The sequence below is a fragment of the Euprymna scolopes genome, chromosome 42 (genome assembly GCF_053919585.1).
Source record: "Euprymna scolopes isolate OS-2025 chromosome 42, ASM5391958v1, whole genome shotgun sequence".
NCBI lineage: Eukaryota > Metazoa > Mollusca > Cephalopoda > Sepiida > Sepiolidae > Euprymna > Euprymna scolopes.
This window is the reverse complement of record NC_136523.1, coordinates 69654305-69765066: the sequence shown is the minus strand read 5'-3', so window position 1 is coordinate 69765066 and position 110762 is coordinate 69654305. Positions and strand designations below refer to the sequence as shown.

Sequence of the window (110762 nt, the reverse complement as noted above, 5' to 3'; positions counted from 1 at the left end):
GTCCTGCATTTTGATGATTTGTTGATCTTGCCCCACCTCTTGATTTTGATAGCTTCCCTTAATTTCCTCAAAAGTGAAGTATAATAGGCTCCTGTAATTGTGGTATCCTTTGCCAGGAAATCTGTCATCACTACTCCGTCCTGGTCCCAGAAGACTGTGAGCATGACCTTGCCAGCAGAGGCCTGCACCCTTGCCTTCTTTGGAGGTGGTGAGTCCAAGTGCTTCCACTGCATTGACTGGGCTTTGGTTTCTAGATCATAATGATGGACTCAGGTTTCATCCTGTGTAATCAGTCTTTTGAAAAACTTTGACTCATCTTCTTGGCACATCTCCAAATTCATCCTTGGGCACTGGAATGGTGTGAGCAACCTGGGAATCCATCTGGCAGACACCTTATGCATATGAAAATGGTCATGAATGATAGTTTCCACAGACCCTGTACTAATCTTGACATCTTGGGCTATTTGGCGAATAGTAATGCGCCAATCTTCTAAAATGGCAGCCTCAACTTGACGGACAGATGCCTCATCAATGGCAGAAGGGGGGCAACTAGGTCTGGGAGCTGTTTCCACAGACTTCCGGACATGTTTGAATTCACGATGCCAGCGTTTTACAAGGTCATATAATGGGGCATTATCACCATAAGTTTCTTTCATTTCATCAAGTCTCCTGTGGTGTGCGTCCTTTCAAATACAAAAATCCGGATTACTGCTCGACATTCAACAAGCTCTATTTCACACCTGACTCAGTTCAAGCACCTGTAAAACAGAAACCATAACTAGTTCAGAGCTGTAATTTGCCACATAACCCGTAGAGATATAAATAATTGCACATGCAAAATTTCAACTAGATCAAACAACTGGAAGTGGGTCAGGGGCATTACTTACTGCACGCCCCTCGTACCTCTACCTTGCAATCCTCACTTGTTCTCACTTCGTCAGGCATCTCTTCAAACCACTTTCCGGCACACTTCACTCAAACCTTCTTACAGACCTCCCAATATATCCGGAATCCCATGCGATCATATCTTTTGTGATACCCTCTCTGGGTTAATCCACTACACCCTGCTGCAAGGTGCGCAATTGACTCTGAGGTCTTACCACAAATCCGGCATTCTGCAGCAACTTCCTCTCCTAGAACCACTTTTTTGAACAACCGTGTTCCTAATGCCTGCTCTTGTGCTACACAAACAAAAGCTTCAGTACTCTTAGCAAGATACCCAGCAGCTCTAAGACATTGCCATGATCTTTCATCAGCCACTTCTACTATATCCTGGAAGAACCTTCCATGTATTTTCTTCCTAGTCAGTTCCTCTACCCTTTCTCTATCCATACGTTTCACATAATCAGACTTGGTCTCAAATACGTCCACTTCATTGGCCACAAGTTTCAGCATCCATTCCTCACTTCTAACCACATGCTCCTCCAACGACATCTTCTCAGTATAATATAATAACAATAACAATAACAATAATACTCACAGGTCTTTCTACTCAAAGACCAACCCTACATGAAAAGAAAAGGCCAAAAAGAAGATTGGTTAGAAGACTATGTGAATGGCATGAAAAAGAATTAGATAAATGCACAACACATACAGGTATGAAATATTTTATACTGCATCTATTATACTGCATATATTATACTGCATGTATTATACTGCATATATTATACTGCATATGTTATACTGCATTTATTATACTGCATGTTTTATACTGCATGTTTAATACTGCATATATTATACTGCATATATTATACTTCATATATTATACTGCATATATTATACTTCATATATTATACTGCATGTTTATACTGCATATATTATACTGCATATATTATACTGCATGTTTTATACTGCATATATTATACTGCATGTTTTATACTGCATGTATTATACTGCATATATTATACTTCATATATTATACTGCATATATTATACTGCATGTTTATACTGCATATATTATACTGCATATATTATACTGCATGTTTTATACTGCATATATTATACTGCATGTTTTATACTGCATGTATTATACTGCATCTATTATACTGCATATATTATACTGCATGTTTTATACTACATATATTATACTGCATATATTATACTGCATATATTATACTGCATGTGTTATACTGCATATATTATACTGCATATATTATACTGCATGTGTATACTGCATATATTATACTGCATATATTATACTGCATGTTTTATATTACATATATTATACTGCATGTTTTATACTGCATGTATTATACTACATATATTATACTGCATATATTATACTGCATATATTATACTGGATATATTATACTGCATGTTTTATACTGCATGTATTATACTGCATGTTTTATATTGCATATATAATACTGCATGTTTCATACTGCATGTTTTATATTGCATGTATTACACTGCATATATTATACTGTATGTTTTATACTGCATGTATTATACTGCATATATTATACTGCATGTATTATACTGCATATATTATACTGCATGTATTATACTGCATCTATTATACTGCATATATTAGACTTCATGTAATATACTGCATATATTATACTGCATGTATTATACTGCATGTTTTATACTGCATGTATTATACTGCATGTTTTATACTGCATGTTTGTACTGCATGTTGTATACTGCATGTATTATACTGCATATATTATACTGTATGTTTTATACTGCCTATATTATACTGCCTATATTATACTGCATATATTATACTGCATGTATTATACTGCATGTATTATACTGCATATATTATACTGCATATATTATACTGCATGTATTACATTGCATATATTAAAATGCATATATTTTAATGCATATATTATACTGCATATATTATACTGCATGTATTATACTGCATATATTATATTGCATGTTTTATACTGCATATATTATATTGAATGTATTATACTGCATACATTTTACTGCCTATATTATACTGCATGTTTTATACTACGCATATTATACTGCATGGATGATACTGCATGTTTTATGGTGCATATATTATACTGCATGTGTTATACTGCATATTTTATACTGCATGTGTTTTACTAGATGTTTTATACTGCATGTATTATACTGCATATATTGTACTGCATATATTATACTGCATATATTATACTGCATGTATTATACTGCATATATTATACTGCATGTATTATACTGCATATTTTGTACTGCATATATTATACTGCATGTTTTATACTGCATATAATGTACTGCATATCTTATACTGCATGTTTATACTGCATGTTTTATACTGTATGTATTATACTGCATATATTATACTGCATCCTTTATACTGCATATATTATACTGCATGTATTATACTGCATATATTGTACTGCATATATTGTATTGCATATGTTATACTGCATGTATTATACTTCATGTATTATACTGCATATATTATACTGCATTTACCATAATGAATATATTATACTGCATGTATTGTACTTCATATATTATACTGCATATATTATACTGCATATATTATACTACATCTTTTATACTGTATGGTTCATACTGCATATAATATACTTCATATATAATTATTCGTATATTATACTGCATATATTACACTGCATGTTTTATATTGCATGTTTTATACTGCATATATTATACTTCATATATTATACTTCATATATTATACTTCATATATTATACTTCATATATTATACTGCATATATTATACTTCATATATTATACTTCATATATTATACTGCATATATTATACTTCATATATTATACTGCATATATTATACTTCATATATTATACTTCATATATTATACTGCATATATTATACTTCATATATTATACTTCATATATTATACGTCATATATTATACTGCATATATTATACTTCATATATTATACTGCAGATAATATACTGCATATATTATACTTCATATATTATACTGCATATATTTCACTTCATATATTATACTGCATATATTATACTGCATATATTATACTGCATATATTATACTTCATATATTATACTGCATATATTATACTTCATATATTATACTTCATATATTATACTGCATATATTATACTTCATATATTATGCTGCATATATTATACTTCATATATTATACTGCATATATTATACTGCATGTATTATACTGCATGTTTTATACTGCATGTATTATACTGCATATATTATACTGCATGTGTTATACTTCATATATTATACTGCATATATTATACTGCATATATTATACTTCATATATTATACTGCATATATTATACTGCATATATTATACTGCATATATTATACTGCATATATTATACTTCATGTATTATACTTCATATATTATACTGCATGTATTATACCGCATATATCATACTTCATATATTCTACTGCATGTATTATACTGCGTGTATTATACTGCATATATTATACTGCATGTTTTATACTGCATATATTATACTGCATGTATTATACTGCATATATTATACTTCATATATTATACTGCATTTATTATACTGCATGTTATATACTGTATATAGTATACTGCATATATTATACTGCATATATTATACTGCATGTATTATTCTTTATATATTATACTGCATGTATTATACTGCATAGATTATACTGCATGTATTATACTTCATATATTATACTGCATATATTATTCTGCATGTGTTATACTGCATATATCATACTGCATGTATTATAAAGCATGTATTATACTGCATATATTATACAGCATATATTATACTGCATGTATTATACGGCATGTTTTATACTGTATATATTATACTGCATGTTTTATACTTCATATATTATACTGCATATATCATACTTCATATATTATACTGCATGTTTTATACTGCATATATTATACTGCATGTATTATGGTGCATATATTATACTGCATGTATTATACTGAATGTATTATACTGCATGTTTTATACTGCATGTATTATACTGCATATATTATACTGCATGTGTTATACTTCATATATTATACTGCATATATTATACTGCTTTTTTATACTGCATATATTATACTCCAGATATTATACTGCATATATTATACTGCATGTTTTATACTGCATGTTTTATACTGCATATATTATACTGCATATATTATGCTGCATATATTATACTGCATATATTGTCTGTAGCATCCGTCAGTCGAAACGACTATGGATCAGCGCCGTATTAAGATGTTTCCTGTATGCATCCTTTTGTGTGACTGTAGAGACCAATTCTTGATTTGCATAGTCTGCCACAGCCTTGACATACGATGGTTATTATGCAATTTGCCGCTTCATCCGGCTGTTCCGCCTGTCCACTCGCTCTTCTCCTAGCTCTCCTTGCAGCGTTTTCAACATGGAGGGTCCTCTCGCTAATGATAATCCCCTGGCGTATCATTTTCCTCCAGGCAGTTCTGTCAGCTGCAGAGGCTTCCCATGTATTCCTGCCCACCGAGAGAACCTTCATGTCACACTTGCAGACATCCCTGTAGCGAAGATGGGGTCGCCCCCTCTTTCTTGAGCCTGAGGCAAGCTCGCCATAGAGAAGTTCTTTAGGGATGCGCCCATCATCCATCCTGCGCACATGGCCCAGCCAGCGAAGACGTCGCTCACGCAGTAGGGAGTAAATGGATGGGATGCCCGCTCTCTGCAGAACATCAGTATTACTCACTCTGTCCTGCCATGTCATACCAAGTATCCTACGTATACACCTCATATATTATACTGCATGTATTATTTTTAATAGTCGTACATAGAATTTGCCATTGTTCATTTAATGTGAAATAAAACATTTTTTAAAAACTAATGAAATGGATATATGGAAATATTCCAACAGTTCCTTTTCTACAATTTAACTCAATTTTGTTATATTGTTGTCCAATATTTCGATTCAGTTGACGTCCAAAATCGATACTGTAAATTGAAAGTTCATTATATTATATAATGCATAAAGAATGCTTGAGGCAGCATCCTTGTTCCAGATTGGCGCTGGTATGAAACACAAAATAAAACAATATGCGATTAACCTTTCAAATATGAACATAAAAATCAGAGAGGAAGAAGTGTAGGAAGGGGACAACATGTGCTTCCCTCTTTAACCTGACAACTTCACTACATTTTTTGGAATAAACTTTTCGCAAAGAAAAAAATCAAGAAATCATAACATGCATGTTATCTGAAACTCGGGGAATATCTAAGACGAATATAATGAATTCCTTAAACAATTTTGCACCATATTGATGCCACTTTACAAAGATAAAAATTCAGATAAAATAATACTAAATAGCATCATTATTCCAATTTTGATTTATTAATTGATGTCTAAAATGTTGTTGTAATTTAACACAAATCGGAGTTATCTGAATTTTCATAAAGGTTTTCTCCCTGCTTTTGCCCCATTGGCATAAGACTAAATTAAATTATAGCCCATATTACTCAACCAGCTATACACCAATATTAATGATGAGTGGTTCATTAATTTGGGAGTTTATTCTGTACAACGAAATATATATATAAACACATACACATATCGAACGTGCACACCTCCTGAGAGTTAGAGATTATCGTCTACATAAAACTTTATATATATCTTTGAGTTGAGCACTTTGTAAATATATTTTCACCCGACGCGCATTTAAGCTATTAAGCGAAGCCCACTATTAATTTGTTTGTAAACAAACTGATGGTTAGAGCACTGTTGCGACGGACAGGTGTGGATTTAATACACACTCGAGGAGAAATATTTACGGCACTGATTTGTGGTCCAATGGTGAGAGCTGCCGACTGTTAATGCGACAGTTGTAGGTTCGATCTACAACTGGAAAAAGGTGTGTGTCTAGCTGCACTGATGAGTTGTGATACAATGAAACAGTACTGTATGTGGATAACAATCTATATATATTTATATATATACATATATACATAGGATTGATATGTAGTTTGCTTGAAGCATTGTGTGGGATAGGTATGTAGTAGAGATTTAGAAGGCTGTCACAATGCGAGGAATGAAATATAGTCGTTGTTGGTAAGAGTAGACGAGAACAAGTGGCGATTTACAAATCAATAAGTACATACATATATTTTATATATACATATATTTATTCAGTTGTATTAGGTAGAATGTCTTGCTTGTTATGTATGCAACAATATCAATTATTAATTTCAGAAAAAATATGTGATCGATTCAAAGCATGCTAGATGATGGAGCAGAAGTTGGGTATCTATGTGGGGCCTCGGAGCAAATGTGAGTAGGGGATTTATGTATGGTCTGATTAGGTAATTAACATGTTTATGATTTTTATTTATTTCTATTTATTTGTCTTTTTTTTTGGTTTATAACTTGTTGCTTTAGCGTGAGCTTTTTTAATTTTGTATGTTCTCTATTTTGTTGTCTTTATCATTATTACTATTATTATTTTTTTTTTTTTTTTTTTGCTGATATGTGGGGTGTCTAAGTTTATCTAGATCACGTAAGTCGCTAGTGGGCTGTGTCCGGTCAGCTATTGAAGGATAGAGGAGGGGTGGGCTGTGAGAGAGGAGGGGAGGTGGGGTGCAGGGTGGTGCGCTCCCAGTCGGCAGCTAGGTGTTTAGGTTAGTGTTGCCAGGAGTAGGAAGATAGGTGGGGAGGGGGGCATTGGGATAACATTCCTTGGGAGTTGTTAATTTATTTATTTCTATGAAATTATAAGTGTTAGTAGATGGGACATTTTCTTTTTCTTTTTTTTTTACTTTATTTAATTGGTTTGTGTTACTTCAGTTAGCTATATTTTGATTTAATTTTCTTTGTTTTAAATATATACTGCTGTTTTTTATTTATTAAATTTCTTTTATTTTATTATTAATTATTTATTTATTTATTATTATATATAATTTACATGGGAGGGGCTTGTAGTAATGTCCTGTCTGGATTGTGAGTTGGGCTGTGAGCGGTGTGCAGTGGTGTATCTGTTCTAATGGGTTATGGTTGTAATGGTAAATCTTAGGTGTAAAGTTATATAATGAATGAAGATCCGAGCTTCAGTGTGTTGTTGAGTTCTAGTAGTAATTTGGATATTAGTAATGATTCTTTTATGCGAAAATTCCCAATATTGCGTTCTGTGGTTAAAATATCGACTTTAATAGATGTATTAGTGTTTCTGCAGGTGTTGAGGTGTTTGCAGAATGATGATGCTTGTGTTTGTGTGTGTTCCTTGACTCTTATGTGTAGGGGTCTCGTGGTGCTGCCCACGTAGAATTTTCCACAGGCAGAGCATTCTAGTCTGTATACTACGTGTGTACAGCGGCAGATTGTTGCCGGGTATAGAGGGCAATTTGCTAATGTGCATGGTTGTGGGTCTTCACTGTGCCTGCGTTTAGAGAGTTTCTGTCAAAGGGATGGCCCAGAGTGGGCTAGTTGCATATTGAAACCCTCTCTTCTGATAGCCCTGCGGATAGTCGTTGTGATCTTGTCGCTGAGATGGGGCATTTTAAGGAAGCATGTATTGGTGGGGAAGCTTCTTACACGTTTTCTCGTATTCCAAAGGTGTTTAATGATAGTGCTAGGGTATCCGTTTGTCTCTAGGACCTGGTGGAACCGTTTTGTGCATTCTGTCTTGTCTTTTGGCGTGCTGCATTTGCTTTGGATGCGGGTGATCTCATTCCTAGCATATCCGATGATGGCCTTAGTAGGGAGGGCCGACTTGTACTGTACAAATATACTTTGGCTGACTGGTTTTCGGTAGAATTTAGTAATGACGGTCCCTTCATCTGATATTTTTAGGTTGAAGTCTAGGAGTGATAGGGATCCGTCATCGCTGGGGTGTTCGATGGTGAATTCTATGTGTGGGTCGGAATCAAAGAAAATAGCGTAGATGTTCTCAGCATCGGTGCGTGATAATGTGAGGATCAGGACATCATCGACATATCTCGAGAGGAATATGACCGAGTTGCATGTTGGCGTTCGAGTCTGTCCATGTATGAGATCGCCAGTATTCCTGAGAGGCTGGAACCCATGGGCAGTCCTGTAATCTGTCTGTATGTTTGGCGTTGGTAGGTGAAGTATGTGTTGTCTATTATTATAAGTAGGGGTTTGTGGATGTCTGAGGGAGTGAGGGCGAAGCAGTGTAAGTTGCAGGAGAAGATGTAGTCGGTGATTAGATCTACTGCTGGGTGTGCAGGTACTGTGGTGTAGAGGGCAACTACATCGAGGCTGAAGGCGTATTTACCTCGTTTTAGTTATTGTGGTTGGAGGGTGTTTAGACGGCGGAGTACTTCATCGGAACTGCTGATGTGTCCGGGGAAGGATGAGAGGAATGGTTTAAGTAGTTGAGAGACTAGCCAACAGATCTTATATATATATCAATGTTTGCAACTATACCATAACCCATTAGAACATGGCACACCGCTCACAGCCCAATTCACAATCCAGATAGGACATTACTACAAGCCCCTCCCATATATATAATAAAAATAAATAAATAATTAATAATAAAATAAAAGAAATTTAATAAATAAAAAACAGCAGCATATATTTAAAACAAAAAAAAATTAAATCAAAATATAGCTAACTGAAGTAACACAAACCAATTAAATAAAGTAAAAAAAAAATAAATAATAGTAATAATAATAAAGACAACAAAATAGAGAACATACAAAATTAAAAAAGCTCATGCTAAAGCAACAAGCTATAAACCAAAAAAAAAAACAAATAAATAGAAATAAATAAAAATTATAAACATGTTAATTACATAATCAGACCATACATAAATCCTCTACTCACATTTGCTCCGAGGTCCCACATAGCTACCCAACTTCCGCTCCATCATCTAGCATGCTTTGAATCGATCTGTTACGCCCACCATTTAAAAAGGGAATTTTTTCCGAAATTAATAATTGATATTGTCACAGACATAACAAGTAAGACCTAAGACCTAATACAACTGAATAAATATATGTATATATAAAATATATGTATGTACTTATTGATTTGTAAATCGCCACTTGTTCTCGTCTTCTCTTACCAACAACGACTATATTTCATTCCTCGCATTGTGACAGCCTTCTAAATCTCTACAATATATATATATATATATATATATATATATATATATATATATATATAGCCAGTAGAGTTTAGTTTCCTAGAAGTACATCCAATGAAACAACATGTGTCTACCAAAGAGTGCTCAATGAGTGAACAGAGCAGGTATATTAAATTTATTTATACAAACATTAATGGCTACATATGTGCATACATGTTTCTGTAATCACCCGCGTTGGGGGATTACATCTTCAGGCCAAGAATTACCGTTGAAAAAAGAGTTTTCGACGATAATTCTTGGCCTGAAGACGTAATCCCCCAACGCGGGTGATTACAGAAACATGTATGCACATATGTAGCCATTAATGTTTGTATAAATAAATTTAATATATATATATATACTAGCAGAAGTACCAGTCATTGACTGGGTTCAAAAAGAGCCTTTAAAAAATGGACTCTGATTTATATAACAACATAAGTTACTTTTTAATTCTTTTAAACTGATATTTATTTTCTAGATACATTTTGTATTCCATTTCGTCTTATAGTTTTACAGGCAGACAAGCACAAAGACACTGAGCTTTATTACATCATCCTAGAGATGTACAGACAGACTTACAGACACAGAGACAGACGACAGACCCAGCATTGCTTGGATCATCTTTGGGGGGTGGGGGGCAATTGCTTAAAGGAACATGAGGGGTAATAGTGGGAATCTTTATTGACACAAACGTATTAACACTAATTAGGGTTCTCCATTTTAAGTGACCCCCATTTTAATGGATTAAAAATTTTTTATATACACATATATATGCATGTGTATCTTTCTATTTATCTATCTATCTATCTATCTATCTATATATATATATATATATATATATATATATATATATATATATATATATATATATAAGAGAAAGAAAATTAAAACTGTAAGTTGAACTTTACAATCAAAATTTATTGTTCGACTGAATACTCAAAAAAAACAATTTACAAAGTCCTTATTCAACGGAGTTTCAAAGAATAACATTCTTGTTATTCTTCTCATCAGAGTACATAAAGAAATCAGCAAATTATATTTGTAGAAATGCTAGAATTTGCTAGTTAAGACATTAAGTGAAACCACAATTTATTGTACTTATAATTTGCCAAATAAAAAAAAGGAAGTGAAAAAATGTTGGATATGTAAAAAAAATATATATAAAAAAAACAAACCGTGTATAATATTTCAACTTGCATGAAAACCCTCTCAAGTTGATCCGAAATGCAAAATAGTTCTTTAGAGAAAATGGAGTCCAAAATAAGTCCAGTGTGACGATGCATATAATCCGATTGGAAGCTCTACTCTCTATTGCATATTGAGCTTTTTAAATTTGGTTGGGATTTAAATTTTCTATATATAAATACTGTTATTTATATTAGTTTGAAGTTTACCATTCCGTATATCAGGTAAACACTACATCCCTTTGATTTCATTGATATATATATATATATATATATATACTAGCAAAAGTACCCGTCGTTGACTGGGTTCAAAAACAGCCTACAGAAAATGGACTCTGATTTATGAAAGTATGATAGGTTATGAAAAGGATGGGTTGTGAATTTGGGTTGAATTTGGGGGTATCAAAACCAAAGCAAAATATGATGAAACTAAAAATAAAATAGATAAACCCCATAATTTATCATACCATACCTGTTCACACTAAAACACTTATCACAATATTCTGTGGATCTATATTAAAAAACCTTGTTAAACTTTGTGACATATTTACATTCTATGGAGGTCATGTGCGAACGAACACCCCATAATTTTATTATACCATATTTCTTCAAACTGAAACATAATTATCAAAGTATACTTATGCAGATAGATATGAAAAGTCTTTATTAAAGTTTGTGCCTATTTCCATTCTATGGAGGCCAGGCGCGAACGCAGACCCCACAATTTTATTATACCATCCCTATTTAAGTTAAAACATACTTTTCAGTGTACATCTATATCAAAAACACTTGTAAACGTTTTCTTTTAATTTTTAAATTTTTTATTTCCATACTGTGTGGACCCCACCATTTCAATGAATCACCATTCTGCCAGATCAAACATACCCATTCCTGTGTCTCGATACATCTTCTATCATTATATGTAATCAGTTTTTTTAAATAGTCAACCATATAGGAGCCTATTCGTGACCACACACACACACACACATTCAGCTTTATATTATAGATATATATAACTACTTCATTTATTCACATAAATTAATATACAAAAGTATAAATTTATGCATAAACTTTAAGTATTTACTTCAACAGTGCTCAATGCGTAGGTAGAGCTAGTTAGTAAGTTATAAAATATATATGGCGATTAAGCTACACTGAATATTCCGCATTTCATCCACTCTAGGATTCTTCAGGCTTAAGGTTTAAGCCTGAAGAGTCCTAGAGTGGACGAAATGTGGAACATTCAGTGTAGCTTAATCGCCATATATATTTTATAACTTACTATATATATATATATATATATATATATATATATATATATATTCTGCCCACCCAGGTTGCACTCTGCACCCCCCCCCAAATCTGGCTTCTATTATACAGTTCAATGGAATTATATCTTGTTTTTAGTTAACAAAAAAACACAGTAAAAACAGATTTAAAGCCACAAAAAAAAATATTAAAAAAAAATTATTATTGAAAATGTGTTTGCATTATTTCAATCCTTATCATCTTAGGTGTTATTTTCACAACGTTTTAGCCGATGCAACCATTTTTTAGATGCATATTGTCAAACTCGGGAACTTTTACATAAAACTCATCAATCTGTACACATGAACAGTGGCGCAACATATAGAAGTGATAATCAGTTCGAAGTGAAAGTATTCTGGAGGTCGAAGATCCTACCTTCAATAGTAAGAATAAAATTAAGAATTACTTCAGTTTTTATGTGGCTGATGGGACATGTGGATTAAATAAATTCGAAATTCCATAGAGATTCTCGCGTTTTGCAAGGCATAATTGAAGAAAATTAGAAATTACATCCGCCAAATGAGATTAAGATCCAGTAATCTAAACAATCCGAATAATCCAAATTATCAATCCTTATCTCAAAATTTCTCTGTAATCGAATTCCTAAGTTAAAAACAAATTACGACTTAAATTTTGCTTACCTTTAAAATTTCTCTACTGCAACGTTTTTCAAAACTTCCAGCCTGAAAATGAGTCTTTTAAATGCGGATGAAATGTTTAATATCGATTTGGAGTTAGTGGGCTGACATCAGCGAGTGAAGTCCTATTTCACGAATAAATAGCGACGTCATGAAAGATAGACACAGAACCAACATTGGCCGCACTAACAAAGGTAGCTGTCAACAGAAGCAACGCTCATCTTTTGTTGACTTTTGCTACACAAGGAGGTCAGCAGGTGTTTTGTGGCTTTGAGGAACAGAACCACTTGAAATGGAGTAGGAAAACAAGCATCGCATATTTTAGATGGAAGAAAAGATCTGACTTGTTTTAGACGTTCTGGCATCTTCATTCAAATTAGAAATTTCATTAGAATGAAAAAATGGATATACTCACCTTTCTTTCTAAAAGTTTTTCAAAATTTTATCAAAAATTAAACATTTTCACCAGAAAACTCCGATATTGCTCAGGATTGAATGAAAAATACTATCATTTCCATTTTCCCTATAATACTATATTCTTTTATTGCTCCCCCCCCTCTCTGTTTCCCCTCCTAATCAGAAGAAACTGAAATTTTGGAAGATTGCATGTAAATGCTTTTATTTAATTATTAGGATTCAGACCCCATAAATTATTTCAGACCCCATAAATCCTCTAGAATTGCATTTAGAGATTTGGGACTACTTCCATTGTCTTCACCAGAAAATTTTATATAAGAATACACTTTTAGATTTGATGTAGATTTTCTAACCTTTCTACAGGGAACAAACAAATGATTCAGTTTGAAATTTCGTACAGATTCCCGAGTTTTACAAGATGAACCTGAAAAACGTCGTAAAAATAATAAAATGAAAACAGCAGAATTTAATTACTGAAATTAAAATAATGAACGTTATCCTCATCTTAAAAATTTTAAAACATAATATTTTTATTAAAAAAACTGCTAAAAACTGAACAAGTATTTTTTCAAATCTCTTTTTCTTATAATCTGAAAATGTGTCACATTGAAAAAAATCGCATTTATCCATTAAATGAATAAATACAAAAGTTTTTATCAAAACTGTTATTTAAATGAATAATACCAAATAATATTTTGAAATAGTATATATATATATATATATATATATATATATATATATATATATATATATATATATATATATTAGACACAAGATCTAAAGACAGTTATTTAAATGTCTAGTTTGCATAGTGCCACTGAGATTACCACAGTTCTGTCCAAACTCTACAAAAAACATTAGTATTAGATATGCTACATTTTGTGGTTTGGGGGCAAGTTGATGCAGTGACACTGTTTCTTCCATTCCAGTTGGAGGTCTAACATGGACATATCAAGGGTTGCATTCTAGCAATTCAACTTTGTCAACAAAGGGTTCATACTTAGACGACTGTACGTTACGTTTCATCAGGACCAAACCTGGATTCAAAAGCCAACTGGGAAGAGAAGTACCAGATGTTGATTTCTTATTATACTGGAATATTCACTCGTGAGGTGTAGCGTTAGTGGCAGTACACAATAACGAATGGAATGTAAGGCATTGCACAAAACTGATTCTCAATGAGAAATCGGCAGTCTTCATGACATCAATGCCAGCGATACCATTTTCCATAGCGTGGCATTTAGTTGTTCTAACTGGCCATTTCCCTGCAGGTTATAGGCAGTTGTGCGGCTCATTGCTATTCCCTTTCTATGCAAAAAATTTGTTAGTTCTGTTGAAATGATGGGCCTTTGTCAGGGTGAAAACAGAGAAAATAGTTGACAGAAACAATTTATGGCCGTTTGTGGGAAAATATCTTGACAAGGGGAAGCATGAATATTCGTCGATAATTGTTTCGACTTATCAAAGGGGACAAGCTTTAAAGTTATAAAGGACAAGCTTTAAAGTCAACACTTAAGAGTTCATATGGTTGTGTTGCTTTGACAAGCTTAAAATTAGTGGCACGAAAACATTGCAGTTTTAATTCTACACAGACAGAACAGTTCCCAATAGTTCGTTGAACATCCTCAATAGAGGAAGGGAGGTTATGCAGACGTACAAAATGAGACATTCGTGTGATGCCTGGATGACACACATAAACCTGTACATCTTCTTGACTGGTTGAATTAGTTGAGGCGCAAACCGTTCAAGAAAGTGTGTCTGCGGCTACATTATCTTTCAAATGTAAGGCTGATAGTTCGATTCTCCAGTGTTCTACCTTCTCATTTTTTATTTTGCTTGAATGTTTCAGGTTATACATAAAAGCTATGGAACGTTAATCTGTAATGAGTTCAAAGGTGGAACCAATAATTCGATCAAAGAGTAATGTTGTTTGCTTACTGAAAGAGACCGGGAAAGAAAACAACTGGGCAGCCGTTCTGATTAAGAGTGCAACCAGGGCAACGTCCAAAGAATCAGTTTCTATGGTAAGAGGTATGTTGGGATCAATTATCATAAGTGAAGCGTGCTCGAGTGCTTCTTTGAGGTTGGTGAAGAAGCAGAATTCAGATCGAGGGAAGATTTGGTTCTGCCTTCGGATTTTATCTAAGAAACGACGAATCCATTAAGCATAATATGAAAACATTCTGACAACCCGCTGTTGTGATTTAGCATCTTGTAGTGGAGGTAGAGCATGGAAGCATTCAAGATCTAGTTTTACAACTCCAAATGACACTTCATACACTAAGAAGGTGACTCTCTTAGTTCGCATAAAGCTCTTGTTCTCATTGAAACTTATGCCATACTTCCTGGAAACATCTAAGAAATGATTAAGCTATTCATCATGTTCCATCATATTACGGCCGTATATAGTGATGTTATCAACATACGTGAAAGCGTTTGCAACCTTCTCGCATTTTATTAGATTGTCTATCGATTGTTGGAAATATGATACACCGTCTGTTATGCCGAATGGAATATGGCAGAATTGATATAGATTTTCACAGGCTTCGAAAACTGTGAATTTCTTCTTGTATTGGTATTTGATGATGCAATTCTGCAAGTCCAGGGTAGTAAAAACGGAATAGCGAGCGATGTTTATGGACGTTCATCAATTCTTGGTAAAGGATAAGCATCAAGGTACATGGACCAGTGGATGGTCTGACTATAGTCAATGACATGACGCTTCTTGTGTTGATTGTTGGTGGTTACTAGAGCCTGTTCTCTCCAGGGAGAACAAGAGGCTTTGATAACATCATCTTTTAGAAGGTCATGTATTTTGGAATGTATAAACTGCTGATGGATCGGTGAGTGCCATTTGGATTTTGTAGCAATAGGCTTGCAACCAGGCGATAAATTATTCAATAAAATTATCAAATAAAATTACCAAAGAAAATTATCAAATAAAATAATCAAATAAAATTATTAAATAAAATAAACAAATAAAATTACTAAATAAAATTATCAAAAAAATACAAAATAATATTATCAAATAAAATTTTCGAATAAAATTATCAAATAAAATTATCAATTAAAATTATCAAAGAAATACCAAATAAAATAATCAAATTAAATTATCAAAAAAAAATTATCAAATAAAATTATACAAATAAAATTATCAAATAAAATAAACAAATAAAAGTATCAAATAAATTATCAAATTAAATAATCAAATAAAATTATCAAATATGATTATCAAAAAAAATTACCAAATAAAATTATCAAATAAAATTATCAAAAAAATTAACAAAAAATAATAAATTAAAATGATCAAATAAATTACCAAATAAAATTATCAAAAAGGTTATCTAATAAAATTATCAAATAAAATTACCAAATACAATTACCAAATAAAATTACCAAATAAAATTATCAAAAAATGATAAAATAAAATTATCTAATAAATTAATAATATAAACTTATCAAATAAAATTAGTAAATAAAATTTAAAAATAAAATTATCCAAAAAATTATCAAATAAAATTAGCACATTAAATTGCCAACATAAATTACCAAATAAAATTATCAAATAAATTTAATCAAACAAAATTATCAAATTTCCAAATGAAATTACGAAATAAAATTACTAAATAAAATTATCAAATAAATCAACAAATAAAATTATTAAATAAAATTACTAAACTAAATTACCAAATTTATTCAATAAATTATCAAATAAAATTTCCAAACAAATTCTCAACTAAAATTCTCAACTAAAATATCAACTAAAATTATCAAATAAAATTATTCAATAACATTATCAAATAAAATAAATAATCTTAATTTTAGTTGTATAATATCGGGATGTTTATAGTGCCATGTCACGCATGGAAAGGGACCCTGCACTTGTCCCCGGTGGGCTATCCTGAGGCCACAACCCTAGTAGATGGAGGGACAGCTGATGATCTGCCTGTGTTGCATGTCTGGTGTTCTGCATAACCACTTGCTCAGCACCCCTTACCTAAACTGAAACTCTTAAAAGTAAAAATGACACTACATTTAAAAATTACGCTAAAACCAGGCCAAAACTCAAACAAAAACAACCTGCCTTCTCCCTGTAGGCTTGCATTTACAAACATCCGTGGGCTTAGAACTAATTTAAATGATGTTGAAGCATTTCTGCTAACAAACACCCCGGATATCTTGGCACTAAGTGAGACTAACCTACACTCCTCCATCCCCTCTAACTACTTTAACATGCCCGGATACCTCCCACTCGGCCGTAAGGACTCTGACAGACATATACATCGGCTTGGATTCTACATTCAAAACACCCTCCCCTTGACTAGAGAAACTAAACTAGAATCGGACGATCAAGCCTTTATGTGCTTTAGACTTAACATGCAACACAACAATAGCTACTTTTATTTTCTCTACCGCTCTCCCTCGACCCAGGACTGTACCCTAATAAACAAAGTCTCTGACAGCATAGATACAGCACTTTCCCTCGACACTAGCGCACAAGTTCATGTATTTGGTGACTTCAATGTCCACCACAGCAACTGGCTTGGATTTTCTACTCACACAGACACAGCTGGTACCACAACATGTAACTTCGCTATATCTGATTCCCTATCACAGATGGTTACATTTCCAACCCGTTTCCCAGACCAGCAAGAACAACATGCATCGCTTCTAGATCTGTTTTTGACCACAATTCCTGATGACTGTGTAACGAATGCCCACAGCCCTCTTGGAAACGCCGATCATGCAGTGGTAATGGTTGAAATTGCCATAAACTCTAGAGCCAAAACTGAAGAGCCACTGCTCAAAACAACGAGATATTATAAAAAGGCTGACTGGGAAGCCATCAGGGACCTCATCAGGGACGCTCCATGGCAAAATATCTTTTCACTTCCTGCTGAACATTGCGCAAATGAAACCACTGAGCGGTTCAAAACTGCAATTGAAGCACATATTCCCACATGCAAATTCTGTAGCAAACCCCACTCTCCCTAATGGTTCACTTACACTTGTGCAGCTGCCATAGCGCAAAGGCAGCATGCATACCACAAATTTAACCGACAAAAGTCCAGTTCAAACAGACAGAAGTACATAGAAGCCAGAAATAACTGTAAGAAAGAAATAGCGACAGCTAAGAGAGAATTTACTGAAACCACCCGAAAACGTATAGAAGCACAGAAATTAGGAAACCGAGACTTCTGGAAAATCTACAACAATGTAGTAAATAATGGGCAATCAACTATTCCCCCACTATCCAACAATCATGAGGTTGTTTGCTCAGCAACTGAGAAGGCTAACATGCTTGCCAGACGGTTTGCCTCCAACTCCACTCTAGACTCTGCTAACCACCCCCTCCCTGACTTTCCTTTGCAGACAGACGCCACACTAGACGATCTGAAAATCACCCCTGCTCAGATGCATGCTATCATAAGAAAGCTTGACACTGCAAAAGCATGTGGACCTGATCTCACCCTGGCTATGCTATTAAAAAAGTGCGCCATCAAAGTAGCTCCAGTTCTCTCCAAACTTTACAATAAATTCCTTAATAAATCTTACTTTCCTGTCTGCTGGAAAACTGCTTCTGTAGTGCCAGTTTTCAAGAATTCTGGCGAAAGAACTGACCCAGTAAATTATCGCCCCATTAGCCTCCTCTCACTTTTCGCCAAAATATTTGAGACAATAATTAACCAAGCTCTAGTCCATCACCTTACAGATGGTAAACTTCTGACTAACCAACAATATGGATTTAGGCAAGCCCGTTCCACAGCAGACATCCTAACTGTAATCTTCAGAACGTATATACCAGTCACTGGACAAAGCAGTAGAGATCCCTAGATGAAAGAGAGCCTTCTACTCCAGTAGTTTCTTCCCCAGAACAGCTAGACTTTGGAATTCCCTTCCGAGACCCTGCTTCCCCGACTGTACTGACATGCAGAAGTTCAAGTGCAATGTGAATCGATATCTTGCTGTCCAACTCCCTACACAGTACCCCTGATGCTTATGTCCCTGATAGTAGCCCCCACAACAAAGTGGCAATGTGCCTTGTTTGGGGTGAAAATGTAATTTAAAAAAAAATTAATTTATTCAATAACAATTAAAATTAACAAATAAAATTTTCAAGAAAATTACTAAACAAATTTATCAAGTAAAACTATCAAATAAAATGATCTCATGAAATTATTAAATAAAATTATCTAGTAAAATTTTCAAATAAGTTACCAAATAAAATTAACAAATAAATTATAAAATAAAATCACCATATAAAATAACCAAATAAAATTATCAAATAAATTACGAAATAAAATTACCAAATAAAATTATAAAATAAAATTTACAAAATAAACTTATTAAATAAAATTATTAAATAAAATTACCAAATAATATTATCAAATTAAATTATTATATAAAATTACCAAATGAAATTATCAAATAAAATTACCAAATAAAATATTAATAAATGCGAAAGATTTAATCTTGTGTTTCAAAGAAACTTATAAATGAAATGTTTATTAGTTAAACTTTTGGTTTCATATATTTCAACAATAACGTTCAGCCTTTGTTATGAAACACATCCGACTGATAAAAAAATAAAACCGAAGTATAAAAAACAATATATGTGACTTATCTGTTTTTCTACCTGTGAATGCAATTAGAATAAAACCACTGCACTTGTACTCTTTCAATGAAAATATCCCTGATCGATTTGATTAGTTGCTAGATTCCTCCTTTTGCTCTAAAAGTCCCTCAATTTTTTCCGATCGTTTATCATTGGAATTCTCTTACAGCTCTCTATTTCCTCAACAGTACCACCATGCAGAAATTTAAATGTAACATGAACAAACATCTTGATATTCAACTTTCCACCTTTCCTTATAGGTCTGGCCCTCCAGTTTCCACTGTGCATTGTTTGATGTTCATAAAAGTTTAATTTTTTCATTCATAGAAATGTCATTCATTGTGTATTTTTGTATTTTACACACATTCACACACAGCAACGTTGACGTTGATATTTTCGTTTTATTTTATTTTATTTACAACTTGAAGATTGAAAATTGTGAAAATTAAAATCTAAAAATAGAATTAGTAATATTGTGTTGAGGGGATAGGAGACTGGGGTTCTAAATCATTTCCAGGTAATGTCCACGATTCCCACTAGTAAATTATGAAAAAAGAAAGAAAAACAAATTTGGGCCAGAGCAGAAAAGCCAGAATCGGTCAGTGCATTCGTCTATTAAACACCACAAAGACAGAATTCAAAAAAAGTAATGTGATAATATATAATATATAAAGTAAAGTTAGCCGCTTTCTTGATTTTTGTCATTGATAGTTTTTTCCTACAAAATCAACATTTGATTCTGGTTTGTCAGTTTTTTAGTGCATTGTTGAAGCATGTTGTTAAGAAAAATAGCATGTAATTCAATTTAATTTTTTCCAGAAAATATGGATTTATTTTTAGACAGATATCATTATAAAAATAGGTGCGGGGGATATAACTTTGTATTCGTTCATAACAATTTACTCTCCTTTTATAGAAAAAAATTTGAGGTGGAAAAAATTGGACGGGGGGGGGAGAAAAATATGTGGCATAGACGAAAATCAAATTTCAATTAAAACCTACTGAAGAATGCCAGAGCAACCCTATTGTATAAAAGGTTGTTGTCCACTTCTGTTTGTGTGTGTGTCCCGCTAAAAGTGAGAAACTACACAAGATACACCCAAAAAGCTGATCTATTCATTTTCAGCATTGCCTCGGACAGAATACAAAAACATATTTTTTGTAATATTCTTTTGTGGGTTACCTGGAGCAAAATTAAACGGAGGTCAATATCTTGAGCAAATTTTTTATCAACCTTTGAGGTAAAACTCAAACTAAAAGACTCTTTTTTGGTCTTCAGGCTCAGATCAAAACGATTTGGCAAATTTAAGTAGCACGACTCCTGGAGTAAATGTGGTATTATGGTGATTGATGATTCTAGTTAAGACAGACATCTTCTAGTCATGCTGACAAAGGATGACCAACGACATTCATTTTCACACACTTTCAAATGACCTTCTGCCTAATTTGTTCACATGTAAATTTTTTATATTTTGTGCAAATAAATATTTCAATGGGTAGTATCTATTTTGCCTTCGGTTGAAGGAAGATAAATCCTTCTTGATGGTGAAGCAGAAGGGATGAGGAGGAGGAGGAGGAGGAGGAGGAGGAAGAGGAGGAGAAGGCGGAGGAGATCGTGGGAAGAGATTGTAGAAAAATAATGCAAGTAGAAGGGAGGAGAGAATGGAGACAGACAGGAGAAGGAATGATAAATAGAGATCGTTAGAGAGGGAGGACAAAGAGAGGTAGAGATAAATAGATAGATAGAGAGAGAGAGAGAGACAGACAGACAGACAGACAGACAGACAGAGAAAGAGAGAGAGTGAGAGAAGTTTTTAAAAAAATGTTGTACACACTTTTTAACTTTTCTATTTTGTCATCCAATCTTCCTGCCCCGGGCTACACCGAGTATTCCTGCTAATCGTATATAAATATGTGTGCATTATCTCCATATCACTTTGATGCCATATATATTGTATGCACCATCAAAATGATTTTTGCTTCAGTTTTTTTTATATGAACAACTGTGAAGAATTAAGACAGCATTGATGGAAAGAAAGAGGTGCAAATACCGATAGTTTTCAAATATTTTAATTTTATTTTCAAATATTTTTCCCGTGCATGACACCTAGTATATAGATAATTTGACATCTGAAACTGAATAACAACCTGTTCTTTGATTGATTGCTTTTTAAGAGTCCGGGCTTTTAATTTATTTTATGTATTCAGTCCTTTCTGCATTTACAGGTATGACCAGCTGCAAGCACACACACACACACACACACACACACACACACACACACACACACATGATCTCCCTCCATGTCTCCTTAAGGGATTTTACAGTTAATATTTGTTGTTAGCACATCTGAAATAACCACTGACCATCTGCTACAAAGTATTTGTTGGTGTGATCTTCTGACCCTCTCAGAAACTTTGAGTGTTGGATCTACATAACCGGGGTCTCATTAGATCCACCTGTGCTTTCTGGTATGCAGTAGGAATGTGATCACGTGACTATCTGGCTGATCTCCCCTTCCCCTCTGTCTAACAATTGCATTACTGAATATTTTTTAATTCTTCAGAAAACTATGAAGTTTCACAACGCTTTGAGATGAGGACTTATAATTTAAAATATTCTACTTAGTTAGTCTGTACGTTACACTTTAATAAAGGTTAGCATGTTAGCATTCACGATACATTTCTACCATAAATATTTTTATCTGTAAAATACCTGATTCTTCTTGATACAAATTTTCTAAACATTCTATTTTCCAAACATCAACGATCATAATAATAATCGCTTTGGTTACTTGGCATCACTGGCACTGCTCTATATCGCACAATATTTCAGTGCTTTTCAGGTGTCCATTGTTTACAGTTTTTAAATAATAATACACAGAAACAATTATTCATCTCACTTTATCCTTCTTATTCTTCTCCTTATTATTATCATCATCATCATCATTATTATTATTATTAGTATTATTATCATTATTATTATTATTTTTATTATTATTATCATTAGTAGTAGTAGTAGTAGTAGTAGTAGTAGTAGTAGTAGTAGTAATAATTTCTCCTGAGCTACAAGTTTCGCAATGATTCATTTTTGTCTCCACTCGACAAAATCATAGCCTTGCTTCAGATGATGGTTTTACAGAGATTTTTGTGCATCAGCCTTCCACTCAATCACTTTCTAGTGACTTCTAATTCAAAGACATTATGATCTAATTCAAAGACATTATGATCTAATTCAAAGACATTATGATCTAATTCAAAGACATGTTCAAATGATCTGAACCATCATTCTCTCATTTTACTCTCAGTTGATGCTATGCCTTTGGATATCCTTATTGTAGACGTGCTTGAGCAGTGCACTTCCAGACATCCAACAGAATACATTCCATTTTTCATAATGGTGAATCTTCACTTTCTCTTCCTTGTTGTCAGTATAAAGCGATAGCTCTAACAACATTCTAGTAGATCTAAGACTTTAGACGGTCACTGATCTTGCGGCCACAGAGGATGTCAGTAATGGTGTGCCAGTTGAGCCGTGTCAGCAACTTTACTTTAACATCATATTTGCTTGTTTTCGCCATCCTTCTGTGATCATTTTTATTTATTCGTACATATATCGTAAGTCAGCTTGAACAACCTCACAGGGTTTGTGACTACATCATATGTCTGAAGCTGCTTTTACCGTGTAGTCGTTATGCATCAATTATTTCAGTACATGACCCTGTATAGCACACAAGATATCATTGCATTTTATCAAGAACGGAAAGACTGTCTTTCTAGAATGCCTGATAAATTTTGTTATTGATGACTTCAATGCACAAGTTGGATCTGATCATAAAATCTGGGATGTCTTAGGGAGGTATGGACTTGGCAAAGCTAACAATAATGTGCACAAAGTTTGGACTAGCAATGTGTAACACGAACTTCCGACAAAAACTTATTCACAAAGCAACATGGATACACTCTAGGTCCAAACATGGTCATATTCTGGATTAAATCATCACACAGAGACGTGATCTTCAGGATTTTTTTTTTTTTTACATAGGCATCACCACTTATCAAGGCCAAGAGGCCACTCGAGGATAAGGATTAAAGAGTTTACAGTAGAAATTGGACAATATAGTAATCATTAGTAATGGAAATTCGGTAAATTTGTTAACAAGTGGAACGGCTCATCAGGAACTTGTTTACGTTAGACTTGAACACAACCATATTGTAGTCAGCTGGGAGGCAGGAAAACGGAAGACAATTCCACAGGCGTGCAGTTCTAAGAAAGAAGCTTTGTTCATGGAATCTACGTTTAGGTTTAGGCACAGATAAAGAGTGGGGGGAATTATTGATAGTGTTTTATCCTAGACGAGTGTTTCTTGTGAAAGTTTGGCGAGGGGGGACCATAGACTGAAGCTCAGTCGAACACTTTCCATGAAAATAATGATACAGTAGAGACAAACTCGCAACATCTCTTTTGTGAGATAGAGGTTGCAGGGAAGAGAAAAGGACATCTCCTACGAGGCTACAAAGTCTATTTTGAACTCTATCAAGGCAGGACAAATCCTTTCTAGCAGCTCCTGCCCAGATGTGGCAACAGTATTCCATCCTTGGATGTACCTGGCTCTTATATAGATAGAGAATTGCATCAGCAGTGAGATATCTACTGTATCGATAGAAAGATCCCACCATTTTTCCAGCAGCCTTGGCAACAGATTTGATGTACCTGTTCCATTTAAGATCAAGAGTAATGTTCAAATCCAGAAGCTTGTCAAAACTTGAAGCCTCCTGAAGACGAGAGCTATTCATTTCAATTGATGTCAGATGGGGATCAGAATGTTGATGATGTAAAGAGAGAAGCTTGGTTTTAGATGCATTAAAAGTAACCAGCCACTCCTTTCCCCATTGTACCACGTGCTCAAGATCAGAGAAAAGGGAATCAGAGAGAACTTGGTCGTTTACTGACTTAGACGTGCTACCATAGATGGTAGTGTCATCAGTATAAATGTCTACAAATGATGTAAGGATGTGATTTCGAAGATCATTAATGTAGATCAGGAAGAGAGTTGGGCCCAGGATGGACCCCTGAGGAACTCCAGCATTAATACTGTGAGCTTCTGATTTTTGCATGTCAACTACTACTCTTATGAACCTGTCAGAAAGAAATGATTTAATAATTGAGAAGACATTTCCAGCTATACCATAGCTAGAGATCTTGTGAAGTAAACCTTCATGTCATACCCTATCAAGGGCCTTAGATATGTCAAGAGCAATTGCCCTAGAAAGGTGTACAGTTAGAGTTATACAAGGCACTAAGTGTGGTACTGGTCACAAACTTGTTTGTGTGAAAGTCAAAATGCGAATCAGAAAATGTTGTTTCTAGGCTGAAAAATGTGGAAGTACGTGAGAGTCTAAAGAACTTATTCAATGACGCCATATTTGATGGAACATGGGACCAGTTCAAATCAAAAGTGTACAGCACTGGTGTAGAATGTCTGGGTCTTAAGGAAAATAAATGCAGAGACTAGTTTGATGAAAATTATATTGTTATCTCCAATCTCATTGAAGAGAAGAGAGCTTTCAACAAACTTCTTATTTCATACGAATCTCCAATAGAAAAATTGGAGGTTACTTATCCTGAGAGTATCCTGTACCTCTACAACGCCCCAATTCGCCTATGTATGGAGTATTGTTGTCATATTTGTAATGTATGGAGTATTGTTGTCATATTTGTAATGTATGGAGTATTGTTGTCATATTTGTAATGTATGGAGTATTGTTGTCATATTTAGAATGTATGGAGTATTGTTGTCATATTTGGAATGTATGGAGTATTGTTGTCATATTTGGAATGTATGGAGTATTGTTGTCATATTTGGAATGTATGGAGTATTGTTGTCATATTTGGAATGTATGGAGTATTGTTGTCATATTTGGAATGTATGGAGTATTGTTGTCATATTTGGAATGTATGGAGTATTGTTGTCATATTTGGAATGTATGGAGTATTGTTGTCATATTTGGAATGTATGGAGTATTGTTGTCATATTTGTAATGTATGGAGTATTGTTGTCATATTTAGAATGTATGGAGTATTGTTGTCATATTTGGAATGTATGGAGTATTGTTGTCATATTTGGAATGTATGGAGTATTGTTGTCATATTTGGAATGTATGGAGTATTGTTGTCATATTTGGAAAGTATGGAGTATTGTTGTCATATTTGGAATTTATGGAGTATTGTTGTCATATTTGGAATTTATGGAGTATTGTTGTCATATTTGGAATTTATGGAGTATTGTTGTCATATTTGGAATGTATGGAGTATTGTTGTCATATTTGGAATGTATGGAGTATTGTTGTCATATTTGGAATGTTTGGAGTATTGTTGTCATATTTGGAATTTATGGAGTATTGTTGTCATATTTGGAATGTATGGAGTATTGTTGTCATATTTGGAATTTATGGAGTATTGTTGTCATATTTGGAATGTCGCATCTGATACCAGTCTCTCACACTTGACAGGGTTCAAAAGGGAGTCGCCAACTTAAAAGGTCCTGAACTATCAGCCAGGCATCAGCTTCTGTCCCATGGACAAAATGTTGCATCTCTCTACCTGTTTTACAATATTTTAATGGTAGATGCGTGACGAACTACAAGCCCTTGTACCCCCTTGACATAAATACCCTCGACAAATCTGACAAGCAGCAAACTCCCAACCCTACACAGTAGAAATCTCCAGATGCCAGAAAGCCTTCTACTCTAATAGTTTCTTCCCCAGAACTGCTAGACTTCGGAATTCCCTTCCAGGCTCCTGCTTCCCCGTCTATACTGACATGCAGAAGTTCAAGTGTAATGTAAACAGACATTTTGCTACAAAACTCCCTACATAGTATCCCCGCAATTATGTCCCAAATAGCAGCCCCCCTACATCAAAGTAGCACTGTGCCTTGTCTGGGGTGAAAATGCAAAAAAGTAAAATATCATGAAAACTCTCAGCTCTCATCAGCCACAATTTACGTAAATAACCAAAACGATTGTTATATTCAACTCTATTCTTGTTACTCAATAAACCAATAGAGTTAGTGGTTCCTTTGAAATTTCCTTTGTAATTAATGTGATTTAGGCAAAACACAGAGGTTAACCAAGTTTATAGAATGACATTTTTTTCTAGACAATTTTGGGATCCGACCACAAAAGCAGCCACTGAGAGATAATAGGCATGTTATAAAATATTTTGAATTATATGATTTTTTATTGCAGTTAATCCATTAAAAGAATACTCGTTCCAGGACAGGTAAAATTAATTCCTCAAACAAAGCAGTTGTATATCATTTTCATACTCCCTTATGAAGGTTAAAATGAATGATACTATACTTTATGTCTATTGAATGATTTGGATTCTAGAAAATGTCTAAAATTTAAGGCTTAAGCTTAAGGGGTCTTTAGAAGAAATTGAAATCAAAACAATCTTGTTTAATTGATGTCTTGTAACAATGGATGAAATTCAAAACAAATCTAAAATATTTGAATTTGTGTTCACATTATGCTTAATAAAAACCATTTAACAAACTTCAAAGAAACTGAATTTTGAGAATATTTATTAATTAATGTTTAATACCTATTTTAAAAATTTCATAGTAATGAGAGATACGAATGCTTCCACCCTTCTTTGTCGCCTTTGCATAAAACTAAAATTAAATATAGTCCACATTCCCCACATCTGCATCTAGTAACTGTGTTCAAAAATTAATAATGAATGAAAAATTAATTTAGGAGTAAATCCTGCACAAACAAATATATAAACATAACTTTATACAAAATGAAGATTTTATTTTTTTATTTTAAATCTTGAACCGTTATCTGCTTTTTATTGTTGCTAAACAAACCAGGAAGTTATTTCAACAATTGTACGAGTCATGGAACAACAAGAAATTTTTTCACTTGTGTTTTGTGTTTGTTAAACTTTTATATTTGTTGGTTGAACGAGAGTTGGTCGGAAGGTAACTTTTTGACACAGACCTTATTTGGCAACATAACAAGAACAAAACTTAAGACAAACAGAATAGCGCAAATTTAGAAAGTTGTCTTTGAAATCTACTTTAATTATTTCAATCTTCCCCCACCCCAACATTGACATTGGTGACACCAAACCAATAAAAACTTCTGGGACGAATATTTGTTCACACCCAAAAGTAAATTTACTGCTATAGGTTCGATTTATTTGGCGTGGAAAACCAACATTTATTTTTTATCACATGAACAACCGGGTGCATGTCGACAATGCTATATTTAGGATTACAGAAATATTTGTTATTTGCTCAAATAAAATACATCTATTAGATTTTTAACCCCCCCTCCTCCCAAAAAACAAGCCATATTGTAACTTGGACATAAGGAACTACTTTGGGGCCTCTGTAAGGAGCTGAGCAAGATGTCTGTTCACATTGCATTTAAACTTCTGTATGTTAGGGAAGCAGGTAAGAGGAGGGGACTCCAAAGTCTTCTGAGGGAATAAGCTTTTCAGCATCTAGAGATCTGAACTGAAGGGGTGGGATTTTGCAGCTGGATGGGCTTGTCAGGTATATGTATGTCTATATTGAGGGCGTACAAGTGCAACGAGTCCATCAGAGCACATTCTATTATAGTACTTGTAAAACAGACACAGGGATGCAACAGTGTGGTGATGGGACAGGAGTTGGAGCTTGACTGATAGAGCAGGGTCTATTAGATTTTAGACTCTTTTTTTTGGGGGGGGGGATCCTGTCTAAGGGCAAAAGACTAGTAGCAGATGCACCAGCCCAGATGTGGCAACAATATTCCATGCATGGGAGAATGGTGATTTTGTTGAGATACAGGATATGCTCAGGTGTTAGTAATTTTCTAGCATGGTAGAGGGAACCCACCTTCTTTGGAGCAGTTTTAGTAATGTTCTTAATGTATTTGTTCCAATTCATGTTTCCTATGAATGTTAGGCCAAGGAGTTTGAATGATGAGCTCTCAGGTAAGGTGTTATTTGTCATAAGAAATTGCTAAAAGAAAGTTTATTCTTAGTAGCACTAAATGTTACCATCCATTTATGGCTCCATTCCACTACAAGCTGATTATTTTCTAAGGTTTTATCCATTGCTTTAGATATGTGTACATTCATTATTGCCTTATGACTATTAAAGATATTGCTTTAGATATGTGTACATTCATTATTGCCTTATGACTATTAAAGATATTGCTTTAGATATGTGTACATTCATTATTGCCTTATGACTATTAAAGATATTGCTTTAGATATGTGTACATTCATTATTGCCTTATGACTATTAAAGATATTGCTTTAGATATGTGTACATTCATTATTGCCTTATGACTATTAAAGAGCATTGTGTCATTAGCAAATATACCCATCTCAGAGACAATTTTATCAGGGAAGTCATTTATGAATATCAGGAAGGTCCAAGAATCGATCTTTGATGCACTCCTGCATTAAGATCATATTGTTTTGAAATCGCATTAAGATCATATTGTTTTGAAGTCGAGCATAGAGGACAACCTGGATTTTCCTCTTGTTTAAGAAGGATCTAATAATATTTAACATTCGTCCAGTAATATGATATTTAATTTTTACTAGGAGCCCTTAATGTCAAACCTTGTTAAAGGTTTTGAATATATCAAGGACTATCCCCCTAGCTTTCCTTGCCAGTGCATGGTATATGCAGTCAGAGATAACTGTTAAACTATTTAGAGTAGAACAGGTGTGCCTAAATCCACACTGTCGGTTAGAGAAAAGGTTAGCTTTTATGAGGTGTTGGACTAGTGCTGAATTGATTAATTCAAAGATTTTAGCAATAATTGAGCAGGTTAGTTCTTTCACCAGAATTCTTGTACAAAGAAACAATTTTCCATCCATCAGGGAAGCAAAATTCAGTAAGGCGTTTGTTATAGAGTTTGGGGAGTACAAGAGTTAGTTTAGCAGAGAATTTCTCTATTAGTTTAGTGGGAATGAGATTAGGCCCACATGTCTAAATTTTTTATGATATCACAAACATGAGAAGTGATTTCCAGATCATCAATTGTGTCTTCCATCCACAGGAAATTTGGGAGGGAATTGTTTGTGGGGTCTAAAGTGGAGTTAAAGGTGAATTGCTAGACTAGCAGTTCAGCCTTCTTGGTTGCTTAAAAGCAACCCCATGATTGTTGGATAGTGTATGAATTATTGATTGCTTTTATTTACTACACTATTATAAATTTTTCAAAAATCGCAAGTTCTTAACTTTTAAGATTTTATGCATTTTTCTGGTTATTTTAGTATGCCTTCACTTATCAAAGCCAAAAGCCATTGAGGATGAAAATGATTGGCTGTTTAAAGATGAAGAACATTATGAGATGATTGAGAATGATTGTGGAGATGGTGCTGATCGTATCTGTAATATTTTTATAAGAACTTCAAGATTGGATCCATCATCTGTCAAGATACTCAAAGCTGTTGAACATGTTTAGCTTCTTAGCTCTGACCTTGATGTCCTTTGCCATGGTTCAGTTGTTTATCACTGCTCTTTTCTATGCTGTAGGCTGTCGAGATCTTGTCTAGACTTTTCTAAACTAGGTTGACTATTATTCGTCTCTGCAAGTTCATCAATTTTGTCGGCAAAACATAAGTTGTCCTATATCCAATACTGTTTATCTGTTTATATGCCATGATTCTCTAAAAATATATTGAAGAATGTATGAGAGAAGAGATAGCTTTGTCTCATACAAAAATCATGTTATGCATGAGGAAGTGAAGTACAGACTTAGATGAGCTGTCAAGCGATATGAAGATCTATTGAAGACAGTGAAGAAGTAAACAAAGTAGTACGGCCAGGTGACAATATGCAATGAATTGTACAGGTGTCGTATTGCCGACTTAATGTGTTAGGAATTTTTTTTAAAAAGTAAAACTATAAGAAAAAAAAGAAAAAGTTGATCAGCAGAACAAATGTTATAGAAAGTGTGTTTAGTAAAAAGGAACTTGGGAAGTTGTTCATGAGGGCAACTGAAATCGGATTGTTAATCAAGGTGTGGCATTAACTGTGGCAAAAAGTTGGATATACAGGACATTACATTTAGAGTTGGTTTATAGGCAGTTTTAGGAATGGCAATGAGTTCTGCGACAGTTTTGGACAGTTTATAGACAGTCTTCAGTTTGCTTCAGTTGAGGACAGTTTCCATGTTGGGAGAGTTGAATGCAGACCAAAATGAGCTGACGTAAACTGACGACAAAAATGTTTAGAGTATCATTTTCCACGATTATGTCCTCGTTTTGCAGAATGAGATACAAACTCCATATATGCAGACATGCTAAAGGCAATTAAACAACTTACTAGTGAGATATTTTAAAGTTGCCTAGGGCACAGTCACCTTCATTAGCTCATTATAATGCTGGCTCTCAAACTATTTTTTTATTATGGGGGTACTTCAGTAAAAAGGTCTACTGTTGTAACAAACTGTCTTTTCATTTCACAGAGAGTGTGAAAATAAAAATGTTAACATTTCACCCCCCCCCCCGACAAAAACAAAACTTTATCATTCCTTTTATGTAAAGATTTTGTTTCTCGATATCAAATATTGGTTGTGAGGAGTGCTACTTATAGTATTCGCCTCTTTTAAGTTCTTTAAAGAAAATCCACCAACCTATTTTGTACTTCAGACTGTAAAATAGTCTTCTATATTTGATCAAGTTTCTCCATCATTCGACCTGCAACTGCATAGAGATTTCATGTGGATCTTCATTGTGAACCCTATCTTAGGTGCTGATTTTCTCCATTATTTTAATTGGTTCATTTGTAAACTAGTAGAATCAAATCATCAATATTTTTTTTTTTTAATCATTTATGAGTTTTAGTGCATTTTTTATACTGAAGACTCTTATCAGTCGTTAGCAAATTCCTTTTCGGATTTGATCAATTTGTATTGGTTTTCCTTCACGGCGGTTAAACTTATTTCAACAAATCCTTACGGTGAATATGACTTAAATTCTTTCCCAAAGCTGTACTCACAACTGCACATTTCCTTTTCAGTTTTTCCGCTTTTCACCTTGTACGTTATATATGCTATTATTTTACGTTATATATGCTATTATTTTATTTCCATCATATTTGTTTGAAACGCGTATTTAATTGTTAACATTAATATCTCTGAAAACGATACACATGCAAAGAAATATTGTCGCGCCGCCAAATGGAAAACTTTTCACTAAGTGACCCCCCTCCCCCTAAATCAGCCTACCCACTCCCTACTGAATAGATAGCATCTTGGTACCACAAATGCCATTCGACCGTGCGGGGCCAAGGGAAATGACCACCGCGATTTTAGCCTCGAGTGTCCAAGAAAAAAAAACAAAGCTAAGTAAAATCCTTAACTGTTTCGCATGAAATTAAAGCAAATATTCTTTACATTTCCAGGCATATTGTAACCGATAATTTTTCTCCACTTGAATAGACCATTTCGCAGTTTACAATCCCATCTCACTTAAATAATAAGGCAATGCTATAGTAAAGACAAACTCGGTAAAAAAAGAAGAAATTATGCTAATTTATTTAGAGGACAGGAAAACTTTATTTAAGTACGATACTTAATATAATCAGCCATCGAAAGGCAATTTTTTTTTTTTTTTTTTAAGAAAAAAAATAAAATAACGTTAATAAGATATCAGTGACCCCCCCCCCTTCCTTGTACACTGCCATTTCCTTTCCGGACACCTGTTCCGAACTTATGCTCTTGATCCATCATTTCATCAAAATACGAAGACGAGGGGCTCCTATGTCTTACACAACAATTTATCAGTCTGTACTATTGTCTATAAACTGATATCATCAAAAATTAGATAAGCTGTTTTAAATTTCCTCTCTTGACAAAATTGCCAATCGAAATACAAACGGATTTTCCTTTAGGATAGAGGATAGAACTGAAGCAGTATACTTAATATATACAATACGTGCGTACTAAACTAAACCACCTTTGCTACCTATATATAATCGCCTATAGTGAATCCTCATCAACTCACAACTCTCTGTATCCCCAGACTCTTAATTTCTCAAATCTTATATCACCAAGACATCCTTCTGAATAGATACAAGAATTCTCCTGAGCAGTTCAACATCCAGTGATCATATATCTAATCCTCATGAAATTGCTTATATCACTCTGAATATTACCTTAAATTTTCATTCTATCCCTAAGCTAAGTAGAACACCTCATAATACTCTATTCAACTACTTTTAAAATTAGATACACCTAGTTGCAATATTAGAAGTTCTTCGTCCCTGACGTAGACTACGGACTTGTACAACAAACCATGAAACTATTGTACCTAAAATTCCTCTCAAAACTGCAAAATATTGCTGGTTGTATACTAAGTACCTTCTATAGATACTTTACCTCCAAGATGACTGCCTTGTCTGTTTTGCATGACAAACCTTTTTATTTTTTACTTAAATTCTCTTTCTCCCGATCACTAACAAATCAAACTGCTCTATTTCTCAAGTTGCCACTAAACCTAATCCGTTTCACGTAACTTAGAGGGGTCCTTGCTTTCCGCCCTTGACCCTAACAAACTCGTAAATCGATACCCATTAATACCCAAAATTTCCTAGGCATGCTCCTGATTATAATTCCTAACCCATAACCAAGCTTCTAAGTAAATACTTACTAGCCATAGTCCTATACACAGACTTAAAGTAATCTATAATGAACAGCAACCATTAATATCTCTTTGTTAAGAGATAGTATTGCAATAATCATTACACAAACTAAACCGGTACTCATTGAAATAAAAACTTCCGGATATTAAGGGAAAGGCGAAGTCATTCTCCTTCGTTGTAGTCTAAAGGCAACTTACTCAAATTGTCTAAAATTCCATGCATTCGTATACAATACTACTTATCAATCCATCTATATTTAACTATACTTACAGAATATGCAATAACCTATATCTATCAGGTATAACTGTACTCCATATCAAATGTTCTCTTGTATCTATACTGAGCATATCTTATCTTTCAGTCTTACTAAATATTCGGTTTGGGCACCAAATCAGAATTTCTAATAGCAAGTAAATCATACCCTAACACTTTATCCTAATCCTAAACCTACTAAACCATATCTAACCATACATACCTAAACTTACAAAACTATATCTAACCATACATTAACTCGTCTCTCTCAATCCAATACTGTAGCAAATTTAGCTGCTTCCACTGCATGAATTTTTACCTATACCCTCTCCCAGTAAAAATGAAAATGGAAGCATAGTAATGCCCTTTTTTAACCACGTTTGAGGAGTGAAAATTTTCTGTAGAAGTTAACCTAAATGCCCGATTTTTTTCAGAAGATATTAACTTAAATAACCAATAAATATTAACTACCCATGCGGGGTCGCAGAAATACCTGGATTAGGACCCAGGCACGGGGCGAACCCCCTCGGAGCTGATGGACCCGTAGGTCTTCCCAGGTCATCCCTCTAGGAGAAGGAAAACTCTGAAACTAAACCTAGGGGAGGGAGGCCTCTTCAGTCCTGGACGACAACCTTCCTAGAGCTGGTGCCTCAAACTAATCACCAGTTGGCAAACCTAAACTGCTTAAGGAGGAGATAGGCTCTGTCTATCGCCCGGCTTTCATACTCCTTCTTTGCCTATTGGCCAGGCGTAGAGGTACTATCACAGGGACTCGTCTGAATCACCCAGTGGTTGACCTTGTTTCCTAACTAGGGCAATGAACGCCGCTTTTCCCCGCTCCCGCCACATCCCATCCCCCTAAAATGGACACAGTGGGGTGCTTCAGTGCCATATATGTCGGTGTAGTTGGACTGGGCTGGCTTTGCCTAACGGATTGAGGGTACCGGATTGACAGTTCCTGGCTGCTGTTTCCGACTGATAGTACAGGGGCCCTAACTCTTTGGTAGCGCTTAGAGCGGCTGCTCCATCAACAGTTGTAAAATATCGGGATGTTTGTAGTGCCATGTCGCGCATGGAAAGGGACTCTGCACTCATTCCCGGTGGGCTTTCCTGAGGCCACAATCCTGTGGGTGAGGACAGCTGATGGTCTACTTGTATTGCATATCTGGTATTCTGCACAACTACTTGTCCAGCACCCCCTCACTCACTCACCCTAACTGAAACTTTTAAATAAAATAAAATGAAATGACAGCTCAAGCAAAAGTTACGTTTAAACCAGGACCAAACTCAAAGAAAACCAACCTGCCTCCTCCCTTGAGGCTTGCATTTACTAATATCCGCAGGCTTAGAACTAACTTAGATAATGTTGAGTCATTTCTCCTTGTAAACACCCCGGATATCTTAGCATTAAGTGAAACTAACCTTCACTCCTCCATTTCTTCTAACCACTTTAACATGCCTGGTTATCTCCCACTCTACCGTAAGGACTCAGACAGACATGCATGGACTTAGAGTCTATATTCGTAACACCCTCCCCCTGACTAGAGAAATAAAACTAGAATCAGAGGACCAGGCCTTTATGTGCTTCAGGCTAAATATGCAACACAATATTAGCTACTTGTATTTTCTCTACCGCTCTCCCTCAAACCAAGACTGTACCCTAATAAACAAAGTCTCAGACAGCATAGATATAGCACTCTCCCTCGATACTAGCGCACAAATACATGTATTTGGTGACTTCAATGTCCACCACAGTAACTGGCTAGGATTCTCTAATCACACAGACGTAGCTGGTAGCACAACACATAGCTTCTCTATATCTCATTCCCTATCCCAGTTGGTTACATTTCCGACACGTTTCCCAGACCAGCAAGATCAACATGCCTCACTTCTAGATCTCTTTCTGACAACGGTTCCCAATGACTGTACAACAAATGCCCACAGCCCACTCGGGAATGCTGATCACGCTGTGATAATGGTAGAAATCAGCCTAAATTCTCGCCCTAAAACTGAAGACCCACTTCTCAAAACAACGAGGTATTACAAAAAGGCTGATTTGGGAAGCCATCAGGGAGCTCATCAGAGATGCCCCATGGCAACAGTGTGCAAATGAGACCACTGAATGGTTTAAAACTGCTATTGAAGCACATGTCCCGGCACGGAAATTCTATAGCAAGCCCCACTCTCCCCAATGGTTTACTTCTGCTTGTGCAGCTGCCATTTGTCAAAGGCAGCATGCGTTCCGCAGATTCAACCGACATAAGTCCAGCTCAAATAAACAGAAGTTTATAGAAGCTAGAAATAATTGTAAGAGAGTGATAGAGACAGCTAAGACAGATTACTCTGAAACCACCAGAAAACGCATCGAAGCACAGAAATTAGGAACCCGGGTAAAACCAACACAAAGTCAAGTATCTCGATTCCTTTGTGTTCTTAAACCAAAGGAAATGGTTGATTGTTGAATTGCGCCCCCGTTGTACCTGCAGAATGTCTTCTTGGTTCCTCCTCTTCTCTTCTCTCTCCAATAATCGAGCACAGCATATAATAACAAAACTCTAAAGCACGTCTGACAGCACTGACGTCTGCCAACAGTCTCCCTCTCCTCTTAACAACACAGGCTTTTTATATCGCAAAATCGTTCACCTCTATTTGCATATTCTTCTAACTCATGTGATCACTACTCTATAAATAAGAGTCTTGACCGTTTCTTTTCTTTCTTTTTATTTATTTTCGGTGTCCGACCCGCACGTGGTCTATCCAGGTAAGTCACGCATTTCTCCATTTTTGGAAAATCTACAGCAGCGTTGTAAATAATGGACAGTCAACTATTCCCCCACAATCAAACAATCATGAGGTTGCTTGCACGGCAACTGACAAGGCTAATCTGCTTGCCAGTCGGTTTGCCTCAAACTCCACACTGAACTCGGTACACCACTCACTCCCTGATTTTCCTCTGCGAACAGACGCCACACTAGACGATTTGAAAATCACTCCTTCTCAGGTGCATTCTATTATAAAAAACCTAGACAAAAGCATGTGGACCAGATCTCATCCCGGCTGTGCTATTAAAAAAATGCTCTGCCGAGGTTGCTCCAGTTCTGTCCAAACTTTACAATAAATGCCTTAACGAATCTTGTTTTCCCGACTGCTGGAAAACCGCCTCTGTGGTACCAGTCTTCAAGAATTCTGGTGAAAGAACTGACCCACTAAATTATCGCCCCATTAGCCTCCTCCCGCTTTTCGCCAAAATATTTGAGTCCTTAGTTAATCAAGCCCTAGTCCAGCACCTAACAGCTGCTAAACTCCTGACTGACAAACAATATGGATTCAGGCAAGCCCGTTCAACAGCAGATATCTTAACTGTAGTTTCTGAACGTATATACCGTTCATTGGATAAAACAGGGGAGGGTAGAGCGGTGGCCCTCGATATATCTAAGGCTTTTGACAGGGTATGGCACGATGGTCTTCTAAGGAAAATTAGATCATATGGAATCACTGGAAGAATTCATGATGTAATTAAATCCTTCTTAAGTAATAGAAAAATCAAAGTTGTCCTCGACGGTCGTACATCCAAACAATATGACATAAATGCAGGAGTATCTCAGGGGTCTATCCTTGGACCTCTATTATTCCTGATATTCATAAACGACCTCCCTGATAAAATTGTTTCGGAGATGGGTATATTTGCCGATGACACCACTCTCTATAACAGATATGAGGGGAAAACAAATGAACACATATCCAAGGAAATGGCAGAAACACTAGAGGATGACCTCCAATCCGTAGTGGAATGGGGACAAAAATGGTTGGTCACATTCAATGCTGCTAAGACTAAGCTTGTTTCCTTCAATAACTACAAGAAACCTTATCTACCACCAATAGCAATGGCCAAGAACACATTACCTGAAAGTACTTCTTTTAAACTCCTCGGCCTAACGTTTACAGGGAATATGAACTGGAATAGATACATTGAGAGCATTGCCAAGGCTGCTGCAAGGAAGGTTGGCTCCCTCTACCATGCTAGAAAACTACTTACGCCTGACAGTATCCTATACCTCTATAAGGCAACCATTCGCCCATGTATGGAGTACTGTTGTCACATCTGGGCTGGTGCATCTGCTGCTTGTCTTTCGCTCCTGGACAGGGTTCAAAAGAGAGTCGCCAACCTGATAGGTCCTGAACTGTCATCTAGGCTTCAGCCTCTGTCCCATCGACGAGATGTTGCATCCCTCTGCCTGTTCTACAAATACTTTAATGGTGAATGCTCTGACAAACTGCAAACACTTGTACCTCCCCGACGTAACTACCCCCGACAAACCCGACAAGCTACTAAGTCTCATCCCTTTACAGTAGAGATCCCTAGGTGCAAGAAAGCCTTTTATTCCAATAGTTTCTTGCCCAGAACTGCGGGTCTTTGGAACTCCCTTCCGAGATTCTGCTTTCCCAACTGCAATGATATGCAGAAGTTCAAGTGTAATGTTAACAAATATCTTTTTACTCATCTCCCTTCATAATGACTCCGCTAATTAAGTCCCTGATAGTAGCCCCCTGCTTCAAAGTGGCACTGTGCCTTGTTTGGGGTGAAAATTGAATAAAAAAAAAAAAGATAAATCAATTTGCTCCCTCTACAATGCATTTCATCTGCTTCTGTTTCTTCATGTTCTTGTTTATCTTCCAAGAAGCTAAAAGCGAATTAGATGACTTCAGTTAAGGATTATCTCTCTTCTTAGTCCATTGGCCATCTACTTCTGATATAATTCTTTAAATTATCTCAACTTGCTACATGAATACGCTATACTATGTTCCCAAGAGATGTTTAGGAGTAAAGAATGGCTTCCCCATTATCATCATGACATAAGAGTTACCTGCAAAACAGATAGTTAGGACGAAAAGGAAGTATCGAGTATTGTCCATACTCACCGGATTTGACCCCCCCCCCCGGATTTTTCTCTTCTTGACGTTAAATTTGAACTCAACCTCAGATCAAAAGTCTCAAACTCAAATCCAACTGTTCTCTTCTTCTCTGCACTTTCCACACTGATGCCCAAAATAAAGAAGACGGCTCTTTTATAGAGAGACCCAACCACATCTCATTTGCATACCCCCTCCCCCCTCTCATCACATCACGTGATTTTCAGTCCATAAATACCAGGGGGCGACCATTTTTATTTTCTCTTTTTTTTCTTTCCTAACACAAGCCGCACAATGCATGAGGTAAGGTTCTTTACTTTTAACCACACGCCCCCTTGATCTCTAAGATCAATAATTAGTATCATAGTCCGCCATCCACGCTGGGCGTCTTCGTTCAAGGTGCGATCATCAAAGAGGCTCTTCTTCAGACACTTCAACATCAGCATCAACCTCCCCTTCATCTGATGGCAAGGAGACTCTCTGTATATCTAAAATGTTACGAGGCATTCCGTCAATTGCTACCTTGTTTTTGGAGAGAACTTCAGTCACTGTACCTTTTCCCCAGCGAGTCATGCAACGAGAATTGGGTGGTTTCACCCACACCTCTTCACCAACTGTGATGTCCATGCAGGCCTGTTCTTCTCTCTGTGTTACAGCCAATGGATGTCGCCATTCATAAGAAAAAATAGACCAGTGTGGCACTGAATTTTCGTCTTGACCAGCCTTCGGCGTCATATTGCACTAAAAAACTGCTTCTTGGGGCGAAATCTGGCTTCTTGATGCCACAGCTTTTATAGTGCGATGGTGCCTCTCTATAATTCCATTTCCACTTGGATGGTATGCAGCTCTAAAATATAGCCCCACATTCCACTTTGCACATAAGTCTCTAAAAACTTCCCAGTGGAAAGACGTACCATTATCCACCAACACCTCTTCTACTGGCCCCCATTCCATAAAAACCTCCTCGACAACTCTCTTTACTTCTTCTGCTGTTTCATTCTGGATTTTCCATCATATCGCTCCTCTCCCAGGCCCACAATCAATCATAGTTACATACGGTTCATGATAATGTGTGATGTCAATGGCCAATCTCCGCCAATTCTCTTCAACATGCAGTTCCCCTTTTTCATGTCTAGCCGGTGCAGGGTCCATTGATTGGCATTCCCTACATTGTTCCACCACCTTTTGGACGTCTTGCATTGTGACGTGCGGGTTTACTTTTCTTGCCAGGTAAAGGGCCTGTTCCTTTCCAAAATGATGCAGGTTATGCAGGTCTTTTAAATTCTCTACTGCACAACATGCTGGAGCCCCGTCTCTTTCCTTGTGTAGCCAGGCTTTCTTGACTCTTGTTAGCCCATCTGCTTTATTTTTTTGTGACAGAACTAAAATAATAGTTACCTTTAGTTCGAATTCCCGAACCAAGTCTCCCAGCGCTTCAAGTTTACGCTTGATAAGCATCTCCGCTGCTCCTTTTGTTTTGATCCGCTTATCACCAGACAGCTCCAATTTAATTCACGACACCACTGTTGCAGAGTCTGTTTTAACGTTCACTATCTGTAGCCTCCATTTTAGAGCCAGATTGATGCCTTTCATCACAGCATCGAGTTCCGCAACATTAATATGGGCGCTATCATCCTTTTTGCATAGCCAAGCAGCATCTTCAACAGCCACTTCTCCTATTTCCAATAATACCCCTAATGCTACACTGCTAGCATCAGTCCATATCACCCCTTCATGGCCCTCGTTTATATGCCATTCTCCTCTCACAGGGTCCATTTTTTTCACTTCTGCAATGACTTCTTGTATCATGAGAAGCACTTCTTGATCAACTGTATCTTCACAACTGTCTGTCCTAGTCTGCCTTTTAATAAAACTGCACGCAGTTCGCAGCCATCTAGCTATTGGGTAGTGGCCAATCAGCTTTCCACATATAGAGAAAAGCTCTCTCTTGGCTAGGTCAACCTTGGCTTCAGGGATCTCATTTCCTCACCCAAACATCAATTTTCCTGCCTTATTGTTCTGTAGTCGTAATCCCAAAGCCATTACGTTTTCCAGTGACTCAGGCGGTTTTGTCGTCAGTCCATATGCTTTGATATGCTCTCTCACCCTTTCCGCAGTCACCTTTGTTTCGTACACTAGTACATCGTCGATGTAAGAGCAGGTGCCTCTCTTCACTGCATCGTCTTTGGCCAACACTGTCTTAAGAACTGCCGTCATTATCTTTGGTGCGGAGTTCAGACCAAATCCTAATCTGGTCAGACAATAAACTTGACCTTTGTACTCTACCAATTGATATTTCCACAATTTCTCATCCACATGAAGTTGGAGGTAGACTGACTTCAGGTCCACAATTTTAGTTGCCTGCTTCATCCTCCTCTATTTCCTTACGACTTCTTCACACACGTTGATTCCGTCCTTTGTGTGACAAGCGACAAACTTGTTCAGCTCACGGAAATCCAACACTGGCCTAACTTTCTTCTTAATAGGTTGGACCACAGCCATGAGTGGCAAAATTCCTTCAACTTTCCCTGACCACGGCATTAATATTCCTTCATCTATCCATCTCTCAACTTTTTTTAAACTGCGGCTCCACAGCTCCTTTCAGTGTGCTTTTGAAGCAGCTGACTCGATTCGTCAATACAGGTGGCTCCACGGTCCATCGCCATTCTACCATCCATTTTTCGCCAGCAAAGCAGACTCGAAAGTCATCATCCTCAATTAGACATGGTCGGGGTTTCGACGGTTGGTTGGTATCACCCCTGGTTACACTTCCTGTTATTCCCGGTGCACTCTGATTGCCAAACTTCACCTGGCTTTTAGCAATAGTAGCTCCTCCCAGTCGGTCTATCGCGTCCAGGCCCAGCACCACATCAATTCCAGCAACGAGTCTATCCAGCACGATCACTCTTAGCCGCAATGGCATATTCCTTATCTCCGCATTGGCCTCTCCACAGCATTCCACTTCTCTGCGATCCACCGCTCTAACGTTGCTGGTTCCATTCCAAGAGTTGGCGATGCTCGTAGTAATAATTGTTGCTGTACATCCAGTATCAACAAGAGCTCTAGCCCTCTTTCCATTGATTGTGATCACTAACTGTGGCAACAAACTCTCATACGCCTGTTCAGTATAAAAGGGGTGACTACTGGCGCAATAGCACCCCTTTACTCGTTTCCCGGAAGCGAAGGGCAATTCCTGCTAATGTGCCCTACTTGGCCACACCGAAAACAGATAATGTCTGGCCGTGGCTCCCTACAGTCTCTCATCAGGTGTGGTCCTTGACATCGAAAGCATTTACCAGCCTTGCTTCATCACTGGTCGCTCCTTTCTGCTTGCCACAGCAGCCGCGACTGCCCCCAGCTCACTGGGCTGTTTCGCCAAAACTCTAGCATGCCTTAGAATCTCCTCCACCTCCATGGTTTCAATATCAGTAAGTCGTTGCAGTTCCATGGAGATACGATCAGGGAAACCAGTTACAAGCGCCAGCTTTACAGTCTTCTCAAGGCTGCGTCCCCCATATCCAGCCAATCCTGCTAGTCGCCTTATCTCTGCCACGTACACGTCTACAGACTCCCCAGTCCAGGTGACTCTTTTGAGCTTGTTCTAAGCCTCAAACGCGCTCTCGGAAAATGCGGTCTTTAACCGGTTTTCGATGCTCTCAGCAATGGCCTGATCCATCTCTCCCATTTCTAGATAGACCGCTAGAGCACTTCCTTCCAAATACATTGGTATTAACGTGGTTACATCCTCGATCTTCTGCAACCTTGCCACCAACTTCAGCTTGTTAAGCCATGCAACCACGTCACCTTCTCCAGTAAATGGCCTCAGGATATCGCTGCTCAATCTTACTCGGTCACCCATTTTTGTCACTGTGCCGAAATAGCTTGATGTTAAATTTGAACTCAACCTCAGATCAAAAGTCTCAAACTCAAATCCAACTGTTCTCTTCTCTCTGCACTTTCCACACTAATGCTCCAAATAAAGAAGACAGCTCTTTTATAGAGAGACCCAACCACATCTCATTTGCATACCTCCTCCCCCCCTCTGGTCACATCATGTGATCATCAGTCCATAACTACCAGGGGGCGGCCATTTTTATTTTCTCTTCTCTTTTTCTTTCCTAACACGAGCAACACGATGCATGAGGTAAGGTTCTTTACTTTTAACCACACTTTTTTTAGGGCGGATTTGAGTGAGTGGGGGCATGTTAAACACAGGGTTAACACCACAAAACGATTTACAATGAATGAGTTGAAAGCAACCATTAAAAGAAGATGTGTCAACATACCAATCAGTTGATTAGGAACATTTTTGATTCAATCAGAGCATTGTCACCGGTTCATGGAGCACAATGGCCAATAATTTGAACACTTTCGATAATTAACTAGTTTCTATATTTGTTCACAGTATTTTGATATATGTAATTTTTCTTTCCTATGATAAATGTTGGTTTTATGGCCATTTAAAGAATGTATACATTTTATTGGGACATCCTGTATTTTCAACTAGCGAGGGGTACCCGGCATTGCCCGGGTGTTTGGAGGTGTGTGTGGGGGGGGGGGGGTAAAAAAAAAAAAAGTAAGTATGATGATCGAACCCGAACCGTTGAGGCAAAGTTGTAAATTAAAGTGTGAAAAAAAAACAAAAAAAAAACGTGCGACGTTAACCGGTGCCCCACCGCAAGATGCTAACGGAAACACGTTTGAATTTATTTAATTACTTGGATTCGGCAGGTGCCCGTTTTAATGAGTTAATGAGGTCAAGTTTGACTGCGGGATTTTTATTTTCCCAAGATGTTATAGGAAAAAGACTAACCCACATGTGGCAAGCGACAAATGTTGAATATTTATCTTCCCGAAATCGAGCAAATTAAATAGACAGGCGAGCTTCGTTGTTAACTGTGAGATATTGCGATTTATATGTGATATAAAAAGTTTTACAAAGTTGTGAAGCAAGCGACCGCTTCTCTGAAAGAAGCCTTTTGTAGACACACAGAAAAAGCGAACACACACACATACATTTTCGCTTTTATATTTATAGATTACCATCATCTTCAGGATTTTGTCTTGTCTTTGCATGGCTGCAAACTTTTTTCAAAGTTGAATCTAGTAAATGCTTATCACTAAATTTTGGTTAATTCAGCTGATAATTTCAAAGACTACTTCAGCTACATCTTTTCAGAACGTTCAAACTTGTTATGTTAAGGTTAATACACTACTTGTCAGTATTTTATAGACAAAGTAGTACGGCGACATTGATTTTGCGTACAATTATGTTACCAACATTTTAGTAGCTAACTCCGCACCGTTTGTTTTGTTTCCAACTTTTCTTTGAACATTTGTAGCAGTGACAAATTAAATGTATTTTTCATGCGACAAGTTTTTTTTTTTTAGGTAATGTATCATTAGTAGGCTGTGACAACAGAATATTGTTTTCATTCTTTTGACTCTCGAGTATATATCCGACACAGTTCGACACACTTAACCAACCGAGAACCACACCGGTCTATATAAAACCATATAAGATATTAACAGATATATACTCACTAGCCATGGCCCAAGTTTTAATTTTTAATTGTTTTCTTAGTATTGCTAACACTAAGAACTGAACCTACATCCAGCATAAGACTGCCATTTAAAACTGATTACTAGTTAGCATTTCATACTAAGAATGCAAAATTACGAGTAGTGATTTCTTGTGATCAGCTGAGATTGACTACGAAAAATACTGGATGTTTTCAATTTTCAGTTGAAATGAAATATATTTAGCAATCAGAACTCAGCAGATTGATGTTGATCCGAAGACTGAGAGATATTTAGATTGATTTAAACAAATAATGAGATTTGATGAGTAGATAAATTTAGTGGATAATGACTAGCCTCAACAGGAAAATGATCTCAAGCTGAGATTTGGCATTTGAACAACTAGAACCCAACTCGGATGTGGATGCTAATGGTGGGACCCCAACAACACGCACACCGATTATTAACAAGTCATATATGCAATGTATATATTTGAGTTTGTATGTTTTTTCTTGTCTTTGTTTTGAACACAACTTGCAAACCAGTGATTGTGCCCTTGGCAATCGTCAATACGAAAGATGACACAACCAGAAAAAGATGAAGTTAAACAGAAAACCACAGCACACACATTGAGGTTGACAATTGTAGAGAGACCAACATAGGCTAATCAAAACAAGGAGCCTCTATGAGAGAACCATTCATTTCAGCAGCGGCAAAATAAGATCTGGACATTAGCTTGGTTTTAGATGTATTAAAAGTAACCAACCCCTTTTACATGACATGCACCAGGTCAGAAATATCTTGATCATTAATGCTCTCTGAAGTGTTGCCATAAATGGCTATATCATTGGCATAAATATCAACAAGTTATATTAGAATGTGATTCAGGAGATTACTGATGAAGATCAGAAAGAGGGGTTTTGTGCTTCAGACTTTTGCCCATCAACGACTACTTTTATAACATTATTCGAAAGAAAGGATTTGATGGTTGAGAAATTATTTCCAGATATTCCATACTTAGTAATTTTGTGAAGTAAATCTTTGTGCTAAATCCTATCAAAATATTTTGGTATGTTAAGAGTCACTGCTCTAGAAAAAAGTTCCCACTAATCAATTTGTGCGATATTAGTCAGCACATTAGCAGCTGATCTTGCAGAACGAAATCCATATTGCTTGTCACTGAGTAGATTGTTGTGCTGAAATAGACGGCAACTTCTTGATTTACCACAAATTTAAACAATATAATCTTGATGTACAGGAAATTGATTGGTCTGTACCGAAGTGCAGAAGACCAATTTCCAGCATTTTAAAATACTGAGATGATTGACAAAATTGCCCAAAGGTATTGAAAATGTATTTCCTTTAAGCAACAATTGAATAGCTTTGTAAGAATAGGAGCTAGTTCCTGTTACACTATAATTGCAATGTTGTCATCAAGTTCTTTATAAGTTTGGCAATATCGAAGACTGATAAGTATTTATATGTCACTAATTGTTTACAATCATAGGGAGAAATCCAGGAGATAGGTAACCCTGATTGCAAAGGGTGGAATTTGATTTTAAAATTTTAGCATTTACAAGTGCATCTTCAGTGATAAATATTTGCCTGGTTCAATTCCAGCATCTTTGAATGTTAAAATCTTTAAATGAAAATGAAATAATTCCTTGAAGCATCTTTTAAATTTGCAAATTGAACAACAAAGCCACTAGAAGTACAAATAAAATTAAAATATATATTTTTTTATTTTGGTCATTAAGTTTTCGGGAGTAAATTCTTTCTTCAGAGATGAGAAGTATTTCATATTATTAATATAAATAGTTGTTGTTGTTGTTGTTGTTGTTGTTGTTCAGGACATGCTTTGAAATGATGCATTTGAAACAGATCTTGGGAACTTTAACAGCACACGGCAGGCTGGGAAATTTAATAAAAATGAATTCTGGAAGCATCTCCAAAATTTTTCATTAAAAAAAAATGTACAATAAACCTTATTTGTGGCTTCTAGCAGCTTTAATTTTTTTTTCATGCTAACATTCAATATTTCAACGTTAAAAACTGACTTGAATTAATGGCTTACATTTCCTTAATATGCATAAGCTGTTGTGCCTGCCATTTTCATTACAACAGCACAATTTTTTTAATGTCAGTATAAACTAACAAACAAATCTCTGCTTTTCATTTTTTAAAAGATAGGAAAATAATTTTATCTCAATTCATAGAAAGAATTAAAAGAAAACTTTTCAGAATGTTTGTAAGTTTATTTAAGTTGAAATTCAGATCTCTAAAAAAAAAAAAAAAATTTTTTAATATTAAAAAAAAGAAGTTGCAAAACATTTACATCTTATACTATAAGCAGTCCATAAACAAAAGGTCACTTTCTTTCATACTGTTTTTTTTTTTTTTATTCCAAGTGATTTGTAAACAAGCTATATCATATGTATCTTTTGAGTGGAAATTCTTATATTTAAAAAAAATATGTATAAAATAAATGAAAGCCATATTTTATCTTGAAAATCATCTGATCAGATAAAGAATGATTTGTAAAAGTTTTAATTTTAAACATAAAAAAATTTCATTAATTTCAAAAAATGTAATGAATTTAAAAATTATTTAAAAAAATAATAAATAAATAATATTCAACATGTAACCCTATTAATGTACATGAACATATAAAAGATGGCAGATCTAAAAGCATCTAACCTCAATAAAAACTTTTCTTTTATGGGTAGTTGTAGTTTCTGTGACAATCATATGTTTTGGTAGAGAAAACGTGGCAGCATCAGAAAAGATAATCCTGCATTACAACAGGAAGATGCATTGCTCCCATTAGCGGAGAATCACTTAGATATCATCAGCCACTGAAAGATTCGAATAAAAGTTCCTGGAAGGAACAAATCAGGGGAATCCAAAACGAATTCTCAACATGATCAAGTTAAACAAACACAAACAGCAGCAAACTTGAAGTATAAGTATTGTTTGTAATGTAAACAAGACAACAAATGTTTATTTTTCAAGTAAATTTAATTTGAAAACTTGTTTTTAAGTTAGGAATCAGAATTTATAGAAGAAACGGGAGTTTGGAAAAAAAAAAAAAAAAAAAAGGTGTTTGTCAAACTAGAATAACTTCTTCATATAAATATGTGTGTAAATTGTTGTGAAAAAATAAATTAATGTTGCTATTTGAATCTGTTTGTCAAATGACATCATATAAATAATAAGCAGCAACTAACTTGAAGTATTAGTATTAATGGTAAATAAAACGATAACTGTTTTTCCAAGTAACATTATTGATTGAATTTGCAATAATTTGGAAATATTTTTTATTGTATGGATACACAAATATATTTAAATATATAAGCAGGATGTCAAAAAAGTAAATATAATTTTTTTATTTTGACTTTATCGATTTGTTTTGCTAATAATCTTAAATCTAAATTTAGTATACATTTAATTGGTGTGTTTATAGTTTTATGTATTTTGTTCAGTTTCATTATAAGGCTCCCCTCACCTACAATTATTATTTTGCAATATATTTCAATAACATGAATAGGTTAGCCTAATTAATCCGAAGCAAAAATAAAATTAGACTCAATATTTGGAACGTTTTTGTTTTTTAAGGGAGGTTGCATTTGATCAACACTGCTGTGGAGCCACGATTTAATAAGTTGTTTTGCTTTTAAATCCTCTGAAACAGTGTTACATGGTAGACAACTGATGATCCCTGAAATAACATTAGGACCAATATGAATTTGAGAAAGCAAATTGATACAGCAATTGCAGAAGAATAAATTGATTTACTGGCAAAATAATTTTTCCAATAAAGGACGAAAAATTACTATTTGTATTTTGTATATAGTTTTAAAGGTTGAAAAACTTCCAGGACACATGATTTGAAAGAGAAGAATCCTAAATGTATTTTGCATGTGACATTAGCAACATAAGAAAAAATAAAAAAAGCAATAATTTTTATGTGAAAGTTTGGTGATGATGATCTTGGTGTGTGAGAGAATGGACATAAGTCAAACAAGTTCCATTGTGTTGGGTTAGGGTTAGGGATAGGGTTAGGGTTAGGGATAGGGTTAGGGTTAGAAAAGTTATATCACTCTTTTTCTTAATCCAAAAATACATTATTGTTTTCAGACAATATTTTGTATCATGAGTTCAAATAATTCTTCAATATTGTTCCGTCTTGTCTTGTATCTTACACCAGTCGGGGAGACTATTGTTCTCTAGAAACGTCTCGCGTGATACAGAACGGTTTGGTAATGTAATCATTGCTCCAGCTATGGCACCTGAAGTAGAAAAAAAAAATGGTCTTTTTGAATTGGAAACTACAAAAGACAAAGATAGCCATTATGCTTACCACTACAACAAACTGGAAGACACACAGACAAATCACAGTCCATCTGGGAGCATGAACCCCCACTCATAACATCAAACAGAAAGTTCTACGATAAAGACACAAAAAAGTAAAAAAGGTACTGCTCTCCTGACGAATGTAATTGTCAAGAATTACTATGATTTAAATACAGCTGAGAACAGAAACATTACAAAATAACGAGACCTCAAAACTGACTTGCAAACAACATGTTTGTCTTAGGAAAATTCTAATGATTGTGCTGGGTGAAAATAGTTTCATCAAACAAAATCTAAGAAATTACCTCGACACCATCATCTGTAAACCAAGCTGACAGCAGTACTAAAATGGGATAACATTGCTGTTTCTGGTGTTTGCCAATGTTTGCCAAAAAGCTGTTCATATTTTTGTCAAGATAATTTCTCCCAGAAGTGACTTTGAAGATCTCCATAGATGCCTCCATCAAATTTGGAAATAGCCAAACCTATGGGACTTGTCTCTCAATGTCAACAAATGAAACCACCTTCCAAGTCGGTTCTTCACCCAACATTCCATATGATTTTGAATTTGGCCAAGTGATTCTGAACGAGATGATGCAGTTCAAGGACTTGGGTGTTATGGTTGAGTCCTCCTTTGTTTCTACTGCCCAATGGCAAATAAATTCTGCAATGTGCTCTTTCTCACCTACCACTCATTTGTCAACATGACAATTGACATCTTCCTACCACTATAGGTTTCTCTGGTACAATCCATCCAGGAATACGGCAGCCAGCTTCATCCTTTCGTTTAGTTTGGGATATTTAGCATCTGGAGCAAGTTCAAAGACTTGAGACATGGATGGTCGGTGAACTCTACAAAAAGTCTTAACAATGACTGGAGATCTTCAACCTGCATTTGTTGGAATGTAGATGGTGTGCATGGAAACACCATCCTTGCTTTTAACCATGCATAGTGATTATAATGTGCCCTGTGATCTCTTCTTCAACAGACCAGCTCTGCAGAGAGGGCTTCATGGAAGCTCAAAGAAGTGTTATGTAATCGCCGGGCAACGCCAGGTAGAAAGCATTTATTCAATTATTGGTCTATCTGTCTATTTAACTGTTTGATGATCTAGCAAAGTAAATAATAGACTGAATTGTGGGAAACTAAGTTGAGCAAGCATGCAGGTGCAGAGTGGTCAAAGGGTCATGTTGTGATAAGAATCAAACTCTGTGACCGATCAAACTGCACCGGAAGGTATGCAAACGGGGACCGGATCTGACGTGTCAAGAGTTCCAGTTTGAATAAGCCAAGTTAATTTAAGGGAGTTGGTTTCAAGACATCAAAGAGACAAGATGGGTTAAACAGGCTTCCTATAAGGGAATGACGGTTTCCAAATAGATGCAGAGAAACCACAAGCCAAAAGTCGTCCTCACTCAAGCTATGCTGTGACGAAATGCCTTGGAGTGAATAAAGAATATATAAAAACATACATTTTGGATTCCTGCTTTGAGACGAACAACAAATTTCCTAGAGGCCCAGCAGAAGACAGGTATGTCATTATGTATATGTTGCTATATGTTCACACACACACACAGACTAGGCAAGCGTGGCCTGATCAAAAAAAGAGTTCAACAAACAAATAAAAAAGTAAATACACAAATAGATAATTAAGTAACAAACAGACATGTTTCACATAACAAAAGTTGTATCGGAAATGACTTAAGTCAAAAGGTATCTTTTTCAGTTTAAGGAGGGAGTCGTTGCACCAGGCTGCCAGAATCAGTAGTCAGCCTAACAATTCAAAGTAGTGCTTCCAATGGGTTTTTTTTTTCTTTTTAATACAATAAACATTCCTGGTCGTCTTACGGTCAAACTTTTTGAAATATATTTTTTTAATGAAAGAATTAGAATTTGGAACAATTCATTTTAAAATAAGTAAATCAGAGTTGTTTTACGTTAGTGACATCAGGTTAATCACCAATCGACGACCTTATTTTAATGCGAAAAGTGATAAAAAAAATAATAAAATACAATCAACTGTTGCCATAGTTACCTCCTAGCCATGCAGTATAATTTTCTTTGGAAGGTGGTTGATGAAATTTAAATACTTTCAATTTTAAAGCATCCATATATTTTGTTTTGTTGAGTTGGTCATAAAGTTCCTTCTGGAGTCGACTGTAGAAACCGGGCAGAATACTCGTTCCTCCCATGATAACAATGTTCTCAGCCAAATCTTTGCGGACATCAATAGGGCACTGGAAAAGAAACAACGGGGGAAATTTTCACAAGCTCTATGGAACGTGAACCCTTTATTGAAAATCAGTTTAATGCAAAATGAAAAAAGTTTGTGTATATATATGAAGCTTTATTTTGATGTTATTTTCATTCTTTTGTCAAAATAAGATGTTATTTAAAATTACAATAAGGCATAGGAATTCTTTTTAAACAATGAGACATTCCAACTTTCTGATATAAGCTAACAGCCATTTTAGTTGTTTAATTTTAACAGCATTTCAACCTTGATGGTTATTTCATGCTGAAAAGTGTCCAAAATGATAAGTAAGGATTATATATATATATATATATATATATATATATGAGAGAGAGAGAGAGAGAGAGAGAGAGAGAGAGATATAGATAGATAAAAAAAAAAAAAAATCACACACATACTTGAAAGGAATATGTTTAGCATAACACCATACGTCACTCACACCTTTGAAAATCCAAACCAAAAAGTATTTTCAAATTGAGGAAATTCCCTGCAGCATAATGGAAAATCTAGGATTAGATGGATCTGCCATCGTGAACCAATCTTAAACCGAACACATTAGGTTGGATGTTTGTTTGTTTGTTCTGTTTTACGGCATATCAACCACTTTGGGGTCATTTAATGCCGAAAGGTTAGTTATGTTGTGTTATATATTGGTTTGTACTTAAGGTTTTTTGTTTGTTTGGGGGGGGGGGGCTTTCTTTATATTTTTGAGTATATTTTAATCTCTTTCAGAAAATTGATAATTTTTTGGGGATCAATCTTGTTTAATATTGTTTTCAGATTGTTTTCTTGGTAATATTTTGTTCGGATTTGTTCAAGGTCAATGCAGTTTGTCAGTATATGGTGTATTGTGTAGGGGACTTGACACGTTATACAGTTTGGTGTCTCCTCCCCTTTTAGTAGATGTGAGTGGGTGATGTGAGTGTGACCTATTCGCAGTCTGGTCATTACTACCTCTTCCTTTCTTAACTTTTTTGTGTCTCTCGTTCCAATATTTGGTGTTATTTGGAATAATTTGTTTTTGGTACATGCGCTCCAGTTTTCTTGCCATTTTCTCTTCAAATATGTGTTTATTTTAGTCTTTAGGTCTGTATAGGGGATTTTTCCACTTATGTGGTTTTGTTGCAGAGTTTCCTTTGCTGCCTTATCTGCTTGTTCATTCATGTAGATGCCGATATGGCTTCGTATCCAGCAAAAGATAATGTTTTTTTCATGGTTATGCCATCTATTTTGTTTAGCAGCTTTGTAATAAGTGGGTTTGTCATTTTTTTTTCTTTTAGTGATATGAGTATCGAAAGTGAATCTGTAAATATGATATATTTTTGATGGTCATCATTGGTTATTATATTTAGTGCCAAATCTATGGCTGTTGCTTCTGCGCTGAAAATAGAAGATTCGTTTGGGAGCCTTTTCTTTAGTTTTATTTTTTTGTGGATGGTTGCACATCCTACTTTATCTCCATCTTTTGATCCGTCAGTGTAAATTTGTGTATATTCTTTGTATGTATTCTGGATGATAAGTAGTTCTTCATGGAAGGTTGATGGGTGGGTTTTCGTTTTGGGATATTTATTTAATTTTAATATTATGTGTGGTTGTTTGATCATCCAGGGTGGAGTTTTTGATTTGGTATATTTATGTAGTGTCCATTTGGGCTTCTGTGAGAAGGTTTTTTATCCGAAAGCTATAGGGCTTGATGATATTTTCTTTCTTGTTGAAGAGATGTGTGTATTGTGGGTGGAGGCTACATTGGTATGCAAGATTTGTTGGACATGATACCAGCTTTAGGTAATATTGTAGCGCTAATTTCTGTCGTCTTAGAATCAGAGGAGGCTCATATAGAGGCTTTCTACTGGAGAGGTTCTAAATGCTCCCAAGGCTAATCTTAATCCTTGATGATGGATTGTATTTAGTTCTTTTATGTAGGACTTCCTTGCTGCTCCATAGATGAAGCATCCATAGTCCATTTTAGATCTGATTAGAGTTTGGTATAGTTTCAATAATGTGGCTGTCTGCACCCCAATCGGTGTATGCTAGGACTTTGATCAATTGCATTGTCTTTTGGCATTTTGCTTTTAAATATTTTATATGTGGTATGAAATTCAATTTTTTAGTGAATATAATACCTAAATATTTGTGTTGGTCGGTGAGTGGGATGTTCTTGTTATCTAGTTTCAGGTTGGGGCGGTGGTGGAATTTTCGTAATTTGCAAAAATGGATGCATTTAGTTTTTTCCTCTGAGAATGTAAATCCATTTTCTATGGCCCATTTGTTTATTTTATTCAGACAGAGTTGTAGTTTGCGTTCGGCTGTTTGTATATATTTAGATTGGTAGTATATAATTCCTGAGTCTATGTTTTTTATGATATTGTTTATTTTAATGTTGAAGAGGGTGACAGACAGGATACTGCCTTGGGGGACACCCATTTCTTGATCTTTTTGGACTGAATAAGTGTTGTCCATCCGTACTTGGAAGTTTCTATTTGTTAAGAAATTTCTGATAATTTCTGGCATTCTGCCCCCAAGTCCTAGTTCATACAGGTCTTTTTGGATTCCGTATTTCCAAGCGGTGTCATACGCCTTTTGCATGTAAAAAAAAATTGCTATTAGATGTTCTTTTTTTGCAAATGCTTCTCTTATGCGTGTTTCCAGTTTTATTAAGTGATCGGTGGGGCTTCTATTTTTCCTGAAACCTGACTGGCTTTCTGTAATTAGATTTTTGCTTTCCAAGTACCAATTTAACCTTTCGTCAATCATTCTCTCAAAAGTTTTGCACAAACAACTAGTGAGTGCAATGGGTCGGTAGTTTGTTGGGTTTGTATGATCTTTTTTTGGTTTAGGTATTGGGATTACTGTTGCCTGCTTCCAGTTTTTTGGGATGAGATCCATATCTCATTGTAAATCTATAATAAGTAGTCCAATGATGGTTTTGGTAGTTTTTTGAGGAATTGATAATGGATCTCGTCGGGGCCGACTGCTGTATCGGGAGATTTGTTTATTGCCTCCTCTAGTTCTGCACTGTTGAATAATTGATTGTAATTTTCTTCATTTTTTGATTTGAAGTTTATTTTTATTTTTTCTTCACTTTTCTTTATATCTTGGAATTTTTTATTTTGGTTTTTTGATGATGAGTTCATTGAGAATTGTTCTGCTAATTTATTTGTGATATTTTGTTTGTCATAATCTTCGTGTTGTCGCATGTAAGGTGTTTAATAGGGTTCTTTGTATTTTTTCCTGCTATTTTTCTGACCATCTCCCATACTTTTTTGGGTTTTGTGTTTTGATTAATTTTTGTTACATAGTCTTTCCACATGTTCCGTTTTGATTCTTTTATAGTTTTCCGTGCTTTGGCCTTGCTGTTTTTATATGTGCCCAAATTTTCTTTCGGACTGTTTTTGAATTTCCTTAGGTTTGCACGTCTGGCTCTTATAGCTTCTTTGCATTCTTTATTGTACCAGGGTTTGTTATATTTTGTAGTAGTGGAACTTTTTGGTATATTCTCCTCGGCTATTGTGAGTAGGGTGCTGCTGAAATATGTGATGTGTTCTAAGTTAGGATTCGCTTCAGGTATTAATCTGTGTTGACATGTATTTTGGAAATTTTCCCAATTTGCCTTTTGTAAATTCCAGCGAGGTGTTTTGTCTTCTAGCTTGGGATTCTCGTTTTCTATTATGATTGGGAAGTGGTCACTTCCGCATGTATCCTTATGTGTTCTCCAGCTATAATCCATGTATATAGTTGGGTCACATAGTGTTATATCGATTGCTGATAGGGTTCCCGTTGGTGGATGCATGTATGTATTCTCTTTGTTGTTTAGTAGGCATAGATCATTTTGGTTAATTATTTTTTCTATGGTTTGGCCTCTTTTGTTGTTTTTTTTACTGCCCCACCAATAGTCATAATATATTATGACTATTGAAGTCTCCCAGGAGTAGAAAAGGTTTAGGTAGTTGTTTGATTAAATTGTTTAATTCTGTTTTGTTTATTGTTTCGTTTTGTGGTATATAAGTGTTTCCTGTAGGCAAATTATTGCAGGACATAGGGATTTGATAAGTATTTGTATTTCTTCGATATTAATTTTTAATCCTCTTATGTTCCACTGTAGGATTTTGTTAGCCATGGTTTATATTTTCTTTCTTTTGTTTTGGGTTGTTGGATTCCTCAATCTCCATGCCTTCATGGCTTTCGAGGGTTTTTTCTTTTTTTTGTTTGGATCTGGACGTTGATCTGGATCTTGCTTGGGATGTTGCTGTTTTGGGTTCTTGCTCATTTTTTCCCTCTTGATTGCTTGTGTTTGGTTTCTTTTTTTTTTTTCCAGGGTGTTTTCGGTTTCCATTTTTCCTAGAATTTGGAATCTATTTTGAATGTCTACAGCTTGGTTTTCTTCTTTTCTGGTTCCTTTGCGGAGGGTACTAGGCGAGTGTTCTTTTGATTTTGGGATGTTTTCAGTTTGTGTGGGTTTTTTGTTAGAGGATTGTGTTTGGTTTTTTGGATCTGGTGAGATTTTACTCTCAATTGTTTGGTAGTTATTTCCAAGTACAGCTGGAGTTGACGGCAGTTGCCGTAAGGTGGCCCTCAATGTCTCAACTAGTTCACAAAGTGATTTTATGAGGGTAGAGATTTCCTTTAGTTCAGTGTTTTCTATTGTTTTTAATTGATTTTTGGTTGCACCTGCGTATGATCTAGTTGGTTCTGTTGTGGTGGCTGTTTCAATAATTTTCCTGGTTTCAGTAAAACTTATGTTTTTGGTATATTTGAGTTCATTTTTTTTTTTTTTTCTTTGATCCAGTTTTGGCAGAGCGATGAGTATGCTGGATGGTTCTCTCCACAGTTTGGGCATTTTATATTTCCTTGGCATTCTGTTTCCTGGTGTTCGTTACTGCTACACTTTGGGCATACTGTTTTCCTGGTGCAGTATTCTTTGAAGTGGCCAAATTTTTGGCAGTTTAGGCAGCGAAGTGGTCTGGGGATATATGTTTCTACTTTAATGTTAATATATCCAATCTTGAGTTCAGTTAGTGGAGTGGGTGTATTGAAAGTTAATACGTATGTGTTAGTATTAATTGTTTGTTCGTTTCTTTTTATTGTAATTCTTTTAGTATCTATAACTTTTTGATTTTTTAGGTTTGTTTTTATTTCATCTAGAGAGCAGGTGTTTAGTTCTGGACATCTGATGACTCCCTTTGAGGTGTTGAGGGTTTTGTGAGGGTAGGCTTTGATGTTTATATCATGGAACTTTGTCCATGTTAAAATTTCTTCGGCACTACTTTTAGTAGATACTTGTATAAGTAAAGTTCCATTTTTTAATTTTTTAATTTGTTTTGTGTTCAGATTTTTGTTGATAATTCTTTCGATTTTGAATGGGGACATTTTTGTTATTTGTGTGTTATCTTCCGATTCCAAGATTATATACTCCAGAAAGTTTGTGTTTTCATCTTCATCGCTTTCTGGATGGGGCCTTTTAATTTTTTTGGAACCCATAGAATATTTTGTTTTTTTCATCATCCTTGCTCCCCACCCTCCTCGGAGCCCTAAATTGGGAGATGGTTGCCCAAACATCTCAGGGATACAATGATGATATACTCAAACAGTGAGTATAGCTGCTTATGACGATTTTTTTCATTTCCTTAAACCCAGCAAGGTGTAGAAAGGGTTAGTTGTCAATAGTATCAGTTTTCACCATCTGATTGGCCCTTGCCATCGCCTACTAATGATAGTATGTCTGTGTTTTTTTTTTTAATTTTTTATAGGAGTATAATGTGTTTGTGTTTCTCTTTATGGGGGTTTACTATTATTAGGGACTGTCATGACTAGCCGGTTGGTCGGGTCGAGCCTGCCCGACCACCCGTCTAGCCGAAGTAAGGGCCAAAGTGGAGTGTTGCTAAATCCATTTGGTTCAAGGTCGTGAGTTGCTCAGCCACCAGGATCCCGTTCTAAGGCATTACAGGTTGCCCCCTACGGCCAACAGGTGGCCCCATTGAGGGACTTTTACTCTCTGCAGGGGGGGCAGTCGGTGTATTCTGATACTCCACCGACAGGGTCTGGGAGTGGGGGAGGGAGATAAAAAAGGGGAGAGAGAGGAGCTGTTGTTTTTGGTTTTGCAGAACAAAATTAAGTTTTACAAAAAAGATCAGAAAACAAAAAACATCAATGTAGGTGCATTTCGTCTCAGGAAGCCAAAAGACAGCCTGATCTGGTAGCACCAGAAGATCGGATGATTTGCTAAAAGTATAGAAGTTAGTCTAAGGATGAATGAATTGCTCTAGTATGGTCAAGTGGAGCATTTGATCTTTGGACTAAACAGCTGTAGAAGCATGAAGGTCCATAGGAATTGTAGGTTGGTCGGTAAAATAAAACTTGGAAGCAAGTGATTGAAGAAGAGCATCCAGAGTGAAGTTTTGAGACAACGTGCTAAAGTGTGACATTTTTCTTATCTTTTGCTATGTTATACTCCAACTACTTTGATAACTTACCTTTATTAAAGAGTCAAGAATCATTGTGGCTAACGACATCTCCTCATTATCTTGTTCAAACAACACTTCACAAGCCTCTTCTCTAGAAAGAAAAATCAAAATATGATCCATAAGTAAAATATGGGAAAACATTTATCGACAAAAAGTGGGAAAAATATAACGACAATATTAATTTTCAGTTTTTGCAAATATATTTCTCATTCATTTGTTTGATCTTCAATTCAATGAAAATAATCAAATAGCATTTCATTGAGAAATCAGGTTTTCATTGAAATGTAAAATTTTAAAAATTTGAAGCAACAAAAAAGACCAAAACAGATATTTTATTTATTAATAAACACACTATTGCTAATCTTGACATTGCAAGATATCCTTCTCACTAGCAAGAGAAGGTTACATAATTGCTGCATTAAGAGAATGATATTGTATGAATGCGAGTGCTCATTCACTAGTCTGTCCTCAGCATAATGAAAAAGCAATGATCAGATGGATAGGCAATGTCAGCTTTGATGTTCTGTTTGCAAGATTGAATATATCAAAGTTTTATAAACTCTCAAGCAACAATTGTAGGTAAAACTAGATAAATTGTGAATTGCAAGTTTTTATTTACAATTACTTCACTTACCTCGTATTTCCGTTGATATGCAAGAAACGATCTCCATCTAATGGGTAATCAAGAGCAACGGGTGGTGTAGGTAACTTAAAAATTAAAAACAAAAATTACTTTTAATTATTGTACCTCTTTGAACATCTTATTAATCAGGAAACTAATTTTTTTTTTTATATAATAGAAAAAATATGACCATACTAATCAGTCTTCATAAGATGAAACATGTTTATGTGGATGATACACACACAAGTATATACACAAACATGTTTATGTGGATGATACACACACAAGTATATACACAAACATGTTTATGTGGATGATACACACAAAAGTATATACACAAACATGTTTATGTGGATGATACACACACAAGTATATACACAAACATGTTTATGTGGATGATACACACACAAGTATATACACAAACATGTTTATGTGGATGATACACACAAAAGTATATACACAAACATGTTTATGTGGATGATACACACACAAGTATATACACAAACATGTTTATGTGGATGATACACACACAAGTATATACACAAACATGAAAATTGCTCCAATCAATGTATGAAGCCATTTAATAAGTTAAGAATCCCTTTAATAATAGGATAGTGTGTATGTTATTTATTTTGTGTGTCACGCTTACATCCGAGTTACTGTCGTTTAATTGTTATGGACTTCCATTTCTCGTAATAAATAATTTTACCAAGAATTTTTCATAAGTTTTGGTTTTGATTATAGCTAATAGCACTCCAGTAATCTAATTTTTTTCTAAATAATTTCATCAAGAATTCTTCATAAGTTTTTGTTTCGATTATAGCTGAAGGAACTCAAGTTATGTATATATTCTAATCTCTTTTAAAATATATACAGTGATGATCATATTTATTGGCACGGTAAAATAAAAGTTAAATTTTGTCTAATAAATTCTAAAAAAGGGATTAAATTAAAGAAAATAACAAAGTATATTATGTATTTTTAACTGGCCTTTCCGATGCAGCAATCGGATTTTAGAAAAAATAAATAACAAAGGAACAACAAACATAATTGCAAAAAACCCTTGTTCAAAATTATTGGCACGGCTTTGTTTTTCTTTTAGTATCAGTATAATATCAATCAATTTCCGGTTTACGTGCTTTCTGAACTTTTTTATAGCCATATTATGCTTGTTTAACGCTAATTCAGTGAATAATTTTTTTCAGATAATTTTTAGATAGCGATTTATTTAAACTATTATAAGTGACTAAATTATAATTTTCAATCGCCATGGTTAAAACTAAGGAACACAGCGAAGACGTCAGGAAGCTTGTTGTAGCATGCCATACCAATGGGGAGGGCTATGATAAGATTTCAAAGAAGCTAAACCTTCCCAAATCCACTGTTACAGCCATAATAAACAAGTTCAAATCGCAAGGCCACGTTATGAGTTTAGAGGGTAGAGGGAGAAAAAGGATTCTTTCCCCAAGAGATGAACGGAAAATTGTTCGACAAGTAAAACAAAACCCAAGGATCTCTGTTGGGGAGATTGTTGATGAACAGAGCACCTCTGGAGTGAATGTATCTCGACATACAGTTGGTAGAGTTTTGAAGAGAGCTGGTTTAAAAGCATGTCGTCCGAGAAAGACTCCCTTATTGAAGCCTATGCACCTGAAAGCAAGGCTAGCCTTTGCAAAACGTCATATTGATAAAGATGTTGCATTCTGGAAACGTGTTCTATGGACTGACGAAACGAAAATAGAGTTATTTGGCCATAATAAAGTGTCTTATATTTACAGAAAATCTGGCGAAGCTTTCCTGCCTAAGAACACCATACCCACAGTGAAGCACGGTGGAGGCAGTTTGATGTTTTGGGGATCCTTTGCTGCCTCTGGACCAGGGCGACTTGTTAAGGTCACAGGTAGCATAAAAAAGGAAGATTATGTTAAAATATTGGATGAAAACCTGAAAGACTCTGCTAAAGAGCTCTCACTTGGTCGTCGTTGGTGGTTCATGCAAGATAATGACCCAAAGCATTCGGCTAAACTGACTAAGAAATGGCTTGAGGACAATCATATTAATGTTTTGGAGTGGCCATCACAAAGCCCAGACCTTAATCCAATTGAAAATTTATGGAGAACATTAAAATTGAGGGTAATGCAAAGGAAGCCTAAGAATCTTATTCAATTGGAGGATTATTGTCAGGAAGAGTGGGCTAAAATTACTACTGAAGAGTGCAACAACTTGGTTGTAAACTATGAAAAGCGACTGAGGAAGGTAATCAAGGTCAAAGGCTATACAATTGATTATTAAATAAATCGTGCCAATAATTTTGAACAAGGGTTTTTTGCAATTATGTTTGTTGTTCCTTTGTTATTTATTTTTTCTAAAATCCGATTGCTGCATCGGAAAGGCCAGTTAAAAATACATAATATACTTTGTTATTTTCTTTAATTTAATCCCTTTTTTAGAATTTATTAGACAAAATTTAACTTTTATTTTACCGTGCCAATAAATATGATCATCACTGTATATATATATATATATATATATACATATATTTTTTTCATAAGTTTTGGTTTCTGTTTCGATTCAAGCTGATGCACATCTTCAAATAGCATTTCATTGAGAAATCAAGTTTTAATTGAAATGTGGAATTTTCAAAATTTGAAGTCATATAGACATTGTTTTTTTTTTTTTAAAATCGAAACTTTATAATATATAGAAACCGATAGAACATTAACTATAATAATATATACAAAATCTGCAAGAATTAAAATATCATATTTAAGCTTACTATATAACCAGGCCATGCCTGGCATCTCTGCTTGCTTAGATAATTACTTTTGCAGTTTTAACAAAAGGGCTACAATAATATCAGAGCGTCTCCATTTACGCTGAATATCTACAGAATGCCAACATCAATATATTACATATGAGTCCCCTGTGGAATTTCCATAGGTCCTGCTAGTAGAAAGATAATTATCAGAAAAACAGGAGATCGTTATTGACTTTAATCTTGAAATGAAAATAGCTATAAGGTAGGAGGAAAACAGCACAAAGAGTTCCATAAGCATGCAGTCCTTGGAAAGAAGTTACTGAAATATGAAGCTGAGGTATAACTAGATATAAAAACATTGAATTGGTATATAATTATTATTTTAATATCTTCATATAAGTTTCATCTTCATCAAGAATTACTAGTGAAGTTATATACAACTGTTCCATGAGTCATGATTCCAACCTTGAACCCCAGTCACCATTGTCTGCAAAACCAATCTGTTTCTTGTGAAACCAACAAGCACAATGCTTGTTAACACGCTCTCTTTAGATTTCAGTTCTTCTCCCACGCATCATTTAAGCTGAATTTGACTAAATCTATTTTCTATATATTAATACGATAGCGTGTGTGTTCTTTTGTGTGCCACGCTTACATCCGGGTAATTTAATTGTTATGTTCTTCTATTTCTTGTCATAAATAATTTTGCCAAGAATTCTTCATAAGTTTTAGTTACGGTTTTGACTATGGCTGATGGTACTTAAATCATCTATTTTTTTTTATAAATAATTTTATCAAGAATTCTTCATAAGTTTTGGTTTCAGTTTCGATTATGGCTTAAGGAACTCAATATATATATATATATATATATATATATATATATATATATATACATATTTTTTTCATAAGTTTTTATTCCAGTTTCGATTCAAGCTAATGCACCCAAGTCATATGGATATATTATTTTATTTTTGAAATCGCAACTTTATAATATATAAAAATCGATAGAACATTAACTCTACAATGATATATACAAAATCTGCAAGAATTAAAATATCATATTTAAGTGTACTTTATCACCGGGCTTTACCAACATTCATGCTAGCTTGGATAAATACTTTTGCAGTTTTAACAAAAAAACTACAATATCAGAGCGTCTCCATTTACACTGAACATCTACAAATGCCAACATCAATATATTACAGATGAACTTGAATTTCCACAGGTCTCGCTAGTATTTCATGGATCAAAAATTATAACTCCACTTGTCAAATAAACTAAAGTTAACTAAAAAATAAAGAAAGAACAAGAGACGGTTAAGGAAGTTATGAGTTTATCACATGTAGTTTAGAATCCTATCCTAGTAGTGGCTTACGATAAACTCATACTTTTCCTGACCCATATTAGTAGTAGTAATAACTTTGTCTCTTTTCCGTCTGCAATTAACTTTATTAAACACATGGCATGATCATTGTTTTATGTATCATCCATATTAGGTTGAGTCAATCTCTTTACAGTAATCCACTAAAGGGAAAAGAATTTGATATTTTCTCTTTGAAAATGTGAAGAATAATTTATGGCTAAATACTCTGACCGATTTGTAAACAGAGTTATTGATTTATATGAAAAAGAAAAGTCAATCCAATTCTAGATTATAGACATCATTATCAGATTCAATTTAACATCATCTTTGGTTTAATATTTATTTTACAGACTGGTATTAGTTAGATGGCTTTTAGAAATTGGACTCCAAACTAACCTATCTCTGTCCAGGTATTCTTTTTTTCTTTCAAGTCCATCCTTTATCACTTCTTTCAGCGTTTTTCTTGGCCTTCCTAACTAATCCTGCTGCCTCAGCTGTTGTACATTTACTAACCTCAGGTCTCTCATCCAATATGAACACACTATTGAAGTCTCCTGTTGTCTATTCTTTCTCTGAGGTTATCAGGACTATGTGTGCTTTTAAGACTCACATTACACATCCATATCATTTCTCTCCATGCAACACATATCCTTAACCCCCACTGGTTATGCTTCCATACAGCATTACAATGCATATGCATGATAAACCCTTCCTTAGGTCGAAAGTAGTAAAACTTTAATCATACAAGTTCTCTGAACTTACTCTATCCATTCCTAACTCTTGCAGCCAAAGAAAACCAACTTCCTCGTGTTCTAATCAACAAGGTGACAAAACTTCTGAACCACCTCAATAACCTCATCATTGAGATATACTTCGAGTTCTCATTCGTCTACATTGCTTTTCATGTCTTAACCATAATTCCACTGCAATCTTTGTGTAATCAATGCCTGCAAGACAAAAAAATTGTGCTGTACTCAATTCCCTTTCCAAATCTTTGACTCAACAAGTGAATTTTCATTGTTTCACAGAGAATACATCTTTTCTAAACAACTCATCCAAAACTCACAGACATTGCTTCTGAAAGCTCGATAAAAAGCAACGGGCTCAATACACAACCTGATGTACTACATTAAAGCTGTAACTAAATGTGCTGTTTATTTCAACACAATTGATAATTTTGGTATATCAGCCCATCAGACATATCAAATACTTTTTCCAAATCAACAAAAGTAAAATTATTATCAAGATATTTCTTTTTCATTTGTCTCAGGATAAATATAGCATCAACATACTTTGCTCAGCATAAAATCAAACTTGTATGTACTCTACTCTAATCTAACTTCTCTAATCTAACTGCTCAATTATTTTATTAAACACTTTTACAATTTCATCCAGTAACTTTAAGTCTCTGTAATTACCTCTATCCAGAGCTGCTTCTTTATCCTTTATAGACAATGTGCAATGAGGTAAACATAGAAATGGCACTGCATATTTGCAAGCGAACTGAAAGTGAGGCCTGTACTCATTTGCATATGTGTGGGCTTTGGAGGCATAAAAGACAATGAATTTTTGAGTGTATGTGATCTTGGTTTCTGACTTAGATATGTCACAGGCTCTTAATTGATCATTGTCAACATCCGATGGCTGACCACTACGCTCATCTTCAAGACTCGTCACCACCACAAAATTTCTGAAGCCACCATTGTGCTATGCATTCAGTAGTGGTTCCTAGGCCAAACGCTTTGTAGATATCACAAGCTGTTTCAGCAGCTTTTCGGCCTAGCTCAAATTGAAATAAGAAAATTGTGCGAATTTGCTTTTTTTCCATCTTGTAATCAACGTCCTGAAAGGAATACATTAGGCACCGCCAAAAATGGCCGCAAAATCAAGTTGTTGTTGTTGTTTTTTAAAACGAAATTACATTTATTAAAATCCATTATTTCTGAGTAACTTTTTTTTTTCCAGAAAGATAAAACCCTGAATTTTATCATATAGAAAACAGATTAATGTAAAACTTTTTCTACTATTTTTAATTCAATTTTAAATGTTAAATTTTTCCAAAAAGTTAACAATTGACATTTTTTGTCTTGCACAAAAAACGTACTTAAATATTAAAAAAAAAAGGGTTTTTGAAATAATTAATTAATTTATTTATTGTCTAACTAAGATTTAGGATGATTTTCTAAGAGAATATGCAAAAATATTATAATATAAGTACCTGAATTTCAAATAATTCCACTTATTCATATAGGTAACCAGATATTTCGCGTTGACGTAGAGTTCAGATCGACTCTGTTTACGTTTTCGTTTGATAAAAAGAAAACTATGGAAGACCAAAAAGGCCAAAAAAAACTTATTTTTCAGTGACGAAAATTTCAATGTATTATTAAGCTGAGGCTGGCCAGTACCAGATGGGTGACCATTTGTATGCGCTTGGTTTTTAATGTGTATGTGTGTGGGGGCCAGGCTCCCCAAAATGGGGGGGGCAATTTAAAGCAGAATAAAAAAAAATTATTTCAGCGCGTTTGGTCCACCGTAGGCGAAAGGCGGCAAACGTTTTCAAACGGGATCGAAAAAAATGATGCTATTTTTAACACAAAGGGCACAATATTTATCGAATTTTTTTTTTGGTATCGATTATTCAAAGCATGCCCTGTTTAATAATGGTCATGCATTATTCGGCTCGCTAAAAAAAAAAATTGTTAATTTATTTATCAAAAATTTTAAAATAGCTTTTTTCGTATAAATATTAAAAATTTTTTTTTTTGTTTTGCTTAACTTAAATTAATTATTTTAACATATTCACCGAATTTCACACTTCAAAACTCAAAAGCGGGATAATTAAACACAATCAAAGTTCTGATATTCAGACGTCAAAATAAGGTATGCAAACAATTTTTTTTTTTTTTTTTTTTGAATCTATAATTCTGTCCCTTACAACAACACAATATGTTTTGTTCAGTTTCAGATGATTATTTTAAGCATATTTGTTCCCACTTCAAAACAAGGGGGGGGGGGGTTGTAAGCAAAAAAATATATATATATAAATATCGTTTATGAAAAATAAGTACACTGTTATAAAGTTCATTCTTCTCCTAATAATCGCTGAAAATTTCGTATTGATTGGATAATTACCTGATTTTTGGTAGATTTTTAAAAAGACGGTCCGTCAAAAAGTACTGACCTGCCCCCCCAGTTTTGGCGGTGCCTAGAATACATAATTGTTTTAAAACAATTGTGATTTAAACGATTAGATAGAGTGAAAAACGCTCTTTAAAATGATATAAAATAAAAGTATTGTCTCTCAATATACATCAACTTCTTTGTTTCTGCTTTTTTTTTGATACACATCTCAAGTTCTCATTCCTCCACCATCATGTCATCCTATGCCTTGGGAATCCTTTCACTTATCCACAACTCTAATCTGTTACCTCCAACAGTGTATTCTTTGATTTCTTCCACACTTCCTGAATTGGATTTAGTAAATGAACTTATGCTTCACAGGTTCTTTATTCCTCTACCCAGAAAACAATTCTATTTAATCCAGATGCAACCCTGACAGGTGCTACCTATCGCTAAGCAATAACTTCTCACCTGCCCCAAAAGCTCCTAAAATTAGGGCTTCACCACTGAATACACTTTAAGGTCATACAAAGGGTTGTAAAAATTTTTTACCAAGTACAGAGATCATTGTTGGTATTCAAAGGAAAGAAAAATTAACAAACCACACAAAAAAATTCAAATTAGAAGAAAACTTACTTTATTTGAATCGGCTTTTCCACAATGCACAGCAAAGATTTGCTTAGCTCGACTCATACTTGTCACAAAACAACAACGAACTAGATACAAAAGAAAAATCGTTAACACAATTTAAAATAATTCAAATATTATTTAAACACTCCTCAAGTGAAGCATGCATCATTTATCTTATTATAATTCATTGGTTGAGAATTAATATTAAAATTAGAAGGTTTGCAACAAAACATGACTAAACAATCTTAATTTTAAGAATAAGTGAAAAATCCTTAGGTTTGATTACTAGAAAGAAGAATAAGATTGTGAAAAAGTTAAATTTATTACAATTTATAATCATGGAACATTTCTTTTTCTTGTGCAAGGAAAAGATTTTAAATATCAAATCTACCACATAATTAGGTTAAGAATAGTTTTCATGTCAACTGTTTTAAGTAGAGGAATTCATAAAAAAAAGTTGAATTAACAAGAACATTTTTGGAGTTTATCTGATGAAACATCTAAATATAGTAAGAGTCAATAATTTAAAATACTAATTTGTTGCTCATCATTTCATTTGTAGATAATATTTTATAAACATTAACGTTTTATCATATATTTATTATATAAATAAATTTGTATTTGTGTCTGTCTAAAACTAGAATATTTAAATTAAATAAAAGCACACATCTTTACAAAGTTAGATCTGTTTATAATTATTTGTATGTGCAGGATTCATTCCTTAAATGATCATGAATTTTGAAACATGTTAGAAGTAAGGAATCCAAATGTGGACTATATTTAGTTTTATACCAAAAAAGATAACAGAATGGAAGCTTTCCATGAAAATTCAGATACCTTTGATTATTGTAAAATTATATAAATTTCAGTTTCTTTATAGAATTTTCAATGTTTTTTTTTTGGGGAGGGGGGGGGGATAATGTTTCATTTGAAAAATTCAAATACATCAGATTTCTATTAAATTTCATGTATTATATTTTTAATCTTTGTAAGGAGATAAAAGTGGTGCAAAACTGTTTTGATTGTGGAATTCATTTTACCTGCCTTGGGATAGGTATTCTTTTAGTGTATATATAAATTTGAAAAATAAAAAAATTTATACTATGTATAGTATAAATTTTTTTATTTATACAAGTATATTTATAGGGGGGGCAGAGGGGGTACAGCCTTTTCAGGCAAGAATTTAGAAAAACCAAAATATGCTTAAATACATATAACAAAATATTTTTATATAAAAAAAACAACATATAAAAGGCGTCATAATTTGCATATGTTGAATTTGAGCATATCAAAAAACCTGTATCTTTTTGGATTGGTGAAACGATTTTTGATTCCTTTGAAGTGATTTTGCGTGTGTCAGTGAGAAACAGAACGACAAATTTTTTTATGTGCACGAAACGTTATTCGATAGTGAGAAAACGTTTATTTCAGCACTTTATCAAGTTTGTTAATTTTGCCATTGAAAACCGTTTGCTTGCGATCATTGTGATTAGTGATATCAGCATTTCAAGCTTTTCTGAACAGTTGGAGCTCATCGACAATGTCAAAATGAAGAAACTCAAACTGGTCGCTGCAGCCAAAAAGTACGAAATCAGTTATTCAACAGCAGCAAAAATTCTCAAGAAAGAAGACGATCTCAGATCTTGCATGCAAATGAAAGGAAACATTAATCGCAAACGAAAGTGCCAATCCGTGCACAAGGACGTTAACGAAGTGCTTACACAATGGTTTATACAAGCTACTGCCACCAATCTCATCATTAGGCAGAAAGCATAACAACTGGCCGTAAATCTTAAAATTGATTTTGAACCGAGCAATGGCTGGCTCATGTGTTGGAAGCAGGCCAATAACATTTCATTAAAAAAATTTCATAGTGAATCACTATCAGCAAATCACGATTCTGCCAACAAATAGGTGACAAACGTTTTGCTGCAATTTTTTCATGGATATGATCCAAAAGATGTTTGAAACTGTGATGAAACAGGACTTTTCTCCAAAGCCATGCCGTCTGGATCTTTGCGATTTACCGGCAACAAACAGTCAAATGGGACAAAAGTTTCCAAAGACAGACTCATGACGCTTCACAAACATGGATGGCAGTGAAAAGCAAGCTGTACTTGTTGGTAAGTTGGCAAAACCACGTTGCTTTAAAAATGTCAAAACTCTGCCGTTTTCTTACTTTGATAATCGGAAAGCTTGGATGACTAGTCAGCTGTTTACTGACGTTATGCAAATGCTTGATCGAAAAATGATTGCTCAAAATCGAAAAGTTATTCTCTTTTTGGACAATGCAACTTGTCATAACTTACTACCAGGTACAAATCTGTGAAACATCAAATTGTTGCTCATGCCATCAAATAGCACCAGCCTCATTCAACCTTTGGATCAAGGCATCATTCGTTCATTTAAAGTTGTTCAAATGCAAATCGCAACAATCGATGATACACTGCTAATGCCACTGTCTGAAGTGGCCAAGCAGATCATTGTTTCGAAGGCCATGCACATGATGAAATGGACACTTTTTTTTATGACCAAACCATCAACAATTCAAAATTGTTTTACGAAAGCCGACTTGTCATTGACTCACAGGCTGAAGTGAAAGAAATATTTGACGAAAATGATCAAGTTTCTCCACCATCAGGCATGGAGCAAAGAGATTTTGATGAATTTATCAGCTTCGATGACAGTACAAAATGTTATGAAGAACTGACTGACAGACATAACACGTGGTATAAAATCGAATGATCAAGATTTTGACAAAGATGAGGATGCTGAAGGCGTAAATTTTGAAGTTTCCGAAAGTGACAAACCAGTGCCAAATTCTCTTGCTGCATTGAATGCACTTGAAACTGACAGCCTACTTTGAAGCAAAAAGCAATAATCCTGATGACGCATTGCAATTGGTTTACAGACTATGATTACAGATATGAAAGTGTTCATGATGTTAACAAAAAGATTTCTGTACAATAAAAAATGACTTTAAGAAAAAGTAATTTTTGATTGAATTATTTGTGAAAACTGAAAATTTATTTTTATCTGTGTTTTTTATGTGTATAACTGTTAAATAAAATTAAGTGTTCTGTATGTAGTGTTCCCATACTTAAACAAAATTGACCGAACCTATGATATATGAGAATTATTAGTCATGACACCTCTCATATCCGTGTTATACTTGCTATATATATATATATATATTTTTATAGTTTAAATATTTTAGTTTAAAAAAAATATATATGCATGCAGTTGTACTTGTTATTGAGCACTCTTATAAAAATACTGTAAGGTTCATCTAGAACTAGCAGATGTTGAGGGAGAATGACTAAGGACTCACCATGTATTCCTGTTCCCAACCTGAACCATATATTTTTATTTTATTTTTTATTTATAATTTAAGTTATGAACACATTGTTTTTTAGAGATATCCAAGTGTAAAAAAAAAAAAAAAAAGAAAAGCAAACAAAAATACAAAATTATTAGCATCATTGCATTTCATCTTGGTACAAGGCCTCATTTTTAATTGAATCTCCGCAAAAAAACATCACATTTTTAAATGCTCTTAACTGGACAAGCTACCAAAATTTGATATTTTTCAAAAATTATGAAATCAATTATGGATATAAGAATGGAAGATCAATTTGCACTTACCTTTTATATCTTCTAAAATTTCTTCTGTCAGATTTTCTGGATCAAAAAAATAAAATAGTAAACAAAAGTTTCCTAAAAGATTAAAAACCGAACGTGTTAAAAAGAATAGATTCATTTTTTTAAGAAATTCAATCAAATTCAATCTGTATGTTCAGTAATGAAAAAAATGCAATGGTGTCACTCTAGCCAACTTCAATGAGATTCTGTCCTCTTGTCTCAATTTGTTTTCAGAAGTTTGATCATTCCTAAAAACTTGTAACATTATATATATTCATTCTTTGTGCCACAGTGTTATGCATGAAAATATCTTTCTAAACTATTTTTTTAAACCAAATTGTTGTAACTGAAACTCAGTTACAACAATTTGGTTCTAAAAAAAAAAAAAAAAAAAAGTAAAAATTAAAAATAATTAAAAAATATAAAAATGTAATAATCAAAGAACAACATTAAAGTATGGAAAAGTTAACAAAGTTTTGTATGAAAAAACAATATGAAAAAGGGGAAAGAATCGATAATTTCAGACACAAAAAAATGTCTCTGGTTTCTGTAAATTGAATTAAATTTGTTAAACCAGAGACACGTAGATTTCACTAATGTCAGCCTTTAAATTATCATTTTGAAAGAAGTGCCTTGTTTAGGATTATATTATTTTCTAAGCCTGGGAAATTAATTCCCATGCTACAAAAACTATTATAAATACTGACGCAACACCATTTCCTCCTCAAATGCTTAGTGTAATATTATTTATTCTAATTTGCATTTATTAAAACCTACAAATGTGTCTGATGATTTTTGCCCCTCTCACTCTCCCATATAATTTAGCTTTACAATGAAATTGCAACTTACCTACAAAGTTTTCAAACAGAAGTGCCATTTTGTTTTATGTCATTAGAATAATGAAAATTGAAGACAATGTTACAGTGACCATTAACTTTGAATTATATTGCATGTTGCTAGGCATCCAGATTGCTAAGCATTCATATTTAAAAAAGAAATAATGCACTGGGTTCTTAATATTCGATGGGAATTTGGAGGGAGATGTTCCCCAGTCATTTGATTTCATTTCACAATGACATCAATTGAACCACCTGATTACCAGACGAACATATGTAATTTTTTCTTTGTGAATATCTAAAGTCAAAGGGCATACACTCAATCAATAAACAATTAATAGATGCCATCAAATAATTGTTACCGTTCCTCATGAACTTATTTATAGAGTTATAAAAACCTTTCACAAATGCATTAGACAATGTATGGAGAATAAAGGTAAACATTTGATCAATATAATTTTTGAAACAAAATGGTATTATATGTACATTTTGAAATAAAAACATGATTTTTTTCATGATTTTTTTCACGATTTATTCAAATTTGCTTTTAATAAACCTCACATATGTACACAATCATTTTGCCTCCACCCCCGTATAATGAAGCTGTATTATGAAATTGTAACTTACCTACAGATGTTTTAGCAGTAGCTTCACCATTACCAGCTGCATTTACAGAATTCTGAAGTAACACTTTCAAATTACTAAAAAAATAATGAAAGAAATCCAGATTCAAATTTATGTAAAAACTTTCTATATAATATTTATATTTATATAAAATTAGGTTTATATTATATGATGTATTTAATTCACTCCTGAACTGATCATTATGAATTTTGGAATACAGCTACTAGGTGTAAGGGTCTATAACATGGAATATATTTAACTTAATTTGCTTTCATGAAACAGGGTAGAAACACTTCATAAAGATTTTGATTTCTCAGATTTTTGTGAAACTTTAACATCAATAAAACATTTTCAGTTTCTATTGTGAATATTTTAAAGGGATTTAGGGAGCAGAATATGGGCAAAATTTCCTCAAATTCAATTTCTTCTTAAGATCCCTTAAATTATAGACATTTTTTAGAATTAAAACCATAGAAAGGATTTTTATCAAAAATTGAACAAAGATTCTAGACATAAGGTTCATTATATTTTTATATTAATCATAAGTGGTGTAATATTGTTATGTTCAGAGAATTAATTTCAGACAGGAATTTTTCTAGTATTTCTATAATATCAGGTCACCTTGTAAGTTCTGTCCAGGTTTTAATTTGCTGAAATTTAATAGCAAATGAGATATCCAGTAAAACTAATCTTTATATATCAAATATTTAGACACATTATCACACTTTATCAAATTATATTTTATAAAAAAATAAAGGTCAGTTGAAAACTTAAAATATGACAATATCCAAGGAACATTTAAGGTAAATAATGAGTAAAAAAAAAAAAAAAAAAAAAGAAGCAAACTCTGCAGTTGATTTCAATTCAATATATTCATTCGGTTTATGGGAAAAAATACTTGAATGAAAAAAAAAAAACCTGCAGAAGATAGTTTACAAAATTTAGAAATTAAAATTTTTCTTTTGAACATGAAGGTTGATCAGGAGATGAACTTAACTTTGATGAAAAACCATCTCGCTCTATCCTCTGGCACACCAAATATTCTTCATGTGCATTGTGAGTGCCATGTGAGCTACTTGACATAAGTTCTGTGCAATCTCTCCACTAAATTACATCTCTGTTTTGGTATCCACAAAAGAACATCACTGTGATTTTATCCAACAGTGACCATCTAATCTGGTTTTTCTCTCTCTGATTAGGACTGAGATCAGAGGAAATTGTCCATAGCGTTGATCCTTTGTGTAGTGTTGATAAGAGCAACTCTTAGCATTCTGGTACATACAGTCAATTTTCTTCTCTAATGTTTTGGTAAAAATCCAGGTTTCCATATACAAGAACTGATGTAACAATATCTTCAAAGACATCAATATTTGATTCTTGAAGATTTGATTTCCAGATTGGTTTCATGTTGGCTAGTCTAGATTTTTTATTTTGATCCGAACCTGCAATGCAAATGCTGAAGTTCATTAATAGCAAACTGAACATCAGCAAATGTTTCACCGAGTAGAGAAATAGCGTCTGCATAGTGTTATGTAATGGATGGCTGGAACCATCATACATAACTGAAAAGAAAAAACTTCTTTAATAAAAGATTTAAAATAGTGGGCATCGAATAATCGATTGTCTACCAGTTGAAAAGAGAAAGTGCTTACGTCATAAACAGAGAAATCGGACGACGATTTTTTTGTTTACAAAACAAAGAAATGTGACATTCCTCGTAAGCTCTGGAAGTACAGATATTGGCATGAGTGGTAAATTCACGTGTCGCTCAGCTGAAGATAAAATCAAATGATCATCTGAGGTCAGGAACCGGCAAAGAAATTGTCAAAACGTGACTAAAGAACGCATGTTCTATTAGCGATCAGCTGATTGACAGAACGCGTGGATAGGAAAAACAAAGCGACAAAATGCCAATAAAAACGGTGAATCTAAAGAGAGGGCTAGCAGAGAGAGGAGAAACAAGGGACAGCACGTGTTGCTGAAGACCGGATCGAAAAAACGTCAATTTCCCTCCTCAGATCACTGTGAGAACACTGTTACTATCGCTGTGAACTTCAGAACCACCAAAAGAAAAAAGACGAACTGTTTTAAATTGTATAATATTGTAAAATATAATTTTATACAAAAACAAACGCAATTGTGACTTACGTCTTTTAATGCATATTTTTAAGTTACGGCTGATCGTTCTAAGTTGTCAACCGCTTTGTTTTCAGGTTCAACGTTGTTATGACATTTTTGACAATTGACGAGAGGCAAGATAAGGAAAAAGTGCCAGTCTAAGGTGAGATAACTCACTAGTCTTAACTCGTTGTCATGACAACCGCTTAGTAAACAAGTGAACCCACGGACGACCGACGTAATTAAAACTGCTATGTACTACAGCCAGGGAGTCCTACGCCCTACTACAATTTCCCAACCTGGGGGCCACTCCACAATACAACATAGTATTAATTGGTGCCTTGATGACCAGTTCACTCCGCAAGAGTGATAAGTAAGAACTTTTTAACAAAAACAAAACTAAACAAAAAGAACTCTTACACAAAAAGAACTTGGTTACCACATACACAACAACAAAGAAGAAGAAAAAAAAAAACACAACGTGAATCAATCGACGAAGAGAAACGCGAACGCAGAAGCAAGAAAGAGAAGAAGAAAGAACACTGGACCTGAGGAAAAGCAAAGGTTAGTTGATTTTTTCAATATTTTTCTAACCCTCGGCTCTTAAAAAAGTTTTGTTAAAAAAAAAAAAAAAAAAGTTATATATATTTCTTTTCTCTCTTCTTTCTTGTATAATTTTGAAAATAAAAGATGGAACAGCAGTTTTTCACAGATTTCGCTCAGATCCTAGGGGCTGAACTACACAATGTAGGGAAGGCCATTTCGAACTCTCTGAGAGGGGAGGCGTTGTTATCAAAAATAAAAACATTAGACACTAGACGATCGCAGGAATACAGAAGATGGCTAAATGATATAGATAAATACACTAGAATAGTTGGCCAAACAGAGGAAGAAAAATGCCAATTAGCGTTAATTACGACGGCTGGCCCAATAGGACAGTTTGTTTCAGGACTACTAGCCAACAATGAGAGTGTGGCATGGGTAGACTTGAAGCGAGCTCTAGATAATTATATTGGAGTCCAGGCAGATCCTACCAAGTTTGTTAGGGAGTTAGCAAATATTAAGCAGGGTAGAAGCGAAACTCTGCAGGACTACATGCAGAGGTTAGTGCACTTGGCTATAGGTTCGTATGGTAGTCTAGATACGAACAATGAAGTAATAAAAAGTCAAGTGATAGGTTTCTTCATCGAGGGGCTATATGACAGACAAGTCAAAATCGCTGTCATGAGGGAAGAACCATCGAACCTCAAGGTAGCCTATGAAAAGGCCCTAATCGAGGAACGGTGGCAAACCCGCATAAGAGGCAATGACCGAGAAGAAGAACCTATGGAAATAAATTATAGTGGGCGCCAGAGGAATATAGAAGCGATAAGGAAAAAAAGATTCCCAGAGCCAGATAGGGGGCAGGGGAATTATAGAGGATTTAATAGGGGACTCGGCTTCAAGGCAAGAGAAACAGAGCGCCCTTGGCCGGGGATTAAGTGTTACAATTGCGGCAGAAAAGGCCATATAGCCAGGAACTGCACCTTCCCTAAGTCGGGAAACGAGCAGACCCCACTCGCAAGACGTCCAGCGAGAGGAAGAGGGGTGAACAGTCAAAGATCATAGGACATATGGGCGCCGCTAATTGCATCCCTATTAAGATAGAGAAAAATAAGTTTAGGGCTTTAGTAGATACTGGCGCCGAAATTTCTGTAATAAAAAGTACTGTATTAGAAGGTCTCAGAGAGAAGCCTGAGATAAAGAAAATAGAGATTAATTTAAGGACTGCAAACGGGTCACCTCTCATAGTGCAAGGAGTGGCACGTTTACAAATTAAAGTAGGAAGCCAGTACATTCGACATGATTTTGTAGTGACGAAAAACCTTAAAAGGAACGTCATATTGGGCCGAGACTGGCTAAAGCAAAATAGTGTTAGAATGTACTTTGATTTAGGAGCAATCCGATTAGGCAGCGAGTACATAGTGCTGCAAGAGGAGGCTCATATTTCGAGTATAGTTAGATTAAGGCACGATGTCACCCTGAAACCGCAGCATTTACATGCGTGCACAGCTCGTGCCGAAATGAGAAACGGTCAGGGTTTAGATTACGAAGTAGTGCAGATAGATAAGGGCTTCCTAAGTGATCTAAGTGGTGTATCCGTAGCGAACACGGTAGTTAAAATTAAAGGTAGGAAAAGCTTTCCCTTGCTAATTATGAATAACACGAACCAGACAGTAAAATTAAGGAAAGGTTACAAGATAGGTAGATGTAGAAGAACAGAAGTAGTAATGGCAATATCAAAGCCAAATAAACAAAAGAAGTCGGGAAACAAAAGTAACCTCAACGGCATAAAAGTGCCGGAAGAAATGAGGAAAGTTTTAAATAAAGTCCTGCAACGAAATACTGATTTATTCGTCACAGAGGATAGATATTTAGGCCGGACTGACACAGTAGAGATGAGGATCGATACAGGAAAAAACGATCCCATAAAGAAAAACCCGTATAGAACACCTCTCAAACAACGAGAAGAAGTTAATGTAGCACTAGAGGAAATGCTACAGGCAGGGGTGATAGAAAGGTCAAACAGTCCGTGGAGTTTCCCGATAGTTTTGGTAAAAAAAAAAGACGGAACAAAGAGGTTCTGTGTAGATTTTAGGGCCCAGAATAAGATAACAAAGAAGTATGCCCGAGCGCTACCAGTAATTGATGATATACTGGCCTCGCTTGGGTCAGCAAAATACTTCTCAAAGTTGGACTTGAAATCAGGGTATTGGCAGGTAAAGTTGAACGAAAAAGATAAAGAGAAAACTGCGTTCACCTGTCATAGAGGACTGTTCCAATTTAATGTAATGCCATTCGGACTTGCTAACGCTCCGGGAGTGTTCCAGGAGTTAATGTCCGTAGTGTTACAGGGACAGGAAGAATTCGCCATGCCTTATTTGGATGATATTTTAATATTCTCCAAAACAAAGGAGGAACATGTTAGGCATATAGAAAAAGTGTTAGGTAGTTTACATAAGCATAATTTAAGGTTAAAGGCGGCGAAGTGTGAGTTTTTCGGCAAGGAAGTGCAATATCTGGGATTCCGAGTAAGTGAGAAAGGTATCCAGCCGGAGGGGGACAAGGTTAAAGCAATTCAGGCAATTGCGACCCCAACCACTGTGAAGCAGGTTAGATCCTTTATAGGCATGACATCCTATTACAGGCGATTTATCAAGGATTTTTCTGTAATCGCCGAACCGTTAATTCGGTTAACTAGGAAGCATGCACGTTTCTGTTGGGACGATGCGTGTCAGTCTGCTTTTAATCGATTGAAATCGAAGCTTGCAGAGATGGTGATGCTGGCATACCCGGACACTAACAAAGGATACAGGTTATACACGGATGCCTCCGATTATGCGATCGGAGCAACCTTGTCTCAAATGGTCTACGACCCGGAGGAGGGTCGGGAGATAGAGAAACCCATTTATTTTCTATCTCATAAGTTGTCTGATACCCAGACTAGATGGTCAACAATAGAGAAAGAAGCATATGCGATTCACTATGCCTTAAGCAAGTTGAATCACTACTTGCATAGTGCTATGTTCACCATCTACACGGATCACAGACCATTGGAGTACTTGCTGAAATCTCCGATACAGAATAGGAAGATACAGACGTGGGCATTAAGTATGGCTGGCTAAGATTGCACCATACAGTACCTAAAAGGAAAAAATAACGTCTGTGCGGATCTCTTATCCCGTGCGGTAAATGCGAGTCGGGATGAAGACGATCCTCCAGTAGAAATAGATGATAGGAATTACACGGTGAGTGCGATAAACTCGAATCGTTTTGAACCAAGAGAGTTTGTATCGCATAAGGATGACGAAGACTCACTGGTAGTAAGCGAGTGTCCTACACTATCAGGTTTGGATATGTGTAAAGAACAAGACGCCGATAGTCAGATCGCCGAATTAAAGAAACGGATGAGGAGCGGTAAAACGTCCAAGATGGAAGAAAAAAAGTACATCATAATGGACGATATCGTATATTATTTATCGCAACCCGACGACGATCCATTAGTTAGATTATATATTCCGTCACATTTGAGGATGAAGGTATTGAAACAATACCATGATGAGAATGGTCATATGGGTGTGGAGAAAACGTTCCACTCCATTAAACAGAAGTATTTCTGGCCTGGTTTGTTCAAGAAGGTAAACGAACACATAGGGAAGTGCGTCCCATGCCAGACCAGAAATTTGAGGAAGCAACAACCTCAAATGCAGGAAACCGACATGCCTTCTTTTCCTTTTGCTAAGATTGCATTGGATATTTCCGGACCCTATCCGAGGACTTTGTCAGGCAATCAATACATAGTCACGTTCATCGACATGTATAGTGGTTGGCCTGAGGCTTTCGCTGTACCTAATAAAAAGGCAGAGACAGTGGTGCATCTCTTAATTGAGGAAATATTTCCCAAATTTGGTGCACCATTGCAGTTACTTACGGATAACGGACCAGAGAACGTCAATGGGATCATGAAAAGGGCTTTAGAAGAGCTTAATGTTGATCACGTGACCACCCGCAAAGTAACGGGAAAATAGAAAGATTCCATAGGACGATGCATGACGTACTAGCAAAGAAAATAGGGGACAATGACCGTTCATGGGACATGTACTTGAACCAGATGCTGGCTGCTGTAAGGTTTCATGTCAGCGAAACAACAAAGTACTCCCCCTATTATTTGCTCTATAATAGAGACGTTGTCTTGCCGTTAGACAACATACTGAGGTCGCGTAGAATTTACTACGGGGAAGAGGATCATGAGATCGCTCTGCAGGACATGCATCGGACCTTTACATTAGTCAGGAACAATGTAAAGAGAGCTAGGAAGAAAATGATAGATAGGGCCAACGAGAAAATAAAAGCAGTCGATTTTCAAGTTGGCGACTTAGTTTATTATAAAAATAATAGAAAAAAGGGAAAGCTAGATGTAAGATGGTCTCCATATTACGTAATAATAGAGAAGACGGGGCCAGTCTCGTATAGAATTAGAAGTCAACTGACGGGGGCAGTAACAAAAGCCCATGGGGAACACCTTCGGAAAGCAGAACTGGAGGAATGGGATATCCCCAACAAGCAAGAGGGCTGTAGAAAAACTACCCTGTCAGCACCGGTAGAGGATAGTAGTTCAAATCAAGAATCCTCTAGTGGGGAGGAAGAAAATTATCCCCAACAGAGCAATCGCCATCAACGAGAATCCCCAAGTCAGGAAAACAGGGTCCCGTTGATGGAACGGAAAATAATCACGTGTAGCATGACGGCTGAAAGGGCTAAAGAAGTTGATGAAATATCGAAGGAAGATATATATATAACTTAGTGCCCAGGTCGTGCAGAGTTGATTATGATAGTAGGGATCAGCCAACCGTAGCTAGGGCTAGCACGGGGGTTGGGAACTCAGGTTATAATCGAACTGCGGGTCGGGAGCGCGGAACAGGATGTTTGGATTGGTTAAGAAAATTACTCTGTTGATTTTAGAAAATCCTTATCATAGGGAGTTCGGAGTTGCCACCAATATTTAGGATCCTGGCGTTCTGGTCGAAATTTTTGTACTATATGCTGCCCACATTTTAAACAAGTCATTAAAATGTAAGACTCGTATTTAGTTAATTAGTCATATTAATTAAAGAGCCGAGGTAGTGGAGAATATTGGACAAATCGACCACTTCGGTAAAATTGGTAAATTTGCAGCGTATATTTTGCTGTTAAGTGCGGCCGATGCACTTATACCGAAGAAGACCTTATGCTTTTCGTGTTGCTGTTTATTTATTTTTTTTTTTTTCTAAGTTAAACGGAAAAAAAAAAATACAGTACAAGGGATGAAAAAAAATTGTGACATTAAAAACATTATTGGAAATATCGATGGACCGATAGACGATTGAAAAAAAAAAAAAAAAAAAAATATGGTTAATGGAGGGGTGTTATGTAATGGATGGCTGGAACCATCATACATAACTGAAAAGAAAAAACTTCTTTAATAAAAGATTTAAAATAGTGGGCATCGAATAATCGATTGTCTACCAGTTGAAAAGAGAAAGTGCTTACGTCATAAACAGAGAAATCGGACGACGATTTTTTTGTTTACAAAACAAAGAAACGTGACATTCCTCGTAAGCTCTGGAAGTACAGATATTGGCATGAGTGGTAAATTCACGTGTCGCTCAGCTGAAGATAAAATCGAATGATCATCTGAGGTCAGGAACCGGCAAAGAAATTGTCAAAACGTGACTAAAGAACGCATGTTCTATTATCGATCAGCTGATTGACAGAACGCGTGGATAGGAGAAACAAAGCGACAAAATGCCAATAAAAACGGTGAATCTAAAGAGAGGGCTAGCAGAGAGAGGAGAAACAAGGGACAGCACGTGTCGCTGAAGACCGGATCGAAAAAACGTCAATTTCCCTCCTCAGATCACTGTGAGAACACTGTTACTATCGCTGTGAACTTCAGAACCACCAAAAGAAAAAAGACGAACTGTTTTAAATTGTATAATATTGTAAAATATAATTTTATACAAAAACAAACGCAATTGTGACTTACGTCTTTTAATGCATATTTTTAAGTTACGGCTGATCGTTCTAAGTTGTCAACCGCTTTGTTTTCAGGTTCAACGTTGTTATGACATTTTTGACAATTGACGAGAGGCAAGATAAGGAAAAAGTGCCAATCTAAGGTGAGATAACTCACTAGTCTTAACTCGTTGTCATGACAACCGCTTAGTAAACAAGTGAACCCACGGACGACCGACGTAATTAAAACTGCTATGTACTACAGCCAGGGAGTCCTACGCCCTACTACGATTTCCCAACCTGGGGGCCACTCCACAATACAACAATAGGCCTTGACAGCAAAGTTGTGACTATCAGTGACACTGGGAAACTCTTTTAACCCAATCAAATGCCATAATTGAAAAGTGTTGGCAAAAGAACACTTGCTTATCAAACGGCAAACCATTCATATATATGCAAGATATAGTATGCTTTACGAAGACTGAGAAGTTTAGGCAAGAACCACTTGCTTGCATAACCTTTCAAAAGGTGCCATGGTCGACAGTCAAATGCTGCGGTGAAATCATTGTAACTGATGACTGTCTTTTGTTGGAAGCAACAATGCTATTCAAGGCTTAGTATTACAATCAAGATTTGACCAGTGCAGTCACAACATGAACAAAAACCACATTATTCTGGAGTCAATTTCTGATTGACATCATCTCAAAAGAAACAAAGCAAATATTTTTAGCAGACTTGTCAATCAGATTGATATCATGGTAGTTGCTGCAGTCACTGTTCTATCACTCCAATCTTGGAGAAAAACATTCAGTTTGCCAAAATGTGATGGATGGTAGGCCCTGTATGTTTGTGCTGTGTTTGAAGATCTCAGCAGAGATGTTATCTTTGCCCCAAAGACAAAACTCACTACCAATAGACAAAACACCCAATATCCTCAATGATAATGTTCCTGAAAAGGTTGAGAGTTTTAAATGTTTTGATGTTATCACCACAGACAAGGATCAAGATGGAATCAACATCAAAGCATGGCCTCGCATATCATGCCTTCTGTCGACTTGATTGACATTAAGATCTGAGATAAGGTGCAACACCAAAGTAAGAATCTACCAAGCACTGGTATGAATGATCCTCCTTCATGGTAGTGAATCCTGGCTGATGAGAGTAGAAAATGTAAGACAATTTGAAACTTTTGATCACCACTGTCTGCATCGCATCCACTGTGTTCATTACATTGTTTTTTATACTGACAAGTTACGACTTATCAGGATCCAAAGTTACTTGAGGATAAAGATGTATTGCCAGTTGGATGATGATGAATATTATGAGAGGATTGAAAATGATGAATCGAATGAACAGAACAGACATATATACATATGAAAAGTGATCACACAATTTTATTATTACTTTTACTATCTCACACTCAAGACTAACAACTATCATATCAAAGTTTATTGTAATTTTTCTACCAGAAACAAAAAAGTATACCTTACCGATGGATTGCCTGTCCAGCTAATGGAAGCATTTGGTAAGCATTTAGAATTGGTCGGCCTTCATAGATCTTTACATTGAAATCAAGGATTAATAACAGAATTGAAAAGAGAAACACACAATGTTGATTAATCACTGAATTATGACTGTTCAAAATTTCTTGCGAATTAGAAAATTGTTTTTATTGGTCTATAAACCAATTTTCACAGTATATAACTAAAAATGCAGGCTTCAAATAAGCGAAAATTCCTTAGAAATGCAACATTATTTTGTGGTAAATGAAAAATTGTAATGGAAAGATCAAACCAGTTTAAACATTTGGAAAAACCCCATTATCTTCCCCCCTCTCAAATACATATATCTGCATTTTTCTAAAGGTTGCCCAAGACAGATGGTTAGTTTACAGAATACACATTAGAAAGTAGTATATTCTAATGGAATACATTTATTTTAAACATATTTTACAACTTTAAAAATCATAAAACTAGAGAAAAACAAAAACTATGCAAAATATTTGTAATATCTTTTTGTAATTTGTGAAAAACTTTTTAAAATCATACAGAAACATTTGATAAAGATCATCCAAAGATCATTTCAATAGCAAAATAGTTTGTTTTGTTTTTTTTATGAAATTATAACAATAATTCATCTGGTGTTAAAAAAAAAATAAATAAATAAATAAAAAATAGTACTTTTTCCAAGACCAATTGCCAAGCAAAAAGGATACAGGAAAAACGGACGCCTCTTTGTATCCAACATCCATCACAAGGCCCTTGCTGACACCCAGTGTGTATAAGGCAGACAAATGGCTTGGAACAAAATAAACTGATGGAACCTAAAACAAGGGGGGGAAAAAAATTAATATATATATATATAAGCAATAGAAGCCCCTTTTTTTTCTTTCTTGAGGGGAAAAAATCCTAGCTTCCTTCTTTGACTGTTGGTGCATATAATTAGGAGCAAATAAATTTTAATTAAATTTCATTTCTTTACAAATACAACTTATCCTCTTTGGATTATTTATCAGAGAAAAACAGCAATTGTAAAGTCAACTGAAATTTAAAAAATAGGAATTAGACATCAATAAATATTACCCAAATTTGGAGTACTTAAAGGGTTTTAGGAGACATATGAGGACAATCTTGCATTTGAAAATTTAAATATTTCAGATTTGCATTGAATTTCATCCATAGTCATGCAACACCAATTAAGCAACATTCCCTGAACTTCAAATTCTTTTTAAGACCCATTAAGTTTAAGCCTTAAATTATAGACATTTTCTAGAATCAGAACCATGCAATGGATTCAATCAAAATTGAAATAAGGATTATAGACATATAGTAGCATATTTTGATTTTAATTTTCATAAGGGAACATAGAAGTGATGCAAAACTGTTCAAAGAAATTAAGTTTACCTATTCTAGGAGTGGTATTCTAGTTTATTTAAACATATAGAATACCACATTAAATGATTAAGAAACCAGAAAAATAGAGGAAGAAAGCGACTTTAGAATTTGCATTACTAATGAAAAATAAATAATGAAAAAACTGCAAGTGAAAATGTAACTTACTTCAAAATATTGAAACAACACTTTGGCCAGCGTTTCTCGAAAGACAGTGGGACACAACAATGACTCACAGACTACAACTCTTCTGTCCTGTGATTTGATAGTTATATGCCTGTAGATAAGAAAAAGGATACAGGTGAAAAAGAAATCAAATTAGTTTCATTAATTGCAATTTCTTGTGATTTTTAGCTAATAATAAATAATAATAAACTTCCATAGAATTAAGATATTTTTCAGCAAGTGTAAGCAAGCAAACGATATAGTTGATCCTTTGAAATATCTTATTTTGCATTCAGCACCAGTTTTAAGTTCTTCGATAGTACATCCAATCACCATTACTTTCCTTCCTCCTTTCCTTTTCTCCCCACTCCTCCTCTCCTACAGGGGCATTCCATGTTACAGTTCGGAAGGGTTTTCAGCAATAACATTTATTTTAAAATCGCCCTTATAATACTTTACTCTCTTTTCTGTTTGGCTTGTTTAGTCTTAAGGCATTAATCTTTCATGTAGTACATAAAAAAAACATACTTATGACCATTTTTTTTATAATAGTCTTGTTTCTAGCGTCACAGGCATTACATTTAGACGGGAAGGATATTTTAAACAATGTATAAACTCTGTGAATTGTGCATTTATTTTTTTATAAAAATGTGTATTTCTAAATTTTTATGGAGTCTTCTAATTATTACAATAGTCTTTTAGTAAATTTTTATTCATTGAACCTCTGAAAATTAAGGTATTTGTTGTCACGTGTGTTACACCTTAACACATGCGTTACTCCTGCAAAATCTCATTGATTTCCAAAGTTCCGTGAAGTTGGAAAATACTCAAATTTGCCAACCAATCAGAATAAAGTATTTTCTTAATCTTAGTTTTTGTCCTAATCGAATTGGTCATTTCGTTTGGACCGTACCGTCCCTTAAAGTTCAGGCTTTATAGCATAAACAATTCTCATTGAAAAGATTTCAAACATGTGCAGGTTAGTGTAAAAACACTTATTTTTTTCATGTATGTATCATAAAACTATATCAAGTAGTTTTTTTGAAAACTCTTTGCACGAAAAAGAATTTTGGAGTAAAAATCTTTCGGACAGCACTCATTTTTCCAGCAGCAGCAAGCACCAATAATCCATGTTAGTGACTTAGTGTAAAAAATTGACAAGGCCAGCTTAGTTTTCCATATGGTTGATAAAGAAATTTATTTTCTCAACATTTGAATATTTTAACTTGTGATGAAAAGAAAAATTAAATATTTTAATTATTTTTTTATTTGATAATTTATTTTTAACATTTAGACAAGGACCTATTTAAAATAAAACCATTTCATATCAACAAAGCTGAAAAGTATTGGTTACCAAATGCTGCCGTTTGAAATTATCAGCAAATAAAACAATGTATTTTGTTATAAAATTTGAAATGAATTGAGTACTTTTCACGCAAGTGTCGCTCCTGCAGACGACATGCGCTACCGTCATGTAAATTCGTAACAAAATGTCTGTTTACAAAGTGATTTACAGCAATGAATTACATTTAAATTTTTATCTTTAATTATTTAGAAAACATTACAAGTGTGTGATTATAAAAACAAAATGGCTATGATATACCTTTTGAACGAAATTTCTATCTTGATCTATTTTTGTACTAGAAAACCTCAACTTTATGATGTAACATTTGAATGAAAAGTCACTTATTTTGTTCAAATTATATATATATATAGTAAATTTAGAAAATATATATGGCAATTATATGTGTGTGTGTGTGTGTGTGTGTTCAGTAATGTCCTATTTTAGCTAGGAATTTTTTTTTTTTTAAATGTTCAATTAGAACAAAACAATTGAATAGAAAGTTTATTTCCTAGTGAAGCTTTATCAATTATAGATACTGATATAGAAGTATCAGTAATGAAGTATAACAGAAAAGGCTAATGGTACTGGCCAAAAAAAAAGCTGATATAATTGCATACTGGCCTGCGAATGTGATCGGGAAACCAAGTCCACCAATGGTAGATATTGGAAGAAATCGGGATGTGCTTTATTATTTTCAACCTAAAATTTCTCAATAAATAAATCTTTTATACCATTGCATGAGTATGTTATTTATTATGTCTAACTCCATTGATTATTGAAGATTTTGAAGTGATATTTTGGCATGTAACACATGTGACGCCACGTGTGTTACACAAATTCAAAGTGTTCTTTCAAGAAGAAAAAAAATAGCTAGATTTTTTTTTTTTTTTGCTATTATTTTGTTTGCAGTAATATACTAGCTTATAACCAGAAAGAATTTTTCCTCAGGGGTTTTATGTAAGAATGAGAAGAAAAAAAAGTTGATTAAGTGTCACGTGTGTTACATGGACATAGGGCTAACTTTATGAAAATTTAATGTTAAAATGATTAACTGAAACTCAGGGCCTCAATTATTTTGAAATCTATATATGTCTCAATCATGAAAAATATAATTAAACATAATTCTATGTTATTTATTGGTAAAAATGAATGCCTAAAAAAATAGGAATTCTTTCATTTTCTGACTTCAATAAATAGCCGATGTTTATAGCCTCAGTACAGACAACACAGAAAAGATCAGAATTTAATTTTTTATTCTTTTGTAGTTTAGGCTGTTGTCTTTCAGAAAAAACATAACAATGCTAAAAAATATTGGATTTAAAATTCTTTGATTTTGGACCACTTTCCATGAAATGAGCCTACAGTGATCAAGTTACATTTTATATACAGCATAATCACGTTTTATATACAGCATAATCACGTTTTATATACAGCATAATCACGTTTTATATACAGCATAATCACGTTTTATATACAGCATAATCACGTTTTATATACAGCATAATCACGTTTTATATACAGCATAATCACGTTTTATATACAGCATAATCACGTTTTATATACAGCATAATCACGTTGATGCACCAGTTTTTGTTAGATCACCCTGTTCTACCGCTGGATCAGGCTGGTTAGAATGAGAAAGTGATGCTGGCTTTGTACAAACCAGCTTCACTTTAAACAAACTCTCAGGGAGTGTCATCCATTATCACTAGGATGATTAGAATATCTTTGTTGTTCCGACAAACATTTATCTAAAAATGATCTTCTTGCTAACTTTTTGTCTATATATCTATATATATGAACAATTTTTTTTTCACATTTTTTCAAATTAAATTTTTGAAGATTTAAAAAGAAAAAATTGCATTGTCTGAAAATGCATTTTACTTCATCTTTTTATAAAAACAGAACAGTTTTGCACCATTTTTATAACATCTTACGAAAATCAAAATCAAGATATGTTACTAAACTTCTAAATGTTTATAATCCTTGTTCTAATTTTGATCAAAATTCATTACATGATTTGGATTTATCAGACAATTGATTATATCTTTAGTGCCATTTTCACAATGTAACCCTAGACCTTCTTCAGGTGTATCTTGTCAAACTCTGGAATTTTTCCGTCAAACTCTGGAATTTGGACGGAATTTCGAACAGAACCCTTTATTTAATTCATAAGTGGTAGCATGCTCTTGTTCCATCAGCCATGACTGGATAGAGGTCCTAAGTAATTTGCAATTGTATTTTTCAGTCATCCACACTGAGAATTAAACCTTCAACATTCAGAACTTCAGAAGTATTTGGAAAAATCAATTGTAAAAGTGAGGTTCAATTCTCAGTGAAGGCGACCGAAAAATCCAATTGCAAATTACTTAAGCTCTTTATCCAGTCATGGCTGATGGAACAAGAGCATGCTACCCCCATGAGGTAAATAAAGAGTTCCATTTGAAATTCCGTCCAGATTCCAGAGTTCAACAGAAATATTACTGAGTTCAACAAGATACACCCTTTTTTTTTAATTACATTTTCACCCCAAACAAGGCACAGTGCCACTTTGATGTAGGGGGATACTATCTGGGACATAATTTGTAGGGGTTCTATGTAGGGAGTTGAGCAGCAAGATGTCCTTATACTTAAACTTCTGCATATCAGGACACTCAGGGAAGAAACTATTAATCAAAGGCTTTCTTACATCTTGGGATTTCTACTGCGTAGGGGTGGAATTTTACTGCTCGTCGGGTTTGAGTATTTCCGTCAAGGGGGCACAAGGGTTTGTAGTTCATCGAAGCATCCAATATTAAAATACTTGTAAAAAAGGCAGAGGGCTGCAACATTTCATTGATGGGATAGCGGTTGATGCCTAGCTGATAGTGCAGGACTTATTATTTTGGTGATTCTCTCTTTTGAACTTTGTCTAAAAGAGAGACTAGTAGCTGATGCACTGTCCCAAATGTAGCAACAATACTCCATACATGGGCAAATGGTGGCCTTGTAAAGTTCAGGATATTCTCAGGCATAAGTAACTTTCTAGCACAGTAGAGAGAACCCACCTTCTTTGCAGCAGCCTTAGCAATGTCCTCAATGTATCTGTTCCAACTAATGTTCCCCATAGCCGAGGAGTTTGAACGAAGTGCTTTCAGGTAATGTACCATTAGTCATGGCTATTAGTGGTTGAGCAGGTTTCTTGTAGTTATTAAAAGATAAGAAGCTTAGTCTTGGCAACATTGAATGTGACCATTCATTTTTTTCCCATTCCACTAGAGATCTTCCTCTAGTGTTTTCTGCCATTGCAGTTCATTCGTTTTCCCCTCATGTCTGTTATAGAGCATGATGAAGAAGGCCAGAGGTTACATCGACCGAAATGTTGTGAAAATGACACTGAAGATGAGAACAGTAGTCTGATGAATCCAAATAATACAAATAACCAATCCTCATCTCAAAAATTCAAAAATGTTATGATTTGGATTCTAGAAAATATCTCAAATTTAAAACTTAAACTTAAAGGATATTAAGGAATTGAAATTCATGGAAACCTGCTTCAATTTAATTCTTAATTGATTTCAACATAAATTCAATAGGTTCCAATTTTTTAAATAGGCGATTGTACCCATGTACTAAAACCTTTTAAAATACTCCAAAGATACATTTTCTAGGGCAATTGCTCTTGACATATCAAAGGCCTTTGATAGGGTATGGCATAAAGGTCTACTCCACAAAATTTTCAGCTACGGTATAGCTGGAAATGTTTTCAATTATTAAACCATTTCTCTGTTAGGTTCATAAGAATAGTGGTTGATGGGCAAAAATCAAAAGCTCACACTATTAATGCTAGAGTCCCTCAGAGGTGCATCCTGGGCCCAACTCTCTTCCAAATCTACATCAATGATCTCTCAAATCACATCCTAAGATCATTCATAGATATTTATGCTGACGACACTACCATCTATGGCAACACTTCAAAGGCCGTAAATGACCAAGTTCTCTCTGATTCTCTCTCCTCTGATCTTGGTCACATGGTGCAATGGGGAAAGAGGTGGCTGGTTAATTTTAATACATCTAAAACCAAGCTTCTATTTTTACATCATCAACGCTCTGATCCCTGTCTGGCATCAATTGAAATGAATAGCTCTAATCTTGGAGTGGCTCCATGTTTTGACAAGCTTCTGGGTCTGACCTTTGCTCCTGATCTGAGATGGAACATACATCAAATCCGTTGCCAAGGCTGCTGGAAAAATGGTAGGATCCTTCTACTACTCCAGTAGATATCTCACTGCTGATGCAATTCTCTACCTGCATAAGAGCCAAGTACGTCCAAGTATGGAGTACTGTTGCTACATCTGAGCAGGAGCTGCTAGAAGCACATCCTGCCTTGACAGAATTCAAAATAGACTTTGTAGCCCGTAGTGGAGGATGCTCTTTTCTCTTCCCTGCAACCGCTTTCCTACAGAAGAAACGCTGTGAACCTGTCTCTGCTTTATCTCTTTATTTGTGCCTAAACCTAAAAGTAGATTCCATGAACAAAGCTTCTTTCTTAGAACTCGCATGCTTGTAAAACTCTATTCTTTTTTCCTGCTTTCCCACTGACTACAATATGGTCATCTTCAAGTCCAACGTGAACAAGTTCTTGATGAGCCATCCCCTTTACCAAATTTCCACTATTAATGATTACTATGATATTTTCCCATTGACTACCATACACTCATTAACCCTTATCCTTGAGTGGCTTCCGGGACTTGATAAATGGTGACTCCTTTGTAAGAAAAAAAAAAAAAAAAATTAAATTTATGGAATATTTATTAAGTGACGTCTAACATCTATTGTTAAAATTTCACAAACCTGAATTTTTTATTTGCTTTCTTTGCATTTAACTAAATATAGCCAACATTACCTCTATTTATGCCTACCATCTATGCTCCAAAATTCTATTAGTTCATAGGAATATATAAACTCACTAAAAAATACAACATATTTTATAATCTTGTGTATGTATAAAGACTCAAGAGAGCTATTTAAATGTCTCATTTTCATAACTATTTTTTTTAAACAGTTCATAATAAATTAATGTTTGGTGTTATTCATTTGTAATTTCATTTTCAAATCTAATATAAGTTCTTCTTGAGCGGTCATCTTAAATAATCAAACCCTATCAAAGTTCCATCCTTACCGATCATCACGGTATTGCCTTAGTCTACCCGACACTCATTTACCTTTATCCTAGAGTGGCCATGGACCATGATAAGCATTGACCACACATATGGATGTAATAGTTTTGTCAATATTAACCATAATTTAAATAAATTAAAAAAGGATAAATTAGTTAAACATTTCTTAAATTAAACTAACACTGCTTGCTAGAAAGAAAGATATACTGACAAGGCATAAGAAGAGTTCATGAACAAAAAAGGGAGGAATAAGCTGACTGCTTGCTCTCTTCAATGGAGTTTTGTATGAATTTGTTGCACTGGAAGGGAGTATTCTGTTGCCTAAAAGTTGCAATTCTGACTTGTGAACATAAGCCAGGTTAGAGATTTAAACATAAAATGATCTACATATACAAAGAATTAAGAAAAGCAAAGTAATCAATATACCTGAAATACAAATGTTTTAAAAATTCTTTCAGTATTTCATACAAATCATCAGCATTTTTGAAGTCCCATATTTTTCTCACCTGCAAGAAAAAATATATAATTGTTTCAAATCACATTTATCAATAATTAAAGTTTTTTTTTTAATTTAAAAATTTGAAGCATAAACGAAAACAAAATAATTTTTAAATTATAATGATTTAGAAATCAGTGAAAATGCAGAATTTTTTTCACAAATAAACATTTAAATTCTAATTTTCAACCAATATAAGAGTTTTCATTAGAAAAATACAGACAATATTCTTGCTTCTTTTATTTTACGTGGCAAGTCACTTAATCGTAGTCTTGTGTTCTTATTAAAGATAGAAGTTTTTATGAGGTGCTTTCAATAGGTTTCCAGGCGTTTTTTCTGTAGAAATTTGTTTGTTTGTTGTTTATCTTGGGTTTTACGGTATGTCAACCCTTTCAGTTATTTTATGCCGAGTGTCTATTGGTGCAGGGTTCTTTTTAAATTTTTATTTAATTAAAATTAAAAAAATTTTTTATAAAGGCCAATTTTTTTAAGATATGAAAGTATGATGTGGAGATTGTTTTCATCGAATAAATCCTTAATGTTGTTTTTTTTGTAGAAATTATTCCTTGTTACAAAATCAGTGCATTCAATTAGTATGTGTTTTATTGTGTGAGTGGTATTTGACAAGGTATACATATGGGTTGGCTTTCTTTTTTTTTGGGGGGGGGGCGAGATAGGAGTGTGTTAAATGTGTATGGCCTATTTTTATTCTTGTTAGTTTGACTTCTTTTCTGTTTAGTTTTATATTTTGTTCTTGTTTTAATTTTTGGCATTATTTTGTGAAGTTTGTTGTTAGGATGTTCATTCCAGTAAGTTTGCCATTTTTCTGTTGTGTATTTGTTGATATCTCTTAAGATCTGTGTATAGAATTTTAAAATTTGCATCAATTGCGAGATTTAAGGCGGTTTTTGCTGCTGAATCTGCTAATTCATTACCTTTGATACCAGAATAGCTTGGTATCCAGCAGAAAATGATTTCTTTTTGATTGTTTAATTCAGTTAATTTGTGGAGTAATTTTGTGATTAAGGGGTTGTCCATCTTTTTATTTTTTATAGCTTTTAGAGTAGATTGGGAGTCTGAAAGGATTATAAATTTTTATTCTTTGTTATTGGAGGTTAGATTGAGAACTAAAGTTAGAGCATGTATATCCAATAACACTAAAAATTGATGTTTCTTTTGGGAGGTTTGATTGTTTTTTGGTTGATTTGTTGAGTATTGCTGCATTATTTGTTTAGATCCATCTGTATTGATGTGTGTGTGGTTTGGATACTTTTCATTGAGATCATCATTGTAAGTAATTGCATGGGTTTGTTTCTTTTCAAATATGAAATTTAAACTTAGATCGATGTTGGGGGGGGGTATCAATTTTCCAAGGAGGAGTTTTGAGTAGGACAGTTTCATGGATTTTGGTTATGTATAGATTTGCTTCTTTGGAGATTGGTTTTATTCTGAATCCAAAAGTTTTGATTGTATTTTCTTTCTAATTGAAAAGGCGTTTACAATTTGGGTTTAAAGTGCTATTGTATGCTGGGTTTGTGAGGTTGGCTGTTAGTTTTGTGTAGTACTTTAAACCAAGGTTTTAGTGTCTAAGCATCAGAGGGATTTCATGCACTTCTGGATATAGGCTTTCTACAGAAGAGGTTTAAAATGCTCCTGGTGCTAGTCTTAGTCCGGAGTGGTAGGGATTTTAAGCTGCCATACTCTATTTTAGATAGATCTGATTAGGGCTCTATATAGTGTGAGTAGCGTGTTCTTGTCGGCTCCGTAATTTGTATGGGCAATGACTCGTAGGAGTTGTAGTGTTTTATTGCATTTGGTTTTGATGTAATTGATGTGTGAAACGAAGTTTAATTTTTTGTCAAAAGTGATTCTTAGCTGCTTGTGTAAGGTTGGATCAGGGTACAGTTTGCGTTGGTTACAAAAATGGATTTTGTTTTAGTTTGAAATCATTTTTTGTTGCCCATTTATTAATTTTATTTATGTTATATTGTAATTTTCTTTCGATGGTGTGAATGTATTTTGATCTGTAACTGATTGCACGGTCATCTACGTATAAGGAGCTATGTATATCAGAAGAGAGTTCTTTTATAATATTGTTGATTTTGATGTTGAAGAGAGTTGTTGACAATATTCTACCCTGTGGCACTCCTTGATACTGTGGGTCTAATAAAGTAGAGTCTATGTGAATGTAGAAATATTGTCAGAAGTTTATGAATTCAGGTAGTCTGCCTCTTAGTTCAATGTTATGGAGATCTTTTATGATGCTGTGTTTCTAAGTAGTTTCGTATGCTTTTTCAAGATAAAAAAAAAACAAAAAAAAACAGATGTTACATGTTTCTTATTAATGAAAGATTCTCTGATGTAATTTTCAAGGTTAATGATGTGGTCTATACATCCTCGATTTTTTGGTATCCACATTGAGTTTTTGAAATTATTTTGTTATCTAAATACCATATGAGACGGTAGTTGATTATTCTTTCAAATGTTTTCAAAGGCAGCTTGTGAGAGCTATTGGTCTGTAGTTTTCTGGGTTTGATATATCTTCCCCAAATTTGGGTATCGGTATTACTGTTGCTGGTTTCCATGAACTTGGGAAATCTTTTGTTTCCCATATTTCATTATAAATTTGAGAAGGAGTTTTAATGATTTGAGCAGGATTTGTTTAAGGAAGCTGTAGTGCACTTCATCTGGTTCTACAGCCAAAGTTATGGGATTTTTCTATGGCAGTTTCTAGATCTTTGAGTGAGAAGATTCTATTGTAAGGCTCTTGGTTTTTGGAGTTAAAGTTTATTTTGTACTTTTCTTCATGTTTCTTAAGTATTTGAAATTGTTTATTGTAGTGTAGTGTTGTAGTGATGATGAATTTTCGCCAAAGGTTTTAGCTAGTGTGTTGGCAATATTTTTTTTATCAGTTATTTTCTGTTTTTGAGGAGGTATTTGATTGGGGTAGGATTGTATTTTCCGGATATTTCCTAATCATTTTCCAGACGGTTTTGGGTTGAGTGGTGGTGTTAATTTTGTTGACAAATTATTGCCAGCAGGTTCTTTTGGGACGAGAATTTTGGGGTATGCATTTTTTGGCTATTGTTATGAGTGGTTCAGTGAATTCTTCCATTGTTTAGATTTGGTGTTCTGTTAATTGTAGTGAACAAAGTTCTTTGAATTTTGCCTAGTTGGCTTTGTTTGTGTTCCATCTGGGTATGTGATTTTCGATGGAGTCATTGTAATTGATTATAATAGGGTAGTGATCACTTCCACATGGTTCTTTGTAAATGCTCCATGTATAATCCAAGAAGCTTGATGGATCACACATGGTAAGATCAATGGAATTAGTTCATCTGTTTGTTTTTTTTTTTTATGTGTATGTGGGATTTTTTTTGATTGAGGAGGTGTAGTAAAAAAAAAAAAAAAAAAATCGTGCAAACCTTTTACCACTGGCAACGCCCGCTTCAGAGAGTGAAAGAAGAAGAAGAGAATGGCCACTGCGTCTATTTATAGACTAGAGATCATGGGAAGAGTATGCAAATAACTTTGGACGGTTTTGTCCTATAAAAAGCCTGTATTTGGGAGAGAGGGTGTCTTTTTTATTTGGCAGAAGCAATTGCTGTCAGAAGTGCATTGGACTGCAGGATTGAAGAGTGAAGATTGAGTTGTGGGGTCGTTGTATTTAACCACAAGCTATTTCGGCCAAGAACAGATCATGGAATCTGGGATGTTGAGATTGGGAAAAGATGTGATACCACCTTTTAGTGGAGAAGGTGATGTAGTCGGATGGATAAAGAAAGTAAAACTGGTGGCTAAGCTTCAACATGTGTCAGACCTTGCCAGTTTTATTCCACTTTTTTTGCAGGGAGATGCACTCGCTCTCTATCTTGAGATGAATAATGCAGAACAAGAAGATGCAGAACTGATAGAGATGAGACTCGTGACCGCCTTCACTGAGGGGCCTTTTGAGGCATACGAAAAACTGCAACGATTCAAGTGGACAGGAGAATCGGTGGATGTTTATGCTAATAAAATCAAAAGATTGGCTGGACTGGCGGGATATCTGGGAAGAGGGCTGGAACATACAGCCAAACTGGCATTCATAACTGGATTCCCAGACGATGTATCTGTGGCATTACAGCAGCTACCGAACATAGAGAGAATGGATGTCAGCAAACTGATACCGACTGCACGGCTTTTAGTCAGCAAAAGAGTCGTAGAAACTCGGACATTGGCCGCAAGTGCGCAAACTAATGAGACTAATAAGGGAAAGAAAGAATCAAGCCTTCAGTGCTTTAGATGTCAAGGACCGCACCTAAAAAAAGATTGCACAGAGATCCCTAGGGCCAGGGCAACATGCTACAATTGTGGAAAATTTGGCCACATTGCGAGATATTGTCCTCAGATTCAGGGAAATGGGCAAGGGGGAGCTTCTGCGCCGCAAGCTACCCTAGCAATGAAATGAAGGCGCGATACTGGCCTCTTCCTATAATAGAAGTAGAGGTGAATGATTCTGTAATGACTGCACTTGTCGATACTGGGTGCACCACTACTTTAATCAATTCCAAACTTTTGAAGGGATATGGAAGGAGCGGTACAGTGAAAGCAGTTGATGGGAGGAATATAGAATGTAAAGGAGCCAGACAAGTGGAGATAAAAGTCTGTGGAATGCACGTAAAGGTGAAGGCAATTTTGATGAATCACATCGTTGATGGGATCGACGTCATAATTGGAATGGACGTGATTAATGAGCTGGGAGGTGTAACTATAAAGAAAGCCAAAGTGAAGTTTGGAGATATTCAATGTGCCGTGGCTGCCCATCAGCTGAATGTTTGCAAAATCGAGGATAAAGACTTTGAAGCAAACTTCGATGGAGATAAATGGACAGTAAGATGGACATGGAAGGAAGAGCCTCCAGTATTGCAGAACAAAGTCCAATATTATAAAGACTCTCTGGAAGGCGATAAGAAATTAGAATTCGAGAAAGAGGTGGAAAGATGGATATCGGATGGTATTCTGTTACCATGGAAAGGAGAAAGAAAAGGCGTGTTGCCATTGATGGCAGTATTTCAGGCCACAAAAGGGAAAGTTAGGCCAGTGTTCGACTTTCGTGAGTTGAACCGTTTTGTGGCGTGTCATACAGGGAGCGACATAATAGATGTGATGAAAAGATAAGAAAGTGGAGACAGTTGGTAGGAGGGACCGCAATAGTGGACCTTAAGTCTGCCTACCTGCAACTACATGTGGCAAAGGAACTATGGCAGTACCAGCTGGTCTGTTATAAAGGAAAAACCTATTGCCTAACACGATTAGGATTCGGACTTAATGTCGCACCAAAGATTATGGCAGCCATTTTAAAAACAGTATTAAAGAAAGGAAGTAGGACGAAAGAGGCCACTGATTCATACATTGATGATATAATGGTAGACGTAACGAAAATATCGACACAGGCAGTTGTGGAACATTTGAAGGGGTTTGGGTTAGCAGCAAAATCTCCGGAATCCCTGGACGGAGGAGCGGCACTGGGCCTTAAGCTTATGAAAAATAAGATGGGTGCACTAATTTTCAGGAGAAGCAACGAGATCCCAGAGATGGGAGGAGAAATTAGTAGGCGGGAGCTATTTTCGATCTGTGGTAAATTATTGGGGCACTATCCAATTGCTGGATGGCTGCGATTAGCATGCAGTTATGTGGAAAGAAGAGCAAATGGAGTGGATTGGGAAGAAAAAGTTGATTGCAGAACCATGAAAGTGATGCAGGAGGTTCTAACTGAGGTGAAAAAAGAAGACCCTGTTAATGGCGCTTGGCACATACCTGAAGTGAGCACAGGAGTCGTGTGGTGTGATGCAAGCAATGTTGCAACTGGCGTGGTTGTCGAGATTGGCGGTGTGGTGGCGGAAGATGCAACTTGGCTGAGGAAAAGTGATGACTTTAATCACATTAACATAGCTGAATTAGATGCTGTTCTAAAGGGTGTCAATTTAGCTATCAAATGGAGACTGACAAATATTGAAATAAGAACTGATTCAGCCACTGTACTCAGTTGGGTGAACTCTACTGTGGAGGAGAGTGGCAGAATATGAACAAAGGGTGCTGGAGAAGTGATAATAAAGCGGAGATTAGGGATGCTTAGAGAGTTGATGTCTGAATTGAAACTGCAGATAAAAGCAGTGTTTGTGCCTTCTGAAAGAAACAAGGCAGATGCGCTAACACGGATAAAAAAACAGTGGTTAATTGAGAAAGAGGAGGCGCCGATATGCTGTCTTGGAATTGGAGAAATTAAAGAGTTGCATGACATGCATCACATGGGAGTGGAGAGAACATTATATTTGGTGAGGCAAGTGGATCCGAATGTAAAACGGGAAGAAATTCAGATGATAGTAAAGAACTGTGTTTGGTGTCAATCGATCGATCCTGCCCCAAATATACATAATCCTGGGGAAATTGGAGTTTTAACGAACTGGACGAGACTAGCTATTGACATAGCACACTACCGAGGGGGAGCGTACTTATCAATAATTGATTGTGGGCCAAGTAGACTGGCGATATGGAAGGAACTGCGAGTGGAAGCCGCATCTGCAGTTGCAACTGAATTAGAAAAGGTGATGCTTGAACGAGGTCTAGTAAGGGAGGTGATAATGGACAACGGCACTGTTTTTCGCTCAGAAATCTTTCAGACGATGTTAAAAAAATGGAAGATTAAAAGTTATTACAGGGCAGCCTACAGACCTGGAGGAAATGGCATTGTGGAGCGACATCATCGGACCGTGAAAGCAATAGCTGAGAGAGGAAGAATATCGCCTGAAGAGGCCACATTTTGGTACAACATGTCCCCTAAGGTCGGGCAAAGAGATGACAGTGCCACATAGAGCAATCTTTAATTACGAATGGAGACATCCTAGAGACATGTCATCGGAAATTAATGATCAAAGACCAGCCAGAATCCAAATAGGAGAAGAAGTTTGGGTGAAACCGCCTAATGCCCGATGCACAACGCAGTGGGGAAGAGGAGTGATAACAGGAGTGCAATCCCCAAACAACTTAAGTGTCAATGGAATGCCACGACATGTTTTAGATTTAAGGCGTGTGGTCCATTTAGGTGATGAGGATGGTGGTACTGAGCCAGGGAGTGATGAAGATGAACCGGTGCCGATGCAGAGACCGCAAAGAGAACGCAATGCGCCGATCTGGACACGGGATTATGAGATGTGAATGATCTTTAATGATCATGGGGGCGTGTAGTAAAAAAAAAAAAAAAAAAAAAAAATCGTGCAAACCTTTTACCACTGGCAACGCCCGCTTCAGAGAGTGAAAGAAGAAGAAGAGAATGGCCACTGCGTCTATTTATAGACTAGAGATCATGGGAAGAGTATGCAAATAACTTTGGACGGTTTTTTCTTATAAAAAGCCTGTATTTGGGAGAGAGGGTGTCTTTTTTATTTGGCAGAAGCAATTGCTGTCAGAAGTGCATTGGACTGCAGGATTGAAGAGTGAAGATTGAGTTGTGGGGTCGTTGTATTTAACCACAGGAGGCATAAGTCATTTTTGTTAATTAGTTGTTCAATTTTATTTCCTTTTAAGTTGGTGACTTTACATCCCCATAGCGTACTGTGGCAGTTAAAGTCTCCTAGGAGGATGAATGGTGAAGGTAGTTGTTTTATTAAATTTTCTAGTTCATTTTCATTTATTGGTTGAGCAGATTGTGATTGTTTTGTGTAATGTGACTGGAGTTGTGATTGCTTGGAGATTTGTTTTGACAGAGAAATTACTTTGAGGTATGTCATTCCCTACAAGAATTGAGGTGCCTCCATTAGCACGAAGGCCTGTGTTATGGAAGTAGTTGTATTGTTCATAATTTGGTGTTTTGAAATGATTATTGTTTTGTAGGAAGGTTTCTTGCAAACAGACAATAGCTGAGTTGCAGAGTGAAATGAGTATAAGAAGTTTGTTATAATTAGATTTTATTCCACAACAATTCCATTGGATGATTCGTTTTTTTTTTTTATCCATGAGGTTATTTAATTTTCCTCTATTTCCATCTCTTTAGAGGTAGAGGGTTTATCTTTTGCCAGAGTTTATGCCTTTGGTGAAGTGTTTTGATGAGTTTTTTCTTTGTTTTGTTTGAATCTGGATGTCAATCTGGTCTTGCTTGGGATGTTGCTGTTTTGGCTTCTTGTTCATTTTTTTCCAGCTGGATTACTTGTTTGTTTTTGTTTTTTATCCAGGGTGTTTTCAGTTTCCATTTTTTCTAGAATTTGGAATTTATTTTGAGTGCCTATTGTTTGGTTTTCTCCTTTTCTGGAGCGTTCTTTATTTACTATTTTATCATTGCTTATATTTTTATTATTTTCTGGTGGTTGTTTTGTTGGTTTCTGTGATATTTTTTTATGTTTCTGCTGTAGATGGAATCTTACTTTCTTTGTTTGGCTTTGTTATTTCTATTGTTTTGTTTTCCAGATTATTTTGAAATTCTGGCCATTCCTAAATGTTTAATGTAATTAGTTTGTTTATCAGTTCCTTATATTGATCATATATTTCATTATGTTGGCATGGTTTAGTTTTCTCAGCATATGTGTTGCCTTTCAAGTATGAATCAACTATTTTTCTGACTTCTGGGAATGTTTTTTTTTTTTTACTTTACTTCCATTATTTCGTTTTCTTTTTTATATGTTTTACATATTTTAGAGAAGGCCGAGTGGTCTTCTCTGCTGTTAGTGCATTTCACTTCATTTATGCATTTTTCTTCAGTGTTGTTTGGCTCTGTTGCCGCATTCTCCACATATTCTTTTTCCTTTACAGACTTCTTTATGATGTCCATATTTTTGGCAGTTGAAACACTTTAACGGAGTTGGAATGTATTTATCTACTTTTATGCTTAAGTAGATATCTTGATTTCTTTGAGTATTGTTGGTGTGTTGAAAGTTGATATATATATGTATTGGTGGTTATTATTTTATTGCGTTTTTTTATGTTGATACGAATGTGATTACTCCTTGTTTTTCAATTCGGTTTTTATTTCTTCCTTTGTTGCTAATGATAGCTTGTAGCTTCGAATTACTCCTTTTAAAATGTTTAGTCTTTCATGGGGAAAGACTTTGCACTTATACTCATGGAAATTCTTTATTGTAAGTAGAGATTGGGCATCTTTATGATTGGTTACTTCGACTAGTAGGTTTCCGTGTTTTGTTTTTTTTTTAATTGTTTTTGGTTTATGTTTTGTAGATGATATCTTTTCTATTAGAAAGGGTGATAAGTTTCCAATTTTTTTATTTTCTATTAATTCAATAACTAGGAATCTTGGGAAGTTTCCTTCGTTTATAGATGGAATGGTTTTCCTAGTTTTGGATTTTTGTTCCTCATCTGAGCTAGAGAGGTCAGAGTTACAGGAATGGTTTCTTTTAAGGGCTTGGAGAGGAAAGTATTTGTTTTTTTCAGCCATGTATTTTGGGGTTTATTTTTCATCAACCACACTCCCTACCCACCTCGGAGTCCAAAATGCGGACATAGTAAGAGAGAAAACCCATTCGCCTTGACCATGTCAGAGCTACGTGGAGGATATACTCTTTTGATAAGTTCTCAAGCACTTTATTTCCTGGTCATTATGCCCTCAAAAATACATATGTTCAGATGGAGTGTTAAGTTCTGGTTTTTCCAATTGATTGCTCCTTGCCACCGCCTTCTAGCACTTACTTGATATTTTTGGTAGTGGGGGGAGGGGGAAATTGGAGTACCTTTGAGTTTTATTCTTTGTTATGGTAGTTGGTATTTTGAGTGTAAGTGCTAGGGTTTGGCGTGACTGGCCAATTGGTTAGATCGGGCTTCTCTGACTGCCCATCTAGCCGAAGTAAGAGCCGAAGTGATGTGTTGCGGTGCCTAGACTTCTATGCACCCAGGTCTAGGTTAGCTCAATCACCAGGATCATGTCCTAAAATGTTACATTTTACCCACAGCTAACTGGTTGGCCCATTGAGGGATTTTTACCCTCAGCAGGGAGGCAGTCTGCTTATTCTGATGCCCTACCAACAGGGCGAAGAAAAAAAAAAAAAAAATAAAAAAGGGTTTATACTTCAGGTTGTTTACATTTTCCTATATCCACTCATGGGTTCCAATTTGCTGATTTTGTAGGATAAGATAGAGATAGAGGTAAAGACTTGTAGTGGATTTTGTTTTTATTTATCCCGGCCCTGCAGAACATGATTCAGCTCTGCAAAGGGAAAAGGGTTATAATATTCTTGGTTGGTGTGTTTTAAGTCAGGAAGCCAGTCGTGGGAGTGGAAAAAGAAAAAAAATGGAGGCGGACTTGTTTTTGTTTTGGGCTTTGCAGAACATGATTTAGTTGTGCAAAGAGTTAAAAAATAAAATAAAAAGGTGTTAATGTAAGAGCATTTGAGTCAGGAAGCCATCTTCAGACAGCCTTGAAAATTCAGTATGTTATACATTTTATGAGATGACTGACCAATTTTTATGATTTCAGGTTCAAATGAACAGCTACAGCAGGAATTGGAATACACCTTACTAAAGCCTGATTGTCACAGCTGGTGAATTTCAAAAGTACAATCTGAACATGAGGATACTTTAAAATAATATGCGATAAAATTCTGTTTTAAAATTGAAAAAAATGTTACAGAAACGTATGGAATGATTCAGACTTTTGGACCATCTTGCATGAATCGAGCATCAGTTTTTGAGTGGCATAAGAGAATTGGAACTTTGTCAGTGAGAGTTGAAGACATGGATAGAAATGATATGAGAATGATACAATGGATGCGTAATATGAATCTTGATGACAGGCTTAGATCTGACGAGCTCAAAAGAATAAACGCAAACAGTATGAGGAAATGTGCAGAGATATAGAAAACAAGGAAAGAAAAACAAGGAAAAGAAGAGAAAAAAATTTTTGAAGAGAATTATCTCCCTAAGACTTGATTTGTGAATTCAACTGATCTGATCGGTCGAGGAGTGCATTATATTTGTTGTGTTTTCAGATTGGTACTTCAATTGTAAAGGTAATTAGGACCATATTTTACATACAGCACCTAGTATTTCAAAATGGTTGTCCATATAAGTGGATGGTAAGACTAGTATATTTATTATAGGACACCTGATATTTTAAGTTTTATATAATAATAGGTTGATCTACTCTATAAATATTTTATAATAGTCATCAGTGTAAATAAAATAAAACAGTCAAACTTAAAATAAAAAGAAAATAAAGTACATCTAAACTCCATAAAACTACATCTAGATATTTATTTATACTTTTCCATGGAGTGTTTTTATTCTTTAAGTTTAGATGTTTCTTTTTTTTTTTTTTACATAGGCATCACCACATTATCAAGGCCAAGAGGCCACTCAAGGATAAGGGTTAAAGAGTGTACAGTAGAAATTGGACAATATAGTAATCATTAGTAATGAAAATTCGGTAAATTTGATAACTTATATGGAACGGCTCATCAAGAACTTATTTACGTTAGACTTGAAGACAACCATATTGTAGTCAGCCGGAAAGCAGGAAAATGGAAGACAATTCCACAGGCGTGCAGTTCTAAGAAAGAAGCTTTGTTCATGGAATCTATATTTAGGTTTAGGCACAGATAAAGAGTGGGGGGAATCATTGATAGTGTTTACAGCTAGACGAGCGTTTCTTGTGAAAGTTAGGTGAGGGGGGACCATAGACTGAAGCTCAGTTGAACACTTTCCATGAAAATAACGATACATCAGAGACAAACTCGCAACATCTCTTCTGTGAGATAGAGGTTGCAAGGAAGAGAAAAGGACATCTCCTACGAGGCTACAAAGTCTATTTTGAACTCTATCAAGGCAGGACAAGTCCTTTCTAGCAGCTCCTGCTCAGATGCGGCAACAGTACTTCATCCTTGGACGTACCTGGCTCTTATATAGATTGAGAATTGCATCAGCAGTGAGATATCTACTGCATCAATAGAAAGATCACACCATTTTTCCAGTGGCCTTGGCAACAGATTTGATGTACGTGTTCCATTTAAGAGCAGGAGTAATGGTCAAGCCAAGAAGCTTGTCAAAACTTGAGGCCTCTTCAAGACGAGAGCGATTCATTTCAATTGATGTCAGATGTGGATCAGAATGTTGATGATGTAAAGAGAGAAGCTTGGTTTATATGCATTAAAAGTAACCAGCCACTCCTTTCCCCATTGTACCACGTGCTCAAGATCAGAGGAGAGAGAATCGGAGAGAACTTGGTCGTTTACTGTCTTAGATGTGCTACCATAAATGGTTTCTAATACGATATATAAATATTATTTAGTTCAATCAGACATTACCATTTAATATTAAATTCCAGAGAATTAAAATCTGAACAGAATTTATGGGATGACTTAATAGGTAAAGAAATATATTTTTATACCAGTAGCTTTTAGTGGTCTCCCCATAACGAAAGGAGGGTGGACCTGTAAATTCACCCTTGTCTGTTTGTCTGTCTGCACTTTTCTCAATAACTACGTCTTGGGATTTTTTTAAAGTTTTGCACAAACATTAAACATGATATGAGTAAAAAAGTAACAGAACAGATTTTCCGGGAAAACTCCGGTTGCCCCCATCCCACCCCACCCCAGGGATGCCTTTCAGATTAAAATGGCTAAAATTAACACTTTTGTGCTTATTAAAAAAATTTGATGTCTTAGATTTTTATAAAAGTTGTAACTAACTGATTTCTATATAATTTTGTCTATACTTCGCAATAACTCTTTTAGGACTATTTTTGGGACTATTTTACCATATTTGTCCAAAATTTTCTATGTATGTCTATTTAGCAGTTTTACATGGTGCTGAACTCAAATTTGACTATGTTAAGGCTTTGGGGACTTTTGGAGCTAAATAGCAGGGGAGGAAGGGGGGGGGGGCAAATGATGGACTTAGTCACTTTTTTTTTGCATGGTGCAGAACTCAAATTTACATATGTTAAGGCCTAAAAATGCACTGTTTGTTCATTTTCACTAGGATTTGATGCCCCCTGGGGACTTTTGAGGCTAAAGGGGGGAGGGGAGCACAAATGCTGAACTTAGTCATTTTTTTATGCCTTGTTCAATGTGCACTCATGGTGGACCATGCATGCTTCACTTGTTTAAATACATTTCAATAGTATAAGAATCCATTTTTATGTTTATTTTATTCTAACCAAGAATTTTTATTTTTTTTTATTTTTGGAGATAATTCTTTTGCATCTCATATAGACCTGTGCATGATAAATTGTTTGAAAGTCAACAAGTCGTTAATTACGACAGCAAAAATAATCAGTGACAAGGAATATGAATTTCATTTTGCAACATCAACTGCATGTGTTGAATGTAATATCACACAGGATTAGTGAATCAATTGATGAAGGATGTATTTCTTGAGCAATAGCTCTTGATATATTTGATAAGAGTTTGGCACAAAGGTTTGCTTCTATGGAATATCTGGAAATGTCTTTACAACCATTAAATCCTTTCTCTCAGATAGGTTTATAAAAGTAGTTGTTGATGGGCAGAAGTCCAAAACACATTGTATCTATGTCGGCATGCTTCAGGGATCTATTCTAGGTCAAACCTTCTTCTGGATCTTCAAACTCATATTGTAAGATCATTTGTTGATTTTTATGCAGATGACACAACCATTTATGGCAACACTTCAAAGAGCATTAATGATTTTTCTCTTCCAACCTAGAGTATGCAGTTTAATGTAGATAAAAAAAAATGGCTGGTTATTTTTAATACACCTAAAATCAAGCTTCTCTCCTTTCACCACCAATGCTCCAATCCTCATTTTGTTTCAATTGAAATGGAGGGTTTTTTCCTTCAAGCCTTCTACTTCTAGGACTGACCTTCATGCCCGACCTCAAATGGAAGACTTATATCTATTGCTAAGGTCACTGGAAAAATAGTTGGATCTTTCTATCACTCCAGACGGTATCTTACCCCTGATGCAACCATCTACTTGTATAAAAGCCAAATATGTCCCAAGAGAGATTACTATTGCTACATCTGGAGCCACTCAGGGCATCCTTTCCTGCCTCAACTAAGAACAAAACAACTTGAAACCTAGTGAGGGATGTCCTCTTCTCCACAATCTCTTTCTCATAGAAGATAAATTGCTAGTCTTTCTCTACTCATCATTATTTCCATGGAGATATTGTACAATTTATGATTGCTCTGCAAGACATTTACAACAAGAACTCATCTTGCTACAACTGTAAATTTTCTTTTCTCCATCTGTATACCTAAAATGAAGCAAAACTTCTATGAGCAAAGTTTCTCCTTAAGTAACCTCATGTATTGTGTTCTCTAGAACACAATACATGGGGTTGCTTCCCAGTTGACATGGCATGACGGCATGGTCGTTTTCAAGTTCAATCTTAAATTCTTGTTGAGCCATCCTCTTAAATAATCTCAGTTTAAATCATTGTTACAAATCCTCAAGTTACTCTTTCACTTTTCAGGTAACAAACTCATTCATTCTTATTCTCAAGTGGCCTTTGTGTCTTAATAAGTGGTGATTTGTTAGTATATTAAAGAAAAAAAAAAGACATTAAAGAATTAGAATACAATGAAAATTAACTTTAAAATGAATGTTTGTCTACCTGGCCCGTTCGAATTTTGACTTGACTTGCAATAATATATCTTGGGCCCATTTCTCCTGCAAAACCACATCTGGAGGAAAAAATAAAAAGAATTTTAAATTTGTTCAAAAAAATTGTGTAGAAATCTAAGAATGAACACACTCTACATCTAAAGAATGCAACTGAAAAACAAGTACATAAAAAAATAATTTTGGTTCTTTTGGAGGTCATCTTTTATTTGAGGCCAAGAAATCTTGAGTCAATCCCGGAAATGACCAAAGCTTTTTTTTTTTTTGAGGAAGTTTTTTCAATTTTTACAAGCTAAAACTTTTTTTTAACCCTAACCTAATAAAATTAGAAAAAAAAAAGAACACCCACTTGAATATATTTTACTTCATGAAGGATTTATTTTGTATGAAAATCTATTAACTTTTTTTTTAGTCATTCAAAAATTAAAAAAAAGGATCTCTTAATCATGCACTAATTGACTATTAGTGACAAATAGTCAGCTTAGAGTTAGGCTTAGATCAAGGTAAACAAGAGTAATTGTAAACCAGTTGTCTAGTATTTGATATCTTTGTTTGTCATTGTGATTTTTTTCTTCAGTTTCTGACGAGATAAACATTTGATGGTTTCTGGTTATTTACAAAAATTTTCTTGGTTTTGTTTGGTTCAAATTCTGAAGAAGTACTATGTTTAAAAATTTTTTAAATAGAATCTCAAAAATCTACATTTTAGAGATGGCAGGTGGGGTTGTATACATAGTTTTATTTACTGAAAAAAATTATTTTTGCAAAGTTTTCATTTTCTTTTACAGATATATATATATATAATATAAAGCTGAATGTGTGTGTGTCTGATCACGAATAGGCTCCTATATGGTTGACTATTTTAAAAAACTGATTACATATAATGATAGAAGATGTATCGAGACACAGGAATGGGTATGTTTGATCTGGCAGAACGGTGGTTCATTAAAATTGTAGGGTCTGCGTTCGCGCCTGGTCCACAAAGTATGGAAATAAAAAATTTAAAAATTAAAAAAAAAAAACGTTTACAAGTGTTTTTGATAAAGATGTACATAAGAATACTTTGATAAGTATATTTTAACTTAAATAGGGATGGTATAATAAAATTGTGGGGTCTGCGTTCACGCCTGGCCTCCATGGAATGGAAATAGGCACAAACTTTAATAAAGACTTTTCATATCTATCTGCGTAAGTATACTATGATAATTATGTTTCAGTTTGAAGAAATATGGTATAATAAAATTATGGGGTGTTCGTTTGCACCTGACCTCCATAGAATGGAAATATGTCACAAAGTTTAACAAGGTTTTTTAATATAGATCCACAGAATATTGTGATAAGTGTTTCAGTATGTACAGGTATGGTATAATAAATTATGGGGTTTATCTATTTTATTTTTACTTTCATCATATTTTGCTTTGGTTTTGATACCCCCAAATTCGAAGCTATCTCTTTACAACCCTCCCTTTTCATAACCTATCATACTTTCATAAATCAGAGTCCATTTTCAAAACTTATAAAACATTTGCCTTTTAGCACGGTAGCGAAAGAGGCCACCTTTCTTGCAGCAGCCTTGGCAATTATCTCAATGTATGTGTGCCAATTCATGGTTGTCTGAATGTTAACCCTAGGAGCTCGAGGGAAATACTGTCAGGCAGTGTATCATTAGCTATGCCAATCAGTGGATGAGAATGGAATTATTAAAAGAAATAAGTTTAGTCTTGGCAGCATTGAACGTTACCAACCAGTTACGGCCCCATTCACTATAGAGTGGAGGTCTTCCTCTAGAGTTTTAACAATTTCCTTAGATATTTGTTTATTAGTTTTATCTTTGTTTGTTATAGAGCGTGGTATTATCAGCCCTATCGTAGAAAACATTTTATCAAGAAAATCATTTATGAATATCAGGAATAATAAAGGATGGACATCCACATTTATATCATGTTTTGGTGTACAACCATCACGGATAACCGGGATTGTTCTCTTTCATCTAAAAAAGATTTGATTATGTGAGTAATAACATACGATTTGATTTTCATGAGAAGACCAAACCCTGTCAAATGACTTGGATATGCCTACGGCTACCGACCTAGCTTCTCCTGCCTTATCCAGTTCAGAGATCACAGTTATGATATCTGAAATAGAATGGGTTTGTTGTTGGTTGGATAAAAGTTTGTCTGCGAGGTGGCGGACTGGTAGATGATTAAGGACTCAAAAGATTTATGCGAAGAAAGAAAGGGGGCTAATGGGACGATAATTGAGCGAGTCAGTTCTTTCGCCAGAATTCTTGTTAACTGGTACAACAGAAGCAATTTTCCAGCAGTCGGGAAAGCAAGAGTCATTAAGGCATTTGTTGCAGAACCGGAGCAACATCAGCAGAGCATTTTTTAAATAGTATAGCAGGGATAAGATTGGCTCACATGCCTTCGAGGTGTCTAGATTTATTAAGGCATCACAAACAAGGGAATGATTTTGAGATCAACGAGTGTGGCTATTGTCTGCAAAGGGAAATTTGGGAAGGGAGTGGCCTGCTGGGTCTCAATGTTGGGCAAGCAGATTTTCCTTTCAGTAGCTGTGCAAATAATTGTTAAATGAAAGGCTTTTGCGTTTATTACTTATTTATTTGTTCACTTTACTATTTTGTTTACTTCTACTTTGTTTTCTTTTTATGATTGCGTTTACTTTTACAGGTCTGTGTGTTCTTATCAATGTTCTTACTTATATATGTGTGTGTGTGTGTGTGTGTGTGTGTGTGTGTGTGTATTCTTATCCTTGTTACGTGCAGTTCACTGTTATATGTGTGTGTGTGTGTGTGTGTGTTCTTATCTTTACACCGTTTCTTGCCTTGAAAGTCTTCAAGACGTGTATGTGCCATGTATAATGCGTACATACCTGGTTTCCTTGGCCAGCGGAAGATGCCTTCTTGGATGTTGGTCTCCATCTCGTGGGGAGTGGTCACTGCAGACAGATGTATCGATAAACAACAAGATGGATTTGAAGCTTCAATCTTTCATTTCAAGGCAAGCCTATCATCTCGAACCCTGATTGTCGAATTTCCTGTCTGCATTCTCTGCTGCACAAAACCAACTCTCAGCCCATGTGGTCGTCAACTGAAAGCCTACGACCACAATTCCCGTGTCACCTCTAATTTCCGGTGCATTCTCTCTAGGTTGATATCTGTCAAACCTAACCTTTTGTGACCCTGACAATTCGCTGATGGGAAATGAAATATACTTACATAACTTCTATTTCTAAAACTACCTATATAGCAATTAAGCTGGGATTCCCAATACTACACAATCTCAAGGATAGTGGGGGAATTGTCACTTTTCATTACTGTTATAAATTTTCTAGAAATCATGAATTCCTAATTTCTGTGATTTGATGCGTTTTCTGATAACTTTGGAATGCCTTCTCTTGGCTGGGGCTATTTCTCTCTTGCAATTATTTCTAGCTTCTACAAACTTTTACCTATTTGTGTTAGACTCGTGTCAGATAAGTCTGCGGAATGCATACTGCTTTCGAGCGATAGCAGTTGCACAATCAGAGGTGAAGAGTGTGGTTTGAGAAAGTACTTTTGTGTGGGAATGTGTGCTTCAATTGCTGCATTGAACCATTCAGTAGTTTCATTTGCATATTGTTCCACAGGAAGAGAAAAGATACTACTCCATCGAGCGTCTCTGATGTGATCCCTGATGGCTTCTCAGTCAGCCTTCTTATAGTACCTTGTTGTTTTGAGTAATGGCTCTTCAGTTTCAAATCGAGAGTTTAGGGTGATTTCTACCATTATCATGTGATCGGCATTCCTGTCGGCTATGAGTATTTATTACATAGTTATCAGGAATTGTGGTTAGAAATAAATCTAGAAGTGAGGCTTGTTGGTCCTGTTGATTTGGGAGACAGGTCGGAAACGTAACTGTCTGTGATAGGGAATGGGATATAGAGAAGCTATGCATTATGCGTGTAAATAGAGAAACTAAGCCAATTACTATGGTGGACATTAAAGTCACTAAATACATGTACTTGCACGCGAGTATCTAGGGAATGTGCTGTATCTATACTGTCAGAGACTTCGTTCGTTAGGATACAATTCTGGTTCGAGGGAAAACAGTAAAGCCTGATCACCACCTGATTCTAGTTTGGATTCTCTAGTCAAAGGGAGGGTGTTTCGAATATAGACTTCAAGTCTGTGCATATGTCCGAGTCCTTACAGCAAAGAAGATTTTACTGTTTTCTGTTTACATTGGGGAGGGGGCGTGGATGGTGTTAAAGTAGTCAGTGTTGTCTTGTAGAGTAAGGTAATATTTACCTATTTTTCAAATGAAACGTTTTCATATCTTTTACTACAAAGAATTGAAATTTGGGAAATATTTATGGTATTTTTTACGACCTGCCCCAGCGTAGTATAAACACCCCATGTTAAGAACGGCTTTCGGAATAACCCCCCCAACCTCCATGATAAGAACGGCTTTCGAGGTTGGGGGTATTCCGAAAGCCGTTCTTAACCTGGGAAGATTGGGGTGTTTATAATAGGCTGGGGCAGGTCATGTAGTCTGATAAATCAGAAGTACCTGAATTTTCACGAAGAGTTTTAACCCTCTGGTATTTTTTTTTAGATTAGGTCCACCTCCACAATTTTCTTTTAAATGACACCTTTTAACAGTTTTCGACTATGCTGAATATGAAAATCGCATTGAAATTTTGCAGAAATAATTAGTTATCGAGATATAAAAAGTTGTACCCTTGCATTATATTTTAAAATTCATAATGATCGGTGAAATGACTGAATGAGCACGGGTGAATTCTGTACATACATATAAACATATCTAACTTTATAAATAAAAATAAATTAGACTTTTAGAAAAATTAATATACAACTTATATTCAACAGCTTTTTGTCATATATTGAATTCAGTTTATTTATTTTACTTAAAAACATATTTATATTAATTGCATTGCCAAATTTGTCAAGTTATTATAAAGAAATTTCAGCGTTAGAGAAGTTAACAAGTGAAATGAATTCGTATTTTAAATAAATACTTACTTTGTATATGCGGTCCCGATATCCAGAACGACAGCAGGAAACACAGAGGCTTCGTAAAGAGGCATTTTCGTTTTTAGTAAACACTTTTTTTCACAAGTACTTCTCTAAACGCCAGACGCCATCGTCAGAACGTCGGTAATATTAGAGGAAGTTGCTATTTTTTAACGGAAACACTCGAACGAATGATTGTCGTTTAATTTCGTTACTGGAAATATATAAACTTAACTGAAAATAGTATATTATTAAAAAGCATTAAATTCGCTAAAATTATAACAATATGAATATTGTATGAAGTATTTAAATATTAATCTCCACTATAAAAAAATAAATAAATAAGTGTTCACGGAAATAAGCGAAAATTTTCGTATGAACTCGGCATGTCAGCTGTTGTAAAATAAATAAATAAATAAATACAATTTCCGAATTTTCTTGAGGATTAAAATTTGAAAAAAATAATATTTTGAGAATTAATAACAACGCAATAAACATTGGTGCTAATGCAGAGAATGATCCGCGCTATTTTGTAAATGGTATTTCCACGTTTAAAGTTGTATGAAATGTTTTTTTATTCAATTGTAAGGTTAAAGTACAGAATAGGTACAAGAACACACCCTCCCCCTCCCCATGCTAAGAATGGCTTTTTAAATAATAACGTTATTATTTCAGCACGGATCACTCTCTGCATGAGTACCCAAACATTATATGATTAAAATGACGATAAAATAATCGACTACCCAAAACAAATTATTTGATTATTTGGTAAATGTTACCTTACGTTACAACAGAACACAGATCATTCTACTTTGCTTTTTCAGGGATATTGAGGCTGACAACGAATCTGATAATCAAACCCGCAGCAAATTTACCGTTTGCATGGTATGAACCCCTAGACCTTGGGACTATTTTGTGCATTTTCACCGCCTTGTTTTTCTTACATGATACGTTCGCGTGGTAAACTTGCAGCGAGTTTGATTATCAGATTAATTGTCAGCGACCGCGAATACCCTTAAAAAAACAAATTAGAATGGTCGGTGTTCCGTTGTAGCGTAAGGTAACATTTACCGATTATTTTTGTTACTGTTGCTAAAGACGGTATGTAACATTTTTGTAAATCTGTAGAGATTCTCTACTGAAACACCTCCCTTCTGGAGATACAAGACTTGCGAGATCAGTTAAGAGAATTAAT

General features: G+C 35.1%; 1 protein-coding gene across 1 annotated transcript; it reads right to left on the bottom strand.

Moving 5' to 3' along the window:
* Positions 1 to 47570: 47570 nt before the first annotated feature.
* On the bottom strand, positions 47571 to 109747 carry LOC145267129 (actin-related protein 10-like). Its single transcript, XM_080123166.1, has 13 exons — positions 109577 to 109747; positions 104525 to 104594; positions 89877 to 89956; positions 82950 to 83058; positions 82106 to 82213; positions 81381 to 81448; positions 71242 to 71315; positions 69782 to 69817; positions 66143 to 66222; positions 58275 to 58348; positions 57650 to 57731; positions 50961 to 51162; positions 47571 to 48860 (listed from the first exon to the last, which is right to left on the bottom strand). Exons 1-13 carry the CDS (start codon positions 109639 to 109641, stop codon positions 48742 to 48744), a joined length of 1167 nt encoding a protein of 388 aa, XP_079979292.1. The 5' UTR covers positions 109642 to 109747; the 3' UTR covers positions 47571 to 48741.
* Between the last annotated feature and the right edge of the window lie 1015 nt (positions 109748 to 110762).

Bases quoted from the DNA above. Each gene is read 5' to 3' on its own strand.
- LOC145267129 (XM_080123166.1), bottom strand. From the start codon at position 109,641: ATGCCTCTTTACGAAGCCTCTGTGTTTCCTGCTGTCGTTCTGGATATC. The intron at 104,595-109,576 runs GTAAGTATTTAT...TTTTTCCTCCAG, and splicing joins ATCGGGACCGCATATACAAA to ATGTGGTTTTGCAGGAGAAA. The intron at 51,163-57,649 runs GTAAGTTATCAA...TTTCTTTTCCAG, and splicing joins TTCTTGACTCTTTAATAAAG to TGCCCTATTGATGTCCGCAA.